The sequence below is a fragment of the Malaclemys terrapin genome, chromosome 8 (assembly GCF_027887155.1).
Source record: "Malaclemys terrapin pileata isolate rMalTer1 chromosome 8, rMalTer1.hap1, whole genome shotgun sequence".
In the NCBI taxonomy this organism is placed as follows: Eukaryota; Metazoa; Chordata; order Testudines; family Emydidae; genus Malaclemys; species Malaclemys terrapin.
In genome coordinates this window covers 45,156,025-45,257,428 of record NC_071512.1, presented here as the reverse complement: position 1 = coordinate 45,257,428, position 101,404 = coordinate 45,156,025, and the positions used below count along the sequence as shown (strand labels likewise).

Sequence of the window (101,404 nt, the reverse complement as noted above, 5' to 3'; positions counted from 1 at the left end):
ACTAGAGAGCCAGGGTGAGAAACAAGAATGCTGTAGCCTTAAGTCTCAGGGTCATAGGATTGTCCTTATAAAAAGCTGTGGCTAGGGCCTAGCGAATAACAGGGATACTCCCACAGAGACTGTATAACAGCTGAAGCATCGAATCCCCTGTAAACCCATGACTATAAACTAGGCCAGGCCTCAAGGGTGAGATGACATCCCCATCAGGGACCTGATAAAAAAAAATCTGCTAGGAAGGGTCTTAGGCCAGGTCTACAGTAAAAAGTATACATCGGCATAGCTATATCTCTCAGGGTGTGAAAAATCCACCCCTCTGAGCAATGCAACTATGCTGCTCTAAGCCCTGATGTAGACACCACCTGTCAGGGAGATGGACTAACCACAGTGATGGAAGAACCACTCCCAATGCTGTGGTGAGTGGCTACACTGAAGTGCTATAGCAGCCCAGCTATAACTATCATAGAATCATAGAATATCTGGGTTGGAAGGGATCTCAGGAGGTCATCTAGTCCAACCCCCTGCTCAAAGCAGGACCAGTTCTCAACTAAATCATCCCAGCCAGGGCTTTGTCAAGCCGGGCCTTAAAAACCTCCAAGGAAGGAGATTCCACCACCTCCCTAGGTAAAGCATTCCAGTGCTTCACCACCCTCCTAGTGAAATAGTGTTTCCTAATATCCAACCTAGACCTCCCCCACTGCAACTTGAGACCATTGCTCCTTGTTCTGTCATATGCCACCACTGAGAACAGCCGAGCTCCATCCTCTTTGGAACCCCCCCTCAGGTAGTTGAAAGCAGCTATCAAATCCCCCCTCATTCTTCTCTTCTGCAGACTAAACAATCCCAGTTCCCTCAACCTCTCCTCATAAGTCATGTGCTCCAGACCCCTAATCATTTTTGTTGCCCTCCACTGGACTCTTTCCAATATTTCCACATCCTTCTTGTCATGTGGGGCCCAAAACTGGACACAGTACTCCAGATGAGGCCTCACCAATGTCGCATAAAGGGGAACGATCACGTCCCTCAATCTGCTGGAAATGCCCCTACTTATACGGCCCAAAATGCCATTAGCCTTCTTGGCAACAAGAGCACACTGTTGACTCATATCCAGCTTCTCGTCCACTGTGACCCCTAGGTCCTTTTCTGCAGAACTGCTACCTAACCATTTGGTCCCTAGTCTGTAGCAGTGCATAGGATTCTTCCGTCCTAAGTGCAGGACTCTGCACTTGTCCTTGTTGAACCTCATCAGGTTTCTTTTGACCCAATCCTCTAATTTGTCTAGGTCCCTCTGTATCTGATCCCTACCCTCCAGTGTATCTACCACGCCTCCCAGTTTAGTGTCATCTGCAAACTTGCTGAGAGTGCAGTCCACACCATCCTCCAGATCATTAATAAAGATATTAAACAAAACCGGACCCAGGACCGACCCTTGGGGCACTCCGCTTGAAACCGGCTGCCAACTAGACATGGAGCCATTGATCACTACCCGTTGAGCCTGACGATCTAGCCAGCTTTCTATACACCTTACAGTCCATTCATCCAGCCCATACTTCTTTAACTTGGCGGCAAGAATACTGTGGGAGACCGTATCAAAAGCTTTGCTAAAGTCAAGGAAGAACACATCCACTGCTTTCCCCTCATCCACAGAGCCAGTTATCTCCTCATAGAAGGCAATTAGGTTAGTCAGGCACGACTTCCCCTTGGTGAATCCATGCTGACTGTTCCTGATCACTTTCCTCTCCTCTAAGTGTTTCATAATTGATTCCTTGAGGACCTGCTCCATGATTTTTCCAGGGACTGAGGTGAGGCTGACTGGCCTGTAGTTCCCCGGATCCTCCTTCTTCCCTTTTTTAAAGATGGGCACTACATTAGCCTTTTTCCAGTCATTCGGGACCTCCCCCGAGGTCCTGGATGACTGGAAACAAGATGCCATGTTGAACCAGCTATTGTTGACATTCCTTTGTAACCAGCTCTGTATCTCCTTTTCCTCAGAATTGGATGGCTAGTTAATCAGCTTTGTCAGTGCCCATAGGCGCCAATTTTCTCCGGCACCAGTGGAAAGGGGCACCCCCCTGCCCCAGCCCCGCCCCCACCCTTTCCCCGCCCCTGGCCCTGCCCCCATTCCAACCCCTTCCCCAAAGTCTCCACCCCTCCCTGCCCTTATTGGATCCCTTGCCCAAATTCTCACAGGCCACAGATTATGGTTGATTTCCAAGTGCACATCAAAGTGTTCACAGCTCAAAACAGACCTCCTCTCTGGGCGGCTGGCTGCCTCGGAGTGTGAGTCTGAGGACCTGGAGCTGATGGGGTGCCGTTCTCAGGCAGGTTTCCCCCGTGTTAGAATACATGGCTCCCTGCCAGGGGTGGCAGAGGGCGACACTGTTGACCTACAAAGCACACTACCAAACCTATTTTCTCATGCTCTCCCCAGTGGGGGCCGGGGGTGGAAGAGAGAGGAAGGCTTAGCCGTGGGGACGATGCCCTGAAGTGCTCAGTGGTGCTGGGGACTGTGAACTGTAGCAGTGCACAGCATCTAGGGCCCAAAGGGATGACGGCCACCATCTAGTCGGACCTGTATGGCACAGGCCAGAGAGCGTCGCCAAGGCAATGGCTAGGGCCAATCGTAGGGTTACCATATGTCCTCTTTTTCCCGGACATGTCCGGCTTTTCGGCACTCTAACCCCCGTCCGGGGGGAATTGCCAAAAAGACGAACATGTCCGGAGGCACGGGGGCTGCCTGAAACCCATAGCGCGGATCTGCTCCTCCCCTGACTCTTCGGCTCTGTTTAAGAGCCGGGCATGGGGGCTGCCCGAAGCCGGTAGCGCTCGGGCAGCCCGGCTCTTAAACAGAGCTGCCCGAGCGCTACCAGCTTCGGGCAGCCCCCATGCCTCCAGACCCTGCACCGCCGGAGCCCAGGAGGGGAAGTGCCCGGCTGGGGGCGCAGGGTCCAGAGGCAAGGGGGCTGCCCGAAGCCCAAGCGCTACCGGCTTCACGGTTTGCCGGGCAGCCCCCAGACCCTGCGCCCCCGGCTGGGCGCTTCCCCTCCCGGGCTCCAGCTGCGCTGGGGAAGCGCCAGCCGGGGGCGCAGGGTCTGGGGGCTGCCCGGGAAACTGTGAAGCCGGTGTCAAGTATCAGGGGGTAGCCGTGTTAGTCTGTATCTACAAAAACAACAAGGAGTCTGGTGGCACCAGACTCCTTGTTTGTGAAGCCGGTAGCGCTCAAGCAGCCCTTTCCCCGTGGCTGGGAGTGGGAGGGAGGAGGGGGCGGGGCTGGGGTGGGGGAAGGGGCGGGGCCAGGGCCCGTGGAGGGTCCTCTTTTTTTATTTAATAGATATGGTAACCCTAGCCAATCGGCCAGAGAAACACCGTTCCCCGGCTGTACTGAGAGCCAGGCTGGTGATTCCAGGGCAGCCCTGAGGGAGCAGGTCAGTGCGGGTGCGGACAGGGGGTCTGCGCCCTCACACCTGGACCGCAGCGCCCTGACCTGAATGCCAGACTCTTCCCTTAACCGCAATGGCCGCCCTCGCTCGTTAGTCACCTCACCCATTATTTTCAATAGGGGTGAAGCCAAGTTGCCCTCGGCTAAGATGGCCGCGCTTTCCCGCGAGCGTCTCCGAGGTACATGGCGGCCGCCCCCGCCCTAGTAAAGATGGCTGCCATCTGCCAGGGTTTGCAATGTGACTGAAGCCTCAAAGAAGATGGCGGCTGTCCCGAAGGGCGGCCTACGAAAGTCTTTCTCCTCCAGCGCCGCCCTAGGGCTGTAGCCCAGACCGCCCCGGAGGGGGTCGGGGGTGTACCGTCACGCCCTGCTCTCCCCGCCCTCATAGAGCCATAGAGATGACCCGCCCGCGCAGATAGAGTGTCCGTTCCAAGAAGCGGGCGGGCGTGGGCCCAAGGTTATCGGCGTAGAGCCGAGCCGCGCTTCCTCCCCGATCATAGAGGAGTCGGACAGAGCGTCTCCCAGCCCGGCCATAGAGCGGCTGCCGGCTGTCGCCGGCTCGGGGGCATCTCGCCATTTTAGAGGAGAGAGGCGGAGAGCGGGGCGGAGGCCGAGCCGAGGCCAGGTACTGGGGGAACTGGGCCCCTGGGGGTGTCTGCGGCGGCCGCGGAGCCTGGGGCCGGGCCGGCGCCCCGTTGGCGTTAGCGGGCGGCTGTGAAGCTGCTGTGCCCGGGGGTAGGTGGAAGAGCCCCGCCTGCCCTCCCCATGTTGGTGGGGTGGGAACAGGCCCCCGGGTGTCACATTGCAGACAGGTGCATTAGTTCCTTACCCCCAGGTGGGGGAGCCGCCCCTCACCTCCCTGGTGGCCAGGCCTGGAGGAGGGAGGTTGGCTTGGTTGATGAAGCACTGACCTGGGATATGATAAGAATCAATTCCCTGCTCTAGTACAGACTGGGTGTATGATCTGGGGCGTCCTTCAGTCTCTTTGGGCCTCCATTACCTTTCCTCATCTCACAGGGGGATAAGCTCATTAATAACAATCCCTAGCCTTTATGTAGCATTCTTCATCACCTCAAAGCACTTTACAAAAGTGGTCAGTAGCTTTTACAGATGGGGAAACTGAGGCAAAGAGTGGGGAAGCGACTTGCTCAAGGTCACCCAGCAGGCCTTTGGCAGAATTGCAACTTGAACCCAGGTCTCCTGAGTGCTTGTGCTGCTTAGAGACCAGTGTGATGGGGGTCGTATAAGCAGGTAAATGGAAGGAAGCTTCTCCATCTATAGAGGATAAAGGGGCAGGCAAATGTGTGCATGGGGCAGGACAGTGCTGCAACCACCTCCTGCTACTTTTGGGTGCTCAAAATGCGATACCTTGAGCCCGACTATCAGAAGTGCTGCACTTGCACAGATGTCTCTGGGAGCTGCAGGTGCTCAGTATCTGAGAATGCAGCCATGTTTCAAATTAGGAACCCAAACTTAGGCCTTCAAAGTTTTGTTGGCATAGCTGTGTCAGTCAGGGGTGTGGTGGTTTTGGTTTGTTTTGCTGATATAGTTATGCTGGCAAAAGCCTTGACTAGATGCAGTTATAGAGGCCAAAAAGTCCTTTTGAAAGTATAGCATGTTTCATTTGAGGAATCACTATAAACTATAGCAACAAAAGAACTCTTGCTAGGATAAACTGCCCTAGGAGGGCTGGCCAGTATAACTGTACCTCTATAGTAATACTAGCAAACCCTTTCTAGTGTAGACAAGGCCACAGTTGATATGTCTGGAAATGTTGGCCTTAAGCTTTCTGAGTCATCCCTGTCTGGTAATTGTGGGTCATGGTAGTGAACCTTTATATTTAACACAGCAACTGGTGCTCTATAGAAGATTCATTTATCTACTTCTGGGCACTATTGTGAGTCCTAAATAAATAGTGTTTATAAAGTGGTACATAAGGATAAATAGTATTAGGACTAGTCAGGGGAAGAGGTGGAAATAGAATCAGGAACTCTGCACAGGCTTGTCCTCTTTGTGAGCTTTATAACATGCAAGTCAGGGCTACGTATGCTTCCTAGATCCCTGAAGTTGGTATGTGTTCAGAACACCAAGAAATATCCTTATACTGTAAATACCTGAAAACAGCACTTGAGAACTAAATAGTCCTCACCAAAACAGGCTGGAGGCAGTTGTTGTAGAGACTATTAATAACAAAGAAGGGTTGGACAGACTATTAGAACAAATATGGCTTTACTAATCTGAACGGTTTTATTTTTTTTTTTGACTCTGCATAACTCCAAAACATTTCCATCTTGGACCCTGTATCTCCTGAAAAATTCTGCCTTCCTATAAATTAATTCATGTGAAATTTCCAGTAGATTAGATAGATTTGGCAAAGTTACTATCAAAATCTAGTTTGGTGGAAGACTTGCTTCAGTCTTAATCCTGGAGAGACTAGAATTTCTCCCTAAATTGCAATTAATTGATTGGCTTTTTGGTTTGTTCCCCCCTTTAACTCTCACTTTGATATTACAAAGCTTTTAATGTCCAAGTGGCATGCTCCTAGGATGCTGGAACATGGCCAGTGCATATTGTTTCTGTGTACAATATCCTATTACAGCTGCTTGTCCCTGAATTGTCTTGACTTGTGTTTGACTACAAGTCTTCATTCTCTCACTGCTGCTTGTTTATAGGTTATTGTTTGTTACATCAAGTCATGTAATTGTTGTTTACCAGCTATGTAGGTAACACAATTTACTTGCTCTGTACGGTGACCCAGCTAAGTCTCTTAAAGATGATAATAAATAGTATCAGTGTTTTTCTGTAACTTGTCACTTTCTATAACACTACATAGTAAATTGTCTGGGAGTTTTTTGCTTTGTAAAGAAATTTAAAGATTTTTTTTTTTAAGATAGTTTTCCCTAACAACTTAAATGTAGCCTCTCTTCAAACTCCAGTGTCAGTGTGTAACTTTCTTTTATGCAAATCTCTCTCCAAATAGTGAAGATTTTAATTATGGGGGGGGAAAGCAGCTATTCACTACAGTAACACCAATAATAATATTCCTTGCTTGCTGTCCCCATGACTTGCTCTGCAGGTCTGTGATTGTCAGCATAGTAGAACTCAAGGCATGTGAATGGCACTGTAAAATTAACTAGGTAAAACAAAAATTCTGTAGTAAATAGCTGTTGGGAATCTGTGTGATAAATGTGAGAGAACAGAAGAGATCTGTGCAACTTTCTGAGCCCGCTGTGCTTCTTACAAGAAGATGTATGAGACATTCCTGTGGTGTTATCTGGACCGGTAATCTGCTAAGTCACTCCAATCCTCGACTCTGGGAGCCATACTTGCCCTGCTCCGCTGTGAGAACCCCCACTCCCAGGCTGTTCATGCACAGCCTCTAGCACGTAAGCTGCTCCCAGCTATGTGAGTGAGCATTTTTGGCCAACCACTGCTTGGATTGTGCAACCGAATGACACTAGCCAAAATCTCCAGTTCCAGACACAACCCCAGGAACCTCTGTCTTGCAGTGTCCAGTTATGCCTACTGAATGCTGCAAGCTTATATGAGTTGGTCAATTTAACAAAGGTTTGTTATCCCAAGGGGTGTCTCTGACATGCGTCAACCCAAATGCACTGCTTCAGGTAGAATAAACAAACAAATTTATTAACTACTGTCAAGGCTGATTCCCCACTCTGGCACTTTGAGTGCAGAAGGTGGGGGCCCACAAGGATTCTAAAAACTAATACTGGCTACTCCAGGCTTGTATTAAACTCCCAAGGTTACAGCTTTTCTCTGACATTGGATTGGTAAATGCTGCCATCACCCAAGTGCAGAACCCCTTTCAAAGCCCAGGAAGGCGCACTTGAGAATTCCTTCCTGGGGGGTACCCTCAAGCCCTTCCCCACCCCCTGGGAAGAGCTAAGAAAGAAAGGAAATCAGCTGTTGCCACCAGCTAATTAAACAATATGTGCACAAACCTCTTAGGACACACAAATCCAATTCTGTTCTTAAAAAAGGTAAATGTTATTAAAAAAAAAAAAACTGAGAACTCAGACTATTGCTAGATTTAAAAAAGAGCAAATACAAGAATTAAGCACCAAGAATAGCTTTCTTGAGGTCCAGCTTAAACGTTACAAGCAAAACAAAAGCACCTGGGGTTAGCACAGAGGAATCCACAAGCCATAAAGAAATAAGAGAGAAACCTAATGGCGTCTTCCTAGACCTTTCCTGATCTACTTACATATCTGGGATTTCAAATGAGTAGTTTCTAGGTACGATACTGGTGGGTTTTCATACCTGGCACAAGCTTCTTACAACATAACTGCTGCCCTGTCCTCTTCTCCCCAGAAGAACAACCACAGACAGACAAAGGGGAAGCTTTTTCTCAATTTTAAAAAAGTTTTAGCCTTCCCATTGGCTCTTTTGGTCAGGTGCCCACTCACTTCCTTTTACCTATGTATAGCAGTGAGACTTTTAACCTTTTACAGATAAAGCAAGTAGAGAACAGCTACTAAGAAGGATTTTATAGCTAGCTGGCTGGCTGTCCATAAAAGGGAGCTTACCCCCCCGCCCCCTCTAAATTTATCATAACTACAAAAGATAGATTTTAAGTGATTATAAGTCAAAGCACAAGAAGTCAGATTTGGTCAAATGAAATAAAAGCAAAACTCATTCTTAGCTGATCTTAACAGGCTGGCTGGTTGCCCTTCAGCCAGGCTCTCCCCTTTGGTAAGCGTTTCAGTTGCTTGGTGGTAATGTCTGTAGATGGAGGTGTGACAATGCGGTTCTGGTGGAACCCAACTGAGAGTGCCAACTCAGGACAAATTGCTAAAACAGGGCAATTACAGCCCAAGGCTGGGGTTTTTCCGCCTCTAAGGCAAACCAAACCAGCCAGACTAAGACTTCGGTCTCATCCCACTGGCTAGCCGCAAGTCTCACAAGCAATCTCCTTAGACACTCCAGTTTCCCAGTATTACCACCAGTGCCACACGTTATGGGGACAAATGGTTATGAAAACCAAAACCCCAGTAAAAGAAAAAGGTTCTCTTGATTCCAAAGGACCAAGCCCCAGACCCAGGTCAATATACAAGTCAGATCTTACCCACAAATCACGCTGCTGCCAATCCTTTAGAATCTAAAATCTAAAGGTTTATTCATAAAAGGAAAAAGATAGAGATGAGAGTTAGAATTGGTTAAATGGAATCAATTACATACAGTAATGGCAAAGTTCTTGGTTCAGGCTTGCAGCAGCGATGGAATAAACTGCAGGTTCAAATCAAGTCTCTGGAATACATCCCCCGCTGGGATGGGTCATTCAGTCCTTTGTTCAGAGCTTTGTTCAGGTGAAAGTTCCTCCAGAGGTAAGAAGCAGGATTGAAGACCAGATGGAGATGAGGCATCAGCCTTATATAGTCTTTTCCAGGTGTAAGAACACCTCTTTGTTCTTACTGTGGAAAATTACAGCAAAATGGAGTCTGGAGTCACATGGGCCAGTCCCTGCATACTTTGCTGAGTTACAAGGCGTACCAGCCTTCTCTCAATGGGTCCATTGTATAGCTGATGGTCCTTAATGGGCCATCAAGCAGGCTAGGCAGAGCTAATCTCAGCTTGTCTGGGATGTCACCCAGAAGCATAGCATAAGTTTGCCATACAGACAGTATAGAGCCAATATTCATAACTTCGACTACAAAACTGATACACACATATAGACAGCATAATCATAACCAGTAAACCATAACCTTGTCCTAGACACCCCATTTGACCCCCTTTATACAAGATTTGGGTGCCACTACAGGACCTTGGTTGCAACAATGATCTATACGGTCCCAGTTTATGTCAATAACGTCACAGGAGGTGAAAGAGAGAGAGCATGGCAAGCGTCTCTTCGTTTTATCATGATCTTTCTTTCCTCTTGACTTTGCGCCCCCCCCCCCCCCCTTTCAGGGTCAGGTGAGCATTATCTCATGTTAGTTCCAAACCGACCAAGGGAAGGAGGTTTCAGAGTAGCAGCTGTTAGTCTATATCCACAAAAAGAACAGGAGTACTTGTGGCACCTTAGAGACTAACAAATTTATTAGAGCATAAGCTTTCGTGGACTACAGCCCACTTCTTCGGATGTATATGCATCCGAAGAAGTAACGAAAGCTTATGCTCTAATAAATTTTTTAGTCTATAAGGTGCCACAAGTACTCCTGTTCTTTTTAAGGGAAGGAGGGTGACTCACTCGAGAGTCCAACAGATCCTTTGTTGCTGCCTAGGCCAGTGTCCTTTGTTCCTGTGAGGCTGGGCTGGGTTTGTCTTGATGAAATGTGAACTGCCCCTCTGCGCCTGGAGAGTTTTTGCCTGGGCTTGTTTTAAGCCATGAAAACACATTTTCAGCCTCTTAACTACATACATGAAATTACTAGAACAACAATGCTCAGTGCATTATGAGCCTTCCAAAGACACCTGACATGACAATCTTTGCACTGGATACCACACAATCATATTATAAAGATGAACATGGGGGTGCAAGGTGTTCCCCTGAGGTACAGAGCGTCACAATGTGTTCTGTCTTTTTTTTTTTTTTTTGGTCCATTGCTTGGAACAATATAGCCAGTCCTTTCACATTTGAATTAATTTACCTCAGTGAATAACACAGGCCAATATCCGCCTGCAGAAGAGGCTGTTGCAGCCAGAATCAGGTTTCCCACTTTAACAAATTGTATCTAGATGGCTAGCTAGAGACTTCTGACCATTCAGTGCTTCTGCTACATTTATTATGACCACAGCAAACACACTTTTGCTGTGGTTCAGCTCCTGTCCTGAAACTGACCTTGGTGTGACTGGTAAATGATTAGTAAATGCCCATTCTGTAGTAGCATCCCCATCCTTTTATAGTAAAGCTTCTCATAGTTAGCTCCAGTGCCCTGGCCAAATTCCATCTTGGGTAATTCCATTCTGTCTCCTTAAAGCCTCCCTGTCATTTCAATTAGGCACAGGATTCTTCTTCCCTGCACAAGAGTTTATAACGAGAAGTGTTGCTAGGGGCTGTCAAACGGCTGCCACCTTCACTCTGGGTGGCTGTGTTTTCTTGCTGGGTGTAGGGTTTCTTGCGTGCTCTGCAAAGCCCTTTGGAATCCTTCAGGGTGAAAGATGCTCTAAAAATACATCTCTGTTGGGTGTGGTACATAATTATTTTCAATTAATGCAAATAGCATGCTGGCTGGAAATTCCACTAACCGTCGTGCATTCATTAGGCAGAGGTGTCTTGTTGCTTGAAAAACTTAAATGATGGATTGAAATCAATCTACGCTGACATTGGGGGGTTGGAAAACCAAGAGATCTCCCTTCCCACCTGTGGGTGTGTAGTGGACACTGGGGCATTGTGTTTTCTTCCCTCTCCTTCAGTCAGGTGCAGAGCTACCATGGGAAACACCACCAGTGATCGATTGTCTGGGGAACGCCATGGCTCCAAATCTCACCGCTCCGATGGAGCCAGTAGCACCCATTCCACGAAGGATCATCCCCACAAGATCATGGTGGGCAGCACTGATGACCCCAATGTTTTCAGCACCCTTGACTCCAAGGTATGGGCTGGCCTCTCTATCCCATTCCCCATTCTTGCAGGATCATAACCAATGATGCAGGTCACCATATTGGCAGCTTTGCTGAGCTCATTTTCTAGCAGATCTGAGTCAGACATTTGTGGGGTTTGTTTTTTTTAATTTGGAAGTGCCTAATTACCCTACTGTTTGTACAATACACCCCACTACAGTCAGTGCCTAGGGGTGATACAGTGTGTACAGAACACCCCTAGTCAAAGGGTATCAGGAAAAGGGGCCCATTTAGAAGAAAGTCCAGAGAATGGAGTGAAAAGAGGACACAACGCAAAGGCTGTCATTTGGCTTGGACAGAGAAACTAGGAAATGACTCGGGCACATCCTCAGCTGGCGTAAATTTTCTTAGCTCCATTGTCTGAAGTGGAGCAATAATAATGTAATGCCAGCTACAGTTCTGCATCTTAGACTCCAGAGTCTAGGGCAGAAGAGAGTCCTCCTCATATTGAAGGTAGTGCATAGATCAAGGAAGGTGAGAATAGAGGCATTTGGATACTATAGCAAGGAGAGCTGTGTAATTGCCTAGCTCCATGATGTGGCAAAGGGGTCTTGTGACTTGGACACAGAGATTGTTGGTGAGGGCAATGAAGAGGAGGAGCATAGTGGAGAGGAAGTCAAAGCACTGGAGTAGATGCCAGGGGGGCAGTGGGTGGACAACAATTGGGTAATCTGTGGTGCATTGTGGAGCTGGAAAATCTCTGCTGCTCCTGCTTTGATGTGTGCTGAAGGGCTATGGAAGAACAGTGTGATTGGAGAGCCAGCCCTGATCCCTGCTGTATCTGCATGTTAGCTAGGCTGTAGGATGGCTCTTGTTTTCTTCATGCAGCTTGCTGGGGAGAAGGAGTTTATGTCATGGCAGCATGATCTGGAAGAGTCAGTAAAGCCTTCACAGCAGGCTCGTCCCACTGTCATACGCTGGGCTGATGGAGGCAAGGAGGTCTTCATCTCTGGGTCTTTCAACAATTGGAGTGCCAAGATCCCACTCATCAAAAGGTATTTCCTCTCTCTGGGAAGCCTTTGCATATGCAAGTCACAATAACTTGAGGAAGAGGGGTGATATAAAACACATTGGTTAAATAATTTATTTAACCAGTTCCCTCTACTAGATTTCTCACTGTTCTTTGGGTCTGTGTTCCTTAGTTGAAGTACGGACTGGTGAATTATTATGGTTTTATTAGCCAAAATAGCTTTGAAAAACAAGAAAATTACAGCAAGTGAAATAAAGTTGGTAATAATGTCTACAGTGTCAAAAACTGAACTCTTGAGACGTTATCTTCAAGAAGTAATAAATCAGTTCAGTTAATTCAAGGGCTTAGTCTTGGTAACAAAAATAAGCTAACTTTCCCAGTTCTATACTAATCTGAGCAGGTGATTTTGGTGTCAACATGGAACTACAGATCCTTAAATATGGATCCTTCCAAGCATATCTGCCAGTGGAATTATGGGACTGCTTGTGGCAGTCCAGTGTGTGGTGTTGGTTCAGGTTGTGTGTGAATGTACAGGGATAGCATGGGACAGGGGTGTGTGTGAGTGAGAGAGAGTGGGGTAGGACTGGTCTGTGATGTGTTGAGATGTCTCTCGATGTGGAGTGTCTCTTAACACAGTGGTTCTCAACCAGGGGTACACATACCCCTGAGGGTATGCAGAGGTCTTCCAGGGGGTACATCAACTCATGTAGATATTTGTCTAGTTTCACAAGAGGCTACATAAAAAGCACTATAGTGAAGTCAGTGCAAACTAAAATTTCATACGGACAATGACTTCTTTCTACTGCTATATACTATACACAGAAATGTAAGTACAATATTTATATTCCAATTTATTTATTTTATAATTCTATGTAAAACTGAGAATGTAAGCAATTTTTCAGTAACAGTGTGATGTGACACTTGTGTATTTTTATGTCTGGTTTTTGTAAGCAAGTCATTTTTAAGTGAGGTGAAACTTGAGGGTACTCAAGGAAAATCAGACTCCTGAAAGGGATACAGTAGTCTGGAAAGGTTGAGAGTCACTGTCTTTGAATTGCAGGAATTCTGTCTGTGCTCTCCAAAGCAGTACTGCGTGAGCTGAGCTCAGGCACTAGGCTCAGGCTCGAACTATCTAGGACTGGTGTGACCGGTGACCCTGTGGAAGAGCAACCTCTGCGGTGCTATTTCTGTAACGATACTGTGTCCTGTTCTCCTCTCTCTCCTTTCAGCCACAATGACTTTGTTGCTATTCTGGACCTGCCCGAGGGCGAGCACCAATACAAGTTTTTTGTGGATGGCCAGTGGGTTCATGACCCTTCTGAGGTAACTCTCAGCTGTTTTCTCTCCTCAGAGACTCAGTGAGTGCTCTTCTTCGGCTCAGTATGCTGCCTCAGCACTGCGGAAATGCAGTGTGCACCCCATCCCCTAGGCTGGTTCAGCCTCTCCTCCCTGCTTCTCATGTAACATTTTCTTCCCTTGGCTATGATTGTACAGCACCAGCAGCCCTCACCCTGCTTTGATTGGTGCAGCACTGATTGCCCCTCTCTATACTCTGGTAACATGTTGAGGCTGTTTCACCCCATAAGCATTTCTGTGCATGTAGCTAATGGAATAGCTTTTAGAGCCTCTCTGCATCCATCGCTTGATTCCATGTCCCAGGCCCTTGCTTCCCAGGACTAACTTTACAGCAGATTCCTCCCCATGGCCTTGACTCCCTCATGCAGCGGTCTAGGTTTGAAATTAAAATAAAGGCATTTTTCTTTAACATTGCCTGGGTTGGAGGTGCAGAGAGCAGGAAGGGATTGGTGGTTCCACTGACTTATTCCTTCTGGGGCCTAGCTCTATGCTCAAACAGACCGTGTAATCCTACTTAGAACATCATCTGGTGACCCACAACAGTGTTAAAAGGGGCAGCTGGGGACCAGAATTCCTTTAAGCCAGTTTCAGTATAACCAGCCAGATTAGGGCATCTGGTTCCCTTAATCTCCTGCTCAGAGGTGATGCCTGCAGCTGATAAAGGGGCAATGTGATAAGATAGTAATCTAGTTATCTGCTGGTAGGAGGATGGGCCTACAGAAGAGGATTATTAAAGCACAGTGTGGGGGTGGAGTTGAATAGATTTCCAATTACTCTCAATTTTTGGCAAGCAAATGGGCATGAACAGTGAGAAAATGCTAATGAGGCATGCCTGTGAGCCCGTGTTCAGATAAGAGTCTGAAACTTCTGTATCCTGGAGGCTAGCAGGGCATTCTTCAACATAGTGTCTCTTGAGCCTTAAGCAGCTCTTGTGGCTTATCTGCTCTACCTCTGCCTCTTGGCTTGACACAGATGGGTGATGTATGTGCTACTGTAGGAGGGGGATAGATAAATGGAGATGTGTGATTGTCCATGTGCAGGTGGGGGAGAGAGGGCTGGGAAAAGCGTGGGCTTGGCTACACTTGCGAATGTAGAGCGCTGGGAGTTAAACCAGTCTTCGGAGACCGCAGCAGGGAAAATGCAGCTGTGTGTTTACACTGTCAGCTGCAAGCACAATGGCGTGGCCACATTAGCAGCTCTTGCAATGCCACAAAGAGCAGTGCATTGTGGTAGCTATCCCAGTGTGCAAGTGGCTGCAACGTGCTTTTCAAATGCGGGAGGGTGGAGTGTGACAGGGAGCGTGTTGTGTATATGTGGGGGGAGAGACAGTGTGTTTTGGGGGCAGAGAGCATGTCAGCATGCTATCTTGTAAATTCAGACAGCAGCACGCCCTCCCCCCACACACACACACACTCACAACAGCAGCTTTCCACTTAATGGTTGACTTTGTCCTGGAGCAGATAAGCATGCAGGCTGTCAAAAATGGAGCTTTGAAAGGGGATATCCGCATGCCTGCAGCCAATTGCAAAACAATGAGAAGAGTGGCCACTTGACTTCAGGGGATTATGGGACTTTCCAGAGGCCAGTCACAGCGCAGTAATACAACACCTTGTCCACACTGACAACTGGGCATTTCAGTGGGGGCGCAGCAAGCTTTATGCGTCTTGTGGAGGTGGATTACCAGGAGCACTCCAGCTGCAGTGTTCAGGTGCTCTACATGCCTTGCCAGTGTGGACACCTCAGGAGTTAAGGTGTCCGGGGTGGATTACCAGGAGCACTCCAGCTGCAGTGTTCAGGTGCTCTACATGCCTTGCCAGTGTGGACACCTCAGGAGTTAAGGTGTCCGGGGCTGCTTTAATGCACTCTAACTTGCAAGTGTAGCCAAGCCCTGTGAGTGTGATTGTGTGAGTGGGAAGAGGATGTAGGTAGATCACTGTCTTCACTTTTCATTTCAGCCTGTGGTCACCAGCCAAATGGGCACCATTAACAATCTGATTCACGTCAAGAAGTCTGACTTTGAAGTATTTGATGCATTAAAGGTGGATTCTCTGGAGAGCTCAGAGACTTCATGTCGAGGTACATTTCTCATGGCTCTCAGTGCTTGCTGACATTGACTGTGACACGTGCCCCTTTCTTCCTTCGAGACTTGCTCAAAGCTCCTATGACACTGATTGCACTGAAGGGAATGAGCCCCTTGAGTTGGAACTCCAGCTGACAGATTTGATAGCAGCCTTCAACTACCTGAAAGGGGGTTCCAAAGAGGATGGAGCTCGGCTGTTCTCAGTGGTGGCAGATGACAGAACAAGGAGCAATGGTCTCAAGTTGCAGTGGGGGAGGTCCAGGTTGGATATCAGGAAAAACTATTTCACTAGGAGGGTGGTGAAACACTGGAATGCGTTACCTAGGGAGGTGGTGGAGTCTCCTTCCTTGGAGGTTTTTAAGGCCCGGCTTGACAAAGCCCTGGCTGGGATGATTTAGTTGGGAATTGGTCCTGCTTTGAGCAGGGGGTTGGACTAGATGACCTCTTGAGGTCCCTTCCAACCCTGATATTCTATGATTCTATGACAGCTGGGCGGGTGCCTGACACACAGCTGCGAGGAGTAGTGTTTGTTGTTATATTGCACCATTGCCGAAGGACCCAATGCAGTGCAGTGCACACACTAATGTCCCCTCTCTGAAGAGCTTGCTGTCTGAGTGCCTTGTAAGTGTGAGTGATTTAGTTGTCTGATCTGAGCCTTGTAAGTGTGAATGGGGGTCAGTTGTGTGAAGGTGCTGAGGTGCCAGAGTTTTTTAAAACTGAAATCTAACACGCTAGATTTGCCAATTTTAAGCATTCTAGCCAGTGTTGGAATGGAATTTAATTAGGATAACATCTTTTTAATGAGTCCCAGGAGCACTGGTTTACTAATTTTATCACTTTTACCTTGGACAGTTTACTAATTCACCCAGAACCACATAAATGGATAATCAATAGTTTATCAACCAACTGTAGATACAAGCAATAATTTAGGCATGTACTGAACACAAAATACACATGCAGTCATGTAATTAACATAAACCAGTGTGAGGGCCTGCAGCTATACCAAGGAACAATACAAATCACCAAGATTTCTTCTTACGTTTACTGACAATCATCAGTTATCAATTTAGTCCCTGTAATACATGATCATGCTTCTGGGACTTCTCCAAGGAGTAAGGGTGCACTAGTCCTAGGGCACACTGTGGTCACTGCTATTGGAATTGTTTGGTATGAGGGGTACTAGTTCAAAATATCAAGAACAATTGCTTAAATTGTTTTAAGTCTCTTAGGCCAATTTGTGGAGTTGACAAAGGAGAATATACATAAAACATTAGTTAAATGCCAAAATATAGTTACTTGAGGTCTCACTAAAAAGAGTGTGGCCCCAACAAAGTAACTGTGTTTTTATGCTAATGACCAGAAAGAAATACAATCCCTGAAATACAACATCATGACTTCTTAGTCTGTAATCCTGGGATCGGGGGAGACTTTTCCATTCTGCTTGTCCTAGTGTCCGTAGCACTTCTGGATTCTGCAGCTTCTTTGTAGGTTTAGTCAACTGCTTTGTCCTGTAACCCTGGAGAGCGGGGTGGGGGAAACTGTCTACAGGGTACAGCAAGCTTTGGGTACTTTGACCGGGGTCCTAGTGGGGGCCAGCTATCGTCACTCAATTAGGGTGAACTGTAAAATATGGGGCAGCCAAACCCCCAAAAGCTGGCAGATATTCCAATACTTAGATTTACCAAGCTAGCGTAAAACAGCTTCTTTATTACCTTACCGGTTACTCAGAAGTCCAAACAACACAGTTCCCTTAAAGTGATCCAGCCTCAAGTCTCCATCCAGGTGCCCACATCAAATATGATGAAAATTTCTGTAAATCTTATTTCATCATATAAAAGAAAAGGTTCTACCAATCCCAAAGGATCGGACACATTACCCCCTAGGTTATTGAATATTCCAAATCTTACCCAAATACACACTACAGCCAATTCCTATTAACTAAACTAAAATTTATTAAAAAACAAGAGAGAGAGTATGGTTAAAAGATCAACATACATACAGACATGAGTTCAATTCATTGAGGTGCAGATTCATAGCAGAGATGGTGAGCTTCATTGTTGCAAAGAGTTCTTTTAGAAATAGTCCATAGGTTATACTCCAATGTCCAAATCTCATATTCAGGGCGTACCAGCATAACTGGGACCTCAGTCTTGCGACTGGAACTTCCCCTGATGAAGCCGAAGCAGATCTGAGATGACAGAATCAGGACCCAAGGCTCTTTTATACAATTTCATGGCTCTTTGACAGATTGGGATTTCCTGGGGGGAACAAAAGGTAATTAGGATGACTTTGAAGGAGGTCCATTACCAGTACTTAGCTATACGGACCAGTCTTTGCGCTCCAGTTTCAGCTCTTGGTTTCTCTGCCTCTGTTGGTATCCAGTAGATGGTGTCTATGTATAACAAATATCTTCAGTCTCTTTCTTATCGGAGGCTCTTTATGTTTGATTCGTTTCAAATAGTGCATTTCTGTACTAACCCAGACTGTTAACTGGAATTTCTCCTTTCTTAAGCGATTTCTTTTAATATTCCAAAGTTACACCGTGGTGAGTTGCTATCTACTTTTTTGGTCACAAGCTTCCTAGGTGATTTCAATTTATGTTCTACACTCCTCTCCGGTTCTTAATTTCCAATTAGATGGGAATTACCACCACATGCAAATCATGAGAATTTCCTGTCTAGGAACTCTCCTTTCCTGGGAACTGTGCAATTCAACCTTTAGTTTGATTGACGCTCCCAACGAGCTGTGCCCCTGTGGTGTTGTGCGTATTGATTCCCATGCTCTATTGCTCCATGAGGGATGTGCATAGGGGTGCATGGTGGTAATCCTGGTCACTGTGGAGACGAGGGAGAATAAGGTGATTGCTTCCTAGTTAGGTAAGCAGAGAGAGGGCTGTAATAACCTATTATCAATATATATTCAAGGCATATTTGACATCTATACATCTTATAGCCTGCTGGGACCAGAAGCTTCCATTGTGCAAGCAACTGTCTAGTTTAGTATCAGAGTTGATTGTTCTAGTAGTAACCCGTGTAGAAAACCTCCCATTTTCTTTCTGCTCACGTTGTAGCAAAGATCACTATGTTACCTCTCCAGATGCCAGCTGTGCTAGGTTGACCTGGAATCACTGACTGGTAGTTCAGTCCTGCGTTAGGGAGTCCTGTAGCAGCGAATCATGTAGATCATTTGAGAAGCCCCTCTGCTGCTGCTGATGCATCTTATACAGCAGTGGTTTTTAAACTTTTTTCCTGGGGATTCAGCTGAAGAAAATTGTTGATGCCCGCGACACAACGGAGCTGGGGATGAGGGGTTTGGGAAGGGCTCAGGGCTCTGGACTGGGGGTGCAGGCTCTGGGGTGGGGCCAGAGATGAGTAGCTTGGGGTGCAGGAAGGGCTTCCGGGTTTGGGGGGGGCTCAGGGCTGGGGCAGGTGGTTGGGGTGTAGGAGGAGCTCCGGGTTTGCGGGGGCTCAGGGCTGGGGCAGGGGATTGAGGCATGGTGTTGAGGCGCGGACTTGCCACTGGCAGGTCCCAGTCAGTGGCGCAACGGGGGTGCTAAGAGAGGCTTCCCGCCTGTCCTGGCACCGTGGACTGCGCTGCACCCTGGAAGCAGCCAGCAGCAGGTCTGGCTCCTAGGCGGAGGTGCGACTCTCACCCACAGGCACCTCCCCTCCCCCGCACCCCCATCCAATGGGAGTGCTGAGCCGGTGCTCAGGGCAGGGGCAGTGTGCAGAGCCCCGTAGCGCCCCCTACCTAGAAGCCGGACCCGCTGCTCGCCACTTCCGGGGCACAGCGCGGTGTTGGAAAAGGTAGCCACTAGCCTGCCTCAGCTGGGCAGCACCGCCGATGGGACTTTTAATGTCCTGGTCTATGATGCTGACCCAGAGCAAGTCAACCCAGCACCTTACATGCCGTGACCCAGTAGTGGGTTGCGACCCACGATTTGAAAAACACTGTTATATACAGAGGCTTATGCTAGAGTGGGAAATAAGACAGTGCAGTTTGACTCTCAAATAACCCCTTCAGTGCAGGAAGTGACAACCCCTTAGTATGGTCCTGGCACCTAGATGTATCCCCTTTGGAAGCCACTGCTTGCAGAAGGTGTTGCCAAGGCCATGGAACTGACACATTCTGTTGCACACATCTGCTCTCTTGGACTTGCAGCCCAGTGCCAATCCAGGGTTAATTAAAGAAGCCAGTGCTAGAAAGACCCTGCTGGGTCCCTCTAGTCCATTCATGGAGTTCTTAGGGGATGTCACTAGAGCTTTGTCCAGACTTACTTAAACTCGTCTCAAGTGATGAAGCTTCTGACACTTCCCTTCACATCTCCTTGGTGTTTTGTAGACCTGTCTAGCTCCCCGCCAGGACTCTATGGCCAGGAAATGTATGTGTATCGACCGGAGGAGCGCTTCAAATCTCCACCCATCCTCCCTCCTCACCTCCTCCAAGTCATTCTCAACAAGGACACCAACATCTCTGTGAGTAGCAGCCTCTCCCTGTGAGTGAGTTCATAGCTGGGTGTGGAGCAAGCAGGGGAGTTTGGGCTGAGCGCTAAGAGGCTCTGCAGTAAGAGCAAAGGTGGCCAGAGGGTGCCCCACAGAGTTCTACAACATGTCCTGCTGCAGTCCTCCTAACTGTATGGCCTGAGGACATCATGGATCTCAGCATGCAGTACTCCAGGGGTTCTCAAACTTCATTGCACCGCAACCACCTTCTGACAAGAAAAATTACTACACGGCCCCAGGAGGGGGGACGGAAGCCTGAGCCTGCCTGAGCCCCGCTGCCCTGGGCGGGGGCAAAGCCCAAGGGCTTCAGCCCCAGGTGGGGGGCCTGTAAACTGAGCCCCGCCACCTAGGGTGGTGGGGCTCGGGCGTTAGCCGTGGGCCCCAGCAAGTCTAATGCCAGCCCTGGTGACCTCATTAAAATGAGGTTGCGACTCACTTTGGGGTTCTGACCCACAGTTTGAGAACTGCTGCAATACTCCATCTCGATCCAAGCAGACAGCCCTCACTGTGTGCTGGTCAAAGCAGGCTGTACCTCTGCTCTGTGTTGGCTCCTTGCTCTCTCTGGTGCAAAGCCTGGGCTCCATCCTTGCTCTAGACAATAGAACATGGCTAAAATCCAGAGTATAAGTCTAATGTCCACTGAAATGAGAGATCCGTGCACACCCTAAAATGGGCCGGGGGTGGCATTTGCGAGTTGTTTCCGCATGGAGAGCCTGTCTGTGGCTGCCGCTCCCAGTTCCCATTTGCCTCTGTAGACTGACCCTTCTCCTTGTTCCAGTGTGACCCAGCTCTTCTACCGGAGCCCAACCATGTCATGCTCAACCACCTCTATGCACTCTCCATTAAGGTAAGTGATGGTCACACGGTGAGGTAGCTGCTTCACCTCTGAGGGCCTACGAGAGGCTACTGCTTTTATGATCTTCCCTTTCTGCTACGGGGTGTTGTGATGTGTGGCCCGGAAGTCTACACAGCAATGAAATGGATGCGCAGCCTGAGCTGGCTACAACAGGCCAGCCGCGGCTTTGTCTTTGCTGTATAAACATACCTCAGAGCTCCTCTTCAGGTCTGGGAAAGGTACTCTGAGCGTCACCGCTAAATGCAAGGTGGAACGGATTGTTTAGCATAGGTAGCACATATTGTAAGGGGCCATACCAGGTAGAGTGGCCTGCTAATGTCCCTGCAGTCAGAGCACAAAAAGAGGGGGTTAAGTGGGCTACAGATTGTTGTAATAAGCCCCCTGGTTGAGGGAGCCAAGGGGGCACTGAAACAGTTGGCACTGGCAAACTTTAGTGGTTCAAGGTGGATCAGGGTATAGGACTGTGGGGGCTGACCATGGGGGCTGGAGAGGCACTGGGTCTCCCTAGCTTACTGCCTAGTCCAGTTCCAGCCTGGCTCCCTCATTCCACATTGGCCTCTAACCTTATTCTACTCTGTCCTTCCTATTAAAATCCACTTTTCAGAGTGTGTAACTGTCTGAATCCCGCTTACATACAAATCTCATCGCAGCCTGAGTTATGGTGCTTCTGGGGTAGCTGGCATCTGCCCACCAGCCGAAGGGAATGTGATCTCACTTACGGGCTAATTTAATGGGCGTGTTTAATGGGCAGACACTCTCGTCCCCCTCCCCCCCACCCCTGTGGCAGTACAGAAACTGGCAAACAGGCAGGGTGCCAGCCCAGAGCTGAGTGACTGAGACAGAGCAGGAAGCTGCAAGGCTCTCTCTGGGATTGATGGTGAGGTGCATGCGGCTTTGGCTTCCCAAAGTCTGTCCCTGTGGGCTGGCCTAGCTGCTGTTGCTAGGAGGAGGCAAGGCAGCTGTGCCGGGGGCTCTGCCATCGCTGTGGATGGAAGGGCTGGAAGGCCCTGACCACTCCCTGCTCGCCTTGGGGAATGTTTTCACTAATGTCTCTGAGAACAGCGCTTCTCTGGGGCAAGAGCCGCAGCTTCAAACACTGCTCTGCCTGCCTGCCCAGCTCAGACTCACGTGGGCTCCACTGTCTTCCTGAACTCCCCAGCCTGTCCCACTGGTCCCAGTTGCCTGTTGGCCCCTGCTCATCGCAGCCTGCAGGTGCTGTGCTTCGCTGTCACTTCCATTGATACCCTGTAGTCCCCACCACAAAGTGCAGGATGTGCTGAACAGAGCCAGTCAGAAAAGGTATTTCCGGAGACTCCATTTGGGGTGAACCAATACAGAACGTTTTGGGCAGCTCTCAGGGGAGGGTCTCTCCTGTCCCACCCTCACCAGAGCTTTGCATCCCCTGTGGGGTAGGGAGACCTGCCTGTGTTTAGTTAAATCGGTAACCGATTCAGCCAGACTCACTGTGCTGATCGGCATTTTCCCAGGACGTGGAGTTTTTGTCGGAAAACTTTGGACAGCTTTAGTACCAGATGCTGCGCCCAGAGCACTGCTACCAGACCCTTCTGTCATCCACAACCAACTTGCATGGTCATCAGGATCTAGCTTGGAATTTACCTCCGGGGACTTGTCTCTGCTTGTCTTTGTGTCGCTCTGATTCCTCTGCTCCTCTAGCACTGACCTTTCTCTCTGCCTTCCCACAGTCCAGCCAGCACAAGAGCAGTCTCTGCAACTGCTGGTGCTAGCAACAGCTCCCTGTTCTCTGTCTCAGTGACTCTCCTCGTCTCAGATCTTGGCTAGGAGCTGTCTCTCCCTCCCTTCTCCTTACTACATCAGTGTAACTGTCCCAGCACTGTGAAGTATCCTGGGGCCGTGGTGCATCTATGATCCGCACCACTAGCACTCTGCTGTGTTCTCTTGCAGGACGGCGTGATGGTGCTCAGTGCCACTCACCGCTACAAGAAGAAGTATGTCACCACTCTGCTGTACAAGCCCATCTGATCGTGTGTCTCGCCGCGTAGCACACAAGGAATGCCATGTTGTCTGCACGCAGTGGGACACAGGCCTAAGAACAACTGGTGGTTGGCTCTAGCTGAACCTGGCAGGGGTGGAAGGGGATGAGCCCAGCCCTGTTGGATGTCTGAGCTATTCCCTCTATATTCTGTTGGTGAGATTTGATTTCACCCTTTCATACCCTGCCTTTGTCGGGTCCTCTGGCTTTGCTGAGTTCCCTGGCTTGGTCTACTGCCTGCCAGCTTGGCTCCCCATGGGGGAGTCACAGCAGGGAAGGAGCTGTCGGAAGCTCTTCCCCAGCCCCTCTGCCTGTAAGGGCTTTGGCCAGTTCCTCCGGCGGTTGCCTGCGGTGGGGCAGAGCCATGTCACTCTCCCTTTGCACCCCATGCCAAGGCCCTCTAGAATGGCCTGCTTCAGGGCAGAGTAGGGGGGGGCGGGGGTGCACCTGAGCTCTGCAGGCCTGGGCTGGCTTCTTACCTCCCTGCACTTAGCTAATGGGACTGGAATGTGCACATGGCTCCCCTGAGCAGAGACCAGGGTTAGAGAGAGAGAGACACACACACACACACATACACCTACCTCTCTCTCTCTCTGCGCCTGCATTGGAGGGTTAGTCCCAACCACCACCCTCCACACACACTGTCCTGCCCACCTCAGGCATCGCCATCCCCAACATTCAGCTCTCGAGCTGTGGGCCTAGGCCCCAGAAGGCTGAGCCTTGACTTCTGTGGGGCCAAGAGGTGGGAGTTTCCCAGGTTTAGGCCATAGCAGAATGGCTCTGTGTTGCCCTCCCCAGGCCAGTGCAGCATAGGAACTGCTGCTGTGATGCAGCAATTAGTGCCCCTACCCATCTGAGAGGAAGAGCCTGAGCTGATGAGATGTTTGTCACATGGAGCCTGCGTGCTCTCTCTCCTGCTGACGGCCTGTTCCAGCGCCTGCGGGGGGCAAGGGAAAGGCTCCTGCCGCGTCCGTGGCCCTTGCACCAGCTCTCACCAGTCTGGGTATTTTGTGGGAAGAACTGCAGTGCTAGTGTACCCAGCAGCTGCCAGGGCTGCTCTGTCTGTGTAGGGGGCTCTCACATGCACTGGGGTTCTTGGCCTGGAAGCTGATCTCACTGTCATCCCAACAGTCTCCTGCCCCATTGCACTGAAGTGGCTGGTTCTGTCTTGGCTAAGAGCTTTCCCAAGGTCCCAGTGCAGCCTTCTCTCACTCCTCAGTGCAAGGTTCTGCCATTGCCTCAGGCTGGGCTCCGCAGAGCTCACTGGCTCTGCAGCCCTTCTTTCTGGGGGAGCACTAGTGGCTGAGCTCAGCCTCCCTCGATCATGTGTCCTGAGGAATGTTTAGTGAGTGCCATTGTCACAAGCCCTTTGGGCTAAGCCTCTGCCAGGTTCAGCTCTTAGCCGGCGAGTGGGGAGGGGGCATTGCCATTGTATGCAATTGCACTTTACCAGTCACAAGGAGAGCACTGGCTCCCAGTCCTGCTGGAGTGTCTCCAGGGGCGGGGGTTGCTTTGTGTGATGGCGAGATGAACATGGCTGTGCATGCTCCGCTGGACCCTGGAAGGGCTGCAGATGCCCAGAGCTGAGCAGCCGGCTGCCTGGGTGGGAGACCAAACTGGACAAGAGGTAGCAGCTTCTGCCTAGCCCAGTCAAACCAGCGTGACCAGGGTGCTCACTGCCCAAGAGGGAAACTTCTGCTTCGAGGTGAAAAGGAGACAGGGCCAAGCCAGTCCTGGGGCAGCTGCCTCTTCCCTGTCATCTTCCCGTTAGCGCGGGGAGGCCTTGGCACTCAGGGCTTGCTGACAGGTCAGCCTGGCACTGCTCCAGTGCTGGGAAGGGCAGGCACTGGCTCCAGGCTATGGATTTATTATTGCTTTCTGTGCTGCAGGGCCTGGCTGGAGCTATTAGCATGACACGCACAGCAGAGGCTCCTGCCGTTGTTAGGGCTGCTTCCTCTAGCACATACGAGAGATGCCGGCTGCCTCAGACCAGGCCAAGAGCCAGAGGGTCAGCTTGCTCCCTGGTAACCGCCCCTGTGAGCACCTGTCAGCTGCAGGGAGCAGAGGGCCAAGCTGAGGCAATGCTGCCAAGCAGTATGGGACTGCTGCCTTAAGGCAGAAAGCCTCCAGTCTGGGTGCTGTGGCCACTTACCTGCCTGCCCGGTGAGTGTGGCTCTGCAGCGAGGCATTGGGGCTCGGCTAAAGGAAAGGGCTTGGACCAGGACATGCTGGGCACTAGCTCCCAGTGCCAGCCCCTCAGTCCCCGGTCCTGGAAGCATGGGGGTGAAGAGGGGCAGGTCTCCTGGTGCTAGCTGGTGCTTGGGTCACACACCCAGGAGAGCTCAGCCTACCATGAGGGGGAAGCAGCTGAGCCCCTTGTCCTGGCCCAGGGCCGTAGCCCAGCAAAGGAATGCAGTGAGTGGATCACAGCGTACTGCACAGCTGGGGGCTGCACTTCTGTTCCCTGCATGCTGCGCAGGGCTGGTGGAATCCCCAGCATTGAGCTGAAGGCATCCACTGGTCCCTGTCCTGCTCTGCAGAAGCAGCAGATGCAAAAGCCCCAGGAAGCCCTGCTGGTTCTGCTGTTGGTGCCTGTGCTGTAGCTCACGGCTGCGCTCTCCCACGGGAGCTGCAGCAGATGCACAGGGCTAGTGATGCTGTAGGGGGTGAGGTTAGCCTCAGCCAGCCCTTTCTACTAACAGCCCGCACAGCTGTTTACTGCTGAACGCAATGGCTGGGGTGAGGGGGTTCTTGGACCTGGGGGCTCTCACGTGCCCTGGGTCAGCACTGAGGCAAGGGCAGCTCCTTGCTGCTGGCCCTGGGATGGGGGTAGAGGCCTGGATTTGGGGTAGGAGGGGCACTACAGGTGCCAGGGTCCCTTGCTGATTTGATGTAACTCATAAAGCCAGGCTAAGGCTTTGGCCCAAGCAATGTGACTAATAAAGTTTGTTACAGAGGTTGGTGGGACCTCATCTGTGTCTGGCTGTGTCTGCATGCTAAGGAAGAGGGGCTGCACTGAGGACCCAGGCCAGCCATTGGTGTGGTTTGAGATGGTTGGTCCCTGACCCATACTAAGCCAAAACTGGCTGTGGGTGTGTCCGGTATCAGGGCTGGGGCTGCCCCTGTGAAGCGTGCACCACACACTCCTCTCTTCCTGACAGAATGGCCTTACTAAGGTGCTGCAGGGAGGCCAGGCTCGTGGGCGGGCAGGTCACTGCAGGGGAAACTCAGCCAGACGGGCCTATGGGGCAAGCTCTTCCCACTGGTGTCCTTGTCACAGTGAGGGTAGTGCACCCCCCCTCCCCATGGGAATGGCTAGGTGTGGGGATGTGTGAGAGCACCGGGGCGGCTGCCTGCCTCTCAGAAGCTTGCACTGGCAAAGCTGGGGGCAGCCTGGGTCCCAGTGGAAGGGGAGCTGGGATGGGGGGAGGTAGCAGCACTGACCTGCTACTATTCATTAAGGTCCTTGGAGGCAAAAGACTACAGTAGCCACTAGGCAAAAAAAGTTTATTAGGGACCCCCCTGTGAGGGAGCCCTGCATTTCTTAAACTTAATTTCTTCCCAAAGTTAGAGGCATGTTGGCCCCATGGGAGGCCTGCCTTAGTCCAGGGCCCCACTACTCTCCCCCTGGATTACACTCAGTCACTATATACATATCCTACAGCAGAGCCTCACCCCAGTCAAGGTTGGCCAAGCCGGGGGCCTTTCCACTGCTGCTTTACAAATGGTTCCCCCCACAACAGGCTTAAGCTGGGTGTGTCTCCCATCAGTGCCCCTGGGGGGCAGCAACAGTTCAGCTCTGGCTTACAGGGATTTGACACATTGGTCATGTTGCCTCAGAAATTGCTTATCACCAAACGAATGGGTGAAGGTCCCAGGGGAGAAGGGTAAAAGCAGCCTGACCTCCCTGCCATGCACTGGTTCCAGCAGGAAGGACCTGCAGGCAAAGCCATGCTGTATTGGCAAGCAGCAGAAACAAGCGCTGCTCTCTAGGGCTCGTTTTCCCCAGAGCAGGGTGGATGGAGCCTACCACCCCTACAATTACAGCTGCATCAAATACCCTGTTTGGGAGGAAACCAGCTCACAAGATGCTCCAGGCCACTCAAGCAGCCACCTACACAGTCTGCTGCTTGCATGGACTCAGCAGCTGGCTGGAGGCCACTTGCCCTATCTCCCTGGCACGGGCAGTGGCAGAGTACTGGTCTAACACCCATGCATGGCTGTGAGGTTCCACAACAGAGGGAGTGTAGCAGCAGGATGATGGGCCATGCTTGGGAAAGCAGCTTTGCCAGTTACCCCGGATACATTGCCTAGCAGTTTAACAGTGATTAATCAAACGAACATGGCTCCCTGGCAGTGTGGTACCAGACAGGGCTGGTGCTAGCGCAGGGGCCAAGCCTAATACAGTCTACGGCTAGCTTCCATGCAGATGGGTTCAGCGCCAGGGTGGGCTCGCTGTGGGGGCACAGCAGTTCTTGCTGAGCCCTGCCCAGGAGCTGTTTCAGCCAGGCTTGGTGCTCAGGAGCTGGGAAGGTGAACAAAGCAGGGCCAGCTCTGGTCCTCCTGCCACTTTAGCGTGTGTGGGCGGCTCCTCTTCCTTCCATGCTCCTGGCGGGCCGGGATCACGTGGGTCGGGTACTGGGACAAGCCCACTGAGATTTCCCCTGGAGAGAAAGCACAAGCCAGGCTGAGGATGGGGAGTGGGCAGCCATCAGACACTAACCCCCACCCCATGCTATTGGGGGCTGGGAGCCCAGACAGGCTGGTATGGCAAACCAGCACCACTGTAGCAGCTGGTGGCACTGGGCCTGCTGCAGCATCATGGGCACAAGAGGAAGGGGCGCCAGACTGGACAGAGGGAGGGCGAGGACAAGGGCAGCCTCCAGAACAGCATCCGGGACACTCCGGCAGGCTGACTGTGTTTCCCCAAGCAGCCCCCAGCCGTTAATGCCCTGCCAGCTCCCCCCCGCATCCAGCCACTCGCCCTGCTGCAGTCAGCATTCCCCACAGCCCTGCAAGTGCTGCCATTTCAGGACAGCGGGCAGCTCTGCACCCGGTGGCCACAAAGGAGCGGCAGCACCAGCGTCAGGCTGAGCTGCCTCCAATTCCATGGCCAGCCACTCAGCTATTTGCCCAGCAGGCAGAAGGGCCCCCCCCCCCCCCCGCCCCATCTCCCTACAGGAGCATGGGCGCATATGTGAGGCAGGTGTGCCCACCCCCAGACAAGTTCACACAAGAGGGGCAGGACCTTCCCACTAGGCGCTCCACAATCAGAGGCGTGAGGTGGGCAGTAGGGGCGCCGTGCGTCATGCCAAGCCAGGCCCCACACACACCCGTCAGTGATGGCACTATAGCATTCAAGCCTGTATATGTGCCTGAGATAGAATTGTGGGTTCTGTTTGACTGTTATTCTTCTATCCTTACTAACATATGTGAACAAAGCCACTGTGTGTTGCATCTGCCAACAGCCAGATGGAGTTTATAGCATAATGAGTAAAGATAAGGACTAGAAGTAAAGTGTTGGTGGGAGTTTAATATAGGAACATACAATTGAAGGCAGCCTACTCCTCTCCCAAGTCAAGGTCAAACAACCAGTCGGGAGGAGGAAGGTGTAAGAAACACTGAAACCCAAAGAAATGGTGACCCTGGCCAGAGGACCACCTCACTCCCTACCCCTCCCGTGGGGTACAAAAGAGGTGGTACCGAAGTCCCCAAACTCATGACTCTCCAAAACAGAACATGACCATCAATTGTAAGGGGTGACCAGGGGTGCGCACTACAGGTATAATTAAGCCTGCTATGGGAGGGGGCAAAAGGAAAAAGCCTTACTGGTGTATACAGCTGTGGATATGCTTGCTTGGTAACCCCAATAAACATCGCATTGCCTGCACTTTGGACTCTGGCCTGCTTTGTCTGCGTGAGAAGAACCAAGGGAGGGCGAGGGGAAGCCCTAACAGCTCCCATCCACTTGTCACATAGCACCTCAATCCAGCCCCTCGCCAGCCCAAAGAGACATCTCCACCAGTGGGGGTTGCCAGGAGAACAGGGCTTCCTCTAGAGCTTCCAGCAGCTGCTAGGCTCTGGGCCCTGCCCATGGCAGAGCTGGCCTGGGGCTGCAGGCATCCCTGCCATTGGAGCTGGGCAAGGACAGAGGCTCTGCCAGGGATTTCCCTACACCCCCACCCCCTTCCCCCAGTTTTGTGAACTAGTTACATGCAGTGTTGCCAATTTAGTGATTGTTTGGACATTTGAATTGAAACATTAATACACACTTTGAAAGCATAGACAGTGTATAATAAAATACAGGTATCTGAAAAAGTATAATAGATTTGAAAAGTATGAGCATAGACTAGCTTCCTTATACAGCTGTTTTTATGACAATGTCAGTGCATTCAGTTCGGTGATGTTGGCCAACCTAATAATTTCAAATGATGATTTGTAAGCAAAGTCTAAATGAGCTCTCCCTGACAGCTAGTGATGAGCTGGGGCTGGGGAGAAAGGCTTCAGGTCCAGACTGTATTTACATTCACACCTAATCTACCTAGGTATCCAGCAAACGGAGCTCTGTTGCCCACGTGATAGATTTTGGCTGGGGTTGGGTTACAAATCACTTGAATGCGGAAGGGGGTGGTAATGAAATGTTATTCTTACTGTATGAGTAAAGGGCAGTAGAACTGTACTTAGCCTGTGCTGATTGAGGGCATCAAGAGAGAGGATTGAGACAGGTGTTTTGCTTGATGGTCTGCCTGAGTCACAAGTAGTATTTGACCTGCCCCTCTCCACTGTTTAAAAACAGAGCTCATTAGGCTCCAGAGATAATCTTTTGGTTTGTTAAGTGACCACTACAGCAGAAATCACTGATAATCAGGTCTAAGTGCTTAGACCTGCTGTGGGACAGCATTTCTGTGGAAGAGATGGCCCAGTCTGCATTAGCAGTGAGGTTCCCCCACTGAGAGCTCAGCTGAAATCACTGAAAATTGGGTGGAACCTCAAGAGAGCAACTCACAGAGGTCACAGTGGCAGGTGGTAGCAGAAGGTGACAGTGCAGGGCCATTGGCAACAGAGTGATGGAGTGAATGGTAGTACAATGAGCAACAGTGGCCAGAGCGAACAGTGAGCAGCTGGAGGAACGAGCAAGGTGCCTTCTTGCCCCCAACCTGGGAGGTGAACTCATGTGAAAGCACCTCTGAGTCTCCACTGACCAAGGATGAATGGTAATGAGGCTGTTAAGAATGCTGGAGCCACAACACAGTTCTTGCGAACAAACATGGCTGCAGCATCATACTTTCTATTTAAGCAAGAGATACCACACACTACAAACTGGAGGCCAATGTTAAGTGCATTGTCACTTGTTCATCCTGAAGTTGAACACTGGTTCTGAACAAGACCAGCGAATGCTAACTACCTTTCTGCAAGAAACTCAACTGACTGACTAGAAGCATGTGGTGCAACAGTGAAAGACTCAACAGTTGAAAAAGTGAGGAACTCCTCTCTCACCACATTCAAAAAAATTGCATACATGGCTGATGAATGCACCGATGCAAATGGGCATCAAGTATTAAGTCATTGTGTATGTTATCTTGATGTCAGTGGTAGGCCAGTAGATGCATTTCTAGATGTTCAAGTTATAGAAGACCCATTGGCTGCATCTGTGACAACCCACATCTTAGAAGAGTTAAATGCTTGTCAGTTGGACCCCAAACAGATGGCTACTTGTGCATTTGATGGAGCTGCAAACTTCTCTGGAAGACATGGTGGAGTACAAGCTTTGCTCAGAGAAAAGTGTAACCCTAATCTCTCCTATACACACTGCAGAGGCCATCTACTCCAACTAGCGCGAGTACGAGCTCCAGACTCTTCATTATATTCTTTTTTCAGCAAGAGTCCAAAAAGACTGAATATCTTGGAAAATACAGAAGATACACTGGGACTGAAGTTCAAATTAGTCCCACCTGGGAAAACCCTCTGGGTTTCTCATGAGTGATCCTTGGCTGTTGTCTTAAAATTACTCCAGCCGTTATTACTGGCTTTGGAAAGTATCTACCAAGATGGGATGGATCTAAGTAGTGAGGCTGGTGGATTATTTTTGCTACTACATTCAGAGAAGACTATTGCCAATCTCTCTCTTGTAAGTCTACTGTTGAAACCACTCGGGTCATTAAACAATGCCATCCAGGCATCTGCTACAACAGTAGTAGATCTTTGTCCAGCAATAGAAGCTACATTTGGCTCAGAGAGCTATCGATTGAAAAAGTACTGGTAGAAGCAAAGACTTCAGTCCAGAAGTTGACTAATGAAGACATTTATATTTAATCCTTAAGTGAAGAGGACAAGAAGTGTTTGTTAAGACAACTGAAAAAGTACACAGACTTGATTCTTAAAAACCTACAGCAGCGATTTTTAGATTCTACTCAACCTCTACATAGCTTTTACAGATCCCTGTCCTATAAAACACCGACAGTTGAGTGGAGTGAGGCACTACCAGCAATGGGACTGGCATGTGCTCAGGACAGAATAGAGAATTTGAACACAGAGTGGAATATCATACAATGAATGAATGAATGAATGAAGATTTGACTTCAACTTCTTTTTTATCATCACTAGTGACTCCACCTGATCTTTATGCTATGTTTCCTGGGATGAAAGAACCAGGAATTCATCTCTTGCTACTACCAGTCACAACAGCTACAGTTGAGCCTTCTTTTTCATCATTGAATAGAATTTTGTGCTCTGAAAGAAGTCGCCTTCTGCCTGTTCATGTGAATGAACTAATGAGCACATCAATTGAAGGAATGGAAGTACCGGACACATGAGAAGCCACCAAAGATGAACACGTTGCATTCAAGAAGTTCGTTAACAGAGTTGTGCAAAATTATAACAAGAAACCAAGAAGGATGTAGATATTGTGCTTCATAGAAGGCTTGAATAGCCAACTTTAATTTGTGTGATTTTAAAACATGAGTTAAATCTAATAAAATGGTCATGAAACATTTTTCAGTTTTTACTATGGAGCCATACAGCCCATCTTCGCCCTCATGGTCTCACCCCTCATCGGCCCTGAACCCCCCCCCCCCCAATTTCAATTCCTGTGGAAAACACTGGGCTCTTCCCAGCCAGGGCAGCTCAGCGCTGCGCTGACAGTGCTTCTCGCTCCACTGCCTCAGCCCTGCCCACCCCACAGCCCTGGATGGCACCTGCCACACCCCGCTCCCTGCCCGCATGCCATGCAAGGGAGACAGGCCCCGCCGGCACTCTGCACTGCAGCCCTGTCGCCCACGGGGGCACCAGCCTGGGCCGTTACCTGTGCCGATGGAGGGAAGAGATTTGACAGAGGAGCCCTGGGGCTTGCTCTTCTGGAGAGACTCAGGAGAAAGAGAGAAATGGGGTGAGAGACCCCCCCCTAGGGATGGGATGCAACCCTCCCACCTCCCAGGGACGGGGCAAGAGAGCAAACCCACTAGGGAATGGGGTGAGAGAGAGAGATCCCTGGGATGGGGGAGGGGGAAGGACCCACTGCATGGGTAGGGGGAAAGGATGGGGCAGAAAGGCAGGGCCCCTGCACCCCCCTCAGGCTCCACCCCTTTGGTGTACACCCCACCCCCACTCTCCATCCCCACCAGAGACCGAGCTCTCATTTCCCCCCCATTGGCTCTGCTCCCTTCTCCCCCTCAGCCTGAGCTCAGCCCTATTGCCCTCCCTAGAGTCTTCCCCCCACATTCAGGCACCCCCCTGCCAGCCTCAGCCCCCCTCTGCCTTGCCTTGGTGTTGCTCCTCCCCTGAGGAGTGGGGGGGCTCCCTGCCAAGTCCTGGTCCTAACTCACCTCCAGGTTTGTCCTTGCTTTCCTCAGCACGGCATGTGTTTGGGTCACTGCAACAGAGGGGGGGGGAAATCAGAGTGGGCACCGCTCCCTCCTGACCCCAGGGAGGGGGTGTCAGGATTGGTGTCGCTTCCCACGAACCAAACTGCAGGGGGCGGGGGCAGGGTCATTGTAGGATCCCCCAGAGCAGCAAACCCCAGCTGGCTCCAGCTACGTGAGCAGAGAGCAGTGTAGCCAGGCCTGGCCCATGCTGGGCCTGTCTGCTTACTGTGCCCCCCTACTTCAGCCCTATGGCCGGGGGCTCCAGCGCAGACAGGACCCCTGCAATACCAGGCCTTGTCCTGCTCAGAGCAGGCCAGTGGGCACAGCCCCCCAAGCTGGCTATGCCTGATGATGATAACAGCAGGCGGGGGGGGGGAGAGAGAGAGGGAGGATGGGGCCAGCTGGCTACCAGACACTGGTGGGGCCACTCTGCAGGGCCTGTTCATTTTATTTGGATGGCATTGGAGCCATGGCCCCTGCCACAGGATGGGGATGCCAGCCTGGTATGACTAACCTATGCCAGACAGCTGGGTGAAGGCAGGATGCTCCAAGCCCCCCAGTCGCAGACTCCATGGGGAGCCAAGTTCTGAGCACCATCGGTGGCAGGTGCTGTTTAACGACGGATGCCGAGGGGAGTGGGGACACACTCTGTGCCCACCATTGCCATGGCTATGCCCACCTCCCGCCACACTGGGGCACCTACAGTGGCTGACGATGAAGTGCTCCATGTTGTCCTTCAGGCGGCAGGTGTCCTGCAGGCGCTCAGCTGCACTTTGGAGCAGATTCTCCTGCTCAGCTAACCTGGCCCTGAGCGCCAGGAGCTCGTCCTTCATTGCCTGCTCCTGGGCAGAGATGGGGGCACAGTCAGCAGGGGCCATGTGCCTCTGCAAACCACAGCCTGGCTCCCAGGCACCCCAGGGCAGGCACTCGCCCCCTCCCATGCTGTCCAGAGCTGTGGTTCAGCATCCCGAACCAGGTGGGTTAGCGTGAACTACCGCAGCCTCTGCTGGAGGCTCTAGGGGCCACAAGCAGGGAGCTGGGGCTAGCCCCTTGCTCCCGCACCCCACAATGCGCAAGCCTCCCGTACTGCGCAGATGGAGCAGTCCCCTAGCTGCTGGCAGCAGCAGGCCCTATGCCCTGTCTGGTGCACCAGGCTGAGCAGAGTGATTGGGATGGTACCGCCTGGGCGAGGAGAAACACCATCCAGCCTTCCCACAGGAGCACCCAGCGGAGGGCTCCCTGCACCCAGGAGTGCCCAGTCACCCAGACAGCTCTTAATCCCCATCGGCTCACAAGCTGCCTGGATGAGCCCTGCCCTCCCATCCATTGGAGCCCTGGACTCTTGGGGGCTGCCTGGGCAACCATGGGGGCAACATTGGCATGAACTGCGAGGGGTGCCGGGTGGGTGCCACTCACCACAGTCTGGGGCTGGGCTGGGCTGGGGGCCGCTGGCAGGGCTCCTCTCCAAAAGGTGGTGAGCAGGGATGCGCACTGCTCCAGGAGCTGATGCAGGGCACTTGTGGCGCTCAGGAGCTGCCGGACGCTGCCCCGCTCCAGGGCCTTGCAGAGGAGAGAAGACTTGATGCAGACGCTGCCCTGCGGCTCAGTGGTCACAGCAAACTCAGAGCCACGACACGCCTGGCTTTCAGGGGAGGGCACTGCCCAGCACAATGGCCCAGGTTCCCGATAGCCCGTTGCCAGGCTGGCCCCCTCTGCAGCCAAAATAGCTCTGGAATCAGTCCCAGAAGTGATGGAGACAGGTCCGTCCCATCTGGCCCCCTTCCCTGGGGCCAGCACCTCCACTGCCCACACACTCTGGCCAGCCTAGCAGTAAACGCCCCATCTCAGGGCACCCAGCTGAGTCCATCGGGCAGGTGATGGTCTCCCATGCACCCAGGTCAGGACAGACCCCCATGATCCTTTCCAGGTCCCCCAGAGCCAGCGTTCCCCAGGAGAGCTGGAGGGGCCAGCCTGAAACGCTAGCTCTGCCCGCTTCTCCCCTGATCCTTCCCTTCTCGACAGAGGGCTCAGAGCAGCCTGGCCCTTCCCGATGTCCAGGGAGAGTTACCTCAGTGCCATGGGGCTCCAGGCTGGGCATGGCTAGAGCAGGCCGCAGGAGAGAGGCCATCTGGTGGACCAGCGTTTTGCCCTCCAGGATCTGCTGCTTCAGGGTATAATAGTCATCCACGTGGCCAATGACCTGGCACCCGCCTTTGCTGGCAGATGAACTGCTTGGGGCATCTCTCGCTGGCACAGGGGCAGTCCTCCTCACCAGGGGGTTGTCCACGGGTGGCTCTGGAGCAAAGAGGGGTCAGCACTGCTAGTGTCCCTGAGAGCCCATCAGGGCTGCATTAGCCAGTGCCAGGCCCAGCGCCAAGGGGGGGTTAGCGCCAGCATGTACATGCTCTGGGCTGGCACTTCCCTAACCTCTCACTCCCCATGTGCCCCCAAGCAGCTTGTTCTGTTTGTCCAGACTGTCCTAGGAGCAGCAGGCCACTTTTTCCAGACATCACGAGGGAGGCTGGGCACCCCCAGTTTTGGAAGCCCAACCTCAGCCACCTTAGGTGGGCTGATTTCAGGTAATGCTGGGCCCCTGCCCTGCCAAACCCAGGCCCCTCAACGTGGCTCAGGCTGGACTCCTGCAGTCACTAGCAATCTCTGAAGCTCTCAACCATGACCTTTCCCTAACATGCAACCTGCAGCTCTACATCATCCCAGCCCTCACATCGCTACTTCTCCAGGCGGCACAGGGCCAGCTCTCCTAGCCTCCACGCTTCGCATTGTCCTCCTCCGAGCTCAGCCCCCCACTCGGATCCCGCCACACGCCCGGCTCCGATGGGCCACCAGAATGCCATGCTATATGGCTCCCACCGAGAACCTGCCACCTGCAGACCCAGCCTCTCTGGGGGGCGGGCGGGGTGCCCACTGTGGCTCTGCACTCCCCTGGTTCCCTGCTTGCATCCCAGCAGGAGGTCACAGCTTGAGATGCCCCACGAGACTTGGACAAAATGCAGCATTCACTCAGGGGAAGAGACGAAGGGAAACGCTCTCGTGCCTTGGCCTCCTGACAAGGGGAGTGTGAAACCCAGACCCAGGGAATGGGAAGGCTGGAATGCCCCATGCAAAATGGGACCCACGTGCTCTTCAAATCCAAGGCTCCCAGAACCATCTCCCCAGAAGGTGCTGGCCTCTCTCTGCTCCCTCAGGAGTCTCTGCCTCAGGCCTGGAGGGTCTCTCTAGCTCAGTGGGTTTCAACCTGTGGCCCGCAGACCCCTGGGGGCTGCAGACTATGGCTAAGATTTCCAAAGAGGTCCGTATCACCATTCAAAACATTTTAGGAGTCCACAAAGGGTGAAAGCCACTGGGCTAGCTCAAGCAGAAATTCCTGGGGAAGGGTCTCCGGCCCATGCTATGCAGGAGGTGGGACCTCGAGTGTGACCAACTGACTCCCTCCTTTGGGCTCCCAGCCCCAGATCATTCCAAGCGTCCCACCCTCGCTGCCCACGGGGCCTGGCTTGAGCCGCCCGTGCTCCAGGACCCTCTGCAGCAGTGGCCCCGCTCTTCCCTGGGGGACAGGGCACATCCATTACCTTTCATTCGGTGGGCGAGCGGGGCCGGAGTACTGAGCAGGGCGGGCGGGGAGAGGGGAGCTGGGGAGCTCATGCCAACATCCCGAACTGGAGGAGAAGGGCTGGAGTCTGAAAAGGTGAGACGACAAAGGGTCCATTTACCAGGTTAATGGCACTTCTGCCAGGCATCAGGGTGCCCGAGGGGCCAGCGGGGTCCACACAGTGCCCTGGGGCTGGCGCAGCCTCTCTTACCTTGGAAGGGCTGCCAGTCGGGCGTAGCCTGGTGTGTAGCGAAGAGGGGGACAGTGCTTCCCTCCGGCTGCTGCTGTGCCAGCTGCTGCCTCAGGGCACTGTTCACTTGGATGCCACGCAGCAGCTGCCTGCGCAGAGTTCGCACCTCTGCCAGGAGGGTGTCCAGCTCGCTGCTGGAAGGTGGTCTGCAATGCGCATCTCCACTGTAGGCTGCCAACACACACAGCTGCTCTGTCACTAGCCGTGCCTTCCACCCCCTGCACGCTGGTGTGTTGCCCCCCTGCACCTGCAGCCCCATGGATCCTCCCATCCCCAGCCACCATGGGCAGTGAAGGGCAGCCCTCAACCAGCCCCAGCTTAGCATGGCGACATGCTGGGGCACGAAAAGGCTGCTCAGTGTGCTTGGTGCCCGGCCACGTCAGTGTGGGGTTGAGGAGCAGGGTGCGGAGCGCCAGGGCGGTGAGAAACATGCAAGGATGGGGTCACTAGCCCAACCCAGCACAGCCACTGGCGGGGTCACAGGGACAGAAATCCCAATATGCTGCGGTCTGGAGATGCACAGCCAGGCCCCCAAAGGGCCCGAGCTCTACCCAGCAGCTCCCCAGCCAGCAAGCTCCCACGGGACACAGCTTGCATCTCAAGGGTTCAAAGTGTTAATGACCATCCCCCCCCAAACCACAAAGTTCCCAGCAGAATCCTCAGCTCTGTCCTGTAGTGACACCACACAGGGGCGGGGCACAAAACCCCACGGGTCTGGAAATCAGCTGTGGGTCCATGAGCCTGGCCCTGGCATGGTCCCCAGTGTAGGGCCTGTGCTGGGACCCCTCATGGGCTTGGGGACACCAACTCCAGCCAGCAGGTGAGTGACGTCAGCTATCGGGACACTCAACCTCAGCTCCATTGTAGCTGTCTGGGCATCAACCCACAGGCCAGCAGCTGCTGTAACGTCTTGTAGGTGCAGAGGCTGTTTGCCGGGGCAGCTTCTGGTCTGGACAGCGTGGAGTGGGGAGGGCGGGGCAGATCCTGGACAGTGTGGGGGTGGGAGAGGTAGCACAGATCCTGGACAGGGTGGGGGTGGGAAGGGGTAGGGAGGGCAGGGCAGATCTTGGACTAGGTAGGATGGGGAGGGTGGGGAGTCCCTGGCTCACAGGTGATCTGGGTGGGAGGAGTGGGGTGGGGGGGAAATCCCGGGGGGGATGAACTCAGGCCCAGGCAATGCAGGAAGCAGCTTCCCTCCCTACACCTTCTACACCTGGTACGGGGCTGTCATAAACATACAGCCACTGGTAGCATAAAATTCCTCCTTTACCTGTAAAGGGTTAAGAAGCTCAAATAACCTGGTTGGCACCTGACCAAAGGGATCAATAAGGGGAGAAGATACTTTCAGATCAGTTGGGGAAGGTTTTTTGTTTTGTTCTCTTTGTTGTTCTCTCCAGGTCAGCGAGGAACCAGGGCAGGGAAAAATACATCTCCCAAAGCCGTATCTGAACTAAGCTTCTAAGATTACAAATTGTAAGTAAAGGCAAGGAAATGTGTTGGATTATCTTTTGTTTTAGCTTGTGAATTTTCCCTAGGTTAAGAGGGAGGTTTATTCCTGTTTTTGTTTTTTGTTTTTGTTTTTGTTTTTTTGTATCTTTAAAGTTTTGCCTAGAGGGGAATCCTCTGTGTTTTGAATCTGATTACCCTGTAAAATTACCTTCCATCCTGATTTTACAGAGGTGCTTCTTTTACTTTTTCTTTATAATAAAGTTCTGCTTTTAAGAACCTGTTCGGTTTTTAGTGTCCTAAAAACCCAAGGGCTGGTCTGTGCCCATCTTGTTAATCTATTTGGTTGGTATATTATTCTCAAGCCTCCCCAGGAAAGGGGGTGAAGGGGCTTGGGGGGATATTTTGGGGAAACAGGAACTCCAAGTGGTTCTTTTCCTAAATCTTTGTTTAACTCACTTGGTGGTGGCAGCAATACCGTTCCAAGGACAAGGAAGAATTTGTGCCTTGGGGAAGTTTTTAACCTAAGCTGGTAGAGATAAGCTTAGGGGGTCTTTCATGCGGATCCCCACATCTGTACCCTAGAGTTCAGAGTGGGGAGGGAACACTGACAGAGGCATTTTGCACCCCACCTGGGGGACCATCTCTGGGGGGCTCCCCACTGCAGGCAGGTGGGACCTCACCACGGCAGGGGACACAGCATGGGGCTCTAGGGAGCTCAGGGGACAGGGCTGGAGATGGCTACACCCACCATGGCCTCACCCCATCCTGGGTCTCTGTCCCTGCCCAGAGCCCGGCAGCTGGCTGTCACAGGGGGTGGTGCCCCCAACCGGAGCCCGGCACCTGAGGCGGGCAGCCGGGACACCCACCCCAGCACCAAACACGGTGCCTCCCACAAGGGGACAGCAGGCAGGACAGACAGACCCATTGACAGAGCTGGTTATAAATCTATGGGGTTGCTATGATGGCCAGACACAGCGGAGGCCTGGGTGGATTCCCTGGCCTGCCCTGAAGTGCCACCAGGTGTGCCACCCTGCTGCTGGGGCAAGGCTGGTTGTGTGCCCCTGCCGCCAGCGCTGCCGGTCTGAGATGGCACTGTTGGGCTTGTTTGGGAGTAGGACAGTTGGTCAATTCGAGCACATTGAGACATGGGGCCACGCTCTAACCAGTTGGGGGCGCTGCCCCTGCTCCAGAGTCAAGGGCTGTACTGAGCTGCTCCAGATGCGCTCCCCAGTGCAGAGGGGGGTGCTGGGGCACTTGAGAGGGCAGAGCTGGCCCCAATGCAGCAGACCGGGCAGGACAGGCTGGCACGTACCCGAGGGAGCCGCCTGGGAGGAGCCGGAAAGTGTCTCGTGGACGCGCAGCTCGGTGCAGAGGGCTTGGCAGAGCCGCTGGTTCTCCTCGCACTGCTGCTGAAGGAGCGGCACCGTGCACTCAAGTCTGCAGAGACAGAACAGCCTGAGTCAGAGGGGCACGGCCGCACACTGGCTGCCCCCCCCCATGCCCTTCTCTTGCTAACACACACCCCCCCGTGATGTTACAGAGCGGGGCAGTGACGTCAGAGCCCCTCAGCAGTGGTGCCATGACAGACCCGAGTGGGCTGGGACCCCGTGCCCCTGGGATGCTGCTCAACTGGCCAGAGGGCCAGCCTGTGTGCTGTGTGATCGTGGCACACCCCACCCAGTGCCACGCCTCAGAGCTCTGAGACACACCCCTGTTCTCCCTGCCTGGCATCCCAACCCCCACCTGTGGTTGTTCTCCTGGAGAGCCAGACGCTCCTCCCGCAGCTGACGGCCGCTCTGCCGCTGCTCTGCCAGCTCCTGTGCGAGTGTCCGGTTCTCCGCCTCGGCCTCCTGCAGCCTACAGTGCATGGCCTCATGCAGCCACTCCAGCTCTGGAGGGAGAGCCCCATTACCCGACGCCTCAGAGGGGAGTGGAGAGCCCCATTACCCAACGCCTCAGAGGGGGAGGGGAGAGCCCCGTTACCTGCTGCCCCGGGGGAGGGGAGAGCCCTGTTACCACCAAGCCCCGTTATCTGCCGCCCCAGGTGGGGAGGGGAGAGCCCCGTTACCCAGGGAAGGGGGAGGAGGGGAGAGCTCCGTTACCTGGCAGCGGGGAGGGTGGGGGCAAAGCCCAACAGTAATGGCCAAGGTGGTGAATGGGGCTAGGGCAGGGGAGGGGCCTCGTGCCTAGGGTGGGCAGGGCCCAATGCCACATGGCAGTGCCTGTAGGACGCTTGATGCCCACACAGGTAGGACTGTGCCCAAGGGGATAGCACTTTCCCATGCACCAGCCCTGCTCTCCAATCCGCATCCACAGAGCAGGGAGCTGTAGGAGCCGCAGCCGCCAACACATGGGGGGCGGATCGGCGCAGCCCCTACCAAAGGAGCAAGGTCCAGCTGTGTCTGGGGGTCTCCTGCGATTAGGGTGACCAGATGTCCCGATTTTATAGGGATAGTCCCGATTTTGGGGTCTTTTTCTTATATAGGCTCCTATTACCCCCCACCCCCAGTCCCGATTTTTCACACTTGCTGTCTGGTCACCCTACCTGCGATTCTGGGTCCCAAGGAGTGGGGTCTGCGCCACACATACAGAGAGCCAGATCTAGAGCCGGGGCTGGCACTGAGCGCGCTGCCCTTGGGCTGCACCCCCTGCACAGAGGCTCGTGCCGGGCAGTGTGTGGCTGGCCACCCCCTGCCCCCTACCTCTGGAGAGGTGAGTGAACTGGAGCTGAAGACTCTGGTTCTCCTCCCTCAGGGCTTGGGTCTCGCTGCTCAGTGAGGATACGGACTCCAGTCCCTGGATGTAGATGTTGGTGGGATACCCTGGAACAGGAGCAGCCGTGACATCCGGGGCAAAGCTGCCAACACTCCCTGCAGGAGCCCCTGGGCCTCTCCCAGAGTCTGCGCCAACTACCCACTGCTGTGCCCGAAGGAAGCCCTGGGCACTCCACCCCCAGGCTGGCCACCCACTCGCCCGTGCTGAGCCCACACTGATAGGAGGAGAGAGGACGGAACGGCTGTGGAGAAGAAATGGCTCGGCCCCATGAGGGGTCCCCCACCAGGATTGGGCCCTGGGAAATGGGGGCAGGGAGTGGGGTGCAGAGAGCTGAGCCCCAGCCAGACCCCTCCCTCCCAGGGAAGGAGATGTACCCACCCACCCTGGGAGCTGGGCTCTAGGGACTTGAGCAGACAACAGCGACCCCTCTCTGAGCCCCCCGAGCACCTCCCTGCCCCACACCTTCTGGGTACTGAGGTTGCCGGGTACCCAGCCCAGATCCACACCCTGTGATTTTTGGGTACAGGGCTTCTTGGGTACACCCCCTCGGATCCCCGCCCCAAACTCTCTGGGCCCAGGGGGTGCTGGGTTTCCCCCACCCTGCCCCACACCCTCTGGGCATAGGGGATTCTGGGTTCCCCCCAGTCACTCCCCCACACCCTCTGGGCACAGGGAGTGCTGGGCTCCCCCGGTCACTCCCCCACACTCTCTGGGCACAGAGTGTGCTGTGCCCTGTGTGCTGCCCACCCTAGTGGCATGGAGCACCCTGAAGTACTGTCCCGTACCATTGCCCTTGGCGGTGGTGGCGAGGCGTTTCTCCAGCTGCTCCCGCAGCCGGTCGTTGATGCAGATGGACTCCTCCAGGCGCTGGCGCAGGCTGCGGATCTCCACCAGGTGTCCTTCCAGCAAGTCAGCACCTGCACTCGCCGGGGGAACAGAAAGCTGGGTGGGACACCAGGGCTCAGCCGGGAGCAGGTCAGGAGGGCACGATGCTTCCTGAGCACCACAGCCACCTCCCTGCGTTGGCTGGCCCCTGTCCCCGGCAGCCAGAGGAGCAGGACGAGAGCAAAGGGAGCTGACAGGCTGGGGCTGCTACAGTACAGAGGGCACACGGCCCCTTTCACACCTACCCCGGGACACCCACCAGACCGCACTCCCTACAACGGCACAGTTCTGCCCCCGCCCCCAGCCCACGGCTCCTCCCCTCCCCGCGGCGCAGCTCTTACCCGTCAGCTTGTGGCTATCTGGATACCCAGAGGGTAAGTGCTCATAGAGGGCCCCCATGTGAGGCTGGGCCCAGAGGGAGTTGCTCTCCAGGAAGGCAGCCCCTGCTTTCCTTTCCAGCTGGGTGGACCTCTGCAGGGGGCAAGACTGTGGGGTGAGATGGGGAACGTGGAGACAGCGGGAGGTGCTGGCTTCCCTGAAGTTGCTGGCCAGTGGCACTGGTTTGACTGGTGGTGCGGCAAGAGGTCCCCCTAGACAGACATGGACAGAAGTGGGTCCGGGGCCCACAGGAGGGCAAGGCTGGGTGCCACCCTGGGGATGAAGGCAGGACCTGTCCCAGAGAGACTGCCCAGAGGAGGTGCCTGGACAGGAAGGTCCTGAGTGCACATGCCCAGCTCAGAGCCACTCGTGGCTCTGCTGAGCGCCACACAGGGACACCTTTCCTACTTGCCCCAGGGCCCTGGCTCGCCCTGGCAGCCCCAAACTCTCCCAACGAGACACCCCAGGGGAGTCCCCAGTACTCACAGCCTCCCCACTGATGCAGGGCCCCAGGCAGAAAAGTGTGGGTCAGAGCAGTGTATCCATTGCCTCTGTGCTGCCAGCCAGGGCCTGGACTCCCAGGTTGGGGGGAGGGGTCTTGATCTTCTTGCAGGCTCTTTGTTGGCCCAATGGCCATAATCCCAAAGGCAACCTCAGCAGCCCAGACAGTCAGTGCCTCTGCCCAGAGGCCTGTCTGCAGACCAGGGTACATTCACAGATACAATTGCGACTGTTCATTCTGCCCTGCTCCGTAGCCAGGCCAGAGAGCCCCCGCACTGCTCCTGCATCCGGCCCAGAACCCGTAGGAGTGCTGTGCCCGCTAGGCCCAATTACCAGCGAGAAACCCTCTGGCATCCGAGGGCAGCTCCCACGTCACACCAGGCGGGGCAGCCGATGTCCCCGCTGCGAAGCACAATGCCCCGTGACACATATGCCGCAAAGCACTGCAAGCTGGACCACTCTGTGACACCGACCCACTGGCAGGCACCAAGCTGAGCCAACACGCTGCCACGCATCAGCGAGGGCTGGGGACAAGCAGCAAGAGACAGAGGCCGAGGTATCGGGCCAACAAGCCAAGAGCACACAGGGAGCCCATCGCCTTCCCAGCCAGCCAGCCCAGCGCCAGCCTGCGTTGGGGCGGCACCAAACGCATCAGCAATGGGGCTGGGCAGCTCAGAGGAATCGGGGAAAGGGAGACACCCAGGGTCAGTCCAATTCAGCCCAGCTCAGCTGGGATATGCCCCTCCGGTGCCTGTTAGGTGAACTGAATCAGAGGGTCTCAGCACAGATCCTAGTGACCCCAGCCAGCCGCCCCACCTCAGCCTGCACCACCTGGCCCCACCTCTGGCCATCTCAGCAGAGGAGCCAGACGCTGAGCTGAGCCCTGCCAGAGCCAGGCTAGGCACATGGGCTGGGGCTCCTTGGCAGATGCCAGACATCCCTGGGTTCTAGCATCTCCAAGAGGGTTTCTCACGCCTTGCTGCTCTGAAGCCTGAAACCCACTCTGCCTAGCCACGCTGGGGCCTGGCATGATCCTTCCACGCACGATGGGGCTGGAGGATCCCTCTCTCAGCTCCTACCCTGCCCCAGTCTCTGCACTATGGATCTGTAAGGGGGGGGAGGTCCCTCTCTCAGCTCCTATCCCGCCCCCACCCCCATCTCCACAGTACACAGGAGGGAACCCCCCTCCAAGTTCCCAGCCTTGCCCCCCCCCAGTCCCTCTGGGAATGACCATTTCTCCAGTCTTCTCCCCTCTGCCGTGCCCACCCCCCAGCTACCTGCCCCCTCCCACCTCAACCTTGCTGGTGCTAGTGGACCCAGGCCAGCTGATGCCTCTCTCCTGCCTCCCTGCTTGGGAATGGGGCTGCAGCAGGAGTAGCTGGTTCGGTGAGGACAGCGTGTGCCCAGGACAGACAGATAGTGCAGGCATGGGGAGCTGCGAAAGCCATGCAGAGCCACATGCCAGGGGAAGGCAGAAGAATCAAGCCAGAGGCGCTCACTTTCTCCCAGCTGCTTCTGCAGCATGTGCAGTTCCTGCTGCACCTCGGCCAAGGAGAAGACAGGCGTCCCACAGCAGCCCAGGAGAGCAGGGGGGGCGGGAGGAGGAGGGCCGAAGGGCAGGAAGGCGGATGGCCCAGGGGCAGGCGTCAGAGGGACGCTCAGTGGCTTGGACAAAGAGTCAAAATGCAACCCTGGAGATGGGAGAAAGAGCAGAGATGGGGAGAGAGATTAGCCAGGCCCAGGCTTGGGGTGCAGCTGGCACCGGGGCTGCCCGGAAAATCCAGCCACTTGGGTGAGGCAGAACTGCACCCCCTACGGCCATACCAGCCCCCTGACAACGGGGGCCAGGCTGCACTGCACCCCCCAGGACCGTACCTCCCCCTGACAACGGGAGCCATGCCGCACTGCCCCCACCAGGGCCATACCGGTCCCCCAACAACTGTGGCCAGGCTGTACTGTGTGCGCCAGGGCCGTACCAGCCCACCGACAACTGGGGCCAGGCCGCACCATGCCCACCAGGGCCGTACCAGCACCCTGACGACTGGGTGATGCCGCACCCACCCCCAGAGCCATACTGGCCCCCTGACAACTGGGGCCAGACCACACCGCGTCCCCCAGGGCCGTACCAGCACCCCAACGATTAGGGCCAGGCTGCACCGCGCCCATCAGGGCCCTACCAGCCCCCCGACAACTGGGGCCAGGTCACACCGTGTCCCCAAAGGCCCTAATTGCCCCCTGACGACTGGGGCCAGGCTGCACCATGCCCACCACAGCCGGCCCGGCCCCCCAACAACTGGGGCCAGGCCACACCATGTCCACTGCAGTCGGACCGGCCCCCCAACTACAGGAGCTGGTCACACTGTGCCTCTTAGGGCTGTACTGGCCCCTGACACCTGAGGAAAGGCCATGCCACGCCCCCCCGGTCATACCGGCCCCTCGACTATTGAGGATGGCCACACCATGCCTCTCAGTGCCATACTGGCCCCCCAACAACTGGGGCCAGGCCGTGCCATTCACCCCACAGCCATACCGGGCCCCTGACAACTGGGGTGAGGCCGCACCATGCTTCTTGCGGCCATCCTGACAACCGGGGGAGGCCATGCCATGCATCCTGTGGTCATCACAGTCCCCCAACAGGGGAAGAACACTCCACACATCCCGTGGCCATCTCAGCGCTCCCCCCCCCGCAACCAGGGGAGGCCATGCCACCCCATGCTGCATCTGCCATGATCTCCTCAGCCCTGTGACAACCAGGGGACAGCCGTATTGCACCTCCAGCAGCTGTCCCTGCCCCTATGGCCTGCAGCCATCAGGGCTGGCCCCGCCGCAGGAGAGAATCCGAGCCGCTGCCCTGCAGGAAATGGAGCTCCCCACGACTGACTCATGCCGGGGGCCTGGCCCATCGGCTGTGACTCCTGCCCGAGAGGGAACGCGGCCCTGAGCTAAACCGAAGCCATCCCTCAACACACATCCCCCCATCGGCCCCACGCTGCCTCCCGCACTCCAGCAGCTTCACACCTTGGCATGGGCAGCCTGACAGGGACGCCAGCTCCGACAGAGCCCTGCAGTGCTCACACTCTCTGCGCCCACCTAGCAATCCCCTAGTGCGTTTCCTCAGCGACGGGCCAGGCCCAGTCCATCCAGGGTGGGGACACTGCTTCCGAACAGCCGCACAGAAATCCCGCAGACACAAACTCTTGCTTGTCCAGCCAAGATGCAAATCCCAGCTGGTATCTGCTCCTACCGCGGGCTCCAGCTCAGCCCCTGACCCAGCTCCTGCCACAGACGGCAGCCTGCTAGTGAACAGACCATCATGCGCCACCTGCGCCAGGCTCCAGGCAGAGCCCGGCCAGGGCGCCGGTTAGAGCCAGATGGGATAGAGCCATGATCACCCCCTCAGGGTGACCAGCCTCCGGCCACACTGTCCGTGCCCACAACCATCGTTCTCGCCCACAACCCCACCCCGACACTCCCACATCCTGGCTCCTCCCCCACATACCTTCCAGCGCTGTTACACCTCAGCCCTGGGAAGGACACGGCAGCAGAGGAACCCCCAGCAAGATGCCAACAAGGTAAAATTCTCCATGCATAGCAGGCCAAGTCCTGCTCGAAGAATGCCAAGGAGCCAGCCCCGGTGGAGCCAGCTTCCACCCCTCTGCAAATGAGGGAGGGTTGGAGGGGGGCAGCTGTGGAGCAGCTTCCACCCCTGGGGACAGCCCCTCAGGACTGGCCTCTGAGCTCTGCTAACCCCGCCTGCAAAGCCATTGTCCCTGCGGCAGCCCGGAGGCGGCCTGTACCTGTGCGTGTCTGGCCGCCGTCCATGGGATGGTGCTGTGAAGATGGCCCAGTGGGGTAGCCTCTGATGGACTCTGCCGGAGCCTGGTGGGGTGCAGCGGCAGGGGATGGGTTGGATGCCAGAGCAGCAGGGTGAGTGACGTCTAGAGACCCACAGGCGAGAGAGAAAGGGTCACATCAGAGAGCCGACGACAGTGCGGGCTCACGCACCAGCGCCCAGCTGCATCCCTGGTGGTTGGGGCAATAGCCACTGCAGCCAAGGCAGGTGTAGCGCCTCAACAGGACCCTCGCACTGGGGAGGAAGCGGGTGACCCAAGCTTTCTAAAGCAGATGCAGAGAGAGGAGACCGGACATAACACAGCCCCCAGGCCACCCGGCGTCTCGGCATTCTCCATAGAACAGCCCCTTGCTGACCTGAATCTGAACGGGCTGGGGAAGTGGGGTGTTTCCCTGAATTCCTACGGCACCCCAGCACAGATGGGAGATGCACACGCATGGTCAGAGCCTGCCTCACAGACACCCGCTTGCTGGTCACATTGGGAAGCCTGGGCATTGCACCGAAAGAGGTTCTGTGTGGAACCCTGCAGCGGCTTCCTGGTGACACTGGGCAAGCTGCTTGGAATCTCTGGGCTGGATCCTGATCCCAGTTACACTGGTGTAAACCTACAGCAATCCCCCTAGCTCCAGCAGAGCCACTTCGGAGTCACACCAGAGTCCAAAGCAGACCCTCCGTGCCTCAGTTTCATAATATGCAAAAAGGAGGCTACACGGCAGTACACCTCTCCACGGTGTGTATCTTTGATCTATGGGGCTTCCCTAGCTATGAGACAGGGGCCGGTGTTTCGGCTACGAAACCCCCACAGCTGGCCCCCATCTATCAACTCAGGCTGCGGGGCTCTAACTAGGGTGACCAGATGTCTCGATTTTATAGGGACAGTCCCGATTTTTGGGTCTTTTTCTTATATAGGCTCCTATTACCCCCCAACTCTTGTCCCAATTTTTCACACTTGCTGTCTGGTCATCCTAGCTCTAACTCTGCGGTGTAGATGTCTGAGTGTGGGTGGGGTGGGCCCCAGGCTCCTCCCCACTTCTGGGGTTTCAATTTTACAGCCCCACAGCCTGAGCCCCATGCGCTGGCTGCATGCATCTGCAGCCTGGACATCCCCACTGGTACGCAGAGCGCAGCCCAAGGGGGCCCTGAGACACTGCTGTAATAGCCTGCATGGGCAGTGCAGGATCAGTCCCTTTCGGGGGAGGGGGAGGAGTGAAAAGGGCTCAGCTCTGCCCAATGGGGCATGGCTGTGACATCATCCAAGAGGCCCAGGCAATTGGGAGTCAGCTGTGGGTAATCAGTGTCCCAGCAGCTCCTGCCAGGGAATTGGCCTGTCTAGGGGCTACCAGGCAAGTGCACCAGCAGGGTGTGGCTTGTGAAGCCCTCTAGCTGCCCTGCCCAGTCCCTGCCGGTGTGCTTCAAAAGGTGCCTAGGGCACGCAGCCAGAGGCCTCTTTAACGCGCACTAGGTACCTTTTGGAGCGCACCAGCAGGGTCTAGGCAGGGCAGTCAGAGTGCAACACCTTTTAAAAGTCACACCCCTCTGGCCTGCTTTGCCATACCACATAGACAAGCCCCAAAAACCCCTCCATCCCCCTCGCCGGCTTTGCAACCGCTGACAGCCCACCCTGTCCAGCGCTCCCTCTCCTAGCAATACAAGTAACCCCTGAAATTCTGAGAACCAGACAAAACTAGCAGGGAGAGAGCCAGCCTTTCTGGGTCCCGCTCTCTGTCCACTCTGTGTCCTGCCGCACGATGGAGGCCAGGCTGGGCTCTCAGAGCAGGAGCGCAATGGCAATCAGTTCACTCAAGGTATTTAGCATGGTTGTAAAGGCTACTGGGGTTCCCCCCACAGCTCTAGCCAGCCTGCAAAGTTTGGTGGCTCCCTCAAGGTGTTAAGTACCTCAGTCATTAATTGGCAGTCAATTAATCATTGCCAGGTCCAGAAGCCACTGAAGACAAGTGCCACCTCCCTCCCATCCCAGCCAGCTTCCCTGGTGTTTGGGGGCTCTTCACACAACCACCCAGGGGAGAAAAATAATATTATTTTATAGGATAACATGGTTGAGTGGCAGGGGACTCCGGGGCAGGAGGTGGCCAGGGAACAGCTTCACACAGCCTCGATTCCAAGCCAGCAGCGTCCCGAGAATTCACAGATGTCTGACAGCACCTAAAGGTACTTCAGTGGGAGGAGCTGGAAGGGTCACTATGAGTGAGGCGGGTGCCCCCGATTCTGAAGGCAGGCCTACACTTCACAAACTGCACTGGTGCAGCTGTCATGCTTACGTGAGACAGCGCTCTCCCATCGGCGTAGCTAATCCACCTCCCTGAGAGGCGATAGCTAGAGACAAGTTCCCGTTGTGTGCCCTGGTCAGCCCTGAGAGCGCACAGAGGGCTCGGGGCAGCCTCCGCATTCTGCCAGCCCCTGCCTGGGCACAGTCCATGGGACACAGAAGCGTCCAGCTTTACCTGTGAGGTGCCGGGATGGCTGCTCGCTGCGAACCCCCTGGAGCTGGCTGTACTCGCTGGTGGCATCCCCGTCGGAGCAGGCCTCCGGGCCATCAGACAGGAAGGAGGCACTGCTGTTGGAGCGGGGTGACTCGGAGAGCGCACGGCTGCTGGATGGGGTCTCGCAGCGCTCCTGGAGCTTGGCCTGAAGGGTCTCGATCATCCTCTCCTTCTCCTGGAGCTCCTTGCTCAGCCTGGGAGGGAGCATGTGTCAGCCCCACATCTACACGCGCGCACAGTGCACATATCCCACGGTAGGGGTGGCCTCGCATGGTGCACTGAGACCATGCGTTCCCCTGCCCCATGCATTCCCATTCCCCCTCTCGCTACAGGGTCTGATGGCCTTGTCTTCGGCACACCCAGCTTCCCACTCACTTTCAAGTATCCAAGCCACCTGCCCACATGGGCCCCTTCCTGCTCTCATGAGGGTGTTCCTCATTACAAAGACCCCTGCATGCTGATATGAAAGTCTTCAGATGCCCTGTCCCAGGCTCCTGGGCATGCCCGGGCCCCTGCATGCAGGGGCGCAAAGGTCAGCGAAGAAGAGGCCGGTGCCCTTTGCTCTGCAAGGCAGCCTGAGCCCTGTGCAGTGCGGCAGGTACCCTGCCAGAGCAGACATCCCAGGGCTCCCTGGAATCACCCGTGTGGTTACCTGAGCGCCACGAATTCGTGTCCGGTTTTATCCTCTACGTCAGAGCGATCCCCTGAAAGCAAAGCCAGAGGGGTCTTGTCAGACAGGGCTTTGAAGCTGTGCTCCGGCTCCGCTCCAGCACCAGGCAAAAACCTGAAGCTCCACTGCTCCGCACTCCAGCTCCGGGCTCTGCTCCAAAGCCCTGTCAGGGGCGCAGGGTGGCACAGTGCCAGCTCCCCTTGGGCCCCCATGCCAGAGCACAGCACCCTCCCTTCTGTGATACCGAGAGACCATACACCCCTCCCCTGTCGCTGAGAAACCACGCCCCCCTCCTCCCCCATTGCGAGAGACCATGGCTCCTCCATCACAGAGGAACAACAGCCACAGGGCCCCCAACCCCCCATCACCAAGAGACCATGCCCCCCCACCGAGAGACCACTGAGAGCACAGGCCCCCTGTCACTGAGAGACCACTGACAGACCCCGGGTCCCCTCCCCCATGCAGTACCCCCAGACTAAATTGCCCCTGCTCCAGCCCCAGTCCCCAAGCTGTTCCCACCTGCTCCGGAGGGGGCAGCCATCCTGGGAGGAGTGGCCATGCAGCTACGCTAGGCCAGGGCAGCACTCTCCATGCCTGGGGGGTAACCCCCCTGTCTGTGGGACCCTGGCCCCCAGCCAGCTCCGAGTGCAAGGTGGAGCCATCTCAGGGCCTCACCCTCCAGCTCTGCCCAGCAACACCCTGACACGCGTCAGCTGCTGGACAGATACAAAGGGACCTTCCCTAGCATGTGCAGGGAAATGCTGTTGTCAGCCAACCAGCAAAGACAGCAATTGCCAGAGGAGGGCAGATGGGGCTAGCGCAGTCTCTGACCATGGGACACACTAGCTCCTGCAGTGGGCAATTATGGGATCACCAGCACTTGAGGGACTTTCCTTCCAACCACGGTCATTCCCCAAGGTAGGCAAGCCTATGTCCCCTCTCATGTAGTATTAAGATTAGCCCTGTAGCTGCAGCTGTTCTCTCTCCATATAAACATTCATCCTTTGGGGAATCCTCCTAAGCCCCTGGCCTCAATGAGATCTAGTGGCGGTGAGTTCCATCAGCCAGTGGTGCCAGGGCCGGTGCTACCATTTAGGCAAACTAGGCGGTTGCCTAGGGCGCCAAGGTTTGTGGGCGCCAAAAAGTGATGCCCCCAATTTTTTTTTTTTTTTTTTTTACAGCTTTCCTACCCCCCCCCCCCCCGAGTGCGCAGTCACCGCTCCACTTCTCCCGCCTCCCAGGCTTGCGGCGCCAACCAGCTGTTTGGCGCCGCAAGCCTGGGAGGGGAAGAGAATTAGAGAGGGGGCGGGGTGCTCGGGGAGGAGGCGGAGCAGAGGTGAGCTGGGGTGGGGAGCTGCCACACGGCTTCCCGGGCCGGGGGGTGGGGAGCTGCCGCAGGGGTGCCTCAGGGCGGGGAGGGGGAGCTGCTGCAAGGATCCCCACCCCAGCTCACCTCTGCTACGCCCCCTCCCCGAGCACGCCATCATTGCTCCACTTCTCCCGCCTCCCAGGCTTGCAGCGCCAATCAGCTGTTTGGCACCGCAAGCCTGGGAGGGGAGGAGAATTAGAGCAGGGGGAGGGGAGCTGCCACGAGGGGGACGATTCGGGGGGGGCGGGGAGCTGCTGCAGGGCTGGGGGGTGGGGCGCAAGGTGGAAGTTGCACCGGCCCTGAGTGGTGCCCCCAGATCAACATGTTACTCAGCCACGCACTGCTGCTCAGCTTGCTGCTCAGCCTCTCGGCCAACTGGCCACCCTGGGCCAGGTGCTCCCGAAAGCTCTGGCCCATGTAGTAGTCGATGTCGGTGCCTCGGAGAAGCTCCTCGAAGGATTTGACAGTGTCCCTGAGGTGCTGGGTGAGCAGGCGGCACACGCTGCGCCCTTCCCGCATCTTCTGGCGCAGGTGAGAGAGCTCCCGTGCTTGGGCCTGGATCAGCGAGTCATATTTCCTGCCAGGGCAGAGGGCAGGAGGGTTAGCCAGCCAGAGGGGGGACTTAGCTGGGCAGAGAGAGGGGCGGCACCCTGGCTTGGCTGCTCTCAGACCGTCCCTCCCCAGGACAAGCGAGCTGCCAGAAGAGAGCTGGAGCCTCCACAGCCTCTGGCCTGTGCAGCGAAGGCACTCAAAGCGAGGCTGAGCCCAGTCCCTTGGCCTCCTGCTGGCAAAGGGCCAAGCCCTGAGGTCCCCAGCCCTGAGACACAGGCGCAGGAGGACGCGGGGAGGTTCTGAAGGATCCCTCAGCAGCTGCTGGAGGGCACTCGCTCCGGGCACAGGGGCCTGCATGGCTGTGGAGAGCAGAGCCCATTGCCCGGAGATGCTCTCACCGCCCCAATGGTTCTAGCTATGCCAAGTCCGTGCTGGGTTGTGCCTCCGCTTTCTGGGCCTTTCACCTGCTGCCTGCTGGAGGGGAGGATGCCAGAGTTAACTGGCACCTGCCCTGGGTGCATGGCCCACGTGGCCAGAGACTCAGCTGCTGTAACTCAGCATCGCTGCCTGGAAGCCACGGCCCACTCCCTCCAGCTGTGGGTCTGGCCCAGCAGGCCTGTCCCCCTCCACCTGCTCTGGAGCCTATCTGCTCCCTACCCTGGCCAGACGGCAGAGCGCAGTTCCTCAGGCAGCACCCCTCCTGCCCGGGGCCCGGGCAGCTGGGCCTCCAGCAGGGACACCCTGTGGACGAGCCACTCGAGGTCTCTGCTGGCCTGGAGCGCAGGGGGGCAGAAGGCCCCAACGCCATCAGACTGCCAGCCCTCATCCTCGTCGGTGGCGCTGGGCACCAGCTTGTGGAGCCGCTCGGCGCCCGAAGCGTAGTCACTGGTGCTGGAGAAGGAGCGCGTGCGGCGCTGTAGCCTCTGGAGTGCCTTGTTTGAGTTCTGCAGCTGCACCTGGAGCTCCCGCACATGCTGTTGCAGAACGGCAACGTCTTCCGACTGGCCCCAGCACAGGCCTCCCCGTGGACCCGGTCGGCTCAGCTCCTCCATCAGGCCGGCCTTGCTGAACACATCTGGCTCCTCGCACTCTGGGGAGGGAAAGGAAGGCCTGAGGTCTCGGGGTGCCCAGCCCCTGCTGCTGGGGGTCTAAGCCCCATGGGGAGATGGGCTGAAGGGATTTGGGGGAGCAGCTTTGGCCGTAGGGTTCTCAGTCAGCTCCTATAAGAACAGGAGAACCACACACAGGCCTCTGGTGGGGGTACTGCCTGGCACCGGGGAGCCCCAGGCAGGGCTGGGTAGCATCACTGCCACTGCAGAGTGCCAGGGAGAAACCCAGAGAGATTTTCTGTGGCTCCCACAAAATGAGCAGCTCGTTTTAAAGCAAACTGCCAGTAACCAAGTGGTGAGAGTGCCCGTGCCGGTGGGCTGCTGGGCACGGACGGCACCGGAGGCAGAGCTCCAGGGGCTGGGCCCAAAGGCTGCCATCTCCCCCCAGCCCTGCCCCCTCCCCACTTGCTTCTTACCAGGGCTGGGGGTCTCCTCCCGGTCGGCCTCATTTTCACTCCTCCCGCACGTCTCATAGCCCAGATCCTGGAGGTCCACCTGCACCTGCTTGTTGTCCTGCTGCACCAAGGGCTCGCCTGCCGGGGCAAAGAGCCAACATGGCAGCCTGGGCCTCTGGCGTGTGGGCTCCATGGGCCTGGGACCCCACAGGGGCTCTGCTGTCTGCTGGGAACATGCTGCCTCCTACCTGGGGCAGGGGCTGTGTCTGTTCGGTATTTGGGCAGCACCCGGCGCAGTGGGGCTCCAGCCCAGGGACAGATACCTATAGTGGAGTCCCACAGACCAAGGGCCCCACTTGTTCTCCCTTGGCCCCAGACAGGCGGCTGCAGCTCCGCACAGAACGGCTCCATTCCAGACTGTGTCTGTGATTCTGGATTCTCTCACCCGCCTGGCCTCAGCCCAGCTCCCTGGGATGCGGGAAGGACAGGACCCCGGCTGTCTCCATTTCCCGGTGCAGAGGGAGAGGGAACCCCAGTGCAGCTCTCCCCCCACCACCCGCCAGCACCAGGCACGAGGCCGACTCACTGAGCAGGGTCCTGTACTGCTCCAGCTGCTCCGCCTGAGCCCGCACTGTGGCCTCTGACACGGCCAGCTTGTCCTGCAGCTCTTGGTTGCGCTGCCGGCACTGAACCAGCTGCCCTGACGGCCCTACCACCGGCTCCACCAACTGCTGCCAGCTGCCCGCAGGGCTGCCCTTCATCTGCTGGGAAGGAAGGAAGCAAGCAGTGACACAGCCGCTAGCCAGCCCCCTCAGCTGATGCAGCTGGAACAATGAGTGTGTGAGTCACCTAACTAACCTCTGGCCTTTCCCTCCATTGCCTGCCTGCCCCACCCACTCCCTCAGGCTGCAATGGGGTGGGGGGCAGCCCCAAACACAGTACAGGCACCTAGGCCCATTGCCTCCCCTCACCTGCCCGGGAGGGTGGCTCTTTGCCAGCCACAGGACACCGGCACCAACAGCAAGGGGGAGAAATGTCAGGGGCAGGGTGAGAGCTTGGGGTCCAGAGCCAAAGCTGGGGGCAGAGTCACTGACAATGAGGCAGAGGAACAGCATGCACAGACAGACAGGGGACAGGGCACAGAGGTGGCAGACAGACTCACAGACGGGACGGGGCACAGAGGCGGCAGACAAACACACAGATAGGGAAGGGGCACAGAGGCAGCACACAGACACACGGACAGGGGATAGGGCACAGAGACGGCAGACAGACACACAGACAGGGAAGGGGCACAGTAGGGGCAGACGGACAGACAGATGGGACAGGGAAGGGCACAAAGGTGGCCCACGGGGGCAGCCCCTCCTGAAAAAACGGTTGCCTTGGCAGATGCAGATGGGGAGCAGGTTCTGTGGCAGGTCTGAGCTCTGTGAGCCAGGGGGAGTGAAGACAGCTCTGTTGCATCATTCTGATCACTGGGAAGGAGCCCGGGCTGCCCCAGGTGCCCATATTGCCCTCCCTTTCCCCCAGCTTGGCTGGCCAGGGAAAGGGATGTCAGGTTCCCATCTACTGCAATAGCTTCTAGTTCAGGGGCACCCGGGGCTGGCTCCATCCCTCTCCTGGCATGGGAAACCAAGAGGCAACCAGAGAAGGCTGCCCCCTGCTGGCCAGAGCGAGCTCCTTGCTGAGGGCTGAACCTCTTCCACTCCCGGCCCCCTAAGCCAAGGGAGTTACCTGGCTCATGCCCCTGGGGGCTTGGGCTGGTCCCAACTCCACCGCCTGGGACCCAGGGCAGGGCCTCTTTGCTGGATCCTCCTGGAGCTGCCCCTCCAGGGCCGGGCGCTTCGAAGGTGCCACCCCCATCTCTGCCCGGAGCCGGTCGATCTCCGTGGCCATGCCGGTGTCGAGCTGGGACGGGAACTTGCTCTCGCCCTCCGGGCAGTTCAGCACTAGCTGCTCCTTGAGGAGGGTGACGACTGTCTCCGAGCTCTGCGGCTTCCTGCTCTGGGTGCGCAGGGCCGCCCTGGCCTCCGCCTCATCCTCGCAACCCTCTGACAAAGGGGATCCCCCCAGCCGCTCCTTCAGCTCGGCGGTCTCCAGGCACAGGCTCAGCAGGGCTTTCCTGCAGGGGACATGGGGGCTGCCGTCAGCGTGGGGAGCCTGAAACAACCCAACCCCAGAGCAGCTCTCCACCTCTACTCCCCATCCCCAGAGCGGGCTGGAGAGTTCCTCTTGCCCTGTTCTCCCAGGCCATCGATGGCCCTCCATGCTGCCTTGGGAGGGGCCCTGGGCAGCTGCATGCCAGGCCAAGCGGCTGGCAGGACTCCTGGCAATTTCCAATGCCCCTGCAATGATCATTGCCTGGCCTGCCGCCCCTCTCTCTTTAGGGTGACCAGATGTCCTGATTTTACATAAGAACATAAGAAAGGCCGTATCGGGTCAGACCAAAGGTCCATCTAGCCCAGTATCCTGTCTACCGACAGTGGCCAATGCCAGGTGCCCCAGAGGGAGTGAACCTAAGAGGCAATGATCAAGTGATCTCTCTCCTGCCATCCATCTCCATCCTCTGACAGACAGAGGCTAGGGATACCCTTCCTTACCCGTCCTGGCTAATAGCCATTTATGGACTTCACCACCATGAATTTATCCAGTTCTCTTTTAAACTCTGTTATATTCCTAGCCTTCACAACCTTCTCAGGTAAGGAGTTCCACAAGTTGACTGTGCGCTGCGTGAAGAAGAACTTCCTCGTATTTGTTTTAAACCTGCTGCCTATTAATTTCATTTGATGACCCCTAGTTCTTGTATTATGGGAATAAGTAAATAACTTTTCCTTATCCACTTTCTCCACATCACTCATGATTTTATATACCTCTATCATATCCCCCCTTAGTCTCCTCTTTTCCAAGCTGAAGAGTCCTAGCCTCTTTAATCTCTCCTCATATGGGACCCGTTCCAAACCCTTAATCATTTTAGTTGTCCTTTTCTGAACCTTTTCTAGTGCCAGTTTATCTTTTTTGAGATGAGGAGACCACATCTGTACGCAGTATTCGAGATGAGGGCGTACCATTGATTTATATAAGGGCAATAATATATTCTCCGTCTTATTCTCTATCCCCTTTTTAATGATTCCTAACATCCTGTTTGCTTTTTTGACCGCCTCTGCACACTGCGTGGACGTTTTCAGAGAACTATCAACGATGACTCCAAGATTTTTTTCCTGACTTGTTGTAGCTAAATTAGCCCCCATCATATTGTATGTATAGTTGGGGTTATTTTTTCCAATGTGCATTTTTGGGTCTTTTTCTTATATAGGCTCCTATTACTCCCCACCCCCGTCCCGATTTTTCACATTTGCTGTCTGGCCACCCTATCTCTCTTCACGTCTCTAGTTGGCTCCCCCATCTCCATCACACACAAACCATGGTCCTCCCTTTCTCAGCCTCTCCCCAGCCACCCCATCATCCCAGTCAGCAGCGAACAGTTGCCTCCCAACTCTGCTGTGCCTGGGACGCCAGCCGCCATCGTCCTGTGCTGCCCCTGGCCTGGGAGACGCTCCCCGCCCGACCATCTGCAAAATCCTCCCCAGCCGCTTTCGAACCCTGCCTTCAGGCTCTGCACTGCCATGACCCCTGCGAAGAGCCGACCAGCCAGGTCAGTGATGAGTGGAGCCCACTGCCCAGTTTTGTCTCTCTGGCTCCTGGTTCTCTCCAATCTGTGTCCTGCTCTTGTCTCCTGATACGTAGGTTGGCCACTCCTAGGGGCGGGCACTGACTCTGTCTGTGTCTGGACAGCGCCTAGTGCCACGGGGACCTGGGCCATCACTGAGCTCCCAGGTGCTAGCACAATACAGATAGTAACGTGGGGCACCACGTGGTGGCTGACAGGGAGCAGCTGGAATCCCTCCCCTGGATGCCCCTCAGGCACAGACTCTGGCCCCTCTGCACTCCACTGAGGGCCCCACTCTCCTCCAAGCAGCACAGCTGGCTCCTGGGTGCAAACCGGCCCCTCCCCCTGCCAGCCCACCCTCTGCCCCCACATGCAATTTGCCACGGGGATGTGCTAGGCAGGAGAGTGAGGCTGCCATGCAGAGGGGTGGCAGCAGCATGGAACCATTTCCCTTCCCCACTGGCAGCCCGGGGTGGAGCACAACCAGGCCGGTGCCCTCTGAGAACTTCTACAGGATCAGGAGGCTGTAATGCAACCTATGGCCTAGGCCCGCAGGCACCGGAAGAGAGATGCATTGTGCAGACATCCACATTGCCCTCTTCTCTACAGCCACAGCCCACTGCCCTGGGCCTTAGCCCATATTGTCCTGCCCACACCCTGTGTCTCCCCTGTCCCCAGGCCCTCCCATTTAATTGTGATTCATCCCCACCTCTCTCCCCAGCTAGCCAGGGCTCTATAGCTGTCAGCTGGACACTGCCAGACCAGACCCCAGGAGTTCTGTGACCCAGGACGCCCTCTGCCAGGCCCCCAGGGAGGTGGGGGTTGTGACCCTTGTGACCCAAGACACCCCCTGCCAGGCCCTTGGGGGTTCTGTGACCCAGGATGCCCTCTGCCAGGCCCCCAGGGGTTCTGTGATCCAGGCCACGCCATGTTTGGAAAAGTTTAGCCCATAGCTAAGTCGGGGGAGGGGGAGGTTTCGCTGACATAGGGGATGTCTACACTGCAGTCAGACACCCATGGCTGGCCCATGCCCGCTGACTCAGGCTAAGGGGCAATTTAATTGCGGTGTAGATGCTCAGGCTGCAGCCCAAGCTCCTAGACCATCCCACCTCGCTGGGTCCTAGAGCCCAGGCCCCAGCTCAAGCCTGAATGTCTATACTGCAATTAAACAGCCCCTTCGCCCCAGCCCCTTCACCTGCATCAGCTGGCACGGGCCAGCCTGGAGTGTCTAATTACAGTGTAGACATCCCCTAGTTAAAGCAGTGAAACCCCTCTAACATGGATGCAGTTATCCAAGGATAAGGGGCTGTTTAGCTTATTTCACTGTGTAAGCACGGGATAACTGAGCTCACGCTGGACAAGAAAAGGGAATTACAGTGAAAGTATAGCTGCCCTAACACTATCTCAGTGTGAACTACTGAAGGTTATTGGATTTGCTTAGCAGCCAGGAGGGGTGGTGTGACATTATTAATATGAACTGGAACCGTACAGTTCATTGTTGAAACCAAGGTCTTGTAGTCAGTGGTGAGCTGGAGCCGGTTCTCACCGGTTCGCGGGAACTGGTTGTTAAATTTAGAAGCCCGTTTAGAACCGGGACAACCGGTTCTAAAAGGGCTTTTAAATTTAAACAAAATCTCTGGCAGCTCCCTGCCCTGCTCCCGGCCCCAGCTCACCTAGCTCCGCCTCCTCACCCTCCCCTGCTTCCCGCGAATAAGCAGGACTTCCTGCAGATGAGCTGGGGCAGGGGCGGGGCGAGAGGAGGACTCCAGGCACCGCGCGGCCCGACCCGGCTCTGAGCCAGCCCCAGCCCCAGCCCCAGCCCCAGCCCCAACTCCGGTCGCGCGGCGCTGCCTGACCACGGGCCCTGGCCCCAACTCCGGTCACGTGGCTCCGGCCCGGGGTAAGAGGCCGGGGCCAGGGGGATTGGATAAGGCGGGGACAGGGAGCGGGGGGGTGGGGGGTTGGATGGGGCAGAGGTTCTTGGGGGCGGTCAGGGGATGGGGAAGGGGGGGGGTTGGGTAGGCGCCGCGTGGGAGTTCCGGGAGTCTGTCAGGGTGGTGGTGGATGGGGTCGGGGCAGTCAGGGGACAGGGCGAGTTGGGCAGGGGGTGGGGTCCTAGGGGGCAGTTACGGTTGGGGGTCTCAGAAAGGAGTGGTCAGGGGACAAGGAGCGGGGGGGGGGGGTTATGGGTTGCGGTTTCTGAGGGGGGCAGGACATGGGTGGGGGTTGTACTCACCAGGCAGTTCCCTACCGGGTCTTCGGTGGCAGGTCCTTCAGCCGCTGGAGCCGTGCCACCGAAGACCCAGTAGGGAACCGGTTCCTAAGATTTTGGCAGCTCATCACTGTTTGTAGTGGCACCAAATCTTGTAGAAAAGGGATCAAATAAGGTGTCTAAGACAAGGTTATGGTTGGCTGGTTAGAATTATGCTATCTGTATGTATGTATCATTTTTGTATTTAAAGTTATAAGTATTGTCTCTATACTGTCTGTATTTCAAATTTGTGCTATGCTTCTGGGTGACACCCCAGACAAGTTGGTGTCAGCTCTGCCTAGCCTGCTTGATGGCCCATTAAGGACCATCAGCTATACAATCGACCCCTTGAGAGAAGGCAGATACACCTTGTGACTCAGCAAGGTATGCAGGAACATGCCTATGGACAAAACTCTAAGGTGTTTTTTTTTCTTGCCATGTGCCCGAATGCTTATCTTTGGAACAAAGAAAGAGAGGCCACATGACAAGAGACTATAAAAGACTGCTGCAGCTCCTCCATCTTGTCTTCAGTCCTGCTTCAGACCTCTGGAGGGACTTTGCTACAAGCTGAAGCTTTGAACAAAGGACTGAATGACCCATCCCAGCTGTGGATGTACTCCAGAGACTTGATTTGAACCTTGATTCCATCACTGCTACAAGCCTGAACCAAGAACTTTGCCATTACTGTATGTACTTGATTCCATTTAACCAATTCTAGCTCTCAACTATATCTTTTTCCTTTTATGAATAAACCTTTAGATTTAAGATTCTAAAGGATTGGCAACAGCTTGATTTGTGGGTAAGATCTGATTTGTATATTGACCTGGGTCTGGGGCTTGGTCCTTTGGGATCGGGAGAACCTTTTTTCTTTTATTAGGGCATTGGTTTTCATAACCATTTGTCCCCATAACGAGTGGCACTGGTGGTGATATTGGGAAACTGGAGTGTCTAAAGGAATTGCTTGTGTGACTTGTGGTTAGCCAGTGGGGTAAAACCAAAGTCCTCTCTATCTGGCTGGTTTGGTTTGCCTTAGGGGTGGAAAATCCCAGCCTTAGGCTGTAACTGCCCCGCTTTAAGCAATTTGTCCTGAATTGGCATTCTCAGTTGGGTCCCACCGGAACCAGCATTGTTACAGGTGGGAAGCCTAAAGAAAAGGCTCCTAAGGGGTGTATTGGAAACTGCTTTGGGTGGAACTGGATTAGGAGTTGGAATACTGGATGCTACTAACATAGAGGTATTGGCAAACAAACTGAGTTATGTTACAGCTGAAATACAAGAATCTGGAAATCCCATCAGTGCATCCTTATCAAAATGAGGAATGGGGCAACACTAAGTAGGCCAGTATGGCAACAGCAAGGTGAACAGGATTTATTACTTTTAGCAGGGGCTATGGGAACTGTGATAAATGAAGGTGGGGGGAAGGGTAGGTCCTTTTTATGGACACTCAGCCAGCCAATAGCTATAAAATCCCACTTAGTAGCTGTTCTCTAATTGCTCTACCTGTAAAGGGTTAAAAAGTCTCACTGCTATGCATAGGTAAAAGGAAGTGAGTGGGTACCTGGCCAAAAGAGCCAATGGGAAGGCTAGAACTTTTTAAAATTGAAACAAGACTCCCCTTTTGTCTGGCTGCTGTTGTTCTCGGGGAGAGGCAGACAGGGAGCAGTTATGCTGTGAGAAACTTGGGCCAGGTATGAAAAATCATCAGTATCATACTTAGAAACTATTCATCTAAAACCCCAGATATGTAAGTAGATCAGGAAATGTCTAGGAAGATGTGATTAGGTTTATCCCTTTTATTTCTTTATAGCTTGTGGATTCCTCTGTGCTAACCCCAGGTGCTTTTGTTTTGCTTGTAACCTTTAAGCTGGACCTCAAGAAGCTATCTTGATGCTTTTTCCTCCACACAAGGATTAAGCATCAAGATAGCTTCAAACACCAGGCCTGGCCCACTGCCCTCACAGACACCTCAGGAGTACCATCTGATCTGTGGCCATGGAGACATACCTGGAGGTTTTCAGAATGAAAATGTGTACAGTCCCAATGCTCCTTCCAAGCATATGGACCAGTTAAAGGGATGTGGGCACCCACTTACCGAATCCTGCCTGGTCCATGGAAAGAATGCATCTGGGACTGGGTGATTCACCAAAATATATGAAAAATAAAACCACCTGGTTTACCTAGCCAATTTATAGTCGGTGCCCCTAAAATAACACCCAATATTTGAATTAAATTGAAAAATCAATGAACACTCTGGCCATCGAAACCCCCACAGCTTCAATGCATGCGTAAACTTAAACCAAGGAAAATAGTCACTGTTCATAACAATGTTTGCTGGGAGGGTAAGGGATTGGAAACCCTCTTAACAGAAAAAATAATTTTCCAGGCCAATAACAGCTGTGTGATTGTCAAAGCCCATATCATGCACAACACCCATTTTACCCTCTCCATGGTCGCCAGTAGCCAGATCATTTACTGGCCGGCGAATAAAAAATTTGCAATCAACTCTCAGGTATAAAATGCCCTTTAACTGGACAACCCTGGTACCAGACTGTTTCCAAAATTTGCTTTCATTAATATCCGAGGTCCAAAAAATTTCTAATTTATAGGGACAAATTCATGCCCTTAAAAATATGTATCAAATAGAAAAAGGTGCCTTTCAAACAGCCTATCGACTGTCTTCCTTGTACACTAGTCGAGACATGCTGTGTGCAGTAACCAAAATTATATACAAACCACACCATGTTGTTGCTATAGGTAAATTAACTATTGTATTGGGATTGTTTGTTTTAAAATTGTGTTTTTGCTATTATTGTTGCAAGGAATATTGCTGTACCTGTAATTTTTCTGCTAAGCCTACTGCGAGGGAGCAGGTGGCCTTAATGCTTGTTAATGAGGTTTATAATAAAAGTTGGGATGAGATAAAAAAAAAGGAAAAGACAAAAATTAAAGGGCTCATGAATGTAAAAGTTTAGGCCAAGGGTGGCGCTGGAAGCGCCAAAGGGGGGAATTGTGGAAAAAAAATAGTCTAAGGCCTAAACTTTGGTCAAGTGAACTGTATGTAGGGTCAGGTGAACTGTATGTGTGGCCTGAAGGAAGAAGAAAAGGGGGGGGGGGGGAAGAGTAAAAGGAGAAGGGTAAACAAAAATCATAAAAGCAAAACTAACTGTAGACATTATAAAAGCAGAATTAACCTTTGTAACAAATTATAATTAATAGATGTCAGGTGACAAAGCAAGAAACCACAAAGGGGCAGACTGTAAAAAACAGAAAAGCTTGCTAAGCTATATTCCCTTTTTTGGGGAATGTATTCCAAATATGGCAATAATGTTGATAAGGAAGTATGCATTACTTAATTGTGGTTTTATGCTATATAAGCTATTTAAAAATCTGTAGTCGGGGGGATTGCTAGTTTACTGGTACCCCCCATGCATGCATGAAAATAAAAAGGCCTCAGGCAATTCTAATTGCGTGGTCATTTTTCCACAACACTTGTAATTGTTTTTTTTTTTAAACTTAGCAAAAAGCCTAAGTTGCAGATGTATTTTCTTTCTTTTTGTTTTTAATAAAAATTACCTTTTTTAAGAATAGGATTGGATTGTGTCCCTAAGAGGTTTGTGCATATGTTGTTTAATTAGCTGGTGGCAACAGCTGATTTCCTTTGTTTTCTTTCTCAGCTCTTCCCCAGAGGGTGTGTGTGTGTGTGTGTGTGTGTGTGTGTGTGAGAGAGAGAAAGTGTGAGAGAGAGAAAGGGCTTGAAAGTACCCCACAGAAAGGAATTCCCAAGTGTGCCTTCCTGGGTTCTCAAAGGGGTTTTGCCCCTGGGTGGTGGCAGAATCTACCAATCCAAGGTCAGAGAAAAGCTGTAACCTTGGGAGTTTAATACAAGCCTGGAGTGGCCAGTATTAATTTTTAGAGTCCTTGCGGGCCCCCACCTTCTGCACTCGAAGTGCTAGATTGGGGAATCAGCCTTGACAGGAACAATTCAAGAAAATGTGTGTGACAACGCGGTTCTGGTGGGATCCAACTGAGAGTGCCAATTCAGGACAAATTGCTAAAACAGGGCAGTTACAGCCCAAGGCTGGGGTTTCTCCACCTCTAAGGCAAACCAAACCAGCCAGACTAAGAGGACTTTGGTTTCACCCCACTGGCTAACCACAAGTCACACAAACAATTTCCTTAGACACTCCAGTTTTCCAGTATCACCACCAGTGCCACTCGTTATGGGGACAAATGGTTATAATATCCCAATATACACAAAAAAAGTTCTCTCGATCCCAAAGGACCAAGCCCCAGACCCATATCAATATACAACTCAGATCTTTCCCACAAATCACGCTGTTGCCAATCCCTTAGAATCTAAAATCTAAAGGTTTATTCATAAAAGGAAAAAGATAGAGATGTGAGTTAGAATTGGTTAAATGGAATCAATTACATACAGTAATGGCAAAGTTCTTGGTTCAGGCTTGTAGCAGTGATGGAATAAACTGCAGGTTAAAATCAAGTCTCTGGAGTACATCCCCAGCCGGGATGGGTCCTCCGTCCTTTGTTCAGAGCTTCAGTTTGTAGCAAAGTCCCTCCAGAGGTAAGAAGCAGGATTGAAGACAAAATGGAGATGAGGCATCAGCCTTATATAGTCTTTTCCAGGTGTAAGAACACCTCTTTGTTCTTACTGTGGAAAATTACAGCAAAATGGAGCCTGGAGTCACATAGGCCAGTCCCTGAATACTTTGCTGAGTCTGAAGGCATATTTGCCTTCTCTCAATGGGTCCATTGTATAGCTGATGGTCCTTAATGGGCCATCAAGCAGGCTAGGCAGAGCTAATCTCAGCTTGTCTGGGATGTCACCCAGAAGCATAGCATAAGTTTGCCATCCAGACAGTATAGAGCCAATATTCATAACTTCAACTACAAAACTGATACACACATATAGACAGCATAATCATAACCAGTAAACCATAACCTTGTCTTAGACACCCCATTTGACCACCTTTATACAAGATTTGGGTGCCACTACAGGACCTTGGTTGCAACAATGATCTATATGGTCCCAGTTTATGTCAATAACGTCACAATGTGTCCTTAGCATTAGCCTGTAACAGGTCCAAGAAATAAGTCAGCAATTGGTCATCCAAATGATTCGGGAAGGTATGCAAAGAAATTTGCTTTTGGAAATAAAAAAAATTGTTGTTAGAAAAATGTTTCAGGATGGGAGAGACAATTAATGGCATGGTGCAAATTGGTAAACTTTACACTGAATAAAGACCAAATGGTTCTACGAGCATATGTAGTAAAAGAACATCCCTGTCTAACTATTGATATATATCCAGTGGTACCTCTGGGAATCCAGCTAACAAAAAAATTTGGTTATGTATTCCGCTGATGATCATTCCTGGGCATATAAAGAACATCAGCAATGGAAAACCATTGACATGTTTCAGCATGTGGCCCATGAAAATTTGGGATGTGTGTGTGAGGATCAAAATTTACAAAAGAAGAGATAAATGTTTTTATGCTCAAACCTAAGGGACCCAAAGATGTATGTTAGATATATTTACTGAACAAAAGTCAGCTATTATATATATGCAGGAAGGGGATGTGTTTGTGTCAGGAATCACTGTCCAATGGTACTAGTATATTATAAGGAATTGTTTTTTATGATTTATTTAGTTAATAGATGTTTTTGCAATATTACAAAAATTATAAGTTGTGATTTTTAATACTATGTTCCCTTATGGACTGTAAACTACTTAAAGTTTAAACCACAGTTGTATCACAATGCAACGCCTGTAACCTTGGGCATGAATAAGACCATGATAAGGAAATTGTTGGCCCATCCTATGTTATATTAATATTTACAATATGTTGCACAGACAGGAAAGCAAATACGTATTGACGTACCATATGATAATACAAAAATCATTTGTGCTGAAAACTATTGCAAATGCAGGAGATCACTCTTGGTGGGAAATGCTATTAGGGTGGTCGCCTTCTGCAACTGGTATGCTAAATATAGTGGTTCACCCCATTGTGGTGATCATTGGAATCCAATTGACTCTAATAGTGAGCATAATAGCTTTGTCTTGCTGGATGAAGAGAACTGTTCAGAGAATACAGGAAGCTGGCATTCAAAGTCAAATAAGGCCCTTGTTAATTATACCCAGGAGGCAAGCTCAAGCTCAACAGGTCTGAGTATTGGACTCCTGTAATAGTAATGACGGCTTTGGTAAAAGTGTCATTAAGGAGAGGATTGTAAGGCCTGAGGCCTTTTTCTACAGTAAGCAGCAGCATTAGGAGAGCAGCAGCCATAAGCTAAGAAGCAGAGAGTCACATCCTCACATAAAGGGCTGTTAAGGAGGCTCCTGTCCTAATAGTACCAACCATCACCAGATAAAGAAACAGATCTTAAGAAAACTTTGTTTGATGCATTCTGTCTGTCAAGGAATCACTTAACAGCCGTGATTGTGACATCTCTATTTCTTTATTGTTTGCCTTTACAGTCCCCACTTCTCTACTGTTTATCTGTAGGGTCTCTGTCTGGTTCTTTGATTGTTTCTGTCTGTTGCATAACTAATTTTGCAAGATTTAAATCAACTAAGGTGGTGGGGTCTGATTGGGTAAAGAACTGTTTTGTAATGGGCTCGTATGGGTGAAAAACACTGTTTTGTAGGACTTTAGTTTAAAATGATTGGTTAAGGAAGAGCTAAGCAGGACTCAAATGTGACTATATAAACTGGGGTCCAAACAGAAGTTCTCTGGAACCTAACCCCAGGACACAGCCCAAGATCAGAGCTGCCAGACACCACATTCTACCAATCATACCGTGCAGAAGCTGGAGTCCCCGGATGACCTGATCCTGACTGGCCACCAGGAAAAGTGTGTCTGCCTTATTAGGAGTGGTGAGCATGTATGCTTAGCGTGTGCAGTCTGTTTTGGAGACTGTTAATAAATAGAAGTTAAGGCTATTACTGTGTAAGGCTTTTTCACTGGCAAAAGGCCCCACAAACCCACAGAAGATTATGCCCTGAGCCCTAGGAACTGGTTATGGGCAGGTGCCTTTCGACCGGAGCCGTAGGAACTGAGTACGGGTGGGGGTGCCTAAATTAACCGGGTTATGCCTTGAGCCCACAGAAGGGTAACGGTGAAGTGCCCTAAAGAGTCTGTGCTCCCTCCTTGCCCTGCAGCCTGATACCCTCACACGATCTCATGACCCCAGGCTCTCATGCCCAAATTGCATCGGCCTGTCCTACCTGATGGGAGAGAGAGACGAGAAGCCGGCTTCCTCCATCAGAGTCTTCAGTTCCCACAGTTCCCCTTCCACCTTCGCCTTCTGCTCCAGGAGCTGCTGGTTCTTGGCTCTGATGTGGAGTAGCTCTGCCTGCAGGCTGCTGTTCCTCTCCAGGTGATCCAGGGTGAGGAGATCAGGCTGTGCTGCCTTAGCCACCAGGCTGTTCACAGGGAGCCCTTGACTTGTCTGGAGGGGAAGCGTGGAGCCATAGGAGAGGTTATTGCTAAGGGCTAATGTGCAATGGTCACTGAGCTGCCTGAGGCAGGGCTGGAGGGTGCCCAGGGAGGCCTTTAAAGTACCAACCCTGCAAGCTGCACCCAAAGGCCTTTGGTTCCTGCTGGATTTCTTCACCAGGCACCAGGCCCCGGTTCTCAGCTGGTCAAAGCAGCCAACCTGACTCCCAGCTGTTTAGCAATGAGCAAATCTCAGGTCAGCTGCACAGCTCCAAGGCAATCTGCCCTGGGTCCTTCCAGGAACTCCCCTGGCCACCCCACTCTGGCCGAACTCCGGCAGCACCTCAGCAGAGTGGTGCATCTCGTGGACTCACCTGCTGGCTCGCAGCGCCGGGCGGCGCCTCCCCCTCGATGCTGTCAGGGCTGCCGTCCTCCGTGTCCTCCCGTCCAGGCTGACCTAGCAGAGACATCAGGCCATGAAGCACTCAGAGCAAGAACAACCCAGGCTCTTCCAGCCTCATCAGAGTTCCCACTGGCCCAGCCACTCTGCAGGCGCCCAGTGTGGGGAATGCCGCCAAGACCCCACAGTGGCTAGAAACAAAGGACTGAGCCAGGCCAGCTGCTCCCACCCTGGGGCATGGCCCCACTCCCTCCCTGCGCCAGGCACCCCCATAGGGCTCTGAAGGCCAGTCCCTGTGAGCCAGTGTCCCACTGGGAAAGCCCTCACAGCTGGGGCTGCACACGCTGCAGGGAAGTCTACCTGCACTCCCCGAACGGCCTCTGGGCCTGGAGCAGCAGTAAGTGAGGCTGACCCAGCCCTGCCCAGGAAAATACCCACCCCAGCAATCCGTGCCCCATGATGCCCTCTGACACAGCCAGTGACCGGCAAGCTAGGCCCAGTTCCCGGCTTCCCAGAGACTCAGAGCCATGGGCCTTTCTGCAGAAGATGCCCTGTGCACATTCCTGCCCTTTCCCAGCAAGCAAAAGCTGCATGCACCCCAATTCCCCCCCACACACACACACAATGCCATGCATGAGGCCCATTCCCGCCCAGCTCCCTGCAGTTCCCCCCATGCCTGGATGGCCTCTCCTTGCTGCAGGAAGCCTGAGAGGGAAGGCACTCAGCTCCCAAGCTGGATTCCCTGTAAGCTGCATGGTCACGACACCACACAGCAGCCTATTTTGCGCCATGCAGGCACTCAGGGAACCCACCCGGGGACCCACTGTGGCTGGGGGAGGGGCACCCTTCCCCTGGTCCCAACCTAGCCCGACCCCCAACCTGCCATGGCCGGTGCGGCCCCCCAGCCCCAACTATGCCACAGCCTGGACCTGCCGCAGCTGGTGCCCTCCTACCCTGGCCCAAACGCGGCTGGGGCGGCACGGCACGGATCCAGCCGCAGCCACGGCGGCGTGTTGCAGCCCGGATCCAACTGCGGCTGGGGCAGCGCAGTGCGAACCTAGGCAGCCGTGCCCAGATCCAGCCACGACAGCCCAGCCTGGACTGTCGCAGGGCACCCCTCCCTGAATGTAGCCCTGGCTGGACCTGCAGGAGTTGGGGGGGGGGGAGAGTGCCTATTCTGCACCCCAGTCCCGAAGCTACCACAGCGGGGAGAGGTGCCTCTCCCCCTGCCAGCCCAGGTGCTGTTGTGGGGAGTCCTCTCTCCCAGCTGTAGCCCCAGATCACCCTCCCGCACCTCAAACTCCTCATCCCTGCCCCACCCCAGAGCTGGCACCCCCAGCCGGAGCCTTCACCCCCTGCACCCCAACCCTCTGCCCCAGCCCTCACCCCAGCTGGAGCCCTCACACCCCTGCACCCAACCCTCTGCCCCAGCCCTGAGCCCCTCCCACACTCTGAACCCCTCGGCCTCACCCCCACCACATTCATTCTGTTATGTACACCGATACGAAGGTGAGGTGTCACACATCACCTCCATATTGGTGCACGTAACAAAATTCATTCCGCACATGGGTGGGAAAAATTAGAGGGAACACTGCTCCCAAGGCCCCGGGGGAAGGGGAGGGGGGACTTGACAGGCAAGGACTCCAGTGTAGCACGTGCTGCGGACCCAGGGACACTGCACAACCTAGTTACTGTGCAACAACAAGTAGAATAAATCTGCAGACACCACCGATCAGCCAAAAGGGGTCTGGTCCAAAAGGGAGAGGGGAAGTGATGAATAGGGGACCCAATGGAACCCCAACCAAATGACCTTTGCAATAACCCTCTGGGTCAGGACTGGAGCTGTCAGTTGCTACTGCAGTACTGATGGATTATAATAATTGTGTTACAAGCTCTCTGCTCCCTGATACCCTCACCCCTGACAGCTCACCGCGCAGCCAAGGGCTTCTCTCAGCCTCTGAGCACTCTTCTGCCCAACAGGGCCAAGCCTCACAACCACCAAGGCGCCACCAGACTCTGCTCTGCCTGTCAATTGTGGTTCCTGACACCGGCTGCCTAGAGCTTGGCAAGATCCATCAGGACAGGAAGGGAAAAGCCAGGAACTAACGGGTCACCGGCTGATCCCAGGGCTGCAAAGAGCCCAGCAACAGGCCATTGCTGGGAGTGAACATCTTAGGGAGGTTTGGAGTCAGCCGCAGGAAATAGCAGCATTGGGCCTGAGCCTCAACCGGTGCAAATCAGCACGACTCCACTGCCTTTGATCAACACCGACTCCCACATGCCGTGGACCTGGCTCCACCTGCTCCAATATCAGCAGCAAAGAGGGAGGTTACAGGGCAGAGTGAACCTTACAGGAAGCCATCCTCAAACACCGGCCATGGCTGTCTAGTGACCCCAGCAGATACCCAACCACCTAAGCATCAGTGCTGCATACTGTCAATCGCTCCCAGGCCGGATCACCCATGTTTAGTGCCAACAGCCCTGAGGGCAGAGCACTGGAGGGGAGTGCTATCCTGGCCATGCGGCAGCAGGGCTCTCCTCCCTCCACAGGCTGGCAGGGCAAAGTGCTGGCAGCAGAGCTTGGTATGGTTGCTCTGCTTTAGTCCTGTTGCCTCAGCCAGAGCCAGGTTGCCTCTGGCCTATCCCAGGATCACAGCAACCCCAGCTTCTGGGGTATCACTGCCGGGGGGCAGGATCCTCAGCCTCCCCCAGTCCCTGTTTCTCAAGTTACAAGGTGGGGAGCCCCAGTTTCTTGTATTGAAGGCTCTCACTCACCAGGGCTCCCTCCCAGCTGCTCCTGGGATCCTTGCTTTTGGAGAGGGGGAGTGCAGATGCTCCAAGGTTGGCTGGAGATGGTTGTGCCCCTCACCCACCTGCCCTTCCTAGCCCCTCCTACCCACCCAGCAGAGTCCCCGGCTTCTCAGGGGGTCGCACCCAAGAGCTGTTCCAGGGGCCGAACACACAGGGTAGTCCCCAGGCTCTGACCCCCTCCGCCCCACTGCCCGCCCTGGCTCTCGGCATGGGTGCGGGGAGGTGGCCTCAGATTCTTCTATGGATCGTGCGGAGAGTGAAACATCCACTTCCAGCTCCAGAACCGGGAGGTCAGACACGAGGCAGTGCCCAGCCCCGCACCACAGAGGGTGCTGAGGGAGACCCCCTGGTCTGTCCCACAAGGAGGGTCCAGGGCTTTATCTGAGCCTAGTTGGGGGATATGTTAATGGGAGAGGAGACCCTGCAGCCTGGGCGAAGGTTGACTGCCCTGCCCTCTGCGCGTGAAGCACTGTGGCTATGGGGCGGGGCCCGTTGGCCACCAGGGCAGAGCCACCCTCAGTTGCTGGAGCAGGGTGGAATGCAGTTACCTCTGCTGACCACGGCATGCCAAGCGCTCTCCAGCCCTTCCCACTTCCACAGGACCAGAGCTGGCCAGTGGGCTGCCAAGTCTGGGATCCACCCTCTGCCATTAAAGCAATACCGGGGATTTCAGGGGAAGGCAACGCCTCTCACATAGCACCTGGCTAATTGTCAGTGCCACACATGGTGAAAACTGCTGCCTGGCCTCGGCAGAAGAAAAACTGATGCCCTGAAGCATTAGATTTGATTACATTTATTTTTGCTCCTTGTCCATAAACTCAGATTCTAGACTCTGACCTACAGGCAGTGAATTCGGAAACTGTGTGAAGAGAGCTTTTCTTTGCTCTGAATGTAACGCCATTTAAGCAGGAAAACTCCCTGGTTTTTGCAATGTGAGGCAGAATGAGCAGAGGGACCAGTCGAGCTTCTAAACTTCCCTTCATGAGGTTCAGTATCTCAATCGAGTCTCCTCCAAGCCTCCCTTTTCTCCCCACCGAGTCTTTGAAGCCCATCTTGGGACAGGCACCATTTCAGTTAATTTTTTCTTACAAGTCTATCAAAGCTGAGCCCAGTTCTGCCCCTCTTTCAAGGTACTCATGCATCCTAGCTAACTGTACACCGGCCAGGTTCTCTCTGGAGCCACCTCCAATAGCTTCTCCATCGCTATCCTCAGAGGAGCCCACCAATTCAGAGACCATGAATAGAGCTGAAAAATTCAGTCTATTGCCAGGCACTTCCCTTCTGCCTTCTAGTGTCATTAGCAAACTCCCCCAACTCAAAAGCTCTGCTCCCTTCTCCAATCAGTCTATTTCAATGGCTTGCGTTCCTTTGCTCCCACTAGAGTTACGGTTGCAAAAGGTTCCACAGATCTTCCTGTTTTCACGTGCCCAGAACTTTCTGCAGCAGCCATTCTCCATGCTGATGGAGAAATCCTGGCTCCGCTGAACTCAAAACTTACTTCAACAGCATCAAGATTGCATTGCACCATTAGTCTCGGCACTGGGCTATCCTCTCCCCCATTTTTTAATATGGGCAGAACCCCTTAGGGAGTTTTTCCATATATGAGTGTAAGTAAAATACACTTTTTGGACTTCAAGGCAAACATAAGAACAGCCATAGCGGCTCAGACCAGAGATCCATCTAGCCCAGTATCCTGTCTTCCAACGCTGCCCAGTGCCAGATGCTACTGAGGGAGTGAACAGAACAGGGCAATATATCGAGTGATCCATGCCCAGTCATCCAGTCCCAGCTTCTGGCAGACAGGTTTAGGGATTATTTAGGGAAAATTTGGATGGCTCTTGTTTGAAGCAGGGCTTTAGCAGCCAGTGCTGAGCACTGTCCGGTTGAGGATGGACTTGCCATGTATTCTGGATAGGCCAAATATTTCACAGACCGCCTATATTTACAAATGGTAGAGAGGCTTTATTACAAAATACTCAATGCTATTTTTATCCTTCCATGCTAAGGTGCTTGACTCAGGCCTGCTGCCCTCTGCATTAACCAGCCTATATACTTCGTGTTTGGAGGGGTCCATACACAGCAGGACAGACCCCCAGGAAGGGGCGTGCCAGTGAGTTTAAGTTGTCTCCCCCGAGGTCTGATTTACGCAGTCTCTCTCAGCTGGCTGTGGGCTGCTGTGCAGATCAAACTTGCCTGAGCTCAGAGCATTCTGACCACCACACCCCCTCTTGCTCTTCGCATACCCCTAGGCTAGGGGATGAGTGGGGACAGCAAAGGTCCATACACTGGCCCTGCACTGGGGGAATCCCCTGGGGGCTTTCCCCCCCCCACCTTCAGACCCCCATGTTCCACTAGAGTGGCACATAGGAACTGTAGCAGCCAGGGGCCTGAACCTGTCCCAGGATTCCTGCTGCTGTCTAAGTGGAGCCATGAGGGACCATCTCCTCTCTGTTCCATCAGTCATATAGGCAGCGCCAATTCTCACTGGTGCTTCCCAGCCATCTCAGATACAAACCTGTCTGTCTGCCCACTCGAGTCCCCCACTCTTTTTTGGCATTACCCTTTCCCCATAGCTCACTCCCATGAAATAGGCGGGTCTCTGGTTAGTTTGCCCAAGATGCATTGGAACGGCATTCTCCAGATCAAGTCTTTGTTTAAAATGGCCTGTGTGCCATTCTACAGCTCTAACAGCAGCTGATTTGCACATGGCCTGCCAGTACAGTACCACTGCAAATTTCAGGGTCATTTCCTGCTAGTCCAGCTCATTCATAAAACCAGCCCTAACATTGATCCCTGCAGCACCCTACTAGAAACCACCTCCCAGCCCCAGCCGTTTCTACCTTTTGCTTCTCTCCGTGCTAGGGTCCAACTCATGCCAGCTACTAGTTTAGACGTGGTTGTTAGCAGCAGGACTCTGCTGCAGTTTCTTTGAGCAGTGAGAACTCTCTCTCCCCCTCTCATACCCATATAAGTACAGCCTGTTGCAGTCTACCTGGGGTATTGTATGTCTTGAAACAAAGCACTATACCGGCATTCTGAGGATTCATTGCTTGAAATCCCCCCGCTGCTTATTGCTCTTGGTTCCAATATCCCTTCCATCTTTACAGATCTTTTTCCTCTTAATATCTGGTCCAACATTTTCCTAGGGAAAGAAGCTGAACTTACCAGCTGGTAATTGGCAGGGCTGCTCTCCTTTTCCTGACTTGAAGATTGGATCCATACTGGCTTTTCCCCATGCTTGTTCAAAGAGTTAGCCGTGATTCAGTAAACTTGTTAATTGGCCTATTAGTCTAGGATGCAGGTGACTTGGACTCACTGGCATATTCTGCAAAGCATTCCCTCTCTGCTCTGCAGAGATCACTAATTATCAGAAGGGTTTCCTTTACCGCCTAATGGGCCAAAAAAGTTTACATAGTGAGATTTTAAAAAGCAGCTTCCTAGCCTCAACATTTTCAATACTCTAATTTATTTGCTCCCCTAGCGTATTAGCAAAGCCCTCTTTTGGCTAGCCTGGCGTTGCTCTGCCCCTCTGCAAGCCGTGAACAAGCCCCGCCCAGAGTCTCTTTGAACTTCACATCCTGGAGCAGCCCTTTGCAAAGCTGCGGCAGCGCGTCGTGTTCCTTGCACCCTCCTGCATGGGGTAGAGCATCGTTTGCACTCGGCGCGAGCTCTGCCAGGTTCCCCTTCAGCATAGGTAGGTTACAACTCCTGCCATTGTGCTGGGCTTGCTGGATGCTGCAGTTTCCCCATGTTTGCTCTCCTGCCCGGCCGCACTCAGGGAGCCTGATCCTCCCCAGGACCCTCCTCCAGCCAAACCTGCGAGAAAGAACCTCTCACCATTCCCCTCACTGCTCCATCAGGTGGTGGGGCTCCCTCTGTGGGATGAGGCAGCTGGGTGTCTCCCACCTCTGCAGATCCCACATGATCCACTGGGAGCCCTGTCCCTAGGTGAATGGCTCTGAGGCAGCTGTATTATCAGGGTCTCTCGAGTAATTTCCTCTGGGACAGAGGGGAAAGCCCAGACAACTAAACCAGCTTTATGAGCCTTCGGCACCTCCACAGCACCCACGAGTCAGGCCCATCGCTTTTACTGGCTTTCCTGTGCTTCCGCAAACTCTCTGCACCTCTGCTACAGTGTCTTAAGCTAGCCTCCCGCAGAGCTTATCACCTGTCTGGCAGGCACCAATATGGGGGTCTAAAAAGCAGGCAGACAAGGTATCAAATTGCTTTGCAAAACCTTGCCCTCAGATTGCACTTGTAGCACCTAACACAAGAGGACTTAGAGCAGTAGCAGCAAAAGGCCTGTTCTGCTCCCATCAGTGTCAAAGGCAGCAAGAGCAGGCCCAGTTTTGTGATTTCCCTCATCTCTTAACATATTCGGACCCTTGAAGCAGTTTCAGCTGGTGCACATCAACACAGCTCCCCTGAGAGCAATGGGGCTGCAGAGAGGCACACCAGCCAAGCTGACCCCTTGTTGCTACCGCACCTGGGAAGCCTGAAGTGCACCAGTTGTGTCCTTCTGAAATTAATAGGCAGCATGTTTAAAACAAACAAAAGGAAGTATTTTTTCCACACAACATACAGTCAACCTGTGGCACTCCTTGCCAGAGGATGTTGTGAAGGCCAAGACTATAACAGAGTTCAAAAAAGAACTAGATAAGTTAATGGAGGGTAGGTCCATCAATGGCTATTAGCCAGGATGGGCAGGGATGGTGTCCCTAGCCCTGTTTGCCAGAAACTGGGAATAGGCAACAGGGGATGGATCACTTGATGATTACCTGTTCTGTTCATTCCCTTTGGGGCATCTGGCATTGGCCAGTTGGAAGACAGGATACTGGGCTAGATTGACTTTTGGTCTGATGCAGTATGGCCATTCTTATGTTCTGGCCCCTGGGATTTTTAAAGCAATAGACCCCAGCCCTTGGTCATCTCCAGTATGGAGTGATCTTTCCATACCATGTACAGCTTCTTTTTAATACAGCACAGCTCGTCCTCCCCAGCAGCCTAACCTAGCTCTCTCACACAGCCGGGAGACAGGGTCACCCAACAGCATGAGATGCTCACACCACTGACCTCCTCTTACCAAGCCAAGTATTTCAGCTGGCTCAGTTGAAGTATTAAGCTTCCAGCTTTAGCATAAAGACACTTCCTACTGAATATTGCCACCGCCTTAGTCTGAGCCCCATTGAGGGACTTTTAGGGAAGGGGACGGCTGGGGAAACCAATACTTATCTCAGAACATCCTTCAGAATCACTCTCTCTGACACACACGTGCTGAGACCCACCCATACTCCAGTGGAGTGCTGCTCGGTTGGGACTCTGTCTGTTCTTATTTAGCACATCTATGAATGATGAGGGAAGAGCAAACAGAGCTGTGATAGACTCCCCCCCCCCCCCCCCCCCCAGATGACAGCGACTAGCAGGGATGTGGCCTACGCTCCAGCGGAAACAGAGATCACTCAAAAGGTCCCTTCCAAGGTTAGAAACATGGTCAGGCAATAACACAAGGAGAGTCAGCTCTGAAAAATGGAAAACAAAGACAGCTGGAAGGGAGAAAAGTTTCTAATGGGAGGTTAAGGCAACAGGAACACAAGCATGAGATGGGATGAGTGTGCAATAGGATGGGGCTGCAAAAGAAAACCCAATGGGATTGGGAGCTGTATGTGGAGAGCAGGGAGGTATGGGAGTCTGGTGTGTGAAACTAGCCTATTGTGTTTGACAGAAAGTGGTGAGGAATAACAGGCAATCACCAGAGAAAGCTAATGAGAAGTGGAGCAAGGAGAAAAGGAATGCAACTGAGCAGGGCACTGGAGACGTTGCTGCAGCTGGGGCTACCTAATGCCCAGCATAACTGGGCCTGGGCCTGACGTAAAGGATTCTTTGTAGTAGAAGAGCCCAATATCCGATCTCCTAGAACTGGAAGGGACCTTGAAAGGTCATCGAGTCCAGCCCCCTGCCTTCACTAGCAGGACCAAGATTTTGCCCCAGATCCCTAAGTGGCCCCCTCAAGGATTGAACTCACAACCCTGGGTTTAGCAGGCCAATGCTCAACCCCCCCCCCACCGCTTCTCTTTAGGTAACAAAAAAGAGGGAACTTAGTAGGAGTCTACCAACACCTGAAGGGTGCAAACACCCTGCAGAGAAGAGAATTATCCAGGCCATGGGAGGAGAAGGAGCAACAGTTTTTAAAAAAGGAGAATTGAAACAATCAGGAAGACAGGCCTGCCAGGGCGATCGGTCCTTAGACCATGAAATAGACTTCCTGGGACAGTAGCTCCATCAGTGTTGGTATTTACACCGGCCTGGACAAAGCACTGATGCTACATCACAGGGAAGAACTCCAGAGAGAAGATGGCAGTGGATGGGCTAAAAATAACCTACCAGGTAACTGTTAGGCCACATATTTGGTCCCTTCTGGCCTTGGAATCTATGGATCTCGCCATCTTTGCCATCTCTGGGTCTAATTCCCTCTGCCTTGCACCAGTGTAGCAAGTGTAAACGCTGCTATTCTGAGTGGGAAGCATGGCACCCCCACTCTGGCTGGCACAAGAGACTAAGAGCAGTCTGTACTGCTAGGGGTGGCTACAGGTAACGCAAACAGACTCTGGAGATAGCACCTTTTAACAAGGAGAGACCTCTCTCGGCCTGTGGGTCAGCTAGTCAATGGACTGGCCATTTATTTGCAGCTACAAAGGAATGTTTAGACTCCAACATCTATCTTTGCAATGGCTTCTGGGATAACCTGGGAACCAGGACTGGCACAAGCATTGCCCCTCGACACAGCTAAAGGCCTGCATACTCTGCTCCCCGCTGCCCTCAGGAGGTCACTGTTGGTGGCCGGCAATTCAATTTTTGATCCAAAAAATGGGGAGGGATCAGAAGATTGGAGAAAAGCAAACGCTCCACCATGTCCCCCCAAGGAAAGAAAAGGGATCTGGCCATTCTCCTTCTGTGCCCTGACAGTAAAATAATGGAGCATGGGGGAAACCACTACACATCTCACAGCTATCGGAATAATGAGCAAGCAGAAACCAAGATTTTGCCACACAAAGCTGAATGCTTTTTTCACTAGGCTCAGTGGCTGAAGGGGATGCAGCAGATGCATGCTTTATAAGTCCAAATATAGCGCAATACTCTCTCATGTCACCATACTCTTAGAACTGAAGTCAGCTTTGGTATAAATACTAGTATGTGGACAGAAAGCGGTCAGAACGGCCATCGAGAAAGGCTAATGACACAGGTTATGCTAACCCACACAACAGCAGTGCAGGACGGAGGGTGCAATGGGGTGCTGCAGGGACTAGTCATAGCTACAGCCTATCTTTATCGATGCTAGGAATGGGGGCGCAGGCAGCACAGGAATGAAATTCAGATGAAACTAAAATGGGGAAGGGTCAGGAGGGAGACATACTCCAGGCAGAAAATACAAGGTTCAGAGAATTGACAATCTAGTGGCCAGGGGACTAGCCCAGGACTGAGAAAACCCTAGTTCAGTCCTCTGCTCTGCAACAGCCTTCCTGCATGACATCGGGCAAGTCACTTAATCTGTCAGTTCCCCAGCTGCAGAATAGGGCTAACAGCACTGCCCGACCTCCCAGGGAGTTATGAGGATAACTGCTAAAAGGGTTTGTAAAAAAAATCCTTTACATAGAGCTTGGAAAGAACTAAGCTAACATCAGGGGGAAACAGTCCAAACCCCAGCTCCAGGGTGTGCTGGGAGGCCAGGATGCTGAAAGAAGCAAATCAGACACAAGACTGCAGCATGACAAAACTGGAAAAAGAAAACAATACAGTGACAGCTCAGGGCTGCATAGGTAAAAGCATCATCACATCACCTGGCCATTAGGCCATGCCAATACGACTTCATTCTGTTCTGGGCACCTTACCAGATATTGATGAAGTGGAGAGAGAGTCAGTTCAGAGAGGGGTGACAGAGTTAGCAGGGTAATGGACTATGGAGAAAAAATTAAAAGAGCTAAATCTGTCTGGGATGGCAAAGGGGGAACACAACAGTAATATCTGCAGGATGTAAACAGCACACAGAGAGAGAGAGAGAGAGAGAGATACAGATGTAACTAGGAGTGATGGGATGAAATTAAGAAAGGAGAAATCTAGATTAAATATTAAGAGAAACTTCCTTGCAATGAAATATATTAGGCTACGAAAGCAGCCCCCAGAGTAGCAGTAGAATGGCTATCAATCAGCACATTCAAACAGTAGCAAACACGCATTGGAAAAGTCCTGAATTGGCCAGGGGGAGATGACCTGGACACAGCTAGCCAGGGCTTTTCCATCCCTGCCTAGAACTCAAGGGTGGAAAGCACACAAGAGGGTTAAAACACATGAATGGTTTGGTCTCCTCCTGACAGAAGCGTAAGAGCTGCTCTATCCCTTCTACATGAATGAGGCAGTGTGCAGGGAACGAGGACACCAAAGGGAACTGCAGCTCCTCAGCCCAGGTTGCTCTGCCATCCCAGGTTGAGGCCTCATGTTATTGCTCACTGTTGAGAGGATGGTCCAGATAAGTACATGCAAGAGACAGAGAGTGGGTGGCTAAGCGATGTACTGGATCTAGTCCCACCCATGCTCACAGAGAACATAAGAAGTGGTAGATTTCCCCTCTGCCACTCAAAGGATGGCCGCTGAAAAGCTGGTGTGAGAAATCCCTGCTGGTTTGGCTCTCCTGGTTTACGGCAGTAGGAATACCTTTATGAAAGAGAAACGGAGGCCCTGGAATAGACATTGCACTCATGAATGGAAATGCCCACTTGCAAAATAGCATAGAGCTGCATCTGCCCAGGGGGGTCCTGCAGCCTGACCTCAAGCATTCAAAGCAGCGCAAGGAACTAGGGTCTACTCGTCACGGACTAGAGGGGCATGCCCAAGCTGAGAACATGGAGCAGAGTCGTCATGGCCCATGCCATCCTGAGAGGAACACGCCCTGCCAGGTCAGACAGGGCTTTGTCACCCCCAACCCCTCTCAGCCTCAGCCTTTTGTCCTTGAGAGGCTGGGAACTCTTTCCTTTTGCTGCACAGAGGAGCTTGCTGATGATTACAACCCACGGGGAAAAAGCTTAGCCCAGGACGAATGAGTCATGTTCCAAGGCTGGCAGAGAGACTGTCTCAACCACAGAAATGGAAGAGATTCCAGTCAAGGCTTCCACAGGAGCTGGATCTGGCTGTAGGCTAAAACGGGTCATTTCGTTGTTAGGCCAAGAATCAACATCAGTGATACAGCAACTACCAAAAAAGGACCGCCTCTCTGGCTGCCATTGTCCTTGTCAAAGGGCCTAGCTCTGTCTGCAAGGGAGAACATGCTTCTCCCCAGACACTTGGCTCTCTCTTTACTCTGTCATATGGTTGCGGAGGCAGCCGTTGTCCTATGAGCAGCACTTAACTGACTGGGAAAGATTTGGAGGAAAATAAAAATACACACCCATGCATTTGTGAGATGGCACAGAACATTTAAAATCGCTTTCACAGGGAGGGAATCTTTATTTGGCCCATTGGGAGAGGAACGAAGGGAGGAGTAGGAGAAAGATGGAGGTGGATCAACTAAAATGGAATGACTCAAATGTGCAAATACATTTCATAACCTCCCCTGAAGGGCCAGAGACAGGTACATAGACGAGACACACATGGGTTGCACGGATCGCCATTTCCAGGGCAGCTCTAAATGCACCACTCCTATCATATCATTAGTAACAAGTCAACCCTCCCAGAGTCAGTCAGCCAGGCTTGCTTGGTTAGTGACCAGTTTCCATCCAGGGCAGGTGGCAGGGTGAAGGCCAGAGCTCAGAAGGCATGCTGGGGTAGGGCTCTCTCTCACACTCTGCTGTTCCCCACCTCCAAAGGTGCCCAGGGTCTCCAGCCTGCGCAAATGCTCCATGCTTCTGCCAAGAGCTTCTTCCAGTCGTCCACGGAGCGCCTGGGCCCCCTCCAGCTCCGCCCGCAGAGTCTGGCCTCTCTCAGGGCTAATTAGACACGTCATACAGAAAGGGAAGAGGGTTAGACAGGCTTCATGGAATGTCCACACCAGTAAGGAGACAGAGCGGTGCCAGCTCATGTCTAACCACCACTTATTCAGAGCACTGCTCATCCATGCTCCAAAGGTAGATCCAGCATTGGCTCCTTCCGCTTCTCTTCTAACTTTGACCAGAACACGCTGCAGGTGCCAGGCCCCAGCACCCGCCCCCCACATGGGTCAGGCACAGACTCGTACACCCACGGAGCAGTTCCCCCAGACTCACCCCCAATCCCCTGGGAAGTCAGGGCAGGGACAGTAGCTTCCTGGCCGTCACTAGTTATCACCACTGAACCAAGTACCAAGAGAAACTCCGTGTGTGTGGTTCCTTCAGTCCCGCAGACTGCTCAACTCCCCACCACCACCAGGGCTCGCATAGTGGAGGGTAGCAACGTCAGTCATGCTGTCTGGGAGGGGAATGACCTGGACAAACCACTAGAAGCCCCAAGCAATTTTCAGATCAATGATTTAACAAAGGGACATGCAGCCTCTCTGAGATGTCAGGAGGCAAGGGAGGGGAAGCCAAGGGGGCGGGGAGAAATCAAGGGGAGAGGAGAATCTGAAAGGAGCATTAGAGCTCTGGGGTGTGATTAACTCCTGCTGTCTCGGCTGACTCATGTGATCTCCTCTGCCATGGGAAGGACGCTGCCTTTAATCAGCCACTCCCCAGCAGCAGCCCACTGAACAATTCCCTGCTCACACAGGCTCACGGACACCCTAGTGCTTCAACTTTCCCTTTGAACAAGTCCCCCAGAGGGAGTGCAGCTCCTCCACCTCGCAGGACCACACGGCAGCGACAGCATGAGGGCCCCCTACCTGTCTGGGTGAGTGTGGAACTTCACCAGACTGCTGTACAGCTGCCTTTCTGCTTGCAGAGCTTCATTCAGGCGACTCTTCTCCGTCACCAGCCCTTCCAGCATCAGCAACAGCTGGGGAGAGCAGAGGCAAAAAGCAACAGGCAGACGTAGGAGCTGAGCAGAGTCCAGCCAAGAGACTGGAGTTGGTCATGTCAGGAACATGGAGATGAGGGGCTGACCTCCGCCCGTGAGGGGGATCCAAACCACCTCTCTGTGCCATAAAGAGGATCTGAGCCCCTCTTATACCTGCACGTACACTGGCACACTCCCTCCCAGGCAACTGGCAATAGAGAATTAACTAACTGCAGGAACTAGAAACAGGCCTGAGCCTGCAGCCCATGAGATATCCCCTCTGCGGGAGATTTCATCAGAGCATGCGCTACCTGTTGCCGTCTGTTTCCTGTAGCCTCCTGTCCTCGTGACTCTGCTGTGGCTACTTTCTCCCGAAGCACCAGGACTTCTTGGGTCAGTCGCTCCACAGCTGGGATTTCTTCGGGATCAACCAGCTGCATCTGCAGGTCCTGAAAGCCAAGGAGAGCAGAGTTGGCTGGAGATCAGCAACAGGAGACACCCCTTGAATCAATGCAAGCTGGAATTACAAAGGTCCCTAGAGACATCGCAGATTAGGGTCACTAACAAGGGGAACTCCTATCCCTTCCAACGGTGAGCCAGACAATTCAGAAGAAAACCACACTCGGGGGTGTGCAGCACCAACATCCCAGAGCAAGCCTTACTGTTGCTTTATGCTAACAGGAGCCTGACTCAAGACTCCAGACAGGATGCAATGCACCCTGCACGCTCCAGAACTCCTAAACAAGGTCCAGGATGCACAGCAAGGGCACTCCAGGAATAACAAGATCCCCAAATGAGCATCTGAGCAAAATGATGGGAGACTCCTACATAATGAGATGTCAGATGGAGCCCTGGGTTCCCAACTCTTCGTGTTTTACAGGAACCATGGGGTGAGGCCCAGGATGCCAAGCCTGAGATGTTACAAGATCCATGCGTGAGACCTCAAATACAGCTCAGGAGTCTCCTCATGCATCTACCTCGTTGCTGATCTCCATGGAAACCTGGCTTCTTGGTTCTGACATTTTACAGTACACTGGAAGCCAGCTAGAAGCCTCGAGGTGGGGGGAACTGGAGGTTGTTCACTAGCATCACTGGGCAGAGATGATCAGACAGTATGTCAGGAGAACTGTAGAGATCCCACCTTTATAAGGTCCTCCTTGCTCTGGATGTTCCTGGTCAGGGACTCAATATCTGAGGCCTGCACCTGCAGCTCCTCCTCCTGTGCCGTCACCACAGACTGAAGAGAAGAGAGCTCCAACTACAGAGCAGAGACCACGGGGTCAGTGAAAGCTCTGCAACCCAGACACATGCCGTGAAAGCTCCGCAACCCAGACACATGCCATAAACCCTCCATGCCACTGCCTCAATCATTCCACCCTCATGCCCCTAATCTGCGGTGCTGGCCAGAGTCGTGAGTGGCCTCCTTCACTCAGTGCAACACTACTACACGCTGTACGATGCCTCTATCTGAGGCTAAAAGACAACATTTCTGAGAAAGGGGGAGGAGGGCCAAACTGGGCCCAGGAAGGAAACTTTCCTTCAGTCTCATCAAGTCAGCACTGCAATCCCATAACCAGACCCTTTGATCACCCCTCCATCAAGAGAGGTGCCTGTGGAGTTGATGGAGGGGAAATGGAAATGAAGGATCCACATCAATCTGTCAGCTTCATGACTTTGACACCACATGGGGACAATCCCTAGTCCAGTGGTTCTCAACCTATTTATCATTGTGGGCTGTGTTGGGCTGCAGGTTGAGATCCATAGCGTGCCTCCCCCCCAAACCTCCCATGTCCAGCGCCTCCTGCCCAGAGACCCCTCCACAGAGTGGGGCCAGGAGTGGAGCCCTGGGCAGGATGGCAGTGACCCCGGACCCCGCTGTGCAGGATCAGGTTGCAGGGCAGCCGGGTGGCAGCCTGGACCCCAACCCTGTGGGGCTGGCTGGCAGCTCCGACACCAACCACAGCCCTCCCCGGGCCGGCTGGACCACCCGGACCCCATCGCGCTGGGTGGCCAAGCAGCCAGGAACCTGGACCCCATGTGGCCCAGCAGCCCACAGGTTGAGAATCGCTGCCCTAGTCAGTAGTGAGCATAAAGGTCGCTACACCGGAAACCAGAGCATCTCCGGGATAAAGCATAGGCCAGCTACTCACAAATGTAATGATCTAGATGGTTTCCATTTAGGAAATAAGCTACCTCTGGGGTGGAACAAAGCAGTAATTTAACAGTGCACTGCTCGTGACAGGACGTGAAAAAGAAACTATATCCAACAAAAAATGCAAGAGGAATAGGGAGGCTGAATGTAATCGCCAGAGCTGAAAATCTGACCAGGACACCAGGGCTAGCACCTTCCATTCCCATGGAGGGTCCTTACCAGAAACCAAATAATAATTAATACTCAGTGCTTCCAAGCTCCATTGTGCTGGGCACTATACAAACACTGAGCAAGAGACAGCCCGTTCCCCACAGGGTAGGAGTATGAACATAGCATGGCTGTTTGAAGGCAGGCCAGGCTGGATTTGGTCTAGAGTGAAACAAGTCTCAGACTGCAGACGCTCAGGGTCTCGCCACAAACTCACCCTGCTTTCTCTTTCCTTTCTTGACATTAGCTCCAGTTCCTCTCTGGCATTAACAAGCTCCTTCTCCAGCTCGGCAGCCATCTCCAACGGGCCTGGAGAGGAAACCACAGCCCAAAAAGTTACACTAACGCAGGGCTTGAATTATCTACCAAAACACACCCTGGTTTTCTGACTGCAAGCATTAGAAACAGAATCTTTTCCAAATTAGAGCTCAAATCCTGAACAAGTTGATGGCATTTGCACCCCTACCACCGAGATGGATTTTTTCAAGGCCTTTTTTAATGCTGCTGCTCCCATAGTGATCCTCAACTACCAGCCGCCCCAGCTAGAGTCCATTCCCATTCCCGATGCCCTCCCCTCCAGAGTCCAGAATCCAGTGGCCTCAGCCCTGGGAAGAGTTCCAAGTATCCCCACCTGCCCTCCCAGATTAACCGCACTCCTCCCAGTCAAGGAGGGCAAAACATTCTGATTAGCCCAGTGATCAGCAAACACCAGCTCCCCCTCCCACACCAACTTCCTCCACTCAGCACTGGAGTCCAGAACCTGTCAGTGATTCCCAAGCACCAGTCTCCCATCCCAAACCCAAGCCACAGTCATTGAGTGCCCCAAGTTTTATCCCCAGCCTCACAACCCTGGGGAAGGATGACTCCAGTCAATACTCCTGGTTAAAGTTCTTTGGTGTCTTTGCAGGCTGTTTGTCACGAGACAGTTCTCCCCATGGCAAAAGCCTTGGGTCACCTTCGTAATGACTGGAAAGAAGCTGCCGCTGTACTGACCTTTCTCCATCCTGTATTTGCTGTCTTCTCCCTTGGAGATTCCGGTAGCAGTAGCATTCCTGCAACCTCCTGGCAGTAACTCCTGAAAACACAAAGTGATTCAGGGTTTTCCCCCCTTAGAGATCACCCTGTGTACCCTGCACAGTTTAGACCCTTCCGCCCACCGCCCAGCGCTGAGACCAAACACGCCACATGCTCCTGTACTGGTATCACACAGACCATTGGCCAAATGGGGTTTTCAATTATGGGGAAGCTGACCAGAGGCCTGCAAGATTTTGGGAATCTCAGAACCCAGAGGAATGGAGGGAGACAAGCACAAATGGGCTGAGAGCTTAAATCTGGTGTGAGAAACAAGCTTGGAAAGTCAGGAAAGGGACTCCAAAGAGAGACATCCAGAGTAGGAAAAGGAAAAGAGGTTCTTGGCCACTATCTTTGGGTTGCACCAAGGGGGACTAAGTAGCAGGGATACCAGAGAAGAGACTGCAGCAACAGTGCAAGAGATAAGAGAATGGTCTAGGGCAGTGGTCCCCAACCTTTTTCGTCTGGTGGGTGCCGAGAAGCAAAAACTTTTTTATGCAAAAAGTTTCTTGTAAGGTATCATTTTGGCAGCGATGCCTCTTGATGACGCTGCTTCTCGGCGGATGCTTGTCTGCCAGCCAGTACGCTGGCGCACATAGATGCATTGGCGCCTGCGGGCACCGCGTTGGGGACCACTGGTCTAGGGCTTTAATAGCTAGAATGAAGAGGAAAGGATGAACCGAAGCTGCTGTCATGAAAAAGTGGCAGGATTTAGCAATGGTCTGGATGCAGAAGGCACACAGAGGAATCAAATATGCCCACAGGCTGTACGCATGGGCGACACTGCCAGGCCGGGGGATTTTCCATGATGGGTACCAATCTTCCATCAGAGCCTTGCCTTCTTCCAGACACCTGCTAAATCGGACACCCTGGGGGTGCTGGCAGTGAGCACGACAGTAAAGGTTACAAAGCCACTCCCAAGTCAGCCCTGTTTACACTCCCCCAGAGCCCTCTGAAGAACTTTTCTAGGCTGAGCCACACTAGCTAGCTACGTAGCAGAGATATTTCTCTGTGCAACTCAGCATTGAGAATTCAGAGGTTAACAGTGGAGCTCAGCCCAAATGCACGATTTTGGAAAGGTTAAGGAAAGTCTCTTCAGCTCATTGTGAGATATTGGGGAGTGGAGACAAACCACCGATGTGGCCTATTAGCTCCTTCCAGCCTAAACTCCATGATTCTAAACCCTATGACATGTTTTACAACTTTAAATAAAAAATTAGACATATGTTCACCAAGAAACCATTGAAATGGTTCCAACAAAAGCAGCCTGGCTTATGCTCAGTGACAAAGGGTGTGAGATTGCACTCCATAATGTTTTATGGAAATATGCTTACAAGTGTAAATATGATGTAACTGGAATATGCTTTATCTAAAAAGTTTCTTGTAAGGTATCATTACAAAAGGTTATAATCTACTGAGTGTGTTCATCCTATTTGTTTGCATGTATTATTTCTATGTCTGGAGTTAGGAGAATAAGATAAAACACATTAAGTGGAAGCCTTTAAGGGTGCTTCAGAATCAATGAACTGTGAATGGGTTTGTTTACTTGCAAGCAAGTTCAAACCAACCCAGGAAGAATGGTAGAATCCATCTTAAACCTGGTGCTTTTCCATTTAGAAGGAGGGGTGGGGATCCAGAGAGACAAAAGATTCCCACCCTGTGCCAAACCTATAAAAGGGGGTGGAAGAGAACAAAGGAGGCGGCCAGTCATGAAAACCCCCTAGTTACCACCTGGGCTGGAACTAACAAGGACTATACCAGGGGAAAGGATTGGGCCCAGACTAGGAAGGCGTCTAGTCTGTGAAAGAATTTTATTGGAACATCTCTGAGGGCGAGATTTTACCTGTAAACAGTTTCTTAATGTATTAGTCTTAGACTTGCATGTTTTTGCTTTATTTTGTTTGATGACTTACTTTGTTCTGTCTATTACTTGAACCCACTTTAATCCTACTTTTAATACTTAATAAAATCACTTTTGTTTTATTAATTAACCGAGAGCAAGTGATTAATATCTGGGGGAGCAAACAGCCGTGCATCTCTCTCTATCAGGGTCCAGATCTACAAGTGGGCTCCTAAGCACTATAGCAATACAAATAGTAAATATTAACAGCTGCCAAGGGCTTCCATGTGACACACTCAGTGCTTGATCACTCCTCCCCCCGAGTACGTCTCCTCACCCCCCTTCTGGTATCTCTCTGCATTTGCTTTCTTCCCACAGGCCTCTCTCTCTCCTCTGCTGCTACAGCAATCACTTCTCTCCCCCATCCTGAGGCAGCATGCAAAGGACAGAACAATCCAGTGCACAATTCCTACTTGAAAGGGCTGCTTGTCTTTCTGGAGGAGAGGCCTGCCATCAGCCGCTGGGTTCTTCCCCGGCTCCTTCCCCACCAGCTGCTGGCGCAGGAATTGTACTTCGCCACTCTTTTCTGCCAGAGCCTGCACCATCTTCTCGGCTGCTACCTGACGCAGCGGGAAAGCAAGGTGAGAGGAGAGAAGCAGAGGTGACAAAGAGTTGGATCTCAGTTGGCTACTGGCCCAAACCCTGGCCCGGACTCCTTGCTCTGGCAACATAAGGACAGATTTACCGATCACTTGCTGCTGGAGTGGAGATCAGGAGCTTTCCTTTCCAACTCTAACCAGGGACTTTACTATGGGCTTTGTGGCAGCACACACAACAGTCAATGCTACAGCACTGCCATCACAGCCCCCTGCTTTCACTTACCCGGCCTTTGCTGAGTAACTCTTCAGCAGTGCTACCAAATCTTTGACTGGGATGGTGAAAACTCGCCCATGGCATGGGGGCTGCAGAGTGCAGCAATATGGGAGGAGGACTGGAAGGACAGAGGGGATGAGGATAGAGGATGGGAGCTGGAGGAGAGAAGGGAGGCAAATGCTGTGGAGATAGCTGGGAGCTTGGCTTTTTAATCCTGTTAAAAAGGAAAATTCAGTGCAAAACTCCAGTGAAATTTAAAACTGACTGATGTCAATGCACAGAGCACAGGCAATTCTGAGGGTAAGACTCTTGTGGAAACATTAACTCCCTGGTAGTGCACACAATTGTCCTGAGTACTAGTCTGACTGTTAAATACAGCTAACATACAACGGACAGAGCACCCCCCATGCTGTCCCTCCACCCTTCTGATTCTATGCAGGGGAGATGGCTCCACCAGGCTATGGGGCTTCCCTCTGGTTGCCTGATGTCACCGCTGTGGGGAAGAGCTCCAGGGTTCACCTTTCCCACGACTGCTGGCCAGGCAGTGGTGGTATGCGTGCACAGAATGCCCCGTGAATGTGCACAAGCCGACAGCTGCACACCTTCCTCTCCCCAACTTCACAATACGCACATGCAAACCCTGATCTGGGTGCACAAGAAGTGCCCCCAGGTTTCACAACGTAGGCCCGTGGGGCACGTGGACAAGCGAACAGTGCGCTCAGAATTATTACCGTAGAATTCCCACAGACGACGAGTTGATATTTGTAACCTTACTCTGCATTAACATGGGCGAGGGGGGTATTCTCACTGTTATGTGGTTCTGAAACATGAGACACTTCCTGCAGCTCCCCCCATGGCATCAGAGATTAGAGATCAGTTTCCACACAGCAGACCCATCACAGCCACGCTGGTCAGCGGCTGCTCTGAGCACAACTCACTCGGCTTCGCTGCTCCCAGGTGCTCACGGCTTGAAGCAGCTCCCGAAGTTCGGTCTCATGTTCTCCAGCCTGTCTGTTCCTGTCACTCAGGAGATCCTGCAGCATCCTCTCCTTCCGCTGGAGACGCAAGCACAGCTCCTCTGCAATCTCACTCTGCCCTGGGCCCAGCTTGCAGAGCAAGGTTGCTGTGAGCTCCTAGGGGAAAAGGAGGGAGAAAGGGGTTGAGACGTTCCATCTCCATGCTCAGAGAAGCCTGGCACTTTGGGATGAATGGCTATGCAGCCTGGGAGCACCTCTCTGATCACATGCAGTCACTGGCAGAGAATCAACGCACAGCGAGCATTTATGCCAACGCAGCATTCAAGGGCCTGCCATGATTCCAGGGAGCAGCTTTCCTGGTTCGCCCCCCCTCTTCCTGCAGCACATATGGAAGGGGCTGGGCCATGCATGTCACTCAGAGGCTGACGTGCCTCTGTGTTTCCATTCTGTAGGGAGAGCCTTTGCTTCTACAGAGCCGGCAATTGTTGGTGCTCTCAAATTGAGGACTATGAGAGTTTAGATATTTTTACATTGCCTCTGATGTGCTCCCTCCTCTGCACTGCGGCCAAGAGCACAGAGATTTAAAAAGGTGACACACTGGGGGATCACCAAGAGGAGCAGGGCTATGAGTTTGCTCCCCCACCTCCTCCCATACACTCCACCAAATCAAGGTAATGGGTCTGACCCCCCCTCCAAGGGGAGCCGGATGGCACAGTGGCATTGAGTGAGTGGCCCAGAGGCCTGGCAGTAGTGCTCAGGGATCCCATCCAAGAGGGAATGGCTGGAGGCACTGCAGCAGGGAGCATGGGCCTTACTTCCACTTCCTTGTTCCTGTCGTGCAGAGAGGTCTGCAGTTGCTGAATTATCCCCTCCTGCTCCTTCTGCCAACAGCTGGATTTCGCCTCGACTTCCTCTTTTAGCCATTGGAGGTTCTGGCAGGTTGCTGACACCTGCTCTAGTTCCAACGTCTTGGCTTTCAGCAGGCTGTCCATGCTCTAGGGACCACAGAGAAAACCAGGAACACACTGAGGCCCAAGTAGATTCTTGTGCACTTAAGTAAACAGGATTGAAATTATTCTACCCTTTTGTGCAGCCCCAAACAGCCATTACATTCACTCCCTAAGGAAAGCTTCCACCTCAGCATCCAGCTGAGAAATGCCATATGGAACTATTAGTTTAACCCCTTCCTTCCCCCAGGTGCAGGAGGCCATCAGAAAACTGCCTGGTGGGGAGGGATGAGGATGTATGCAGGTAGTATGCTAAGCAAGCACTCACCAGAGAAGAGCCACAAGAATGAATAAAGGATTAGCAAACAAGCCTTATAGTGACAGACCCAGGAGATCTATTTAGTTCAAGAGACGGTTAAGGGGTGACTTGACCACAGTCTATAAGTATCTACATGGGGAACAAATATTTAATAGTGGGCCCTTCAACCTAGCCGAGAAAGGTCTAACACGATCCAATGGCTGGAAACTGAAGCTAAACATATTCAGCCTGCAAATAAGGTGGAAATCTTTAACAGTGAAGCTAATTAACCATTGGAACGATTTCCCAAAGGTCGTGGTAGATTCTCCATCACTGACTATTTTAAATCAAGATCTTTTCTAAAATTATTGTGGGGCAGGTCTTTGGCCTGTTTGATGCAGCTCAGACTAGATGATCACAGTGGTCTCTTCTGGCCACGGAATCGATGAGGCAGCCAAAGCAGCAACGTAAGGGCTGGCCACACCAATGGAATGAATGCTGGGCCAAACTGAGCCGGGAGCTCTGGTGATCACCCTACACATAGGTGCACTACATGGGAGACAATATGCTGGGGAGGGGAATCACACTTACATGAATGGTGGCCTCATTGCTGGACAGGACGCTGCGCAGTCTCTCCAGGTCGCGCTCCCGCTCTCTCACAGAGAGATGGAGCTGTCGCAGCTCTTGCTCCTTCTCTTCCACGGCACAAAATTTCTCATCTATTGCTCGCTACAGGGAGAGAAAAGGTGACAAAGAGATCATAGAGAAAGACTCCCTCGTGCAGAGACAATGAATTCTCTTGCCATGCAGCCTACTTCACACTACGTGGGAGAACTCAGCTCACTCTATGGGGATGGGAAAATGGGGACAGCCCCAGGGAAAGGGAGAGCAGGGGATACCAGACCCGGGCAAGGGAGAGCAAAGCACAAGGGATGCTTTGCCTACTCACCCCCCCAGGAGCCCAGGGAAAGGATGGGGGAGACTGTGCTGGAATGTCCTGTGCTTACCTCCAGAGCAGCATCTCGGTCTTTGATTCGCTGCTGTAACTTCTCCAGCAAAGCATCAGTCACCACAGGGTTCTTCTCCAAGCTCTGCCGACATTGCAGAAGTTCCCGGGATTCCTGAAGGTGCCCCATAAGCACACATCAGCACAGACACCAACGTTACTGAGCCAATGCAGGGAGTTCTGAGGTCAGAGCATCTCTCCCCAAGCTCACTCTCCTCTCCCCACACCCAAAGGATGACAGAGTCCACAGGTCAGGTCAGTGTTAATCTGTCTGATTCCCTCCCCAGTCAGGACTCACCTCGGGCTGAGTCGTACTGGCATCAGCCACAGCTACAGATCCCTCCCTATGGCTGTAGCCAGAGGGTTGCCCTCAGACTCCAATCTCTCTGAGGGCAGGCACTGGAGAGCTGCACATGGTCATGTGGTTGCTGGCACCCAAATACCAAGGTGAGGCTAATCCTTGATTCACATCATTTCACCTCACCTGCAGAAGCTGTTCTTTGTGAGCCAGCCTCTGGCTCAAACGCTGAGCACGCTGCTCCTGGGCCCGGATCTCACAGCATCTCTCCCCCTCCAGGGCCCGCAGCTCCTGAACCTTGCCCTGCAGCTCTGCTTGTACCTGCTGCACAACACTACGCAGCTCCTGAAAGGAAACACACTTCTCACTTCTTTGCCATAAGATGCCCACTTAACAGGAAGCCCTGTCAGTCAGTCACACCAGAGACGGAGACACCCTCAGGAGTCACTGTTATCCTGTTAAAAACAATGAGGAGTCCAGTGGCACCTTAAAGACTAACAGATTTATTTGGGGCAAAAGCTTTCATGGGTAAAAACCCCACTTCTTCAGATGCACGTTATCCTGTTGAATCTCACAAGGTAAAGGGCAGGCTGGGCTGCAGGAGAGGACAACAGGGATTCAGTAGGATTCAGCTGTTATAGGCTGCTGTCATTCAGATCAGAAAACTGAGAGCCTGACCTCCTTCCGCAGGAGAAGGGGATGCTAACCCTTCAGCAAGCATATGGATGGAGCACCGATGAAGAATATCTTCATGTGGTTCAGCTTATGGAAGCTAGGCTCAGTACAAGTGTAGCACACATGTAGATGGAGATAGGGTTTTCACAGCTGCATGGACAGATGTCAGTGTGGACCGTGGCTGAGTATGTTTCAAGTGGGGGGGGTTCCTATTCTCTACCTCCATTGCTAAGAAGTTTAATACATCTCCACATAGACACATCTGATTACTTACCTACATGCTGAGTAGGAGTTTTGTACAGCACAGCCACCAAAGCATTCTTCTTTGAAATTACAGAGACATTTAGTGATTTTTAAACTCTAAATCCATCCATCTCACCAAAGTGTTCACTTGACACGGAATACCAGCCACATGCCTCTTTCTTTAGTTCTATGTATTATTTTGTGCCCAGCGCAAGAACAGAGCACTAACTCTTAACTTCTTCAGAAAGTCACTATCAGAGTGGGTCCAATCACATGAAGTTTGGTAGTGAAACTGACAAGCAACCGGAATTAGGGGTTTGCACTCAATTCCCTAACTGCACTTCCGCAAAGTGAAAATTTATCAGTGATTGTACAACTTTAAAACCGATACACCTGAAAAATTGTATGTAGGAACCTTTTTTTAAATCCCCTCTTCTAGCCAGAGGTGAAGTTTAAAGTTTTCAAGTCCACCCTGGCTAATCCACTGGAGAAATAGGAGTATAGCATCACAAAAAGAAACAGGACATTTGCACCAGTTAAAACATACCAGTAAGTGACACTACTGATCCACTGTATTCAGTCCCTGCACTGATTGTGTACACGTACTGTTGAATGTAAGCTAACAGGAAATAGACCCACTTAAGGCATTCAGCTAATAGAAGCATTATGAAGGCCAGTGGTTTGCTGTCTTCATATGCAAAAACACTTTACTGTCATTTGCTGAAGCATGCCGTACCTGATTGTGTTTCCATGACACCTCTTTCAGCTGCTGTTCCTCCTGCACAGCAGCCTCTAGAAGCAGGGTAGCTCTCCTGGCTTCAGCCAGTTGGTGTTCTTTCTGCCGCTGAGCCCTCTTCAGCTTCTGCATCTCCAGCTGGGTGCAGAAGAGCGTGTTCTGCAGATCTAGCAGTGCCATGTGCTGCTGCTGCTGGGAAGGGGATGGACCCTCCGAGGTCTGACAAGAGAGAAGAACAGAAATGTGAGTGTGTTTAAGTGTGAGCTCACAAGAGCTGTTCAGAACAATGAAGGAGCCCGTGACAGTGAAAGACCCAAGGCCTTTCAATTTTCTTTAAAGGCAAAGGCCCCTCATTTCTGGGGGATGGAGGGGCCCACAGGGACGTACCTGCAAGTGTCCAAGCTGGCTTCTATGTAACATGTCTCGTAGTTTGGCCATGGTCTCATTCTGCCCTTCAATCACATGGTACAGCTCCTCTGTCTGCAAGATAGGGGATAGGACACCCAATCGTTAGCAAGCCCCACACACCCAGGAGTCTTGGACACAGATTGCCTCTTCCTGTTGTAAGTGCTTTGACAGAAACAAGTCACAGGAGAAATGAGCAAGGTCCAAGGATGGCTGAAGGGTTCCCTCCGAATTGCTGCTAGAATAGCATGCTTCCCTGCATCCACATTTCCTATACAAGGGCACAGCACTGGCCCTCCTCAACAGTGCTAGTTACCTCACTTTCTTTGCTCTTCAGGGCCTCGTTCAGACTCTGGATTGTACGCTCTTGTCTCTGGGATGCTTCCTGGACAGATTTTAATTCAAAATTCATCTCATTTAGCTTTTCCTGCAGCAACTGAACACAGAGAACACAACGGTTTAGTTACCAAGCCCCAAACTTCATGGAATTGCCCCTAAGAATCCCTCCACACCATACTGGGTCCACAGAGCCCAGAGGTTCCTCTTTATTTCCCCAGATCAAGACCAACGTGGCTCCCTCTGAAGTCTGGCTCTGCTGCTCTTAAGCTGGGTGGAGAGAGTAGCGACAAGGCAATGCAAGGCCTTCCCTTCTTTCACAGGGGCTGAGGCCAACTTCCAGCCATAGGCACCGACTCTGTGGGTGTTCTGGGGCTGGATCACCCATGGGGAAAAAAATGGTGTGTGCTGAGCTCCCACTGGCAGCCCCCCCATCAGCTCCCTCCTACCACCCCAGCGTCTCCTGACTGCTGGCAGGCCCTGTGGATCAGTGTCTCACCCTCTCTCCATGTGCCTCCCGCCCGCTGCAATCAGCTGTTTCGCAGCATGCAGGAGGCTGGGAGGGAGGGGGAGGAGATGGAACTGGGCAGGAAGAGGCGGGGCAGGGTGGAGCAGGGGTTGGAAAAGGCAGGGTGGGGGTAGAGCCTTGGAGGAAGGGTGGAGTGGGGGTGGGGCCTGGGGCAGAGCTGGGGGTTGAGCACCCCCCGGCACTTTGGAAAGTCAGCACCTGTGCTTCCAGCCCCCAGTGATCCAGTCTGAAGGAGGGGTTGAAATCCTGGCCTTCGACCCTATGCATCCCTTCACCTTGCGCATCCACCAGGAGAACCCTGCTTACTCTGTCTTATACTGTCTCCGACACTCAGCTGCCTAATGCCAATCCCAGTTTCAATTACTCATTTCTCCAACCCCTTCAAAAGAGAGGCTCCAGCCCATGGCACTCCTGGATATCTGGAACCTCCAAAATGGAACCCACATATCCCAGAAACCACTTCCTTTCCCTCCAACTCACCCACTACAGCTAGAGCATTACAGTTACATATTTACACTCTTCCTGCCTTTCTCCATGTAGCACTATCCAGCCAGCCACTCACTCTTGCAGCAACTGCCTGGATTTAGGTAACACCATACTCGAGCAAATACATGGTCCATCCAGCCCAGTGTCCTGGCTTCAACACAGTGAAATCCACATAACGGAATGTAACGGGGTGTTCACTGCAACCCGCTGCGTTTAGCCTCCTGGGCCCGCTCCCCAGTGTGTCAGGACCACTTCAAGCTGGTGCAACAACCATGCTTTTTATTCCTGTACCCAGTCCCCACCACCAAACTCCAACTATTTACAGAGTATTTACAGGTTTGGCCTAGCACAGGCCTCAGTAGCAACAGGGTAGCAGGCTCCTGGCTCCTTCTGAGCCTACTCTCTCCTCCTGGTCTCTGCCCCACCCTCCGGATTCACTGCCTCCCAAGCATTTAGCCCCTTTTAACAAGGCTGGCAGGTGGGGCCAGTCCATGCTAGTTGCCCAGCCCCAACCCACTTCCCTGAGTGGGGCTGGAGTGGCAGGTGCTGATTAGGGCTTCCCCTGCCACACAGAAGTTTTGCAACATCATGGCTGGAGGGGAAGGCTGGTTTATGGCCTGAAACATGAGTGCCAAAGCACCTCCTATGTTTTCATCCTCACTAGTGTAATAGAAGATAAATCTTTTCTCAATCCCGCTGAGCAATTGCTTCCATAATGGCATGTGGAAGTGACTTCCACAGATTAAGTTGCTTTAAAAAAGTGTTTATTTTAATCAGTTTTAAATGTTGCCTTTTAAACATCATCTTTTATTATGAGAAGGTAAATATCTATAATGACCTTGATACCACAATGGTCCTCAAATACTCCCAAATGACCTTCTCTACTGCTCATTAATTTATATATCTGGCACGTTACCTCTTATTTGGCTTCTTTTGAAACTAAATTGCCCTTGTCTTTTTAATTCCACACCCCTAATCATTTTCATTGCTGCTCTCTGGACCTTTTCTATTTCAGAGTTATCCTTCCGGAGCGTGGCTGGCCAAACTGAACTCAAGTGTTTCAGCTATGGACAACAACTGATTTATACAAGGGCACTGTAACAGACAAGGTTTTACCATCCCTTTCTTAACACTGCTAAACTCTCTTTGCAATTTTGCCTGCTGCTGCATGCTGAGCAGAAGTTTGCATGGAGCTGTTCACAAAGACCTCTGTGGTGTTTTCCTGATTGGTTACAGTTAATTTACAGCACTACAATGGGCATATATAAAACCAGCTATGCCTTCCCATGTGTATTCATTTAACCTGCCACTAGGCTGGCCATCATCTTGTTCAGCTAATTTTTACTTCATGCCCTTTAAAAGCATGCCAGGGTGGGCCCCTCTGCAGGCTGACCTCCTTCATCCCACACCTAAAGGAGGCCAGCTGCCCTCTCTGCCTGCAGAAGGCTCACCATAGAGCAGGGGTGGCCAACCTGTGGCTCTGGAGCGGCTCTTCAGAGGTTAATATGCGGCTCCTTGCATAGGCGTCAACTCCGGTGCTGGAGCTGCAGGTGCCAACTTTCCAGTGTGCTACAAGGTGCTCACTGCTCAACCCCTGGCTCTGTCCCAGTCCCCACTCCACTCCTTCCCCCAAGGCCCTTCCACTCCTTCCCCCAAGGTCCCCACCCCTTCCCCTGAGTCTGCCATGCTCTTGCTCCCCCACCCCCACCCCCGAGCCTCCTGCACACTACAAAACAGCTGATCACGGCAGGCAGGAGGCACAGGGATGGAGGGTTAGGTGCTGATCAGCGGTGCTGCTGGCAGATGGGAGACACTGGGGGCGGGGGAAACTGATGGGGGCTGCTGACATGTTACTGTGGCTCTTTGGCAATGCACATTGGTAAATTCTGGCTCCTTCTCAGGCTCAGGTTGGCCACCCCTGCCATAGAGAAGCAGCAGCCAAGAAGCCAGAGTGGGAGAGGCAGGCAGTGGGTGGAGCTAGGGGATGTAGGCATCTTTCCTCCAATGGCTCTATGGAGGCCCCCTTGCATAGGGGAAGGTCTTTCAAACACTGCTTTAGAACTGGCATAAAGAAGGAAGTTGCATAGCGTAGCTATAGGAAAGGAAGCACTTCCTAGCCTGGCTGAAGGCCAATAGCACCACCTCAGTTTGCGCAACTTCCAGTGCCTTCAATGATACTTCATAGCTATTGCTAATTAAGGTGGGTGAGAATCCTCAAGGAGCTGAATGTGCAGCCCGTGAACAAATACCTTGTTGGTGGCATCGTACTGCTGGATTTTGTCCTGCAGCTCAGCAGCATGCGATTCAGACACACGCCCACTCGCCACAGGGTCACACTGAGTCAGCTGCTGATGGTCCTCAGGCAGATTCTGGAGAGACAGAAGAGAAGTGGGTGGCCTGAGTCCTTGCCTTGTTTCTACTCAGAGTGATGGTAGCCCTCCTAACGTGGATTATAGCCACCTTCTCAACATCCTGCCACGTGCACCTCCACCCTCTCTTGCTACATGTCTGGCTGATCCTTCAGGGACCTTCTGGCAGTTCCTCCTCCCCTCCCAAGGGTCTGTTCTTGGCCTACTGTTCTCCCTTTACACCCTCTCACTGGGTGACCTCATCTGTTCATACAGCTTCAACTACCATCTCCAGCCAGCGACTCACCAATCTACTTCCCCCACTCCAATCCTGTCCCTCCCGCGTGCTTTGCGGTCAGCTTAACATGGCCAGAGCTGAACTTAGCTTCCTTCTGAAACTCCATTCACTTTAGATCACCACCAGTTCCTCAGCCCATAATGCAGGATAATCGCTGCCTCCTCCCTTGCCGTCACACCCAGCCAGTCCTGACACTTCATCATCAGGATCTGACCTTTTCTGTCCAACCTGACAGCAAACACTCTTGTTCAGGTCCTTACCTCCTGTCCCTATTATTGTAACCTCCTTCTCAGAGGCCTCCCTGGCACCCTTCAGTCCATCCAAAATGCTGCTGCAAAGATCACCTTCCTCACCACAGGACTGGAACCTATTTCCCACCCTCTTTGAATCACTCAACTGGCTCCTATCTATACAATGTCCAGCCCAAGATTCTTGTAATCACCCTTCACAGTTCTCCATAACTTAGCTGATGACCTTCTGCGCTGCCCCTTCCACTCCCAGTGATGTCAACCTCAATGTTCTACTTTATCCACAAATATCGTTGCCTGCTCCCGCAACATGCATGGAATGCCCTTTCTCAGATGATTCATGAGGCCAACACTTCTCATTCAGGTCCCCCCACTCGCTCCTGCCACTAGGCCTGAAAAAGTTACCCAAGACAGACATCAATTTACTTGGAAAGCAAAGAGAAAGAATCACACCTTCCTTAGTGCAGCATGCTGTGGCCAGCAATCACTGGGTAATCATATAATAATGTGATTGACTCTTCTGTCATCAGCCCTCCTTACTGTCTCGCTCCTTCACATCTAATTAGGCCTGTAAGCTCTTTGGGGCTGAGTTCAGACCCACTGTCTAGAAGGTGAGAAGCACTCTTTCAGGTATCAGCAGATAATTTTGGCTGAGCTTTGAAATTTTGTCTAGATCTAGTTCTCAGCAGGGACAAGAGCCTTTGCTTGCTTGACAGCATATTTAGTGCTGTAAGTGACGGGGCGAGCAATCACTTCTGAACAAGTGCCATGGACAGCGGGTAAGGTTTTAATAAAGCTCTGCACTCTGACATCCCTGCACATTGTTCAACCTGGCCTGACAAGGGGCCCTTGAGCATAGATGGGGCTGCTGCTAGCACATCTTACAGGAGGCAGACTGTAACTCTTTAGTTGTGCCTTTTCAGCAGCCTAAGGAAAAGCATAAATTCTCCCTCCTCCCCAATTACATTCTTTGAATAAATTGACACACTAGAAAATTAAAAAAAAAAAAAAAAAAAGAGAGCCATGACCAACTTAGAAGAGCCAAGTCCTGGCACTTAGGATCTACCATCCTTAATTCTTCATTACTGGGACACTACTGTACCAAAAATAGAATCTTTGCACCCCAGAATTTTTTCTACATTGCCATTTTCTAAGTTCTCCCCACCAGTGCACCTGCAGCAGCAATAGGAGCATTAGCATAGACTTCCCACCTGTCTTTCATAACCATCATGTTGTCGAACCCGGCCGAGAGCAGGTTTGCACAGAACACTGATGAAAACCCTGGCAGCCAGTTTACGCTAGCATTCTTGCTACTGCCTCTGGCGCTGCAAGGCTGAAAGCGGTTTTGATGTTTTGCAGAAAATGCCAGTGCCAACCAGGCCTAAGAAGTCATCTGCCTATCAGATCTTAATGCTCTGAGACATTCTAATTGTGATGAATGAACCTAAAATGATTGCTATTCCAGGCAAGGACCAAAGACAAGAAGCTTATCAGCTTCTTAGGGAAACGCAACTCCTATGATTGGCAGATTTTCATGTTAATGGAATGAGCGCAATATTTGGCTCTTGAAGAGTAGTTTTCCTACTGGGGAAAAGAAGGGAAAAAAAACATTTATACAAAAACTATTTACTTTGCTGGCAACTGTCTGACTTTCCATTTCTAGCATTAAAGCCATTCAGAGTGTGAGTAAGAGCTTTCTCCTTCTGCCAGATCCAGCACTGAAATCTGTGGAGTGCTGGTGATAACATTTTGTTGCCATGGTAAGAAATGGGAAGCTGCAAATTCAACATGATGAATCACTGCAGAAACAGACATGTGACAAAGGCTCGCGTTTAGAAAACCCTTTGTAAGTAACTCTGAGATGTAACAAAGATAGTAAGACATGAGAGAAAGCCAAGCCATTTAAATCCATATACAAATTAATATTTGTTCCACTCTTGAAAGATGTGCATTAAGAAAAAAAAAATCTTATTCTTAATACTGTACAAATGTCCCCAGTAATGAAAAATGAGCAGTGAGGGATATAGAGACCGTAGGATAGGGCAGAAGCTGCAGCACTGTCCCTCACTAGGAGGTTTTTCAGGTGGTGTCAGCAGATCTTTAATCATGAGCTACAAGTGGATTAGCAGTGAATTTATTACTTTTGTCAGTTTGTGTTCCTCCATAGCACAATTTCTAGCCTGTCAATAAAGCCACATCATAGCTGATGCGGAAAGAGTACAAGTCTTTGGAAAATGCCAGACTAGGAAAAGAATCAGCCACTGAATAGGAAATGTATCCACTGACTACAGTTGCCATAGTAATAAACAAGCATCTTTCTAGTCCCTAAGGCTAGCAGGCACATTAGACAGCAAGACTGCTAATGTCAATACAATTAGACTGACATGGATATTCCTGAATTGAAGCTGACTGGGGCTTTCTATTCATTAGAAAAGAGGTAAAGTAGTTACAGGTGTAGTTTTCTGGCCACATGCTAATCAGGATTTTAAATCCTGGCAAAACAGAGAAAATCCAGAGCTATAAGTGGACTGGAATGTACACAGTGGGCAAGACACCTAGAACTCCTCTGAAAGCAGAGTCTTCAACTCACAGGCTATTTGGTGGCATCTGCCACTAATCACTTGAACTTTTTAAAGGATCAGGAGACAAACCAAGTATCTAGAATGCTAGCCCTAAAATCATCCACTGAAGCAAATCCATCTCAAAGATGACAGTCTCTGTAGGTAACATACCAGTGTACCCCTGTGTGCATTTGAGGACTGATCCTTAGAAGGAGGATTATAGTTTAGGACTCTGTCTGAGAGGAGGAAGATTCCTGATACATCAGAACAAAGCAGTTATAAAGGCCAATAGAAATCAGCACTTAGAAGAGGTCTCTGACAACTTACAATATTTCCTTTAGTGGAACTTATCAATTTAAACCAAGTTATAGAGAGGAGCAAGGAAAAATAAAGTAGCAGTATTTGCTTGGGAGGAAACTAGAGGCAAACTAAAACTCAGACCCACACTAGTTTACAGTCTTAGGAAGGAGCAGCAGAGAGAGAGAGAGAGATGTGAAGGCACCAAGACCCAGAGGGCTCACTTCTTCAAAACACGGCAGGAAGACAATACCTGGTAATGGAAAAGGAACGGATTGCATAGAGGGGGTACAGTTAAAAGGCAGCTACCTATTCCTAGCCTGAGTTTGGCTACATTTAGCTATCCATATGATCTCAGCACATCTGAATCCACAGTGGTCTCAGGGTCAGTATTTTTTTTTAAACTAATGTTGCACATTGACCTCTACCTGTACCCGAAGTGGCATATAATCTTCACAGAGATCATCCCACAGCTCCTGCAGGTCAGAAAGCTCCAAGGGAAAGGGTTTTGTGGCTGCACTGAGGAAACCAGAACCAGCATTCACTGAGCCAAGAAGAGCACTTCCATCCACCAGGTCATGGCTAGGCTTGGAACATGGCAGGATGGATTTCACTGGAATAGGTAACCTGCTCCCTCTGGGACTCTGAACAGGCTTGTAGTCAAAAGCTTTGATCAGCCTAAGGGCTAGCTCCAACCTATTCCCATACAATGACGAGTTTGGAGTGGTACGGGCATCTGAGCAATCATCACACTTCTCACTCCCTTTTACACCTTTGTCTGCTTCCTCATCCTTCTGTCGTGGAGGGCTGACCTTAACCATTGTGTCCAAGGATTCAACAGAGGACCCAGGAGTCCCTTCCTCCATGCTTTCTTCTTCCACAGGCACCGTGGCACTTGCCAAGTCAGCAGTTATAGGTTCACATACAGAAGATTCCTCATTGCATACACTAGCTGGCCACCTGGTGGAAGGACCACAAGAGATACTCCTGGCCACCTTTCGGGGGACTCTGCAAATTGCTTCATAGTCAGCATCTGCAACACGTAATGCAGCACAGCCACGGCATCGCCTTGGGCGGTTACCCATGCTCTCCGAAGTGTGGCAGCTGTGCAGTTCTGGGATATGTTCCTCATGCTCTGTCCAGCATTCAAATCCAGAATAGGCAAAGTCCTCCTGAAGAAGGGCGGTGTATCTGACATCAGGCAGGCCAGAAATGTCAACAGTCATATCCCCAACAACTTTGTCATCAATACCAGAGTCTTCATTATTCCTCCTATACATGCTGGCAATGCAAAACTTGAGGCGATCCTTCTCCAGCAGCAGCTTCTGCAAACGCTCGATGGAGAGGGCTTCGATGCGAGCGATGACTGTGTCAAACCTGTAGATGCGGTCCAGCATGAACGCACACTTGCTGCAGGCAAATTCAGCTTTGCCATCTCGGCAGAGCTCCTTGCCCAGGACATGGGAGAGAAGCACCTGCAAGTTGAGCTTGGCAGCCGTGTGGAATATCCAGCGTCTCTGGTTGCCACAGAGCTCCCGGGCGCAAATCCTACAGATCTCCCTCATCTTCCTCTCTAGCACCCAGACCCACGCCCAGGCCTGCTGGGGGAGTCCTCTCTGCTCACTCAATATATCTCCTGGGGGCGTTCACTGGGACCTCCTCACCTCACAGGCTCCCCCCACCTTAAGAATCCCCCTTACCCCACAGGCTGCCTCCAGGGATCCCTGACCCCACAGGCTGTCCCCCACCCTGGGGGATCCCCAATCTCACAAACTGCCACCAGAGATCCCTGACCCCACCTTAGGGTCCCCCTGACCGCACAGGCTGACCCCCTTGGGGAACACTCCCGATCCCTCAGTCTGTCCCAGTGACCCCTCAAGCTTACCCCAGAGTCCCCCTGACCCCACAGCCCCTCCCTTGGTGACCCCTGACCCACCCCACCGGCTCCCCGCTTGGGCTCGGGGCCCCGCCCGGGCTGCGCGCGGCCCGAGGCCAGGGAAGGGCAGGGCGCGACCGGCCGTGAGGCGGCAGCAACCCGCCACGACACGTCCCGCCGCCCGCGAGGCGCCTGCTGCCACTGGGGCTCTTTG

At 52.9% G+C, this 101,404-nt stretch overlaps 2 protein-coding genes and 1 long non-coding RNA gene across 6 annotated transcripts; 2 read left to right on the top strand and 1 right to left on the bottom strand.

Moving 5' to 3' along the window:
- Nucleotides 1–3,916: 3,916 nt before the first annotated feature.
- PRKAB2 (protein kinase AMP-activated non-catalytic subunit beta 2) lies at nucleotides 3,917–25,746 on the top strand. The gene is made up of 8 exons (XM_054036856.1): nucleotides 3,917–4,061; nucleotides 10,808–10,986; nucleotides 11,843–12,009; nucleotides 13,214–13,307; nucleotides 15,296–15,416; nucleotides 19,762–19,895; nucleotides 20,701–20,769; nucleotides 22,702–25,746. The coding sequence occupies exons 2-8, from the start codon at nucleotides 10,825–10,827 to the stop codon at nucleotides 22,777–22,779; spliced, it is 825 nt and encodes a 274-aa protein (XP_053892831.1). The 5' UTR covers nucleotides 3,917–4,061; nucleotides 10,808–10,824; the 3' UTR covers nucleotides 22,780–25,746.
- Nucleotides 25,747–26,279: 533 nt separating this feature from the next.
- LOC128841626 (myomegalin-like) lies at nucleotides 26,280–101,194 on the bottom strand. Of its 4 annotated transcripts, none has more exons than XM_054036854.1 (41): nucleotides 99,743–101,194; nucleotides 95,812–95,931; nucleotides 92,528–92,647; nucleotides 92,194–92,286; nucleotides 91,807–92,025; nucleotides 90,339–90,497; nucleotides 89,856–89,969; nucleotides 89,440–89,577; nucleotides 88,419–88,598; nucleotides 87,565–87,759; nucleotides 86,227–86,373; nucleotides 83,836–83,917; nucleotides 83,060–83,151; nucleotides 81,625–81,741; nucleotides 80,795–80,932; nucleotides 80,371–80,483; nucleotides 79,377–79,504; nucleotides 66,694–66,776; nucleotides 66,109–66,332; nucleotides 54,678–55,065; nucleotides 53,533–53,710; nucleotides 52,968–53,084; nucleotides 52,100–52,532; nucleotides 51,232–51,467; nucleotides 49,504–49,555; nucleotides 48,813–49,045; nucleotides 46,295–46,435; nucleotides 43,997–44,188; nucleotides 41,960–42,208; nucleotides 41,519–41,650; nucleotides 40,647–40,780; nucleotides 39,702–39,877; nucleotides 39,271–39,395; nucleotides 36,471–36,680; nucleotides 36,240–36,347; nucleotides 34,718–34,944; nucleotides 34,066–34,209; nucleotides 33,353–33,491; nucleotides 32,611–32,657; nucleotides 32,091–32,151; nucleotides 26,280–27,453 (listed from the first exon to the last, which is right to left on the bottom strand). In XM_054036854.1, the coding sequence occupies exons 1-41, from the start codon at nucleotides 100,877–100,879 to the stop codon at nucleotides 27,308–27,310; spliced, it is 7,467 nt and encodes a 2,488-aa protein (XP_053892829.1). In that variant the 5' UTR covers nucleotides 100,880–101,194; the 3' UTR covers nucleotides 26,280–27,307. The 4 variants fall into 4 exon arrangements, with proteins under 4 accessions (XP_053892829.1, XP_053892830.1, XP_053892828.1 ...); XM_054036855.1 differs by having other exon boundaries at nucleotides 32,091–32,142; nucleotides 39,702–39,849; nucleotides 40,661–40,780; XM_054036853.1 differs by lacking the exons at nucleotides 26,280–27,453; nucleotides 32,091–32,151; nucleotides 32,611–32,657; ... (17 more) ...; nucleotides 53,533–53,710; nucleotides 54,678–55,065 and adding an exon at nucleotides 63,240–63,530 and having other exon boundaries at nucleotides 99,743–101,191.
- Nucleotides 58,420–62,451, top strand: LOC128841630 (uncharacterized). Its single transcript, XR_008445895.1, has 2 exons — nucleotides 58,420–58,510; nucleotides 59,330–62,451. It is a non-coding gene; the product is annotated as an uncharacterized LOC128841630 (long non-coding RNA).
- Nucleotides 101,195–101,404: the final 210 nt, after the last annotated feature.

Coding starts and splice junctions, on each gene's coding strand:
- PRKAB2 (XM_054036856.1), top strand. CDS start 10,825: ATGGGAAACACCACCAGTGATCGATTGTCTGGGGAACGCCATGGCTCC. Junction 12,010..13,213: donor AAGATCCCACTCATCAAAAG/GTATTTCCTCTC, acceptor CTCTCCTTTCAG/CCACAATGACTTTGTTGCTA. Junction 13,308..15,295: donor GGGTTCATGACCCTTCTGAG/GTAACTCTCAGC, acceptor TTTTCATTTCAG/CCTGTGGTCACCAGCCAAAT.
- LOC128841626 (XM_054036854.1), bottom strand. CDS start 100,879: ATGAGGGAGATCTGTAGGATTTGCGCCCGGGAGCTCTGTGGCAACCAG. Junction 55,066..66,108: donor TCGTCTCTCTCTCCCATCAG/GTAGGACAGGCC, acceptor TGTCCCCTGCAG/GAAAGCCCTGCTGAGCCTGT. Junction 52,533..52,967: donor GGAGGAGACCCCCAGCCCTG/GTAAGAAGCAAG, acceptor TTCCCTCCCCAG/AGTGCGAGGAGCCAGATGTG.